Source organism: Perca flavescens, chromosome 13 (genome assembly GCF_004354835.1).
Source record: "Perca flavescens isolate YP-PL-M2 chromosome 13, PFLA_1.0, whole genome shotgun sequence".
NCBI classification, from domain to species: domain Eukaryota; kingdom Metazoa; phylum Chordata; class Actinopteri; order Perciformes; family Percidae; genus Perca; species Perca flavescens.
The window spans coordinates 6,194,879-6,338,647 of NC_041343.1; the positions used below are offsets into that span (position 1 = coordinate 6,194,879).

The 143,769-nt window shown below is 40.4% G+C and overlaps 6 protein-coding genes, 2 long non-coding RNA genes and 1 pseudogene across 14 annotated transcripts; 5 read left to right on the plus strand and 4 right to left on the minus strand.

Moving 5' to 3' along the window:
* Positions 1 to 757: 757 nt before the first annotated feature.
* gdpd5a (glycerophosphodiester phosphodiesterase domain containing 5a) lies at positions 758 to 40,486 on the minus strand. 3 transcript variants are annotated; one of them, XM_028595631.1, is made up of 16 exons: positions 40,133 to 40,486; positions 32,057 to 32,231; positions 20,819 to 20,922; positions 20,487 to 20,580; positions 20,344 to 20,403; positions 20,166 to 20,264; positions 18,250 to 18,343; positions 17,931 to 18,076; positions 15,008 to 15,090; positions 14,283 to 14,433; positions 13,390 to 13,620; positions 12,656 to 12,801; positions 5,623 to 5,770; positions 5,121 to 5,203; positions 3,295 to 3,407; positions 758 to 1,628 (listed from the first exon to the last, which is right to left on the minus strand). In XM_028595631.1, exons 2-16 carry the CDS (start codon positions 32,171 to 32,173, stop codon positions 1,537 to 1,539), a joined length of 1,761 nt encoding a protein of 586 aa, XP_028451432.1. In that variant the 5' UTR covers positions 32,174 to 32,231; positions 40,133 to 40,486; the 3' UTR covers positions 758 to 1,536. The 3 variants fall into 3 exon arrangements, with proteins under 3 accessions (XP_028451432.1, XP_028451433.1, XP_028451431.1); XM_028595632.1 differs by having other exon boundaries at positions 13,399 to 13,620; positions 40,128 to 40,486; XM_028595630.1 differs by having other exon boundaries at positions 40,128 to 40,486.
* Positions 40,487 to 45,752: 5,266 nt separating this feature from the next.
* LOC114566375 (uncharacterized) lies at positions 45,753 to 58,761 on the minus strand. 3 transcript variants are annotated; one of them, XR_003694051.1, is made up of 5 exons: positions 58,096 to 58,761; positions 55,042 to 55,191; positions 54,262 to 54,390; positions 49,627 to 49,837; positions 45,753 to 45,916 (listed from the first exon to the last, which is right to left on the minus strand). It is a non-coding gene; the product is annotated as an uncharacterized LOC114566375 (long non-coding RNA). The 3 variants fall into 3 exon arrangements; XR_003694053.1 differs by lacking the exon at positions 49,627 to 49,837 and having other exon boundaries at positions 58,096 to 58,758; XR_003694052.1 differs by lacking the exon at positions 45,753 to 45,916 and having other exon boundaries at positions 49,033 to 49,837; positions 58,096 to 58,760.
* Positions 50,888 to 56,084, plus strand: serpinh1a (serpin peptidase inhibitor, clade H (heat shock protein 47), member 1a). Its single transcript, XM_028594771.1, has 5 exons — positions 50,888 to 51,081; positions 52,597 to 53,206; positions 53,299 to 53,397; positions 54,164 to 54,396; positions 55,065 to 56,084. The coding sequence occupies exons 2-5, from the start codon at positions 52,609 to 52,611 to the stop codon at positions 55,365 to 55,367; spliced, it is 1,233 nt and encodes a 410-aa protein (XP_028450572.1). The 5' UTR covers positions 50,888 to 51,081; positions 52,597 to 52,608; the 3' UTR covers positions 55,368 to 56,084.
* Positions 57,989 to 71,016, plus strand: acer3 (alkaline ceramidase 3). Of its 2 annotated transcripts, none has more exons than XM_028594772.1 (11): positions 57,989 to 58,315; positions 61,016 to 61,126; positions 61,325 to 61,377; positions 61,645 to 61,697; positions 64,385 to 64,466; positions 64,580 to 64,615; positions 67,458 to 67,516; positions 67,642 to 67,743; positions 68,174 to 68,278; positions 68,365 to 68,410; positions 68,524 to 71,016. In XM_028594772.1, the coding sequence occupies exons 1-11, from the start codon at positions 58,213 to 58,215 to the stop codon at positions 68,575 to 68,577; spliced, it is 804 nt and encodes a 267-aa protein (XP_028450573.1). In that variant the 5' UTR covers positions 57,989 to 58,212; the 3' UTR covers positions 68,578 to 71,016. The 2 variants fall into 2 exon arrangements, with proteins under 2 accessions (XP_028450573.1, XP_028450574.1); XM_028594773.1 differs by lacking the exon at positions 57,989 to 58,315 and adding an exon at positions 58,446 to 58,818.
* An 8,974-nt stretch (positions 71,017 to 79,990) lies between these two features.
* Positions 79,991 to 101,415, plus strand: LOC114566981 (uncharacterized). The gene is made up of 16 exons (XM_028595857.1): positions 79,991 to 80,006; positions 81,008 to 81,066; positions 81,449 to 81,708; positions 82,680 to 82,828; positions 82,901 to 83,038; positions 83,837 to 83,998; positions 84,486 to 84,866; positions 85,024 to 85,160; positions 86,030 to 86,527; positions 86,857 to 87,047; positions 87,283 to 87,308; positions 88,038 to 88,167; positions 88,307 to 88,443; positions 88,512 to 88,671; positions 93,666 to 93,766; positions 101,188 to 101,415. Exons 1-16 carry the CDS (start codon positions 79,991 to 79,993, stop codon positions 101,325 to 101,327), a joined length of 2,685 nt encoding a protein of 894 aa, XP_028451658.1. The 3' UTR covers positions 101,328 to 101,415.
* Positions 101,416 to 103,653: 2,238 nt separating this feature from the next.
* Positions 103,654 to 107,218, plus strand: LOC114566697 (collagenase 3). Its single transcript, XM_028595375.1, has 10 exons — positions 103,654 to 103,753; positions 103,963 to 104,210; positions 104,308 to 104,456; positions 104,722 to 104,850; positions 104,943 to 105,104; positions 105,684 to 105,813; positions 105,926 to 106,059; positions 106,168 to 106,327; positions 106,441 to 106,544; positions 106,643 to 107,218. Exons 1-10 carry the CDS (start codon positions 103,655 to 103,657, stop codon positions 106,747 to 106,749), a joined length of 1,422 nt encoding a protein of 473 aa, XP_028451176.1. The 5' UTR covers position 103,654; the 3' UTR covers positions 106,750 to 107,218.
* A 3,794-nt stretch (positions 107,219 to 111,012) lies between these two features.
* Positions 111,013 to 114,591, plus strand: LOC114567150 (collagenase 3-like; annotated as a pseudogene).
* Positions 114,592 to 129,320: 14,729 nt separating this feature from the next.
* LOC114567153 (G2/M phase-specific E3 ubiquitin-protein ligase-like) lies at positions 129,321 to 131,194 on the minus strand. Its single transcript, XM_028596103.1, has 5 exons — positions 131,159 to 131,194; positions 130,729 to 130,952; positions 130,261 to 130,461; positions 129,992 to 130,181; positions 129,321 to 129,710 (listed from the first exon to the last, which is right to left on the minus strand). Exons 2-5 carry the CDS (start codon positions 130,918 to 130,920, stop codon positions 129,682 to 129,684), a joined length of 612 nt encoding a protein of 203 aa, XP_028451904.1. The 5' UTR covers positions 130,921 to 130,952; positions 131,159 to 131,194; the 3' UTR covers positions 129,321 to 129,681.
* Positions 131,195 to 131,323: 129 nt separating this feature from the next.
* LOC114567154 (uncharacterized) lies at positions 131,324 to 133,469 on the minus strand. Of its 2 annotated transcripts, XR_003694129.1 has the most exons (4): positions 133,336 to 133,469; positions 132,685 to 132,745; positions 132,350 to 132,442; positions 131,324 to 132,186 (listed from the first exon to the last, which is right to left on the minus strand). It is a non-coding gene; the product is annotated as an uncharacterized LOC114567154 (long non-coding RNA). The 2 variants fall into 2 exon arrangements; XR_003694128.1 differs by lacking the exon at positions 133,336 to 133,469 and having other exon boundaries at positions 132,685 to 132,861.
* Positions 133,470 to 143,769: the final 10,300 nt, after the last annotated feature.

Sequence of the window (143,769 nt, forward strand, 5' to 3'; positions counted from 1 at the left end):
ACTATAGTCAATGAACAGCAATCTCACATAGTTTCCTTCTTTTCCATGTGAGATATAGTTTTGCATTGCCAGACCTATCTCCACAGCACTGCGACGGAGGGTCTGGCTAGTCCACACTGCATTCCGGGGTGGGAGAAAAACATGCTCTGGTTTATTAGCATTTCTTTAAACCAATCACATTCGTCTTGGGCAGCGCTACGCACCAGACAGACCGACGGTGCCTCTGCAAAATAGCCTCAGTGGAACGTATGTACGTTCAAAAGTTGTTTTAGTCGTGCAAGAGAAACTCAGGAAAGCGAAAGGTAACGGAAATGCTCAAAAAAGGAAGATGGGTCTGAGAGGTGCACCCACCCGTGCATTAACCTCTGCTTCAGCTGCTGATGGCATAAAATGTGTTTAGCTCACTTGCTATAGATGCATCAGCACTTGACAAATAGTAGAGGTGGGCTTGTAATCTGTCATAGTTCTCAGTCCTTGACACATGCATCTGGTCCTCCAGGAATTGCAGTTCCACTTTCTTCCCGTAGTACCTTTTTGCCTTCTTAACTGATCTTCTTACATTGTAGGCTGTAAGGAAAAGACAGAGGTTCACCAAAGTCATTAGAATTCAAGTACAAAATTTAAATCCATCCCGTAGTTGATGAGATATTTCAGTCTGGACAAAAGTAGCTCAGTCTTTTGACCTATTCTAAGAGAATCCAAGGTTTTTATTTCCATTTTAAGCATCTACATTTGGATGTCATTGTTACAAATCTTACACAAAAGACAAACTGCACATTTTTCACAGAGAAAACATTTATTGAACAGTCAACATGTCTGCGGCTAAAAGTGTAGTTCTAACTTGAAATTTGTACCCCTACTATTAAACTAAAAGACAAAGAATATCCTACACTATTCTACCAGTCCATTCATTTAACAAAAAAGGCAGCCATGTGAAAGTCGTAATAGCTAATATGACTATATAGTAAATCAATCATGGCATGACAGAAAAGAGGCAAAAAAAAAAGATTAGAACATTGATCACAATATACTCTCAAAACCCCCCAAAACCCCCTCATCCCATGAAAACTGAAAGAAAAGAAGTTTTCAAGTAGGCCCTAATCTAATCAATCCTTCGCACTGACAACAGGACATCAGTCGTGATGATAATAAATGAAAACAAAAAAAAATATACAATTGATATGTCCAAACCATTGAAAAAAATTTAAAAACAATTCATATTTACATTAGTTTATAATACAGAACACTACACAGCCCATTTCCTATGTTAGAAAACATCAGTGAAGTACATGACATGGAAAAATACAAGATTACAGCCTGTATTGCCTCAAATACAACTTTTGAGAAGGTCACTCAAGCAAACAGACTGAACAGAGATTTTTTTCTCATGGCAGTCCAACGGACTTTTGGCCCTACCACCACGCAGATCACCACATTTAGCTGGTAACCCAGTTACCCTGGAATAACTTCCAGTCAGTAAAGTCTCTGAAATCAAACGAACATCCGAGATCTGCCAGCTGCGGCGGTGCGTTTCGTTCAGTCAGAGACGCCGCCATCAGAGTATCTGGCATAACCGTTCTCAGGATACAGAGAAAGCTCCTCTGTACTGCTGAGCCCGTTGTTGAGTTCTGAAAAAGATGGCAGAAAAAAGAATATGGATGATGCTGTAGCCTCTTCAATGAACACATTTAACACATTTTAATATGTTGATATAATGTATTTGACATAGCTGGAAATGAGTTAGTTGGATTACATTAACAGCTGGTATTTATATAATATACCATCTGTTTTCCACTGAGCACTGTTTAAAGAGGTGCATGTAAGTACAGTAAAAGCTCCCATGTGAATAATTTGAAATGTCAAATTTTGGCACCCCCAAGTGGTAGTATCATTAAACTTGCATGCACTTCCCTTGTTGGACCCAGGTGTGAAAGTCACTGCGATAAGTGCCTAAATGCGTGATGCATGTACCCCAAGTGTCCGTTAAGACCGCAGTGTGGAAGTTTATCAGAACACACTGGAAGAAATGTATTTCTAAAATGTATAAATAAAGGATATTAGATATTATATTTATGCAGCTATGTGCAGGAAAGAAGATGAGAAAAAAAGGAAAGAAAGAAAAAATAAAGTAATAAATCATTTAAAAAAAAAGGGGCTCATAATGAATAATAACAATGTTATAGCAGAATCCAGCACGTCATACACTTCAAATCCTTCATTTCTGTTGATTATTATTACTTGTTACCACCTTCTTGATGCATTTCCTACAACAACTGGCCTGATGCTGCGCAGTAGATCATGGGGAACAGTGGAATTCACTAAGGTATTATGATAAGTGGGCATTGCGTTTGGGTTAAGCGTTCACTGTGTTGGTTTTTTTCTCACCGGGGGGGGGGTACACACACTTGCCTACAACCTGGCAGCTTGTGAATGTTTACTCAAAGGGATAATTTGCCAATATTCAACCAACTTTGTATCATTTTAATTTAATGAACTAGCTAGACTATCTGTCCAATCCAGTTCTCTGTTGTGCGACTAAAACTACTTTTGAACGTACACACGTTCCACCAAAATAAGTTCCTTCCAGAGGCACCTTCATTGTGTCTGGCAAGGAGATTGTGATTGGTTTAAAGAAATGCCAATAAACCAGCACCAGTCTTTCTCCCAGAATGCTGTGTGGACTAGAGAGACCTTCCTCCGCAGCGCTGTCGATCTTACTAGTGCCCAGATCTCCCTACTCACAGGACAGCATAAAAACTCAACAGCCCTATCGCCAGCAGAAAAACTACAAGTAACACAAAACGCGTCACTTGGAGTTTTTCTGCTGGCGATAGGGCTGTTGCGGTAATTACAGTCTATACTTCCGCATAAGGACACAAGAGTATAGAAGAGGACTGAATCCAGCTCTGTGTCATGTTTGCGTGGGCAGTGTTTAGATGAACGGTGTTTAGTTTCCCTCCGTGGAGCTAGCACACAGAGCTTGGAGCAGCCGAGGTCTGCTGAAATCTGCCGGATGACGCGAAACAACACGTATCTCGGCGAACACATCCGGCGGATTTCAGCAGACCCCGCTCAGCTGGGAGAGTTATACGCTGCGGCCACAGGGGGAAGCCACACACAGTTTATCTGCACAGACCGCCATGACACAGAGCTGGATTAAAATCATCAAAATTTCTCTTTAAGAACCTCAAAGTCTCATCACTGTATTGCCATCTGGACGTTACGCTCCTTTGTTCTGTCCAGTTACAACCTGAAACATTTATTTCCAAGGTGTGAATGTAGTCAAAGCTGCACCTGAGAATATGAGCTTCTCCTTCATGATGTTGACGTCCCGACTGGACCGACGCGTCACGGCGCTCAGCATAATCTGTTCTGGGTTATAGTTCTGCATCCCGCTCATCCTCCATCTGTCACAGCACACACAGATATACAAACTTTTACAAGCATGTGGAGGCAACGTTTTTTTTAATTATAATCATACAACTCAATAATAATTGTGCTTGTGTGACTCGGCCTTCGAGATATGGATACACATAAAGTTATACATAAATGGAATGAAATGTGCTTTGATATAGAGGTAAAGTGAAAGAAAGAAAGGAATCGGCCCCCGGGTGTCGGGCAGAAAATGCACAAGGAGGACGGACAAGGAGGCCAGGGCAGTCGCAGCAGTTACCTGATTACATGATAGCTGACAGATGCCAGGGGGCAGCGGAGGATGGTTGCATGCAGATCAGGCAGAGCACAGGACAAAGAACAAATGTCAAAGGAGAAAGAGAGGACAGAGAGGACAAAGACGGGTTATAGCATGGAGGAGAACCATGGAAACAAGTCAGAAGAAAATAAGACAGTAGGAAAAAAAGACAAAAAGAAATAGATAAGAAAGAGAGAGTACAGACAGTAGAGAAGACGCCATAGCTCAGCTCAGGTCCAATCAGATTCAGAGGCTGGTGTTAACACTGTGCAGACACAGGAAACCCACAACAGCGCTGTTAATATATTTAGATATGTGCTGCTCCTAACAACATTTAAAACATATCTGATGGAAGACATACTTAAGTTATACAGTAAATGTACTAAATAAATGTTACAATGTATGTTATAAATGCCTGTGTTCACAGTGTTCGCAGTTTACACCAACGTCCGTCCAGACTCATATCGTAAATGAAGTGAATACTTTGAAGCCATTTCATATAATATGTTTAGTGTATTTTGTCATAATTAGCGTAATTTTTTAGTTCTGAACCAAAAAGTGTTATGCGAGGCCACAGTGACCTTTAACCAAGAAAATGTCACTCCAGGTGTTCCTGAGATATCACTAGGTCTGTAACAATTATTACACAATTGTCTAACTAGAGTCTCTCAAAATCTGACGAAAATCTTTTAAACTGACCTTTGTTGAGCTGAAATGAAGACAGATTCAGCAACTGCACGGCCTATTTCTCTCTTAAAATGTTTTCAGAAACACGTTTCAGTGAACTATTTTAGTACAATATGAGATCGTATTCTGAACGAGCCGCTATGACAGTCTGGCTTTGAATTTCCGGAGAAAACAAACCCATGTGATGCGTTTGTCCAATCAGCTGCAGGTTGTCATTTCTCGGGCAACAATATAGTGCTGCCTGCTGCTATGGAGACGTATTACGTTTCTCAAGTCGGTGTCGCCTCAGTGTGTTCCGAGGCAGTTTTTTGGACCTCGGGGACACGACTGATCATCTCGACTGGCTTTTCTGTCGACTGTCGGCCGTCTGGTTGGTGTGTCTCGGCTATAAGTCAACCAATTCATAATATTTTATCTTTGTTTTATTTGAATCATTTTCACAGTCCTGAAGAGCCCAAATGATCCAGTAATTCACAAGAAAAAACCTGAACAAATAAACATAACTTGATGTGTAGCTGTATATGTTTTTATCTTTCCTATTCCGTTAATCATCTTGTGACCCCTTTGGGATTCCCAACCAGGGGCTGATGCATAGACTGTATAAGTGAAGCCAAAGCATCATGGCCGCCCCCTGGTGGCAGGCTGAAGTATAGGTCATTGTGGTGCTTATGCATGAAGGCTGTGTGCTGTTATAGTAGTTGTATGTTACTTTTAACATGTTGACTGTCCAAACTGTACTTACTTCTGAAAACAGAAGATCCCTATTACTACAGCGAGGGAGACCAGGTCTGAAGTGATCCAGATGAAGTTGTAAGCGTTCTGACTCTGCAAGAGAAGGAAAAAAGAAAAGAAAAGTAGTTTCCAGTCAACGCCACCGGAGGTCCCCATTAACAAGTGTGTGTCCTGACGCCAACACAAGGCCCTGACTAAGGCGAAGGCCGGCGAGGCAGCTGCTTTTTCAGTTTGGATCCGTGCCCTTGTCTCAACCTGTCTCCGACTCTTTCCCAGGGTCCTGTTGTTCTCCAACGCCATGCTGAGCTCCAGTCTGCCGCTGCGCTCCCTAATATTTCTCTGCGTCCTTGCCCCCGAGTCTTGCTGGGCCCTCGTCAGTCTCTGTCCTCTCTCCTGCTGTCCTCTCGTCTCGCTGTGTGACCCTGTCTGTCCGTGTGTGTGTGTGTGTGTGTGTGTGTGTGTGTGTGTGTGTGTGGAGTCAGATGAGAGATAGAGAGAGGAGAGCTGTTTACCATGAGCCAGATGGGGTAAGGCACCTTTCGGAGGACTTGGGGGGCATCAGAGGACACAGAAGGCACCCCGCTACACCACAGAACGGAGAGGAGCCAGGGATCATTCACTGGGTAGACAGTCACACTCACATTGTTGGCCAGATACTCCCTGGGGAAAGGAAAAATACATTTCAACACTGAGAGAAAAAAAAGAACCTCTCCCTTTCACTGCTCGGATCCTTTTACTGGCAGCACAGAAAATATTGTCACTTGAAAATGTTTTGTGCATCAGAAATGCACTGTGAAAAGTATTTCCCCTACAGATGCTACAACGCTTTGTGTCCCTGATGAAGGCGAAGTATGTCTTTAAAGGATCATAACAGTGAATTACACTGTTTGAATGTTGGTTATGTACTTTAATATATATATATATATATATATATATATATATATATATATATATGCGATACAGGCCCAGAAAATATATTTTTTTTCAACTTGTCGCTATGAGTAATGGGGTTTAATTTTCTGCCAAAGTTGAAACGGTTTCAGTCAGTTTTGACTTTTGTCATTAGGTTGAAGCAGACGGGGCTCATTTGGGAAAAAAAGTGATTATTAATTAAAGGTGCAGTAGGTAAGACTTATAAAACTAACTATCAGTCATATTTGCTGAAACTGACCCTATGTTCCAGTAGAACTAAATGAAGCCGGTCATTTCAAAAAGAAATCTGGCTCCTCTGGCACCATCTACAGCCTGTAGTGTGATTTGCAAAAGTCCACCGCTCCCTGTTCAGATGCACCAATCAGGGCTAGGAGGGGTGTCTAACTGCGTGTCAATCACTTCTCATGCACACGCATTCATTCTCCTTTGTGGGCTTAGAAGACCGCTTGGGCTTTAGCAGAAAGGGGGGAGGGACTGAGAAGTTGTTGATGTTCAAATTTTTTGGGCTTAGTCCTGGATCTTGAAAATCCTAACTACAGCACCTTTAATTATCATTTGAAATTGTGGGGTCGTTTGCTGATGCTTGCTAGCATCAAGCAGAGATGAAGACTGGTACACTCACTTCCTTCTTACTCCACACCCCTGGATTCCTTTCCTTTTTAGTCCTCAGACCCAAGCGACGCTGGCCCAGGTGACACCACTTGAGGACATTTATGTGATTTTCCCCCAGCTCCATCTGGAGACACTAAAGGCTTTATCTGCTTAGCTGCTTCTTACAGTGCAGACGCTCTATTGCTTGCTCCTGCTTCTGCTTGCATATTTCTGCTGATAATCTTGCTTTTCCTCTGAGAGAAACTATGAGCAGCGGCTCTTGGATACTTATAAATCACTGGACTATACATTTTTTGTAGACATAGTAGGCTATTGTCATATTTGAAAATTTTTCTGCTTGAGCGTGGCCTACCAATAGCTCAAGCCTGTCCTAAAGTGACTGTAGCTAAAGCTAATTAGCAACAAGATGCCACCCTTCTCCATAGAGGACTACTACAAACTCCTTCAGAAGATTGCAGTTCTGGAAACCAAAATTTACCGGTTAGAAGTAAATATGGAAGTGAACGGATAATGTGGAAATGACACCACTTTACCAGTGACCCAAAACAATGGACAAAAGCATGCTAACACACGGCTAACTAGCACCAGCAAGACCACAAAGAAACAGGAGGGCTGTGGAACGGATAATAAATCAACAAGTGGCAGTCCTCCCTGGAACTCTTTTGGTGCAAAACCTAAGAGTAAATCATTTTCCTGGGAAATGGGAGGACGACTAACGGGCAGGACACAGCACCCTGAGATTTGTGATACGACCGGCTGGCCTGCATTATCATCCAGGTAGAGCGCCTCTTCAACCCCTGTACTTAGCAGGACACAGTCGTGGACAGCTGCAAAAGGGAAAATCAGCAACAAAATGCCTCCCCAACAACTGAGTGTGCAGGTGAAGAACAGATTTGCTCCTCTGCTGCAGAACCCTGGACATGACCTGGATTACGTCTCATCGTCACACAGCAGGGTAAGGACTGAGAGCAATTCTAAAAGTAAAAAGCTACAGGGAAAGCTAATGACTGGGCCCCAAACTCTGATTGTGGGTGACTCTGCTGTGAAAGATATAAAAAGCAGTAAAAACACCAAAATACTCTGTTTTCATAAAGACATGGTGTCTGACTTGGCCCAAGGAATCCCAGACATCGTAGCAGCACACCCAACTGTGAAGAACATTATACTGCATATAGGGTCAAATTATGTTGTAAAGCAAAAGTCTGAAGTGCTGAATCGTGACTTTATGAATCTGCTGAACGCAGTCAGCTCCCTAAACGCAAAGGTGTTTGTCAGTGGCCCTATACCGCCAGTCAGAGGAGGAGCTGAGAGTTTCGGCAGACTGTTGGCACTGAACAGATGGCTTTCAACTGCATGAACCAACAACCATTCTATGCAATTCATTGACAATTTTAACATTTTCTGTGGCTGCAGACATCTTTTTAAAGCAGATGGACTATTCCTTAACAAGCCAGGAGTAAAGCTGTTCACCTCTAGCCTACTTTACTTTCTGCACCACACATCTGCTACTTTGGCCAAGGACACGAGACAAGATGAACCAAAACAAGAGGAAGACACAACAAAGTGCGGCAGTGAGCCACCACAGCCCCCACCTGAGCAAAGATTTGACCATGGGAGACCAAAGACCAGAGATGAGAAATCTCAACAACCCTTCTCACCCGTCCAACACTCCTCAAACCCCTTTGACAACCACAAAAGCTTTGAAGACCTCTTTAAGGATTCATCGCTCTCCCCTCTTTCCCCCATCCCCATGTTGGAGTTCACTGACCAGATGAAGCAGCTGGTAAATGCTGGAACCAAGTATGCCCCCCTTCCTTCTCCCATTGTAAAACGCCAGGCACCTCTGCCCCCTCAAGGACGGCAGTTAACTCCTTCTCCCCAAACTGATAAGGATGCTTGTGTGCAAAATGCAGTTAGCATTAACTGATATGGGCCGGGTCCAGGCTGCATGCCTAGTAGCACTCAGGACTTTTTCCAAGACAAGCCTGGGCCCTGCGTATTAGATTCTTCCACAATTTATGTTGTGATAGGTAATAGAAAAAGAATGGTGAATAAGCACGTAACTGCAAACTTTGCAAATTTAGCATCCATTCCTCGTCAGCCACAGTCTGTCCCAAAAAATGAAAACGCACTAACCCTAGCCCTACTAAACGTTAGGTCTTTGGCGGGAAAATCATTTTTAATCAATGATTTTATTATCAACCACAATCTTGATTTTATGTTTTTAACTGAAACCTGGTTGGACCATAATAACAGTGATGCTGTTCTCATTGAGTCAGCACCCCCTAACTTTAGTTGTATGAGTGAGAATAGAGTGAATAAGAAAGGAGGTGGAGTCGCCATTTTGTTTAATGACTCATTCCAATGTACCCAATTATCTTATGGAAATTTGCTTCTTTTGAATATGTGGCTCTTCAGCTAAGATCCTCCCCTCAAGCTCTACTTCTAAATATCTACAGGCCACCTAAATACTGTGCATCCTTCTTTGACGACTTTACTGAACTGCTGTCTATAATCTGTATTAACCTTGACCGTGTAATTATTGCTGGTGATTTCAACATTCATGTTGACAACCCCCAGGACCGATGGACCAAAGAACTGTGTTGTGTTTTTGAGAGCTATGGACTGACTCCGCATGTGACACAGCCCACGCACAATAAGGGGCACACTCTGGACTTGATTATCTCCAAGGGTCTGAACATTTCCACGGTTGTGGTGACTGATGTTGCTCTCTCTGATCATTCCTGTGTTTTCTTTAACGGCACTATCTCTTTGCCCAAAAGTGTTCAAACAAAGTTAATCAGAAAACGGTATATCACTGAAAACACCAGTCAATCATTCATGGGGCCTCAGTCACTGAGCTTGTAGATAATTTCAACTATAAAATTACGAATGTTATTGATGCTATTGCTCCCACTAAGGTCAAAGCTGTCTCTGGTAAGAAAAGATCTCCATGGAGAAATTTTATAGTTGTGAGAACAGAAAAAAGAGAGTGTCGAAAAGCTGAACGCAGTTGGCGAAAATCTAATCTCCAGGTCCATTACAACACTTATAAAGAGAGACTTCGCATTTATAACATGGAACTAAGGAATGCAAGGCAATGTTGTCTACCAAGGCTTGCAATGACTTTGCCTCCTTCTTCACAGACAAAATTCAGAAAATTAGACAAACAGTCAGTGCTTCCATATCAAGTACAGGATATGTGTTGTCACAGTGTGCACGCAAAACAAATTCCAACATGACACAATTTCATACGATCAACCTTAAAAACCTGGAAGACATTATACAACATCTGAAAACCTCCTCCTGTTGCCTTGATATTCTACCAACGTGTGTTTTCAAAAATGTTTCGAATTGTTTGGCTTCTGATCTTCCACAGATTGTAAAAACATCTCTGCTCTCAGGTATCTTCCCACAGGCCCTGAAAACTGCAGTCATCAAGCCACTCCTAAAAAAGAACAATCTAGACACAACACTAATGAGCAACTATAGGCCAATATCAAACCTTCCGTTTTTAAGTAAAATCATAGAAAAAGTGGTTTTTCAACAACTCAACCTTTTCTTATCGCTAAACAACAGTTTTGATGCCTTCTAGTCAGGTTCGACCACACTACAGCACCGAGACGGCTCTTGTTAAAGTCTTTAATGACATCGACTTAAACACAGATAGTGGCAAAATTTCAGTCTTAGTATTACTTGATCTCAGTGCTGCATTTGATACGGTAGACCATGACATATTGCTTGACCGATAGGAAAACTGGGTTGGTCTTTCTGGCTCAGTAGTAAAGTGGTTTGAATCCTATTTAAAGAATAGGGACTACTTTGTGTCTATAGGTAATTATACATCTGAGCATACAAATATGACGTGCGGAGTTCCCCAAGGCTCAGTTCTGGGGCCTCTTCTGTTCAACATCTACATGCTTCCACTGGCTCAGATTATGGAAAACAACAAAATAAGTTACCATAGTTATGCGGATGACACACAAATTTACATAACCTTATCGCCAGGGAACTATAGCCCAATACAACAATTAAATATGTGCATTGAACAAATTAATGATTGGATGTGCCAGAACTTTCTTAAATTAAATGAAGAAAAAACGGAGGTGGTTGTTTTTGGAGCAAAAGAGGAACGATTGAAAGTCAGCGCTCAGCTGCAAACGACAATGTTAAAAACAACAGACAAAGCAAGAAATCTTGGTGTAGTCATGGACTCAGACCTAAATTTTAAAAGACACATTAACATAATTAAAAAATCAGCCTATTATCACCTTAAAAATATATCAAGGGTTAAAGGACTTATGTCTCAGCAGGATCTGGAAAAACTTGTCCATGCTTTTATCTTCAGTAGAATTGACTACTGTAACGGTGTCTTTACAGGTCTCCCTAAAAAATCAATCAGACAGCTGCAGCTGATTCAGAACGCTGCTGCTCGAGTCCTCACTAAAACCAAGAAAGTGGATCACATCACTCCAGTACTGAAGTCTCTACACTGGCTTCCAGTGCCTCAAAGAATTGATTTCAAAATACTTTTACTGGTTTATAAATCACTAAACGGTTTAGGGCCAAAATACATTTCTGTTCTGCTACTACATTATGACCCACCCAGACCTCTCAGGTCGTCTGGGACAGGTCTACTTGTTGTCCCCAGAGTCAGAACTAAACAGGGGGAAGCAGCGTTCAGTTTTTATGCTCCACATATTTGGAACAAACTCCCAGAAACCTGTAGGTCCGCTGCAACTCTCAGTTCTTTTAAATCTAACCTAAAGACCTATCTTTTTGATGTTGCTTTTCTTTAAATAATCAATTTTATTAACTTTAATTTCTTATACTGCACTGTAACTTTTATTTTTATACTGCACTATCAATTTTATTCTTGTCTTTTAATGTTTTTAATTTGTTTATTATTGTTTTTTAATTGTTTTCTAACTGCTCTTTAATGTTTTATGTAAAGACCTTTGAATTGCCCTGTTGCTGAAATGTGCTATACAAATAAAGCTGCCTTGCCTTGCCTTGCCTATAACAGTTTTTTTTTTACCCCACATATGCTGTAGTACTCCCCAACACCTGCAAACAGACCTTAATGTCTAAATCAGTGGAGCTTCACTTTTCATATCACATCTCTTCCCCTTACAAAGAGATTTGACTTGAAATGGTTCCCATACTTGTTTACCTCCTTACCTTTTCCACATCCACTCAGGCAGCTCCAGCCCAAGATAATGGGCAGCAGCCACGAAAACACATTTCTTGAACGGGAACATGGACAACAATTAACGTCAGTCCAGAAATATGGCAGACTTAGCCTAGACATCTAGACGCACCCTAGCAGCAGCAAATGTAATTTGGGTCGTCTAGCAACTCTCCGCTGGCTTGCGAGCTGGAAAAACCAAACTCTAGTCAGGCCAATCACATCGTGTATAGAGTCGGTGGGCGGGCTTAACATGACAGCAGAGTTTCGACAGTGAATTCCCTGCTACTTGAAAACAAAAAAGATGGCTGCTGCTGCTGGCAAACAGCGGTCTTTGGCTGCGGCTCTGGAAGACTTGGAGTTCAGCTTTTCTTTGAGAAAAGAACAAAGAACGGCACAGAACTCATTCTTAATAAAAGGAAGATGTGTTCAGAGTTTTACCGACCGGATACGGCAAAAGTTTAATCTATCAACTAGCTCCGCTACGTTCTTCGTTGCTCTGCCTGGTTGTAGCGCTATCCTATTACGTGCAGAGGGAATTTGAAAGACAAACGTTTATCCCGCCCCTCAGATTGAGCTCCGTCAATGGTGAGTTCCCAGACCTTACATCTGGATGTGGGTCTGGCTTGTCAGGCTATGGCAGAGTTGTAGTAAAGTTAGATTTTAATTTACTAAAAAGTAAATATCCACATTATTTTCATGAGAAATAAGTCAAAATGACACCACTTGTTCTTCTTTTCAGATCGACCTTGAAGCAACAAACAAAGACGGCGTTCCCGTGTTGCCTAGCAGTAGTAGACGCTTGCTCTTACTGTATGTCTTTGTGGCTGGCCTTGCTGTAGTGGAGGGTCAGGCTTGTTATTCCCCTCTGCCTGATCTCTTCAACCGACAGCTTCTCGTTTGCCGTCTGCTGAAGCCCTCGCACCCTCCCCCTGTCCGTGTCGGGGGTCCACGTCACCTGGCACAAACACATGTGACATGGACAGACCCTGGTCAGACAGAATACAGTGTGTGCTTCATATCCAGAGATGTGACACTTGGTATGGTCAAAATGTGCTACTTGTAGAATATGGTTTTTGGCAAACAAACCTTGTCTTTGGTATACAATCATTACAGCAAACAAAGTAGGACAATAGGGCTGGGACTAGATGCTTTTGTCCCGATTTGATTCTTTCACAATAAATGGATTTGCAATTGTTCTCTAAGAAGAACGCACATCACATGTCAGTCAGTCAGTCAGTCTGACATTTATGTAATTTGTAAAGAAGTACACAAAAAGGATTTTCTGCCTTCGCTCTGTTTTGCTGGAAACTTATATGATGTAGTGTTACCGTATAAAACAGAAAATATTAAGGTTGATCATTGGTAACAATAAATACATTTAAACAATATTGATTCTAGGGAAAAGAATCGATTGTTGAATATTTTTCCCACCCCTATAGGACAACTTTAGTGACAATTGTTTATGTACTCGTGATTTACTGGGGTTACAGTACTACAAGCAGCACATTTAAGTAATTAAAGGATTATTATGGAGGAGACCTACAGTCCTCACCCTCTTCTGGGAAATCCCTGCTTTCTGCACGGCCCACAGCGTGTCCATGAACCAGCTCCGGTAGCGCGGGTGCTCCGGTGGAGGCTTGCGAATGTCGAGCAGTGCCGAGCCGTTGGCCCTGGCCGCCAGACGCAGCATTTCCACCAGACTGCAGACCGTCTGGTTGCCTATTCTGCTGCGGTCCCTCGCTGTCAGGGTTTCTACTGTCCAGTAGGGGTCACTCTGGCAGCAGAGAGGCAGACACAGAGACGTAACATACACTATGTCCTTCTGTATAGGAGCTGTGGTCTGTATAGCATATTCTAAATGAAGTATATGCTTACCTAATTTATGCATTGTTTTATATTTTAGATACCGGTATTAGATTTAAACTTTGTATATCTTTCTGTGCAGCACTATCTACTGAAAAAAAAAAAAAAGCACATGCACACTTATCTCCTTTACAAACATTGACCTCTGAGGATTTGACCACCTTCATCCTCAAAATCAGCACTGTTTCACTGCAATAATAGGCCACTTTAAAAAGTTTGCATTGGTCATTACTGGAGAAGCAAATTCATTTCTACTGCACTTTTTTGCATGTTTTCTGTTAAAATTGTTATCATTACATCTTGTAGTCACAGAAATTCCTTCATCAGTTTCCTTTTTTGCATCATATTCTAAATACAATTTCACCACTGGAGGACAATTTTGTCCTGCACAATACTTCTCCAGGACTCACGCAGAAACTGAAAGATTTTATATTCCTAAAGGACTTTTGTTGTAGTAACAGAAGATGGTGAATGATGTGGCGGGGTCATTGAAGGTGGAGAACACATTGTATAGCTGTGATGGAATCTGCGTGAACGAGTCAGGGTGAGTTGAGGTGAAGTGGATTTCCGTACCTCCAAAAACCACTGGCCTGCGTTTAGAGAGCGAATCTCTGTCCAGTTGAAGAAAGAGGCATCGTCATACTGTCTGGCTGGAAAGACCTTACTGACGTCTGTGGTCCGTCTCAACGTGCGGTCTCGCATAAGGAAGGGAACGCCGTCCACACTGGGAGAGACAAAATAGTCAGAAAATGTTGTAGCCTACTTTAGAATTTCAATTATGATTCAATATATATATATACTTTGGTAAAAGGAAATATAATAATAATCTAATAGGGCTGCACAATTAATCGCAATTTTATCAATATTGCAATATGGACTAATGCAATATCCAAATCGCAGGGCGGGGTGCAATATTTGTTAAAGTCAAAGTATGCGTCAAACCATTTTGAATTAAGTATTGTTGTGCTGCAGAGATGTCCCGGCATACAAATCCTATCCTACAGACTAAATTGATTTTTTTTTTTTGGAACAGATCCTTGCAAAAATCACACTATAATTATTTAAAAAAAGTGTATATAATCTAACATCAAAACTCAGTAAAAAACATAAATGTGATGATAATCACCTCACATGGCAATATGTAGCTGCATCTCTCTCATTAAACGGAAATGTTTAACTTTCTACCAAACAACCTATATCTCAAGTATGGGATCTATATGTGGAACTTCAGAGCACACTCAAGTCATTCAATATAAATAACCCAGAATTAAAAATGTTATTATTGTGTGGTTAATAACCTGATGGTAACGTCTGCCTCCAGGGAGCTGGCTCCATGCTGCAGGGCTCGGTTAAAGGACACCATGGTGTTTTCTGGGGCCAGCTAGAGCAGAGGAGAGACTACTGTCAGTCACTGTGTGTAAAAACCACACATACACGGGAAGTGGTAGAATTATAAAAGAACATTTAAATAGAAAAGCACGATTTATTGAAAATACATTTGTGGGAAATGATTAAAAGTGAAACCTAAAAGGTACAGTGGTTCTTTACCATGCATATCTACTACCACACGTTTTATTTATCAAAATTCTTTATGGCAAAAGAACTTTTAACACAACTTATGTATTCAGGGTTTAAGCGTAAATCTTTTTTAAAGAGAGAATCAGCATTACCAATGGGCTACAATACTGCACCTCCAAAATGCAGTAACTACACATTTGGTCAAAAGAATTATTTGGCATCTTTTAACAATATCAAAAAGTATTATGCCATAGAAATGTGTAATTTCATTAAAAACTGCATGTAAAAATTATGGTAACTAGTGAAACCAACTAAAATTAACAGCCAACTAGTCTAAAGCAAGAGAGCTGTAACGTTAGCGAGTGAACGCTAGCTGAGGAGCTATGACTAGCTTTTGCTAGAACTAAAAGTACATTTACTTCCCTAGTTATTTTGTGTTATTGAAAAATGTTGATAAACCAACATCTTGGTTAGTGTATTTGTTATTTAACATGACTAATCCTATCATGAAGGAGAAAAAAACCCAGCTAGACTACTAGCTAGCTAGCTTAGCAGAGTAGCAGTGGCTGCTATCTCAGGTCCTGCTCAGGTGGAAATCCAGGTTAAGCTGCCTTTAAATCACAAGTCTACAATTAGTCTACTAGTTAAGTCTACAATTAAGAATCAAATTTCACGATATTGCTTTCAATATAAATATTGAGAGTAGACAGTGACACAGACAGATACTTAGTAAATCAAATTTCATTCCTGTGAAAATAATCAAAATTAGGTCAAACAAAAGCTTAAAGAACACAGGTTGTTTGTAGATGCTGTATTTTCCGCTTGTATTTTGTGACAACCTTTAACTCTTTTTCGGAACTTTACTGTTTCTATGTTCGCTTTCTGCAATGATAAGAACACATTACAACACAATTCCCAATAGACAGGCAGAAATACAAAAGAGCTCTGATGTCCAATGAATTCATCTCCATATTTCTGATAATGTGTGGTCTTTGAATAGTGTTTTCAATGCTATTTCAGCTTTATTCAATCATCTGTTTATAGCTGCGGGTAATCAGTCAGTGATTGTGTCTAGTCTATAAAGTCTATCAAATCTCTGTCCATCATCATAGGTACATATATGTTATATGAAGTATGGACTTCATGCAAACATAGTAATATCTGAATAATTCCTTAGTTGATGTTTTTAGTCATAAAAATATGTATAGGCCTACATCTGAGATTTATTTTAAGACCTCCACACAGCTGAGGTACATTGCAGAGAGGTAAAAACCAGGTGTTTTTTTTTTGTGTGTGATTTGTGTGTCTGTGTATTTTGTGCGTGTGCAGGAGTGTGTGTGCCTTTAGAGGGCAGGGAATCACAGCTCTGAACATCACTGTACAGTTGTTTATAGCTAGTCATGTGGAACGGCATTTGCTTTCCCAGCTGTGAAATGACAGTTCAGTGTGTTGTTGCATCTCATGCTCACTGAGCCTGACAGTAGTAGGTTCATGTACTGTATTGGAATACATTGTAGTGCAGACTCATAGTCTATGTACTTAGGAACATAAAACAAATGAATGGACCCATCAGGAGGATTATAAACATTAAAAAGGTGACACCTGACAGGTAGTGTTGGGAAGGTTACTTTGGAAATGTAAGAGGTTACCGATTACAAGTTATCCTATTTAATTGTTTGTTTAATGTAATAGTAGTGTAACTATTTCAATTGCTTTATCAAAGTAATGTAACATCTCATTTAGTTACTTTTTGATTACTTTTCAAAATTTTTAATGATAGGAGAACCAGGAGAACCAATCGAAAGCATCAGAATAGCATCAAACTTTACTTAACTGCTGCGGCTGGATGTGGCGAAAGAAGACATTGTGCACGTGAAAAACATGCAAAGCAACAAAATTGATATTAGTCAACATATAGCCTAGCTTTTTACAGAAAATATTCAGATGTAACCCCCAATGTAATCTGTACACCTGTAATTTAATTACACATTAATTTAATTACATTCTTTCTCTCCCAGTAACGGATTCCCAACTGTAACAGATTACAGTTACCTTTATTTTGTAATTAAATTACGTAACGACGTTACATGTAGGCCTGTAACAATTATTAAATTAGTGTCTTATTGTCACTTTTTTTTTTACATAATCGCAGTTTCTTTTTAAAAACCACAATTAATTGCTAACATAAGCTAACTAATTGCCCCTTGTGGGAATATTAAAGTTGTTGAATTGAATTGACTATATATTTTTACTATTATTTCAATTGTTAGCTGTTAGCACTTGACCCTATTTACGTTCATAGCAACAAAAATGACAAGGGAGTGATACATGAGAAAAAATGTTTTATGATAATAAAGAGCTGTTTACTTCATAGGTTGTGTACTTGTGTTATCTCACATTCTCTACATTCTCTGGGTCACATAACAGTGATATAACCAAAACATTTAATTTTAAAACTTGAATTTGTTTAAAAAGGAATAAATAAATCTTTTTTTTTTATTTAACTGAAAGAGACAATTATATTGTTAATCGCAATTCTTTCTGAGACAATTAATTGGGCAGTAAAACTTGGAATTGTTACAGCTCTACTTACATGTACCTAAGTACTCCCCAACGCTGCTGACAGGCCTCTGCGGTGACTTGTTCTGCCCACAGAACAATTAGCTGGATCAGACAGCAAGGTCTGGCAAAGCACCAACTCACCATAGGAGCTCCGCGTCGACCAATGATGTCTGGTCGCGGTCTGAGGCTGTGGCGGTCCATGATGCAGGGGCAGGTGAACGTGAGTGGTGCCAAATAGAGAGCCAGGAGGATGACGATGTAGATCAGCAACACCATCACATGGAAATCTAAGAGGGAGGAGTAAGGGGGTTTATTCATTTTCACCTCATCTCATTTACTCATTATGACAAGAAATGTTTAGCTTTGTCTGTGTTGGCGAGTACAAGTGGTGATCTTTTCGGAGTACCAGAGGGTAAGGCGCCTACTTATATGAAATCATATGATACCAGCTCACACTTACTGGATCTCTCTCTGCGGACCACGTATCCAGCTACCAACCAGCTGATAGCTGTGAGTGTTGCCAGGGCTCCAAGGTGCAGGAAAGGTGCTGTGGACTGGTAACAAAACATTTAAATACAGAACAATGGTGTTAATTGGTGGTTACTTAAACAGAGTACAAACTTCAGTGCATATAGATAATGAAAACATATGTTAAAAATAGGTAGGTGTGATGAACAAAAACATATGTGTGTGCTGTACAAGGGGTTGATATGGTTTTTGATCAGTATGTTGGTGGTAAGATTAATTCACTTTGCAGTGATTCAGTAGCTATTTTCAGGCCAGAAGCTTTATCATTGCTAATATTCACAAGCCAAACTTTAGTTCTAATTGTCATTAATGCTGGTTTGGATAGAGAGATTTAGAGTACCGTAGCAAACGGATTGATACCACTCTTATATCTGTATGTTTAATAAGCTAGGCCCTACATCCAGCAGCTGGCTACCTTAGCTTAGCATAAAGGATGAAAGCAGGATGGAAACAGCTAGACTGGCTCAGTAGGAAGGAAAACAGTCTGCCTACCGACACCATAAAAGCTTCCTACGTTGTTTTACGAGGCGTTATGTGTGTCTTAGCATGGAGCAGTGACTTAACTTCTTTATGCTAGGCTAAGCTAACTGGCTGTTGCTTCATATTTAATGGACATATATTATGAGAATGGTATCAATCTTCTCATCTAACTTTTATTTTAACAAATATATAACAAATATTTCCCAAAGCTATTCCTTTAAAGGTGCCCAGCCACACGTATTTCATGACTTTGTGGTAATGTCTGAAGATCTACTATGGACTCTGTAACATTTTTTGTTGTTTTTGTTTGCCTTAGATACCTTGTTTCAAGCCATTCTAGCGTGGTATAGAAAGCCTGCAGGAAGACTCAGCTTTCTGCCAGTTCTCATTAATATTCAACAAGCTAAGCTGCTTGACTCTGATTGGCTAACAGCTAGCCAATGAGAGCCTGGCTGTCAGAATCCTTTACCCAGCCCAACCGGGCGAGCTAGTGAATAGTAATGAGCTCAGGCAATATGATGTCAGACTGACCAGCTTTTGTAATTGGCCTGATTTCTCCGGTTATTTCTTTTCAGTGGCTAGAGCTGACGGAGGAGGTAGCAGTTCATTTTCACATTCACGACATAACACAAACACATATGGACCTAACAGATTTAAAAAAATGCAAATAAAAACGGTTTGTATGGCAGGGCACCTTTAAGTTTGTCAAAACATAAACAAGTTTGTTAGTAAGCAACAATAAGTAAAACTGTGAATAATTGAATAATTTAACCTCACAAAAACTAATATCAGATAAATCGAGAGTCAGCAATGGTATGGTAGCTCAACCAATGGCACACTAGCAATACGGGTGCAAGAGAGCTTTTTGGAAATGTTCCAATCTGCATGCGAAATGACCTCTTTCACAGCCATTGACGGAGCACAGCCTGTTGTTTATGGTCTGATTGTCTTTTTCTTTACTCTGCCTCTGATTGGCTACTCATTGCCTTCTTCACAGAATAAAGATTAAAAAAAATAACACTGCCTGAGCGGGCTAGGTAGATGATGGCAGGTTTAATGCTGATCTGGCACACTGATTAACAAGAACATTTTAAAATGTCACTTTATATTAAAAAGGTTGCCGACCCTGAAGTGCTGACATGTTGTGTTTTTGATCAGTAATACCCCACTATGTCACTTTAAATCATTCAATTAAATGATCAATTGATGAAATTGCAATTTATTACACCTCCCTTTGACTGTCATTATTGTATACTGTATGTGATTTCAGTCAAAATGTGGAGAACCAAACAGGTAAAAACACAACAGCAAAAATAAAACATGCAGTAAGCGTATTGCACGCTCATGTCATTCTGTTTCGAGACCAACCTGCAGTGACACAAGCAGGATGTCCCACTCATCCCCCCATATGTCATCAACAGTGACGACGCCAGAGATGGTGGTGATCAACGTAGCCAACACTCCAATCTGTAGAGAGAGATTTTATTTTTTAAAGTGTGCGTGGAGCAAATCCATGGCCATTGATTCAAGATGTAAATCGCAGCACCTTGTGAACCCAGTAGAGGTTCATCTGCTGGCCCAGGGATATATGGAAAAGTGCTAAAATCTGAAAAAGAAACCCAGATGCAGCCAGTTAATCTCGCGATAAGCAAGTTTTCTAAAAAACAATTAGGGGTTTTAAAAAGTTACCATTAGGAATGTGATGTAGCTGAATCCCACGGTGGTGGATGTGAGGATGGGGATGGTCTCGTCCCTCCATTCTCCAGAGCGGTTGTATACTGACCTGGAGTGTGAACAGGTTAGGGTTTGAGTGATCTATGCGGATGGTGAAACTAATTCTTCTCTAAAAAAAGAAAACTTTGCTTAAGACTATGCAGCCCGGTACCACCATGAAATCACTATACACATGATGGGTGCTGCCTGCCACCCTGCTGTGGTAAGGTCAGCACCTTACTGTTCACAACCTCAACTGAACTAGTTCCAAAAGCTTGTCACAAACAGCTTACAATCACTTGACTCACCAGTTGAACTCGTTGAAATCATTTTGAGCCACCAACCAGAAGTAGGCCCAAAAGAGGAGCAGGAAGAAAGAACTGCACAGGATGATGAACCATGCACACTCCCACTGTGAAGGAAAGCACAAGCATCAGTTTACATTTTCGTTTTTTTACACTGAGACTATTAAATACATAGACAGAGGGTGAGATTTTCCGGGGGGATGTGTGGGATTTCCCTATTTTTGGTCAACATATCCCTGCCTCTGCTGAAACATTTTTATCCCCAGTGAGGACAAAATGTATTCCCCCCCCTCAAAGTGATCAATGCTACTTCAGCAATAGACCATATATTATATACCTAAAATAGAAGTATTTTAAACTAAATAAAGTGCTGTAATGTGACCAGTCTATAGTGAAAGTTGCTGGTTGTGTTTAGCCAATACAGCGCTCTGGAACGCAGGCTACCAGCGTCAGTTGTTTTAGCCGCCAACAGGTGACTGAGCCAGCTACAGGATGACGCTCCTATCAGAGGCCGTGGTAGTGGAGTTTAGCCAGAAAAAGTGAGCGTCATGCAGCGATGGCAGTTAACTTTAGACACCAAAACGACTAGTTAAGTCTAGGAAAAAGATTGTGGTTTGGATTAAAACACTCCCGAGGAATGAACAAGTGTTTCCTGGCTGAAAGTATTTTGTTTTTGACGTTAAGTGAACTCTGCTGTCCGGCTTGAAAGGGCTGTGTTTCATGTTGACACCACGTTGTCACATTTCATTTTGAGATTATTTTCATTCATTTAAGTTCATAAATAAGTGTTTTGGCATGGCTGGTCGAGTGGCACTATATCCATGGTATTGGAAGGGGGATTTAATTCTTGCACATTTTGTTTTGTTGTGCATGATCAAAAACATCCCCTCTGTTTTTTTCACAAATCGCACCCTGCATATATATATATATATATATATATATATATATATATATATATATATATATATATATATATATATATATATATACATAGTACAGGCCAAATGTTTGGACACACCTTCTCATTCAATGTGTTTCTTTATTTTCATGACTATTTACATTGTAGATTCTCACTGAAGGCATCAAAACTATGAATGAACACATATGGAATTATGTACTTAACAAAAAAGTGTGAAATAACTGAAAACATGTCTTATATTTTAGATTCTTCAAAGTAGCCACCCTTTGCTTTTTTTGATAACTCTGCAAACCCTTGGTGTTCTCTCAATGAGCTTCATGAGGTAGTCACCTGAAATGGTTTTACCTTCACAGGTGTGCTTTGTCAGGGTTAATTAATGGAATTTTTTCCCTTATTAATAAAAAAGCAAAAGGTGGCTACTTTGAAGAATCTAAAATATAAGACATGTTTTTAGTTATTTCACACTTTTTTGTTAAGTACATAATTCCATATGAGTTCATTCATAGTTTTGATGCCTTCAGTGAGAATCTACAATGTAAATAGTCATGAAAATAAAAAGGAAACGCATTGAATGAGAAGGTGTGTCCAAACTTTTGGCCTGTACATATACATATATATATATATATATATGTATGTTTGTTCTGCTTTACTCGCCCGGCAACACACACCTAACAGACAAAGTTAGCGACTAGCTGGTGGATAGCATTTAGCTGTTAAAAAGCCAGATATTTCCTTCAGGATTAGGTGGAGACCAAACCCAGAGCTTAAAGGAGAGTGAGTTTGCTAACATGTTATATCAACTTTATAGGGTGACAATATATCAATGTGGTGCTTACAGCTTGTTCCTGCTGTCCCCAAATAGCCCAAAAATACTAATACAGCTTACTAGGTACTAGCATCACACAGCCAAATTTCCCATCGTACAGGTTTTTATAATACTTTATTTTAATTTTACAATATTTAGAAGGGTGGAGATTAACTTTTAGTTTGGCTGACAAAATTACAACACAATGAAATTTAATATAGCTCATGATTAACTATTTTTCAAATTGGATACACAGTAATGTCAGACCCATTTAGGAACTACAGTAGTTAAAGGAGTCAGTTTCTCTTTTGCTTGTTATTGACAAGATCTTGTATGTAATGATATGTGATCATTACTATGGTGTACTCAGATATTCCCTTGGATGTTCTCTTGGTTTGAGATTAGAGATGCACCGATAGACCGGACGGTGAACCGGAAATGGTTTTTCGCTTGCTTGGCCACGACCGGCGACCGGCAGGTCAGTCTGACATATGGCGATTTCATGCCGGTCAACGCTACAATTAACTGACAACACAAGTTCTACGAGTTACAGTTCTCAAGGATGCACGCACACATGGATGCGACAGCACGGTCTCTTTTTCTCTCAACTTTTCCGCCGTGTGTCGCGCATACCCGCTTCCCACACCAGGAGTCATTTATATAGTTCTATTTTATAGTGATCCATTATCTGTTCAAAAAATGTTCTGATCTGTGCAAAATGTTCTATTAAAGAAAAGATAGAAAATAAATATTTGTGTGTGCTGTAAAGTGGTTAGAAAAAATGAAATCGGAATCGGCTAAAATTGGTATTGGCTGGCCTAAGTCAAAGAAAATCGGAAATTGGAATCGGCCTAGAAAGTTGTAATTGGTGCAGCTCTATTTGAGATTCTATGAGTGGAGCTTTTTTCTGTGTCTGTACAGTCATGGTGACTATCATTTATCAGGCTAACTATCCAGCTCTGCTATTTTCTCATAACATTCTGCTAATAAGGACTTCCTGTCATTCCCACATGCTATTACAAAGACAAAAACAAGAGGTTTACAGTAGCATAGGCATAGGTGTTTACAGAGTGTGTGCAGCACTCAAGGACTCTTCCCTTCAGTAGTTAAAAGGATTAGGAGCTAAAGCCATGTGAGGGAAGGTGTAAAGTATGATAGGTCAGTCAACAGATCCTGTTGAGCATTGATCAGCTTTGCAACACATCGTGCCTGGACTCACCATTTGCAGCAGCTTATGTTGGGAGATAATGAGATGTGTGTGTAGGTAAAGCGCAAATGGCTGCACTGATGAAGCAGTTGAGTCTACACAGAGCGACTTGTAAAGGGTCTTCTAACATGATGCAGCCAGTAGCAACGTGGCACTAGAGGTGGGAATGTGACAAGTACCAGTGGCCGTTTTATAATTGGTATCGCAGCTACCTGGAGGTCAACTTACACAATTGTGTCCTGGATATGAGTCACTTTTATATTCAAAGAAACACAGCATTTTCCATCTACCCACATTTCATGGTTTTTTATAGTCAAGAAGACCACCTGCCAAAACGTGTGACTTATATGATTCCGCTCTAGTTATTATGAAGATTTCTGCATTGTGGTTTTCATTCTAAGTGGGCTTGCAATGGAGGGAAACGGCTGAACACAACGAAGTGTAGTTCACAGTATTTCTGAAAAATCACCCAGGAAACCCAACTTTTCCCAGAATAATTAACCAAATTCCAGATTTTTTAAAATGTATTCTCCTTTATCTATATAGCTCAACAGTGACCCACTTTTCGAATAGCTCTGGTTCCGGAAGTGATTTTCACCCTTCAATATCTCCATTGATGTTTCATTAAATGCTTATATAAAGAGTTTTAAGCCTGCAACCCAGCCAACCAGCTACGAGATGAATCGTGACCATAAAACATTTGATTTGGCGCAAAATAACATCTTGGAAACGCAAAGGCAAAGGAACAAGACTTCCAAACGTACGGAAACGATCATAGACTTGCGGCTGAAGTGAACATTGACATGGTAACCGCGAGCTCAACCAATCAGAGACGTCACTGTTACGCTTAGGATTGTGGGTAGTGTATTATTTCGCCATGGCATTGTGAATAAAACACGTTTTTCTTAAAACTATTCTGATTTCATATGGACTTGTAGCTTCTTAAGGAGCAGAAACCTTCGTTTCACAATCTCGTAGCTTGTGGTCAGTCTACCTTAGATGGTTTAGACATTAAAGCTCATTATCAAAACCCTTATGGAGAAAATGAATGGGATTTTTGTTTCTGGAAACACACTGTTGAGCTCTATAGTATGCGTCCTCCAGAGACCGGCTGTTTGGTAGATTAGGATTCCACTTTCAGGCAGGGTTACGACTGGGGTCAGAGCAAGGTTGTGACTAACAGGTCAAGTAATCCCTGGCTGAGAAAATCTCCTTGGTGAAGAACATTGTGAAGAGGAGAAGCCTGCTCCTCAGTAGCTGCTACCAAAACTCCCTTTAGCAAGACTTTCAATCCACAGCTGCTCCAGTGGGGCTGTCTGTCCTGCCTCCAAAGCAGGGATACCTCTGAATGACGGTGGGCAATATGGGTAACTGTCATGATTTGGCCTTGCCACCTCCACTTTCCTCACGTTTCCCTTCCCTGCTGTCTCTCGCTGCGTCTCATGTTGCTTAAATTTCCTCCCCGAGTCCTCCACTTGCCTCCCTTCCTCGCGTCTTAGTCCCTCCCACCGAGGAAATCACGGGAGAAGAGAGGCAACGAGCAAATGTGTTTTTAGGTAGATGAGATGTCCTTTCTTCTGAAGCGTCACGTGAATTCGTCGGCTGTAAGGGCGGAGTTAGCAACGGCTTTCAGCTGCCCGGCTTCCGGGAAGGCTGCTCCTCGATGCTCGCTCCTCAGGGCAGAAATAAGAGCTTTGAGACGGCCTTCACCGAGGAGGGACAGAATAACTTCCTGGGGACCGAGGAGTCGAGGAGCTATTAAATAAGGTTGACGAGATTCAGCCTCTGTCCGTCATGATCTGTAAGTGTGTGTGATTGTGGACGTGTTGCTCTGGCTCCCCCTCTTCTGGCTGATTATCACCTGCAGTGTCTCACACCTGTGGCTCGTTCCAGTAATCAAACCAGCCAGTGGAACAGTTAGTCAGTTCCCCTTCAGTGGGTAACCAACGCTACGGCCTGGTCCTAGTGGCCAACATTTCTGTGTCTCTGCCTTTCTCTAGTTCACCACCTGTGTTTAAGGCGTTGCCTGCCTGCTCAGAGTCGTGTTCTAGAACACGCTGCACTCCAGCTGTTTTTCACGGCAGACATGTTGACATGTCATAATAGGAAAAGCACAGGTGTATTCAAACCCATTAATGATGGCTGTATTCCACTTAGGAGAGGCCCTGGTACTGTGCATGCTGACTCACTGAAATAGCTTACTGGGACACTTGATGGAATTGAGCCATCATTAAGGTTATCAATTTCAGCTGTCAAAATGTCTGCTGTGAAAAAGGTCCATTGTGTACTGTGAACCTCTCACCAGTCTTCCCACCGTGACTCCTCAGTTCTCCTACTTGCTGACTTTGACTTTTTTTTAAATAAATATACCTGAGTTAACCGTTCATCTGGATCCATTCTACAGAACTATAACAGATACAGTTTCACAGTGAATGCAACTCTATATTAAAGTAACAAATACAGTTTGCGATATTGTAAATCTTGTGGAAATTGAGAGATAAAAAGCCTACATACTAAAGACAAAAACTGATTTTCATCAAATTAATGTATAAAACCGTTAAATCCAATAAAGGCAGTTCTGCTGATTTTTTTGCACCATCTGCTTGAATGGCATAACGCAACCAGAGACATGGAAGGGATATATTCGCCTGAACATCAATTATAATACCAGTTAAACATTTTAGAGGTGAAAAGGAGCTACAAAATGGTATATCTGTGCTTGAAAAGGACATTTGAAAAGATGTCTTAGGGTTCGTCATACTGTCTTATATTTCATCCATTTAGTGAACTGCGCTAGTTGCCTCCATATCATATTTTCCAAGCTTAAGCAGGCCACTCTCACTGTGCAGTACAAGTCGTTGTCAGGGGAGCCGTGTGATATCTGACACTTTTCCCTGAGTGCTACATGGCCTTCAAAGGTTTCTCCATCGCTCGATTTGGAACTGCTGGTACCCAACTTCTGACAGCGCTCATAAATCCTGATCTCTGTGCTGAATTCACCTTATGACAAACCACTCCCTCCTCCTTTTTTCTGCTGATAAATACGGCACACAATGGCCTGTTTCAGACAAGGTCCGTGTCACAGTACACATGGGTGTATGCTGTATACAGGTTTGCAAATATAAGGTGTGTTACATGTAAAATGGACATGTGCAATGGTAGAACAAAGTGGAACTTGAATAATAGAGTTCAACCATGGATTATACAAGTGGTTCACTATGGAAATTAAAATGTATGTGAGTCATATTTTGCATGCTGCATGGTCAAAATGTTGAATAGATATACAGTATGTCTAACGTATGCTAGGACAGAAATAAAAAGAAACATTAATGGGTTGATGGACAAAAACAGCCAATGCATAATTTATGGTAAGGTAACATATTATATTACAAATCTTTTTTAACCTGCATTAATTTTTTTTGGGCCACTGCACAACAAACTCTAAACACCAGACTGAGATATGATCACCTTATAAAGTCGATGTGGCAAATATGTTAGCGGACAGTTGCCTATTAACGCAGACACAATATTAGCGTTCATTTGGCATACATTTCTGGCCATGAGGTAAATGTTCCACTTTCTTCACCAGCTAGTTGCTAACTTTAGCCCCTTTACATGCACTGCAAACCTGACATTATCTAGACATTACTCGGAGAAGCTGTAAGTGAGAACTCAAATATCCAAATCAGTTGGACCGGACATTAAACAGACTTTACCCTGCAAGCTCTCTAGTACAAAGTATGTGTAATGTCCGTTTGAGCCCATGTGGGACTAGAGCAGGTCATTGTCCTAAGAATTCACAGCGACTGAGTATTGAGTATTTTCTCATTTTATTAAGAACTTTAGTGCAAGTTAAAGTGCTCATATTATGCTCATTTTCAGGTTCATAATTGTATTTAGAGGTTGTATCAGAATAGGTTTACATGGTTTAATTTTCAAAAAACACCATATATTTGTTGTACTGCACATTGCTGCAGCTTAGGGCTGGGCGATATATCGATATTAAAAATATATCGATATATTTTTAAATGAGATATGGAATTAGACCATATCGCATATATCGATATAGTTCAAATGCGATCCTTGCTCCCATAGATATATACACAGATGTCGCCTTGAGGTTCTAAACATACGTCAAAACCGCCGCCATCTTGGAACAGGGGTCCGAAGCATTCAGATCAACGCTAAAGATGCCGGACTTTTGTACTGCTTAATTATGTTCGATAGAGGAAATGAAAAGAACAAACAGCAATGAATAACATTTAACAGGTGACAATGTGTTTTATGATTTATGTATGCCGCCTTCGACCAGCAATCTGAGCTCCGGCGGCAGCGGGAGGCGGAGAGCTCCGTGGCCGGCCGCAGCGTCTCTTCCCCGGGAAAAACACAGCTTTGCCTCGCTGCTGCCGGGTCCCCGCTGATCCAGATCGGACCAGCCAAAGACAGAGTGGTGATCGGTAGGATCTTACACGTAGTCCAGGGCGACCTGTATGTCGATATCGGTGGAAAGTTCCACTAAGTTTGCCGGCAGGCGGACGGAGAGAAGCTACAGCGGGGCAGCAGAGACCGTCTGCGGCTGCAGGATCTGGAGCTCAGTGCCCGTTAAAATGACATGTAACGCATAAATACATACAGAAATAAATAGTGGAGGAATGAGCCTGGACATTTCAGTCTGTTTTAAACTTCACCTTGAAGCAGAAACTCTTAGTTCAGAAGGGTGAAGTTTCCGTTTGGACTCAGATCTGTGAACCGATCATAATAAATATTCTTTGTATTAACACATTAATTAGTTTCTTTGTTTTGTAGTCGATAGTTCATCTTTTAGTTTACTTAAGTGGAAGCAGTATCAAGTGGAAGAATGGGACTATAAACCTAGGCTTACAGGCATGAGGCATTACATTTTGAACAAAGTAGATTATATTAATATCAAAAGCTTAATTGACCTTTGGAACGAATCACAAATATGGAGCTTTGATTTCAAAAAAGGTACTCCTGTTATACAGTATTTAGGTTTACATTTTATTATTTGAACAGCTGAGCATTTAATCATGAACCAGGTGAAGAAACCGGTTTATTATTTATTTGATTTTGCAACTGTTTCTATGAAACTACTTGTGACAGGTCATATTTGATTTGGGCTTTAACTGAACATTTGCTCTCACTTTGCGGAAAAAAATATCGGGATATATATCGTATATCGATATTCAGCCAAAATATATCGGGATATGACTTTTGGTCCATATCGCCCAGCCCTACTGCAGCTCCTCTTTTCATCCTGTGTGTTGAGCTCTCTGTTTTAGGTACAGAGTGAGACATCTCACTTCTGCTCCATCTTTGTTGGGAGTCGCACATGCGCACTACCTAGGTAAGGACTACTAGCCAGTCAGAAGCGAAGAAGCAGAGTATGAGGGCGAGCCCTGACAGTACCTAGGTAAGGACTACTAGCCAGTCAGAAGCAGAGTATGAGGGTGTGCCACGCTAGCAGCTAGGTGAGCATTATAACATGTGTTCCAAAGTGACCACGTTTGTCTCTGAAGTAAAGGCTGGACTACAATAGAGCTGTTTGGAGCAGTTGGTGAACAGTGTTTTCTGTTGGAGATGGTAAGTCCCTTTGGGGGGGGGACTTTGGGCTTTTTCACTTTGTCAACCTATAACGTGCACAAAAAAGATATATAACACAATAAAGAAAAGGAAAAAAGCCCAAAAGCATAATATGAGCACTTTAACATAACCTGCAAGGATCAGAACGTAAAAGCCTTGTCCAAATGACACACATCTTTGACATTGCGATAAAAATGATATAGAAAAATAATGTATATATGATACATTTTATATTGTTTTGTCGATATATATTGTGATGTCGCCCAGCCCTAGTTCTTACTCATAAAGGACAGTAATCTGTAATCAGACAGCATTTCAGTGCATGAATGCTAACCTATCTGCTTATGTGCTTGCACTGTGTGTTTGACTACATTCAGCTTTGCAAATGGAGACAGAGAGGGGAAAGAGGCAGCTGTGTGCTTGTATTTTCTCCTCTTGGTCAACCCACCATCAGTGCTCGCCTCACACATTCAGTAAATGGACTAATTTACGGAAGAGCCACTGGCTCTTTGTGATAAAGAAGACATCCAGCAGCAGTAGCTGTGGCTGTCCAGTGGGTTTCCAACACAGCTGGGTGTCTGGCTCTGCTTTACACATCCAAACACTGCACTGTGTCTGTTACTTGCTTTATTGTAAGGATCGTTTTCCCCAGTTACTAGGGCCCGGTCTAGAAGTCACTTAGGAATTCAGTAAAAAAAAAGAAAAAATGGGTTTACATCAACTTTTAATGGATTAGTTTTGGAAACAACCTTTAGGATTAAAACAAATCTATTCTAAATGTTTTCATTTCTAAAATACCTTAATAATTACTAAAGAAAAGCTCAAACGAATGAAGCTACACATTTATTAGATGCCTTACAAACACCGTGGAAAGATAAACAAAGGTTAGGCTGGGATATTATCAGTTTTTAGTGTTTAAGTAGATTAATAGTTAGTTTTGATTTTGAAAAATAAAGCTCTTCAACACTGCCCAACATTTTTATTTTAAATAAATTTAAAAAGGCTTTTATTTTCAGTGCTAGTTGAGATCCCAAAGTGTGTTTTTTGTAATGTACAATAGAAGGCATGGTAGCTAAGGAATGAGCTAAGGGAAAATGCAACATACTGCATGTACGTTGCACTTTTCAGTTACTGTTGTGTAGTCTTGTTTGGCCTTTCACAAAGCCTGAGCCAAATCTATTTTCTGGCCTTCAGAACCACTAAATGGAAAATAGGTAATTTATTTCTGAGGTGCAATCAGGTTGCAGTGTCAGCAGGATTATGTTGTCTCATTATCAGCCTCTGTTTTGCTCTGCTGCACAATATGTACAATAAGATGATGGCCACACACACTTTACTGAATCTACTTTCTTTACATACATTTACGAGAACCCTGCATAACTAAGTATACGTGGAAATAGAGATAAGAATGTTCAGGCTGTAAGCTTTTATCACAATTATTAGGTTACCAGGATGTGCATAAATACAGTAGATGTACACACGCTTTCTCTTAGCAAATCAAGGTTTCTTTATCCTTTTTGCTGCCACTCTCCAACAGGATGTAAGCCAGGTTATAACTAAAACAGCACTTGCATTTAACAGACGCACTGTAAATACTATGTCTTAAGCTTAATTTAAGAACTAAGATTATCAAAAATCTGCAAATCTACGATTTGATTTGACTTTTGCTTTTAAGGTCACGATTCATTTAATTTAGATTTAAACTTCTTTTTTTTTTTAACAGGGACAGCGATTTAACAATAAGAGCCACTATATTGCAGAAGGGTATAACCGTTTGAATTTGTTCAGAGATTATGAAGTGTACTTATTGAATGCACTATTAGTTTAACAAGGTGCACATGAAGGCACCATGGAGCCCACATGCTTTACCTTTGCTATTTGTTTACAAGTCAATGTGGTACTGTTTTTTATCCATGTTATACTGTCTGTTTTATATGTTTTAATGTTTTCTGTGTTGCATGTTATGTGGTAGTCTACAAAGTTTTAAGGATGTCATGCCTCTTAGACTGTAAACCTAGCTTATCTATGGGTGCCAATAAAGTAACCTGAACCTTCACTCACTCACTGCATGCAAAATGTTGCCACACTGGTGACTTCAGGGAAAACAGATTTCCCTGTCTGGTTGTTTCTCCATCATCTCCGACTCCAGCAGTAGCCATGGTGTCTGGAAAAGTCAAGCTGCAGGCTACCGGTAAGCTAAAATGACCTTTTGTCTCTAGCTGCATGCTACCAGCTGGTACGCTACGCTGTGTCTGCTGTTGTTTTTTTGTTTTTTTTATGTATTTTTCTTCAGCCCTGTCTCAAAGTCCGCTTAGGGAGGAGGATGGATGGGTCAAACAAACACAGGACTTTCACCCAGGACACAGCAAAGTTCTCGTACGGTGCTTAAACGTTTAATATTTGAGACCTTTGGCTTCTTTTCTTCAATGAAATGGGTTTTGTAAGAAAAGTATTGAAAGAAATATTGTAATGGTACTAAAATAGTAGCACTAGTACATAAAAAATCAACAGTAATCAGCTTTAATCAAAGATCTATGATTTGATCATCCATCTGCAACAACTGCATCTACATACAATCATAGTACTACAGTAATACAATAAGGTTGTGACAGTAATAGAAAGGTATTTATTAGCATACCAAGCAAGTCACATTTGAATTTTATATAAATATATTACCATCACATATTATCACTTAATGTTTAGCCTTACCCTGGAGCTGTCCTCTTGGGAACGCTGGTAGCGTTTCCAGCGGCAACCATAGATCCCAGTGACGAAGGACACAAAGACCTGTTTCTCGTAGACCTGTAAGGGTTGGTGTTTCACCATGCTCCTTCAGCCTCAACGCGCCACCAGTCTGTTAACATCCCACACAGGACTGGGAACCCTGAAGAAGATCAAAGTGTCAACAAACAGAACAAGCTCTCCGATAATTAGCTCTGTCTTTGTACATACAATTACAGTTTTCATAGACATGCCATGACACGTCATGTTGCTGAGGTATATTTTCACAAAACACCATGAATATGTTTGACCGTCCTGGGCCTTGTTTGGAGTTACAACACCTGGGGGAGGAAGTCAACACACTATTCAATAGTGAGTCATGTCTGGGGACAGAGGTAATAATAAGGTATATGCTGTCACTGAGTCAACGTTTACCAATACAAGGATTTATGACTGTAGAAAATAGGCATCGGCAGGTATAGGCAGCATCTATCTCTGGGTATGACTCGATCCTTTAACAAGAAGAGCATCAGTGAAATGGAAAGAGTAAGATGGAGTCAGCGTGTTGCCCCTTAAACTCACTTCTGCCTCAGGGAGAAGCGTGTTGCCTTGGTGGCAGGTAAAAATGTCTTGGCACAGGAGCTATTGTTTTCAGTGGCTCTCTGGGAGAGATGGTGCTGTGCCTTGTCTCTTTTTTTTCAGGTACCATTATTGCTCTTTTTTACTCTACTTTTAGCATTATTTTTGTGTGGAGTAGCGTATGGAATAACATAATTGTAGTTTGGGTATGTGTTATTTACCGTATATTATCTCTTATAATAATGTTGGATACTGGGAACAAACTTCCAGTCCAAGCATGTGGCCATTAGGACCATATTTAAAAAAAAAAAAAAAAACCTTGGTGACCGGGGTAAGTGACAGATCCTAAGATAATGTTGACTTTTAAAGGATCATTGCTTTTTTTTATGTGCATGGCTCTATGGATGGCAATGCGATTCTACCACTTTGGTCCATGGTGACACAGTATTATGGAATAGAATGAAAGTAGAACAGACACTGAAATGGTTGCCGTGGTCATTTGACATCAGTTCAAGAGAAAATGGCATTTTGTTGTTTGTTGTGTGTTGTCATGGTGACAACACACGTCAGCGGGGCTGATAAGTGTGTCACCCTCAATAGTTTGAGAACTTGGCCAACCATCCACAATAAGCCGGCCTTTTTCTTTTGTCTGTCTCTTGATGAAGCAATTAAATCCAGCAATCCTCAATTCCTCTCTGGCAGCAAGGCAATGGACATAACTGCCTGAATGAGAATTTCCGATGTACTCTCAACATTTCTAAGAAAATACCTTAAGGAATAATGGTTGGATGGCTAAAAGAAATTGTACAGGAATTCATGGTCCCAAGAGGATGCTATTTTTAGTTCTATTTTCAATACCTTGACAACTATTGCATGGATTGCCATGCGATTTCGTACAGATATTAGCATTGTCCAATTAGCAATCAGCGTCAGCTGTACATTGTGTTTATCAAATGTTAGCATGCTAACACACTTAACAAAGATGGCGAACCTGGTAAATATAACCTAAACATCAGCATGTAAGCATTGTCACTGTGAGCATGTTAGCATGCTGATAGTTGTTAGCTTTTAGCTCAACTGCTGTGCCCAAGTACAGCCTCAGAGCTGATAGCATGGCTGTAGAATCTTGATCTTTTCTAGTTTTAATTTGGTGAACTTCATTCATTGTCGGGTTACCTGGCTGATAGTCTATAGCATTGCCCCATTAGAGCTGGAAAATCCGCCGTATGTCCTTATTTTCGGCCGCATTTCACTGTTGGTGGATTTTTACATACATACACCCTTCACGTTATAGTCAGATCGTGTCAAAAAGCATGAGGCCTCCTTATTCAGTGAGACTACTGTTTTGGTCCAGCACAGATTACTGCAGATGGTTGCCTATAGTGGGGACATTTCACAAGCGCACCCATAATCCTCACACCACTTAAGAAAACAGAGCCATTTGGCTGCCATGACCATGGTTAATTTCCTGCACCGGACCATGAAAATGAGGTTTTTCTAGACAGAAAAAACACTATCTCCCATTGAACAGAAAAGGCGGCAATGAACAGCAATGTCCCAGCCAGCTACTGTGGCGGTAGATAAGAGCATGTAACTTTGTCAACGGTCCTTAACAAAACAAACTGCTCCTTTGTCCTTATCGCTGAGCAGAGAAATAACTAAATTTGTCTGGCTGCATCTCTTTTTTACTGCTAACACTCAGTTTCCATGTCATACCAAAATTCAAAGCTAATAGTGACAGGAACCTTTGATTCACATTCACAAGAAGATTCATAGGGGAACAAGACACAAGTCTACATTAGGGAATAAGGACCCCTTAGCTGAAAGAGAGACAGAGCAAGGATCCCCTACTACATATAGAACTAAAAAAACTCTACATGCCAGCAGGCGGCAGTAATCTTGTCATTCAAAAAGGTATACCGGATATGCTAACCGTTGCTATGATGATACATACAACCATACAACAAAACATAGTTTGATCCGTTCGAATGTGTCATTTTAGAAGGAATATTCAGACGTCATTTTTGGCCAATTTTGACAACCCTGTCATGTATTGGATTGATCAGAACAGATGAACGTAAAGATGCAAAATGAAAAGAGTCATCTGTGTGTGCCTTCTGTGTGTTGACTTAAGTCGTTTGCTTGCTTCCGTCACTTCCATTTTTCTTCTCGTGCACTGATTTGCTTAATCTGAACAATCGGAGTGATTCCTCTAACCGACAGCTCTGATGCCGATTCAACAAAAAAAAGCCAACGAGGATCGACTAGTGCCGACTGTGCAGGACACAAGGCAAAAATAAAAGAAACGGACGCTAACCATCGCCCCAACTTTGGCTACAGCCGGCCGTCTCCCTGTCTTTTTACTGTCTGACAGAAATTGCTCTAAGTAGCCTACTTAAAAACCTTTAAAAGAATAACATAATTGAAACCAACTGCAAGTTATCTGTTTGAAGGGGTTTTTACAGTTGACGCATCCAAGCTGGCGCGCAACATCGTGACGTCAAAATGATGTAATATCCGGCCGGCGCATCCGATTTATGGCGCGCGAGCCGAGGTCGTCCACGGCTTCTTTTTTTTTCAGCGGAAGCATTGACGGCAATGCTGCTGCTAGTTCTGTCGGTGTTTACCTTTTTCTTCTTCTTCTAGTCCGCAGAAAGAGCAACGTCGGTAGCCTTTGCTCATTAGCGCCACCGCTGTTCAGGAGAAGACTGCAGCTAGTGTCGCGACCACCAGCGCAGGTATAAATACTCACGGCGATCTCATGATGTCACATTTGTATGCGCCAGCTGGGCTGCGTCTAGTATATAATCAGCTTGACTGTATATGTACTGCATAGTTGCAGGAAAATACAATACAATTGTGTTGGGTATTACGTGTGGCATGCTGTACAGTACTTAAGCTGTGTTTCCTATTCAGGTGTTCCCAGGGGATAAGTGTGAAAGTTTGTTTAGGATCCACTGCCAAATCTATACAACAATCTTCAAAAGGGGGAAATTGTCATGCGTCCACCATGCAGATTTGCATCCTTTCACTGTTGACTGGTTATTATATGGGAACTCCCAGGCCTGAGGAAGCCTTCTCCTAAATTCAGAGGAGTTGGCAGATTCCCAGCATTCACATCCTGACCCCATCGTCAAACAAGAGCCAACTATAGCTGAAATCACATGGGCCTTATTCCAGCCAGGTTAGCCTATTGTCTCATTGTGGCTCTCTACCATGGTGCTACCGTAACAGAGCTGTGGTCATCATGAGGTAAACTAGGCCCAGTCAGCATTGAGGTGCTTCAGTCCTCTATTGCTGTGTGGTTTCAAGCTTCTTTACCGAGTGAACTGGACATTACTCCACATAAATGATGTCTGGTACAATATGTATTCAGAAAGGATGCAACCATTAAAGATTTGTCTTCCCATATTGTATCTTTCTTTCCCAGTGGGTGTAAACTGGACTAAAGGGAATACAGCTGATTTGATTGATGGCCTACAAGTCTCTGTCTGACATCAGGGTTAATGCCATGATAGTCAGAAGTTTTTGATGGAGCGGAGCTGTGCAAAGAACAAAGGCAATGCTCGTTGCAACACAAAATATGAACCAAATCCAACTTCTTATTGGAAAAAAATAAGTAAGTTTTCCCGATCCAGGACAACATTTGACAGAAAAGATGAATCTGCTAATAAAATATGTGCTGCATAAACTACCGTGGCCTTTGAAGGAATGTCTTTCAACACAACCGGTGGTATTTGCAGGGAAACCACTGTGCACAACCACACAGGCAATTCTGAGAACACCAGACGCAGAAGCTTTTGACCTCAATGAACGCGAGTTTGAATGAGCCTGCATTGACCTGATGGAAATGCACATTAGTAGTAGTACAAATTCAACGTGTTTATGAAATGTCCTACAGTATAGGGGCTGTAGAGAGTCAGCTGTGTCAGCTGATTTTGTGGTGTACAGTAGCAGGGACTGTGCTGTTGACTGGACTCCTGGGTGTAGTGTGCTGTTCATTTTTTATGTATTTTATACTGTGTCTTTTAGCTTCCGTTTCATGCTGTGTACAGTATAGTCTCTCCTCTTTTTCTGGACAAGAACTTTGAATCTGTCATTGTCGCTAGGGCTGGGATGATACACTTTAGTCCCGATTTGATTATTTCACGATGCATGGGCACCGATTTGATTTGTATTGCGATTTTAACTTATTGCCATTCTACAAGTATTGTGATTCAATAGTATTGAGTATTGCGATTTTCTTTTCCTTCTTTAACAAAAACAAAAATTGAATAATACACTTCTAGAGACAATATCTCATGAGGCATTTCTAAAAACTGGTAGTTTTCAGTCAGTCAGTCAGTCAGTCTGACATTTATTATTCATTTGTAAAGAAGAACATAACACGGATTCTCTGCATTTTCTGCAGAGAATCCATATTATGTTCTTCTTTTCTGTCTGTTTTGCTGGAAACGGATATGATGATCAGCGGTACTGCATAAACAGAACATATTTAGGTGAATCATTGGTAAAACAATAAATATAAAATATTGATTCTAGGGAAAAGAATCGATTTTAAAAATTGTCGCAAAATAAATCACAATACGTACGTGAATCACACACACACACCCACCCCTCCCACCCCTAATTGTCGCATTTACAACCAGCACCTTGCAATTTTGTGGAGCAAGCTGTCCAAATATTACTCAACCAGGTTCACCTGTACTCAGCCTACGACAAAGCTCTCTCTTGTGGGGCTTCCAGCTGGCCTCACACTCAGCTGGCTTTAGACCACTTCCCTCTCACGAACCTGCCATCTACCGGATAGGCCTTCACTGCTCTCCTCACCGCCTTGCCAACTGCCAGAAGTACCCTGGTTCAGGCACCTCACTGTGTCCAAGTTGTCAGTGGAGATAGATGTATGTGCTCATTGAATAATAATACAATAATCCACTAAGTGTCAGCCAAATCTGCCATATGCGTCTATTATTAGCCTTTTATCTCGGTCACTGTCGCATCTTTCCAGGCTTCCATCGTTCACTCCTTCATGAAATTTATATATGCATGCATTAATAGTATCCTTAATATTTCAGTGGATTTAGCCAAAAATAGAGTTTCCATTAGTGCCACACGCTCATTGCATTCCCCCGCAGGAGTACGAGGGCACGGAGTGGAAACAAAGCTGCTGCTGAAGCCAATGACTTTATTTCACTAAATGTTGATGTTTTCCCTGTGCTAACCTACATCCATCATTGGTCATGAGACGCGAGCTTCTGCTTGTTAAAGTGCCGCCCTGTCCTCCTGCCCGGCTGCACATTATTAGCCAAGCAACACCTGCCAGTTCTGAAAGCAACCTCTGATTTATTAAAGGTGATATTAGTCTGGCAGATGCAGTGAGCGGCGCTGCAGGAAGGCCCGGGGTACAGACAGAGATGATAATTGGAAGTCAGACATGCCTTCTTCAAATCAGATGTGAGAGGACAAAAGGTAGAGAGAGACCAGTGTGATTAAAGCTTCATGCATTTGCTTTGCAAAGATGGTGACATCACTTCTTGTTTGTCGAAGAGTTCAAGAAACCCACTACCGGTCAATAACTCAGCCTTTAAATATAGCGTTTTCTCTACCATTATAAGGCTTTTGAGCTTGATGCATGGTTGTGCGGAGGTTCCACGCAGAGCTTTTGTCATAGCCTACATAAGTGACCTGATGTTTGTACTTGTGCGTCGAGTCGTCATGTGTGTGTGTGTGTGTGTGGGGAGTGTGTGATGGAACGAGGGAGAAAGTGAGAGAGTGCCGGCGATTAGCTTCGCAGCGAGTACTGAGTCCAGCGTCATGGTGAGAGAAACGAAGAGTGTACCCTGTGCTTTCTTAGCCTGGCTGCGCCCTCCTATGTACTTTGGCTCAATCTTTAGCCAATCTTTACCGGTCCAATCAGCGAACAGAGGGAGTGGCTGAGAACCAGAGGACCAGGCTAGTGCTTTCTGACCACGGTGGGAAATCTGGAGTTGGAAAAGTTAACTCTCTCCTTGATTTCATGTTGTCACTACCCGATGTGAGTCGAGTGCAGATGTGAGCTGCGCATGTGTCACTTTGCGACTTCACGCAGATCTGTTTTGCTGTTAGCCACAGAATAATGAGATACTGTAGGTCCATTACATAGCAGTAAGTTAATATTTAGCGTAAGGCATCACATTTTCACGGCATGATGCCTGATGTCAGTTCTGGGTTAGAGGCTGAAGTAGCCTACCAGAACCTGCTAACGAGAGACTTCTGTAATGTCAATACAATAAAAATGGACCTACATAACGAAGTTCGTTCACTGCCGGCTACAAGTTAGCAATCAAACACAACAAAGGCTGTCAATTGAATTGCGTTTTGAGCTAATGTTAGCCATCAAACAATCATAGATAGCTAAAACGTTTGCCGGATCCGGATCCCTTGGCGTTATGCGGAACGCCATATTCGCGACTCACATCTGCACTCGACTCACATCAGGTAGTGACATCAGAGAAGGAGAACTAGCAAATGAGTCGGTGGAAATGCAACGGTACCAAGCCACATCGCTGCGACGTGTAGTTACATTTATCGAGAGGTGCGCGTCAGGCTACGGCGTAGGGTCCGCCGTAAGTTTGTGTCTCCACGTACCTACATACGTAGCAACGGTGTAGATTTTACGCAGAAGTATAAATCAAGCTTAAGGCGGAACACCCAACCTAACCCGAATGAATGTAACATCAATATGAGCATTAAAACAAACTAAATTACTTTTCTCAGATCTGATGATTGTAGTCGGCTTTTCCAACGTTTTAGACATGTGGGGATGATAATGGACCAAAATGATGTGAAATTGCATTTTCTTTTTTATTAAAAACATTTTCTTAGGGTAAGACCCCATCTCCCCGCCAAATATGTGCACCTACGTCTTCCACAAACACTGAAATACATTCATTACATAAAGAATTCAGTCAACTATGTTTATGGGGACAACTGGATTATATGCAGTAGAAAATGATTAGTTCATATTTTCAGTAATCTTTAAATGAACCGAAGAGCCTCTACATATCTACCTCATCGGTTCAGTGTTTATCATGCCAGAAAAAAAAAAAAAAGGTCATAAAGGTAATACTATTTCTTTCTGCAGCAGGTGTCACTAAAGCTGCTCAGCAAACACATTCAGTTCGACTTATTTCACAACTGTCAATCAACACATGAAAAACACCTGTGTTCTGGAATCTTTCAGGTCTACAGTATCACAATGTAGCCTATGGGCCCTTTTGGAGACACTAGGGTGTCATTAGACAGTCATAACAGCCTGTGCGGAGATTGGCTATAACAGTTGTAACAACTGAAAACTATGAAAAAGCAATGCATTCACACACAAAAACGCACCCAGTGAGGACAGACCACTCAACTCAATTCCACAAACATGACACATCGATTGTGACAGTTAACTCAGATTATATCAAGATAATCCGATGAAGTGCGCACAAACACGTACCTTACCTCCACGACAGCCTTTTTTTCTTTTTCTTTTTTAAATCCTGGACAGTGTTGGGAGCGTCAGAAGCTCTCGGTTAATCAGTTATTTCCATGGATGTTGACATAATGTCGTCTCTTCACTGTTGGACTTTACGGATTCATACAAGTCTCTAAAGTAACTTTGAGCGGTCGTGTGGCGCGGACCGATGGCACACATCGGCCTCCTGTCCTGGGGTAGGGTACTCCGACAGCGAACCGCAACGCAACGCGCCGGACGTTTTTTTTTTTAAATCGTGAATGTTGTAATAACTCGTGGGATAGTTTCCTCTTGAATTAAAGACGTATCTCCGGTGTTCATAGCAGAGTTCAAAGCTGTAATCCGTCTGACACGGAGTGGGCGGAGCTGCACACTGCAAAAAATACTCCATCTGAGCAAATCGGTTTGGACCGACCGCAGGGCCAACTCGTGTGTTGGGATGGGTACTTTTTTACAGCGTGCGGGGTGTCTCTGTCGCAGGTAAATGGACCTGCAGTTGGACTTCTGCAGGTGTACATGGTCATAACGGTGTTGGTAGTTTTTCTGCAATGAATGAGTCGTATCATTAAGCAAAACAAAAATATGTCAATGCCACTTTATAATAATGCACACTTTATAAGTTTATAAATGGTAACTATTGGTTTTTATTCATTACGAATGAATGGCTAATAAATGAACATGAAATCATTCATTTGCTGAAACTCGGCTTTAAATGTACATACTTTACATTCCAGCTATCCTCATGACCTACAACACTTTTTGGACTCTTCAGGATGTCTTCGACATGTTTTAGGCCAAGGACCCCCTTAGCTGAAAGAGAGACAGAGCTGGGACCCCCCCCCACTACATATTGTATGAAATTGAGTTAGGCCCACAATAATATGTAGGGTGGCCTTTTTGTGGTGCATACAACACTAAGCTATTAAATTATACTGACATTCACATATTTATGCATCATGTTTTCATGTTAAACATACATGTTTCACAGTAAATCCTTAAAGGAATACGCTGTGGTGACCCACAAGTAAGACATAAGGGACTATACTTATATAAAAAGTAAGAGACATTCACCAAGGTACTGTACCTTTAAGGGAGAGGGGTTTTGATATGTGTGTTCCGGTTTAACGTGGTGTAGCCGCTGTTGTTCTCACTCGCTGTACAGTGTTATATACTTATAGCTACTTATTGAAGTGGAGATAAAGCTGAATCAACGCATCTCCGTCTCTTGTCTCCTCACTTATTGGACTCCACAACGCCACCGTTTGTTGAAATAGTTCTTATCACGGTCTACCCTGGCTGTAGATAGGTGGGCCAACGCATTTTTTGTCTCAGTGCAAGTAAATTAATTAGGTTGTTTTTTTGTATTTTGTTGGCTCACTTTTACTCACAACATGCTAACCGGCAACATAGGATTCCATTCACTACGCTAAGCTAACTAGCGGTGGTGCTGCCGGTGTTGCACCCGACTAAAACAATGCATGCACAAAAAATTTGTTGGCCCACCTATCTACAGCTAGGGGAGACCGCGATAAGCCCTATTTCAACAAATGGTGGCGTATCCCTTTAAGCCTGTAAGACTGTATCTGTGGATGGCTACCTTAGTGGCTACCGTGCCTACAGGCCAATAAGCCTGTCATCAACGTTAACAATTTAAATACTTTTATTTTTATTTTTTTTATTCATAAACAAATCACAAATTGGCTGATTTATCTTTGCTAATACTCATGTTTATGTATATTTGCATACATATTAACCCCCAGTGCAGTGCCTCTGAGGAACCCCTATGAGTCCTGGACCCCCTGTTGAAGATCTTGGGGCTACATCATTAAAGTAACTTTGCACACTACTCCATTCTTACTGTCCGAAAAGCCATTGTCCCTTAACATAATTTCAGTTTGTCTTCTTTATCTAAGGTAAATTGTACTTGTTTCAATGTACTCTTCTTCCTTTCTTTCTGATGTTTGTTTGTTGACCGTAGTGTGTCGGTTGAATTCTTGTTTTGATTTTGTCTTTCCTATTACTTTAATTAATGTCTTTGTTTAGGTTGGTAGGACCCCCCTCGGAGACGAGATGGTTTATCTCAAGGGCTTTATCCTGATGAATAAACGTGTACAACAGTAAATCCCTCTGTTTGGCATATGGCCACTTACCCTCTGGAAAAAGAGCTGCAGGGGATCTGGTATAAAATCCATGAACTAATGACTGAGCAAGCATTTATTAACGGATAACCAACATTAATAATTACATTGCTACAAAAATAGAGAGGACGGACACCAGCCAAAGGAATTTATCACAACTTGCCAACCCCAAATGTGTTCTTATTAATGAATTATAACTGCTCCACAAATCATTAGTAAATGGTTTATTAATAATTACTGACACCTTCCAGTTCAAATGCACACATCCTTATAAAGGGTACCATATATTTTTTTGATCATTTCATTTTTCTGTTGAAGGTATCAAATTCAAAAAGCTATTGATTTGTTTAAAATAATCCCGCTGCAAAAAAATAAATAAATAAAGTCAATTTGTAGAGGATGATGGCTCACTTTGAATCAATGCTACTCTGAAATAAAGTGAAGAACTCACTTGTAAATGTATTCTAAACACAGCTTCATTTCCTTCAGGAACGTTGTAGAAACAAGATAGGATTTTCTTTCTAGAGACACGGTCTACTTGTATCAAACAGTATGGACATGTGACAGTTTTCCACTCCCCATACCATATTCTTGTTCAGTATTTTCATAAGACTTTAAGACTCACTTGATAAAATGTATGGTTAATGCAGCGTGAGGAAACATCACTGCAAACATATGGAGCATCAAAAGTCAGTTTCAGTCCTTTCTGCAGACATAAATCTTACGCCGTCAATTTGACAGTACGGATATTAAAATTGCAGGCGGATAAGACAGCTGAAACAGAGGGGATAGATGTAGACAGGAGAGAAGAGAAGTGACGTATGAGAAGTTATCTGAAGGGGATCTGAGATTTGTGCCTCTTCCTGTTGGCTGTCTCCAGCCTTGTTTGTTCCATTTTGGACAAAATACTCAGTGTCTCGTGTGCTGGAGTCGAGAGGGGTTAAATCAAGTGTGTTGCCAGTTTGAAGTGTGGCTGAAGATTTCAGGAGGGAGAGATGAAAGGGGGATAAGAGAGAAATCATTTAATTAAAATTCTCTGTGGGGGGTCGGGGGGATGCTGAAGTTGCCATGGAGGGTCGGCAATGGCCCCATCTCTAGGAAATGGTAGTGTTTCCTGGAATGTCCCAAGCTGAACTACAGGGGGGAGGTGCGGAGGTTTTGGAATGGCTTTATGGAGTCGCACACTGTGATGGAGAGTTTCGCGGAGCAGACAAGAGCTATGAACGCTTTTCATAGGCCTATAGGTGGTCAGAAAAAGGCTCTCATCTTTATCATATTTAGGCATTTTGATTGGTTGTTGTAATAATTAACACTTGGTTGTATTGCCCTGTACAAGACCCATGGAGGCCTTGCATTACCACATAGGCGTAATTTACAGGGGGGATGGGGGTTACAACCATCCCAATAATCAAAACTGTCCAGTGTACCCCCATCCCCCTTCCCAAATTATCTAATAATAATTTCCTTTACATAATTAAAGACATTCACACCATAAATTGATGCAGAAAAGGCACAAGTTCTTGCAGAAAAATTCACCACAATGCAGGAATTTAAGTGTTTGATTTGATATGCTCAAAACTTTAAGCATATCAACCCCCCCAATGTTGAACCCAAAGTTACGCCCTTGCATGACCAACACCTGGCACAAAGGTAGAGCAGATGAGTAACGTCTTGTAAGAGATCTATTCCAGGCCCAGCAGTCAGAGATTAACCCTTGGCCTGGGCTCATTACGTCAGATCCTTTTAATCCCACACAATTTAGAAGTGGCAGGGAGACGGTCCCTCAACTAGAACTTCTCTCTGAAATGCATGCTGGTCCTGTGGTGGTTTGTTAGTGGGAAAAACACATGCATACACGAATGAATTGAAATGAATTGAAATGTGTAGCCTACTTGCAATTCAACTCATCAGTGTTGCTAAAGTAATTTCATTGCTTGGTGTAAATCAAGTATGATGATGATGATAGTGAAGGTGGCCGGGGTGGTGATAGTATGATTGTGATGTGTTTTAGTTGGCCAGTGGCAGTCTCTGCGTGTAACGTGAGCATGTCCATGCAGAGTGATGCAACAGCCTGTGTATTTTATGTATATATGTATGTATGTATGCACTATGTCCTGTTGAATTCGTTAAACAGCAGATAGTGTTTGTTTGTCCAAGACAAATTTCCTTCGGGATAATAAAAATCTATCTTATCTTATCTTAGTAACAGTAACCTAGCAGTAGCACCAGTACCAACAGCAGTAAAAAGACAATGCTCTTTTGCTTCCTGTTTTTATGTCTGCTTTTTGTCGACTTCTAGTGGTCATAGGAAGTACTACCAGTGCTCAGACAGTCAGTATGTCAGCCAGCAGAGGGTGCCTTGACGCCTGCTGTACTGTTGGTTACTTGTCTCTCTTTTGAGTGATTGTGAGAAAAGCCAAAGATGTGAACATGGACATAATGCTAAATGAATTTGTTATATCTGGGTATTGTAGTTCTTCTGTGTGAAACAATGCTCAGATAAAGACTCAGAGAAACTGGAGCCAGACACTGCTGTACCAAAAATAAAGATTTGATTTACAGTGAATTCAAATGAGCTTTTGATTAAAATGTACAGAAAAGGCTCGGTGAAAGGCTTAAATGTGGGCCAAAAACAGTGAATACGTGAAAGAATGAATCCATAACATGAATGAAGACTGTGGGGAAAGGCCGAACCCTTTGGGGAGTAAATTTAGAGATATGTCAGGAAGAGGAAGTCATAATGAAAGATGTGGGCTGTCACTACACAGCAATCAAGTTAAATCAAAAGCTGTTATTACCAATCAAAAGTTATGTAAACACACCAGACAAGAATGTATTAAACCACACATGAAAGCAAGGATTCAAAATGCATTTTTCTAATGTTCATTTTAATAACACTAAACATTACACTACAGTATACTATACTACTATACTACAACCTTATAATACATACACAACATGGTTTGACTCTTGAGTGTTTGAACATTAAATTAGAGAAGCATTGCAACAAACCTTTCACGAAATGTATATGCAATATTAGATTAATAAATGAACATTGGGGATAATGATGTCATCAGGGTTATTGTGGGAAAGCTTGTGTTACACACTGGGTCTAGCCTGACAAGCCAGACCCACATCAAGATGTTGGGTCTGGGAACTCCCCATTGACAGGGCTCAATCCGAGGGGCGGGATAAACGGTTGTCTTTCAAATTCCCTCTGCATGTAATAGGATAGCGCTACAACCAACCAGAGCCTTCCTTTATTAAGAATGACTTCAGTGCCGTTCTTTGTTCTTTTCTCAAAGAAAAGCTGAACTCCAAGTCTTCCAGAAGACCACTGTTCCCAGCAGCAGCAGCCATAAGCCCCGCCCACCGACTCTATACACGATGTGATTGGCCTGACTAGAGATTGTTTTTTCCAGCTCGCAAGCCAACGGAGAGTTGCTAGACCCCCTGGCTGCAAATTACATTTGCTGCCGCTAGGGTGCGTCTAGATTTCTAGGCTACAATGGGTCATCGTGGAGTTTGAAAGTCTAATGAATGATGCTATTGGTTGCATTGTGGGTAATGTGGGACTTAGAGCAGAACCAAATGATCGTGGAGTACTCCTTTACAAAATGATGCCTGTATTTCCTGTAGTCAAAACACAGAGCAACAGAGACATAACATCAGGTTATCGAGCACACTCGCATTGCTAGAATTGTACAGTGTTTTGTGGAACAGACTTAAAATCGTACTTACTAACGAAAGTAAGAAACAAAATCAAATCTGATTAATACCTTTCCCTCTGAGCTATTACATCATATCATATCTGGGTAAGATGATAGTTACATAGTTGCAAACATTGCAACAGTGAATTCAAATCACTGGTCATTAAATGAATGTCCTGGTCTATGGAGGATTTGCAAATCATGATGTTACAGAAACAGAAATGAAGTCACTTGAATTAATCAGACTAACAGAAATTCTACTGAAGATATATATAATCTGGTTTTGTATAGGCTACCTCTTAAGACTTACTGTACATCTTACTAATGTATGGCAGAAAGACAAAACAACTAAACTAACTAACTAGCTAAACTATTGCTGCATTTCTATAATAACAGATTCATAATTATGTCTGCTGTGAAAGACTGGATGTTAAGTGCTTTCTTGATCCTGAATTTAGATAAAACTGAGATGCTGGTCATTGGCCGTGCTCGGCATAGACACCAGTTTGATCATGTAGCAGTAACTCTAGAGATCTGTGTGATATCCTAAAGTTCAACAGTTAAGAACCAAAGTGTTACGTGCGATACAACCCTTTCTTTTTATCAGCACATCCTTCTTTCACTGACGCAACATAGCTCAAATCAGATCTTTTTTATCCACTGCTGATGCAGAGATTGTAATTCAAGCCTGTATCATCCAGACTGGAATGTTTTCCTGCCAGGCCTGCCGCATGCTAGTAGTAAAGTCTTCAAATGGTTCAGAATGCTGCAGCAAGAATCTTAGCGTACTCATATTATGCTCATTTTCAGGTTCATAATTGTATTTAAAGGTTGTACCAGAATAGGTTTACATGGTTTCATTTTCAAAAAACACCATATATTTGTTTTACTGCATACTGCTGCAGCTCCTCTTTTCACCCTGTGTGTTGAGCTCTCTGTTTTAGCTACAGAGTGAGACATCTCACTTCTGTTCCATCTTTGTTGGGAGTCGCACATGTGCAGTACCTAGGTAAGGACTACTAGCCACTCAGAAGCAGAGTATGAGGGCGTGCCCTGACAGTAGCTAGGTAAGGACTACTAGCCAGTCAGAAGCAGAGTATGAGGGCATGCCCTGACAGTAGCTAGGTAAGGACTACTAGCCAGTCAGAAGCAGAGTATGAGGACTACTAGCCAGTCAGAAGCAGAGTATGAGGGCGTGCCCTGACAGTACCTAGGTAAGGACTACTAGCCAGTCAGAAGCAGAGTATGAAGGCGTGCCCTGACAGTACCTAGGGAAGGACTACTAGCCAGTCAGAAGCAGAGTATGAGGGCATGCCCTGACAGTAGCTAGGTAAGGACTACTAGCCAGTCAGAAGCAGAGTATGAGGGCGTGCCCTGACAGTACCTAGGTAAGGACTACTAGCCAGTCAGAAGCAGAGTATGAGGGCGTGCCCTGACGGAACCTAGGTAAGGACTACTAGCCAGTCAGAAGCAGAGTATGAAGGCGTGCCCTGACAGTACCTAGGTAAGGACTACTAGCCAGTCAGAAGCAGAGTATGAAGGCGTGCCCTGACAGTACCTAGGGAAGGACTACTAGCCAGTCAGAAGCAGAGTATGAGGGCATGCCCTGACAGTAGCTAGGTAAGGACTACTAGCCAGTCAGAAGCAGAGTATGAGGGCGTGCCCTGACAGTACCTAGGTAAGGACTACTAGCCAGTCAGAAGCAGAGTATGAGGGCGTGCCCTGACGGAACCTAGGTAAGGACTACTAGCCAGTCAGAAGCAGAGTATGAAGGCGTGCCCTGACAGTACCTAGGGAAGGACTACTAGCCAGTCAGAAGCAGAGTATGAGGGCATGCCCTGACAGTAGCTAGGTAAGGACTACTAGCCAGTCAGAAGCAGAGTATGAGGGCATGCCCTGGCAGTAGCTAGGTAAGGACTACTAGCCAGTCAGAAGCAGAGTATGAGGGCATGCCCTGGCAGTAGCTAGGTAAGGACTACTAGTTCACTTCACTTTATAACCCTATAACGTGCACAAAAAGATATATAACACAATAAAGGAAAGGGAAAAAGCCAAACCACATAATATGAGCACTTTAACTAAAACTAGAAAATGTGACCATATTACACCAGTTTTAGCTTCCCTTCATTGGCAACCGATCCAAGCCAGATAAACTTCTGATGACTCACAAAATTGTAAATGTCCCTTCCCAATCAGGACTCTCGTCCAATCAGGACTCTCCGCTCTCAGAATACAGGGCTGCTGTCTGTCAGCAGGCCACAGGGCCTTTTCCTATCGTGCCCTCTTCTTCTGGAATAACCTCCCTGTAGACATCAGTCTGGTTGTGTTGAGGCCTTTAAATCCAAACTCAAAATTCAAACCTAACTTAACTTAACTTCCAATGAAATGTGCATTCTTTCATTATCCAGTTGGTGGGCCATTCTCAGTCTCAATGTATAATTTGAGCTATAGTTCTTTGTCCTGCTTTCTGAAGGCCGCTGCATCTCAATCTCTTTTACAGTAACTATCCCTGTGCTGGACCATCAGCTGTCCTCCTCGTGTGTCATACAACGGGCAGTGTGCAATTTTGTTGTTGTGTATTTGTTTCATTATCTGTGGGAATTATGTGCTTCAGATTTGCTTCCTGTGTGATTGTGTGTCCTCTCCTCACACCTAGAAGCTGCCTGACATCCTACTGGATCCATTTTCTTCATATATCAATTATTACTATATACTCTTTGCAAATTTTGCACTCAACCCATTCAGCCTCTTTGTTTCTTATGCAACAGTTACTTTGTATGTATATATTTGTTTTTCTGTATTTATTGTTTATTTCATATTAATGTTTAATATGTTTGTTTATGTATGCACCTTTCACCAAGGCAAATTCCACATAAGTGTACTTATTGTGGCAAGAAAACCTTTTCTGACTTTCTGACGATATCTTCACATTCTATGTATGTTTTTGTCATGTGGATTGTGTATACTGTACTATTGTTATGTCAGTTGCTCTTCCTGAGGTTTATTCCACTTTTTAGGGGGGAGTTTTCCTTATTCAAATTGAGGGACTAGGGATAGAGAGTGTTGCATGTTGTACAAATTCTAAAGGACCTTGAGGCAAATTTGTGATCTGTGATGTTGGGCTATACATGTATAAATAAATTTAACTTGATTTACTGTAACAGAGGCAGTGTTAAAGCGGACATGCATCCGCTTCTTCTGTAACTTCCTGCTGCCTGATCACATCTAAACACCACTCCCCGAGCAGGGGGGGGATGCACATACCACCAGGAAGAAGAGAAGGAAGCATTCATGGGAAAATATGCAACCAGAGAATTCAGTTCCCATACTCTCTTCACAAAGGGAGTTCCCATATTCCCTTTGTCAAGAATCCATATGCATACATATTTAAAAGTAATAAGTAAAAGGTTTCTATACTACTGAATATAGCTGCAAAAGTTACTGAACTAGTGAGTTTGCCTTTGGAGCTCCCTGTTGTTATGGAGAGCCTGAGTCAAACTCCCACAGGCATAAGACAATAAGGGTGCTGATACAGTTACCAGGAAGATTCAGGCAGAAAACCCCCCCACACCAGATCCTGTAAACATACTGTTGCTGCCAAGTTCACCACATTTGTGTCAGAAGGTTGCTTACCACAATCCGGCCGAACCGCTTCACTGACACATTAGCACTTTTTTGTTATGTAACGCTGAGGTATCAGACATGTAGCTCGAGGTCATATTTCATTTGTGTGATTGTCAGATGGACTGCTATGGTTTCAAAGAACATCACGTTGTCTCCTGCAGTTTACTGTTGGTTCTGCTGGTGATGGGGCTGTGCGGCTAACATCATGTGACCTGATGCCCTGCAGAGACACACATAAAGCTCAGTTTACTCATCACGGAGAGTACTATTAAAGTGCCCATATTATGCTCATTTTCATGTTCATTAATTGTATTTTGAGGTTGTAGCAGAATAGGTTTAGATGGTTTAATTTTCAAAAAAACACCATATTTTTGTTGTACTGCACATTGCTGCAGCTCCTCTTTTCCCCCTGTGTGTTGAGCTCTCTGTTTTAGCTACAGAGTGAGACATCTCACTTCTGTTCCATCTTTGTTGGGAGGATCATATCAGATAGCTAGCTGTTTCTCTAACTTCAGTCAGTACAAGGCAGGATTAGATTTAGACTTCTTCTAAACGAGGGCGCATTTCCAACTTTGCGTGGAAAACCTGCAGAACAAGGACATGGAAGTAGTTCTTTTGTAGATTATGGTGAACTTGTGTGTGTTGTAGCAGTGTTTTGCCATTGCGAACGAGGGGGCTAACGGTTAGCCCCCTCGTTTCGGCTAGTGACGTAAAAAGCCCTGTCAGTTTTGACCAGCTCACCCGGAGACTGAAGGCAGGACACATTCAGAAACCGTATCCCACTCAAAACAGCATGCAGTTTTTTTTTTCCAAGTTTGTATGCGTGTGGAAGCACCAGAGACACAAAATAACACCCCAAATCCCAGAAAAATAATATGGGCACTTTAAGCACAGCTGTAAAATGTTTTTTTGTGGCTCTTGAGGAGCTTTTTAAAGTCTGAAAAAATAACCCTGATCAATCACTGGAGTGTTCCTTTAATACAGTGAATCTGGGACAAAAAAGTGATAACACCTTTACTTTGTGTATTACAAATACAACTATCTTGTTTATTTAATTTGATGAGCTGAGGGAAATACTGATGAAATACTAAAGGGAAGTTTTCCCTTGTATGTTTTTCAGTGCAGCTAAAATCAGTAAAAGTAATGAGGGCTATCTTTATTATGGGTCACTGACTGGTAGGGGTCTGAGTGATCCAACTGGGCTACAATTTCAGGCTTTAGGACCTGCAGGGGGAGGACTGTTGTCCCCTGAATACTATGGGCGGGACCGGCCTGGATAGAAGATTCCAGTGCAGAGATTTTACTGCTTTGAGAACCGGGCATGACGATTCCTGCAGCTGTCTCACACAACTCTGTTTCTGACCATTACATACGGTAACTTTACATAGAGGAGGTCAGCGCTGGGGGATCTATTTGCGAGCAGCTTGAGGGTAACCTGCTGAATTATTGAAAGAGGCTAATAAGGTAAGGTGAAAGTACTGGGAGTAAGGGGGGAAGGGAGAGTTTGCAGTGTAGTGATCAACTGGTGGAAAATGCCCAAGCATGTGAAAAGAGGCCACAAAGTCAGATCTGTGATATGCGACTTAAGATTCCATCGTAGATATAAGCAGTGTGGTTCATGTGTGTTGTTGGATAGGTTTCAAAAAATAAAAATAAGTTGAAATAAATGTCAAAGTATTAGAAATGCATGAGAGTTTAGACATTTAGGGAGTTGGCTGCAACTTTTTACCCTAATACATATGTGACATGTCTCTTTTCTTTGTGTACTTATTACAGTATTACACAACGATAAAAAAAAAATATATATATATATTCATTTGAGTGATGATATACACAGTTCCTCTTGAGCATAAAAACTGCACAAGAGAATTTCTCATCATTCATTCATTCATTCATTCAAAGTCTCATGTCCAGTTAGAATAACTATTCATAGCTGCAGAACATGAATTAAAATACATCCAAAACAAATTTACTGATTTCAAAATGTCACATGCAGCTCTTTATGAATGCTACTTAGATCAGCAGTGATTCATGTATTCATCCCTACTTATTCTGTTCTGAACTTGCAACACAGGAAAGATTCATCTTCAAGTACTTATTTTAAAAAGCGCTAAGACCATACTTATACGGTATTGTAGCCTAGACAAAAACATTTAAACTCTAAGCCTTTTTAAAAAAAAAGTGATCTCTATCATGCACATGGAGTTCAGATATCGCTCCATCTTTCTGTGTGGGCTTGTGTGAGCCTGTAAAAAAATGTCTAGGAAGCTGGTGAGAGGACACTCTTGATGAATACCATCCGTCTCTTTTAAGTAGATTGTGGTTTTCTTAATGCATTTTATAAAGAAGCTGATACTTGTCCTAATCATCTGTCGGCACACAAACAGATTTTTAGAGTTTAAAAGACCCTACGATAACTCTATAACTGTAACTGGCCGTATGCACAGAACCCTCTGGAAGCATACATCCCCTCTACATACGTGGACTGGAGTAAAAACCTGACATTTTTTGCGTGTGTGTCAGCATGTCGTCACTTCTTCCAATCCCACCTGTAACCAATCAGCATCAACAAGACGTATTCCTCTATAGAACATTTGAATTGAATTCTTAAATCTGTTGTGTTGCCAAGACATGAAGAACTCAGACCTAGCTGGGCATTATTTCAGCCTAGTTACATCCTGCAGCTGCCTACGTGGCTGTTATGTAAGTCTTGCCTTAAGGTCTACTGGGAAAGCTGTCATTTGAATGGTACTGGCTAACCCAACTCCCCTGCTATTATACTTAAAAACAGGCAGAGTAAACCCTAAATATGCTGCAAAATTGTCTCCCTGAGTTTAAAAAAAAAGTAAGGTGAACAAGATATTTCAAACTGAAACGGAACAAACATCAACCCTGACAAGACTTTGTCTCTCTCCTTTGGCTAGTAAATTACATTATTGACTAATGTTTGTCTTCATGTCTTCTGTTTTCTCTGAGTAGCATTACACAGAGATGTGGGTGACAAACCTGGTAGCCCTGGTCCTCGTGGCCACTTCAGCTTCAGCTGCCACGTCGGCTTCACCAGACAAAGTGCTGAGTAACCACGCCACCATCCTGGCTGACAACAGTGCCGAGTTGGCTTTCGGTCTCTACCAGAACATTGCTAAGGAAAAAGATGTAGAGAACATCCTCTTTTCCCCTGTAGTAGTGGCTTCCTCTCTGGGTCTGGTGGCTCTTGGGGGCAAAGCCTCTACCACCTCTCAGGTAAAAAGCATTCTGAATGCAGCTAAGGTTAAAGATGAGCAGCTGCACACTGGTCTGGCCGAGCTCCTGACTGAGGTGAGCGACCCAAAGACCCGCAACGTCACCTGGAAGATTAGCAACCGCCTGTATGGACCCAGCTCGGTCACCTTTGTGGAAGATTTTGTCAAGAGCAGCAAGAAGCACTATAATTGTGACCACTCCAAGATCAACTTCAGCGATAAGAAGAGCGCGGTGAGCTCCATCAACGAGTGGGCGGCCAATTCCACTGATGGCAAACTGCCCGAGGTCACCAAGGATGTAGAAAAGACCGACGGGGCCATGATCATCAATGCTATGTTTTTCAAACGTGAGTGTGTACAAAACCTGTGTATGTGCCGTAGTATTACTTTACGTTTTTCTCAAAATGAATTGTTTTTTTGTTTTTTTTATTTCTCACAGCTCACTGGGATGAGCAGTTCCATCATAAGATGGTGGACAACCGTGGATTCATGGTGTCCCGTAGCTACACTGTTTCAGTACAGATGATGCACCGCACCGGTAGGTAGAGCCAGTCCTGTTGAGGGGTGTCTGCAGGTTTCAACAAGTCAAATTTAAGACTTTTTAAGACCTTTTTGAGATGAATATGAATGAAATTCAAGACCTATATCACAACATCAAACAACAACAACAAAAACGCAAAAAGGAAGTTCTTTTTTTCAAATTGAACATTGCTGTGTACCGAACACAGGTTAGAGGCATGTTTATGAAGGTGGTACAATCCGAACTACACCACAATACAGTGAATTTAAAGTGTTCATATTATGATTTTTGGCTTTTCCCCTTTCCTTTATTGTGTTATATATCTTTTTGTGCACATTATAGGTTTACAAAGTGAAAAAGCCCAAAGTCCACCCCAAAGGGACTTACCATCTCCAACAGAAAACACTGTTCACAAACTGCTTCAAACAGCTCTATTGTAGTCCTGTAGCATGGCACGCCCTCATACTCTGCTTCTGACTGGCTAGTAGTCCTTACCTAGGTACTGTCAGGGCACGCCCTCATACTCTGCTTCTGACTGGCTAGTAGTCCTTACCTAGGTACTTTCGGATTACTCTACTCATAGAAACAACAGCTGCTTCATGACAGCTTTACATGCATCCTTATTTAAGCCCTGTGTTGGTTTGATAGGTGTCTCTGCAATACTGAATGTAACGCAATAAACATACCTGCAGTATAGGACAGGGAGAAAGTTAAGAGCTTCCCTAAAGTGTATTGTTAGGCAGAGATTGTTAATATTTGTAATACATTTCATTTGTTTCCCCAGGTCTCTATGGCTTCTATGATGACACGACCAATAAGTTAAATATCCTGAGCATGCCTCTGGCTCATAAGAAGTCCACTGTGGTGTTCATCATGCCTTACCATACGGAACCTCTGGACAGAGTGGAGAAGATGCTGACCAAGAAGCAGCTGGATACGTGGATGGGCAAGCTGCAACAGACAGCAATAGCCGTGTCTCTGCCCAAAGTCAGCATGGAAGTCAGTCACAACCTGCAGGTAAAAGATGCGAGAGACTAAAAATGACACCTCAGTCTTAGTCTGTATCGACGAAGTTCAGGTGCCGCCGTAAATTCCGCAGAATGTCCCTTATTTCCGTCACCTTCCTCTTTGTTTGTGTTGGCATTCTAAACTCTGGTGGATTTCTGAGGACTATGGTTAATCTATCCAATCTGAGTTTTCTGTTGCACGACTAAAACAACTTTTGAACGTACACATGTTCCACCAAAACAAGTTCCTTCCCAAGGCTATTTTGCAGAGGCACCGTTGATCTGTCACATTGAGCCTGTGTACGTTCAAAAGTTGTTTTAGTCGTGCAACAGAAAACTCAGATTGAACAGATAGTCTAGCTAGCTGTCTGGATTTACCCTGTAGAGATCTGAGGAGCAGTTAACCATAGTCCTCACAAATCCACCGAAGTTTAAAATGACTACACAAAGAAAGAGGAAGGTAACGGACAACTGGCCGAAATGAGTGAAATTCGGCTGAATTTCCGGCTGGCAATGGAGCAATCCAGGCAGTGGAACGTCGTAGATTCTACGACTAGCAAGAACTTTTTCCACAGCGCTGTGGAGGAAGATCTGGCAATGCAAGACTACCTCAGTCTTAACTTCAACTGCTACTTTTATATAATCTGATTCTCACCTTAATGTTCTGCTCCTATTTAGAAAAGCTTTGGGAAGTTGGGCCTGACAGAGGCTGTGGACAAATCCAAAGCTGACTTGTCCAAGATCTCCGGGAAGAAGGGTCTCTACCTGGCCAGTGTGTTCCACGCCTCTGCCTTGGAATGGGGAACTGATGGAAACGAAATGGACATGAGCGTCTTCAGCACAGACAAGCTGAAAAACCCTAAACTGTTCTACGCCGACCACCCTTTCATCTTCCTAGTGAAGGACCAGAAAACAAACTCCATCCTGTTCATTGGCAGGATGGTTAGGCCAAAGGGCGATAAGATGAGAGATGAATTGTAACCACATTAAGTTAACAGGCTGAATGCGTGTGTGAGTGTAAATTTTCTACTGCAATATGCTGAGAGAAGTGCAAATGCAGGTTTCATATCACACGAGTGCATTCCTTTACCTCACATGCCAACAGCATTCCACAATACACGGCTGAAGAGATGTGTTTAAACATTTTATCCTGTGTTTTAGTGAGCAACGCATTGTGCACACCCTTCCTTTTTAACTTGAAGATTATTTGATATCACTATGTGGCTTCTTTTTGCATTGGCAGATCACATTAAGGACTTACATTAAGTATAATTTCCCTGATTAATGCCTAAAATGTAAATGCAGTAGGACAATACCTGTCCAAGTCTTGGTCTTTGTAAAAGGTGTACAACAACCTTACTTTTGTAGAGATTTTATGGTGCCTGTTGTTTAATTTAACAATATGTTTTAGTTTGTCAAGCACGGCTGGTTTCAATTTGTTAACTCAAAGGATCTTCACAATTGTTTGCCCATCATTTGCACTGCTTTCCACCACAAGCATATATTTTTAACCAAAAGGCTACATTGCTGTTTTTCTTATTGACCCTCCCCGAATGCACTGATCTGCACTGGCAAACAAACCAAATTATGGCTGATTTAATAAGAACTATCTATGATACAATGTGTAAACAATGTTCAAAATATGGTTTTAGACTGTAGTGAATTTTGTTTTGCAATAAAAGTGTGAGAAAAACCAAACAATATTGTCCATTAGATTTTTTTATATTTGCTGCTGACATTTACTTTCATGTATTAGAAGACTCTGACTCATTCAGCCAGTCTTGATCTGTCTGTTGTCTGTTTGCCATAGAAGTTTAGCCTTGGGCAGGTCTTTTGAGCCCAGGCCTCTAGTGGGATTTTCCAGCTGAATAACATGGGAAAATTCCACAGAGTGATTGTGTGACCTCCTAGGCAGCCCTACTTCAGCAAGGAATGTGATAGAGTTGCAAAGGTATACACTATATGGTAAACATTGCAAATTAAACTGTAAATATGCAGACAAAACTAAATATTTTGATGCATCCGGATGGGTTCTGCAGCTGGTCCAATGAGAAAAGCACTTGCTAAAAGCAACATCATCAAAGCTCCCTCCTTAGTGTTTGCATTAGGTTCAGAGAGAAAACTTCTAGAAAAACAGTCAATAATGAGCGATTCATAAATTAACAAAAAGAGCTAGTAGTTTAGTGTGGAGTATCACACCACCTAGAGGGCATATGCATTTATTACAGAATATTGTCTTCCATATAGTGGACAAATTGTATAATTTATACAACAATCTATAATGATATATTTATTGGAGCAGTACATAAAGAATGTGCAATCTACATAGTTGTAATTAATCATAAAAATTAAAAAGGGGGAACTATAGTAGACATAAAATGTACTTATGTGCCTTTACATTGCTTCAAATATACTATTCAGAGGTTCAACACTGTTAATTACGGGTACATAATGGGTAAAAAAGATAATAACACTATAAATTATGAGTTACAGCATTAAGTGAAATCTTAGTAAAATCCAATACAGTTGGCAAATTGCTCAGCAACATTTTTCTTAGAAATAATATGTATTTGTTAGAAATGCCTCGATTACTATACATTCAAAATAATTGTAATGTAAGACATTCCTAGGACTCAAGTGAAACACATGTACATTATTCTACAGTAGGAAGAGGTTGAGTCCTGTAAAAGGAGGTGCTTCTTTTATGTGTTTATTTCCCATGAAAATATGCTGTTAACATTAAAGCATCACTATCCAAAGCCTGGTGATTATAGTGCATTACTTAAACTGCATTACTTAAAGAAAGACTCATAAGAGCTGTAGATGTTTATTGATGACTCAGCCAACTGTAGAGATATGTTGGAGGTGGCTATGTTTGCGATGTATACAGTATTGTACCTAACCTCCCCCAAAAAAAGTACTGAATGCAGTTTCTTGCAACAGGGTGATAAGGAGATAAAGGGACATGACATGCAGGACTGCTTCAGAGTTAACGCTTATAAAGCAATCCTTAATTTTAAAATTCAACAAGCTGACTATATATTTTGAGCTTTTTTTCTCATATCCTGTTGTTTTATCACTTGAATAGGTCTACATCCTGTTTTTTGTGTCCCCTTGACTGTATTGTGATGATGTATGCTTTTTGTTTTCTGTTCCTCTTTTGTCTGAGAGACTAATTCAGTCAAATGATTGCTCACATGGCAATAAAGTACTAAACTGAAACTATTTTATTTCAGCTATTAGTTGCTGTATAAACAAATACCTAATGTAGGCTATGCAGAAAAAAAGAATCATTAAGGTTTTTCAGTTGTAATTATGCTACTTTAGTAGGGTATGCACTAATAATAATAGGCTAATGTCACCAGGGGACACTAGGCTATCTAAACATCACATAAGTGTAACTCAAATAAAACATAAATGGGGTATTTCAAATGACACAGCATTCAGGATTCTAAATGTACATTTATTGCACAGTTACATAGGGTTGAATTAAGTTTAGCATAAAAAATAAAATAAATACCTTCCTAAATTGTACCCATAATCTGCATTTAGAATGATACAAGTTTGAAATATAGCTAAATATAGCCTTACACTTTTCTTTAGTGCTAACTGCTAACGGTACTAGGCAGTAGTGAAATCAATACGAGTGAAATGCACAACCCTTTTGTAGTTCAGCTAGCTAGTGTAACAACGGTTGCTGCAGTCTTACTGGACTTTGTTGTCTTCCCATCGCTCGTAAGGAGGAGGGCTCGACTCGTGCGAGGACTGCTCGTGCTGTGATGGGACTACAAATCCGTTAGTACCAACAGCCTCCTGCTCTTCCATCATGGCTCCCTCGGCAGACAGGCAGGGATACTGGGGGCGGCCGACCTCAACGCTGGACTGGTGCGAGGAAAATTATGTTGCCTCTTTTTACATTGCGGAATTTTGTAAGTGAAATATAATTACGTCGCTTTGTCCTGAAAATTGTCAATTTTGTGGTTCGTTTAAGGAGACTTTTAGGGGGGGAGGACACACAGCCATACTGTGTAACGTCACGTACCCCATGGTACGTACAGTCGCTACTGAATAACGTAAACATGAAGTAGGGATTTATGTTATCGTGTTAGCTCGGCTGACAAATGTTTAGCTAGCTCATACGGCATGTTAACAACCACTGTCTATGTTAACAACTAATGTTATTAGCTAGAGCTTTAACATTAATGAGGAAAAAGGAAATCTGTAACGTTAGTCAACCCGTTCTGCGTCGCTGTTTTGCATAGCTACAGCTTTACTGTAACGTTAGCTAGGTTATTATTCCGCAGGACCAAGTGTTAGCGAACGTTATCATAGACACAACACAGTTTAACAGCATTCCCCATATGCTCTCATTTGTATCGACTATGGAACGTGGACTTGAATGTTTCCCTTTACAAGGTGCAATCACTATTAGGTAGGTCTAGCAATGTGAGACTAGCTAGTCATTCAAAGGCAAACAGTTTAAACTTGATGAAACATTTCCTCATTGCTTTGTCTAACTATAACAACAGGTTAACAGGTTATCTTAGATTTAAAGATTGTTAGTGTCAAACTGTTCATGTCAGCAGGACTCCATGCTGAAAATGAGACGTCAGCTTCATTGTTGGCTTCATGCATTCCGTCAAAAGCATTTGGCCAAACAAGACCGGACAAACATTTAACTGAAAATAGTACTTTGAGGTTACTCATTATTGTGCAGGCAATTTAAGCTTGTGGAAGTGATAACAAGGGAATGTATTCAAAAGAGTTGTAATGCAAAGCAAGCCTTTTTCAATTAATACCTACCAAACTTGTTATTCAGATAGAAATCCAATGTTCTACTCTAGTGTGCAGAATTCATAAATTAATTCGGCCTACCTCACAGATTCATTGTAGAAACAATGTAAACTCTTAGTCTTAGCCTAGTCCAAGGTAAACTGAAGCCAAGTGGGTCAGAGTTGAGTCCACGCCAAGAGGCTTTTGTAGTGATACACACTTCATTTTATTGTCCTAAAAAGTAAGTTGTGGAGTACATGTTGTAGGTCTACTGTATTTAGCATACTGTATTCCTTTTATTGAAACGTTCCTAAACATTGGCCCTGGTGTGAATGCCGCATATCAAGGATACTGACAGTTGAAGCTTTTGTTTGCACAAATGACACACGTTGGTCTAGCTTTTTTTGCCGCAGGAGATTTGTTTGGCATTTAAACATTGATTCAGGTTACAATGGCTGGAATGTGGCATTGTTAATCTGTGCTTTTGTGAATTATCTCTCTTAAAACATCAGCACATTGTGACGGGAGAAAGCAGACACAAAGGGAGGTCATGAAGGATAAAACGTATCTCGGGTCAGGGGTCTCATCACATGCATGTGATTGCAGTTTTCATTGAAATGTGGAAAAACAAACCACTCGCTTGCTGTAGTAATCTTGGTGTGTGGATTTATTATCAGTAACCAAAGTCCACACATTATGAACTGTCCCCTAAGGACTTGTGGAAACACCTTGGCTTTTATCAGACACCTGCAGATAAAGTAGTATTAGTTTTCAAACTACTTAACATCCTGGTAAGCCCAATTGTTTTCCACACCTAAGTTTGTACATCATCACGCCCAGAAAGTTCAACATCAGGATCAGTGTTGACCTCTGTTTTATCAGGTTCCCTTTGGGCCTGATGATGTACTAACTGTACAGTAAGTACACAGCAATGGCTTAAGGCAGGAACACAGACTCCAGCTCAAACATAGGACACTTTATAGGGCAGAATTAATAAATGAATCTCTTACAAATAAATTAAAATAACAACATTACAAACAGTGCAATACCAAAAAAGGGTAGTAACACAATTAGAACCCCAAACCCTCTTGCTATGAGGCGACAACTGCAACACAACGCCAATAATATTCAATTTACTACAATGTAAGACTAAAAAAGTTGCAAATTGACACATTTGAGTATTTGGAATTATTACTTTTTTGGCATAACTACTTGAAAAATGAATGAAACGATTAGTCAATCAAAATAGTTGCTGATTCATTTTGTGTCATTTTTTTGAATGGACAAGGATTTTATAGCCCTAAAAAACAATCTAAAAGTGACACCTAGCCAGAACCCATGATTTTCTATCTGCCCATTTATACTTTACCTGTACCTGCAATTCCAAACCCAAATACTACTAAATTACCAGTAATATATAGTTAAAGTGACCGATGCACAGTAATTCAAGCATATCATTGCTGTGTATGCTATGTAATAAAAGAGAAAATTCACATATGGTGGCAGCAAACATAGCAGCAGTCACATGTGCATGAATTCCTAGTGCAGTGATCAGGTTACTGTAAAAAGATACCATTCATGCTGGTGTTATAATAATGACAACATGTAACCTGGCCTGTCCCACAGAACTCCCACTGCTGTCATTTCACCCAATCACAGAGGTGATCATTCAAAGATGCTCAGATGTTGCACAGATTAATGTCTTCTGGCTCTAATCAGGGGTGTAGGACTGGGGAGTACCCAGGCCCCTCATGGGAGGAGGGCCCAAAAAGATGCTAGAGAATGCCTTTCTACAGGGCCCAGAATTTTGTGCTACGCCCCTGGCTCTAATTTGTCTATGTTGTCTTTTCAAACAGGGAACACTGTCAGCAACTTGATTATGATTCTTCCTCCTATTTGTGGGGCCATCCAGACGTTTCGAGACGGCCTTGAGTTTCGCTATGTCTGCTCTTTCCTCGGACTGGCAGGTTAGTCTGTTAAAACCACAAATGACCTAGCTCTAGATTAGTGACAATAATGAAGCAAACACAGCTCTTGTTTACATATCGTAGTTATTGACAAAAGACTTTCCATTTGTACAGTGTACTGCTGATGCCGTCAATCACATTGAGAATGTCCTGACTTTTAGTTTTAATGTTTTATGGGGTTGTCTGTGCATCGCCCAGCTGTTGGTGTTGGTTCCTGGTGCTTCCACATGACGCTGCTATATGAAATGCAGGTGGGCTACAGTGTTACATTAAAATGTTAATATGTCAGCAAAAAGTGGGAACATAATCATGACGGGGTGACCGCTGAGTTATCTTTTTGATTTTAGATATCAATTTCTTGCTGAAACTGCATGAATCAGACTTGTTTCTTTGGGGAATTTTCATAATGTTTTTATGAGGTCAAGCATTTGCTGCCTAACACAATGTTAAACAATGCTAAAACAATGTAATCCTATAGTGATGAATTAATATATCTTTCTTTGTATTCTCATTTGCAGTTACTGGACGAGTTGCCAATGATTTACAGCACATGCATCTTTGTCTACTGTCTGTAAGTGGCTTAACCTTTTGGATTTATTGCTGTTGAAGCCTTGACTGACGGTCACTGAAAACATATTTAGTGTGATTTTGGCTGTTAAAGGAGAATTCCGGCCAATTTTTACGTTAATCTTGATCGCTATAGCTACGCGAGTACTTTCGATAGAAAAAACCCCGACCCGAATCAGTGCAGGTAACACGGAGAAGCTGCAGCTACGTACTACAAGCGTCCCCTGAGCTAAAACGGCAGTGCTCGGGGCAAGTTTTAGAGTGCCTTTGTGCCTCTTAACAGACACAAAATGCAATTAATATGTCTGTGCCACAAGAACAGGGCCCTTACGTGTCAACAAGATGCGTTTTCAACTCAGACATTGTTTAAATTCACCTACCCTGGTCCCTGTCTCGATCCTGCCAGTAGCTAGCTTGCCCTGGTAGCTGATAGCCGTTAGCTGCTAGCTGCCGTTTGGTGATTGTATTCAGACAGGCTTCTGTGATAATCATCCCAAAAACAATCCACGGAGCGGTGGTGGTGTGGCTATGTCCTCCAGAGGACAGGTCATGTCACGTCTTGAAGTGTATTCCCCCCTAAAAAAAACAATAGTGCGGTAGTAGCTGTTAGCTGCTAGCTGCTCTCCGGTGAGTGTGTACAGCCAGATAGCTGTTAGCCGTTAGCTGCTAGCTGCCGTCCGGAGAGTGTATTCAGCCAGGCATCTGTGCTAATGATCCCAATAAAAATCCACGGAGCGCCCGGTGGGTTGGTGGATATCCTGCATAGGACAGATCATGCCTTTGCAGCAAAAGGTTTAGATTATTTCCCCCTCAAAATAGGTAATTGAGCACTGTAGTGGTTATGACCATATCAGTGACTATGTAACTACATGGAAACGGGATAAACGATGTCTGTGGCTTGCACAGTAATAGCGTTACTGAAGCCTAGCTGTTGCATCGCGCGGTCTCCTGGGAATTCAGTTGTAGCAGAAAAGGTAAACAGTAATTTGCAGATTGGAGCGTAGTGTGTGTGAATAGTGAAAAGCGGAGTTGTTTATAACGGAAGAAGCTTGGAGTATGAAGAATATAGCAGATATGCAACACACGGAAGAGCCTTTTGCGTTTGATGGTCATCCTTATTTATTCGAACCAGAGTATACAGACGAAGAACTAGCCTCAAGAGTTGGAAAGAACGAGACTGACAGACAGAGGCAGGCAGATGAACTTGCTGCTCCAAGCACAAGCTAAAGGTAGCCTTCAGTAACTGGGGGACATAGCCACACCACCGGGCGCTCCGTGGATTTTTATTGGGATGATTATCACAGATGCCTGGCTGAATACACTCACCGGACGGCAGCTAACGGCTAACAGCTAGCAGGGCAAGCTAGCTAATGGCAGGATCGAGACAGGGACCAGGGTAGGTGAATTTAAACAATGTCTGAGTTGAAAACGCATCTTGTTGACACGTAAGGGCCCTGTTCATGTGGCACAGACATATTAATTGCATTTTGTGTCTGTTAAGAGGCACAAAGGCACTCTAAAACTTGCCCCGAGCACTGCCGTTTTAGCTCAGGGGACGCTTGTAGTACGTAGCTGCAGCTTCTCCGTGTTACCTGCACTGATTCGGGTCGGGGTTTTTTCTATCGAACGTACTCGCGTATCTATAGCGATCAAGATTAACGTAAAAATTGGCCAGAATTCTCCTTTAAATGAACCATCGAATTCCTTACTGATCGCTTGATCCATTCCAAGAAAGCAGTGCATCATCTTATTGTGGCTGTAGAGTGTACTGTATGCGATGGTACTATTGATTCTAAAGGGATATGAGTATATCTTCCACATTCCACAGCTTGTTTAACTGTTAAACCAGCTGATGCTCATCACTGATCATGTCTATGAAGATGGTTAGCATGTGTGCATGATTGGGAGAGAATTGGCTGTGAACCACTGCATCCTGTGGATCATACTTTACGGGCCTTGGTGTCCCCCTCCAATTCCGTCTTGGGAAAGCAGAGCAGCCCAAGCAGGAACACTAAAATGATGGATGCCATGCTCGAAAGAATGCAAGAGCTGTGTTGATCCAGGGACAGCTGTTGGTAAGAATAGCTAGTTAACTTTACACAGGGTAACGTGCTGGGGGAAGTGTGTCTTTAGGTGGTGTCATCCACCCATCTGAGCATCTAAGCTATGCATTAGTGCAACCTTGCACCTAGGCCATGGGTGTATACATAATGTATATTTATAAAAAAGTTCCTTCATCGTTGCACATGGGTGAGCACTCTGGTGGGTCGAGGTGTGTCTTTCAGTGTCCCCGTACATATGGAATATGTAGAGTGGAGAGTAGGGCTGTCACGTATTACACGGTTTACTGAACCCTGTATATTGACAGTAACAAAACAAAACAGCAGTGATGCGGTAATAAGCTTGACTGTATTGTGGGTGTAACGGGACACTGCGGTAATGCAATAACAGCGACAGCCCTAGTCGAGAGACGATAGAGAATAGAAGGTTACATGTGTAGCCCAAGGTTCTCTGAATGGAGAGACTATCTCTCCAACTCCAGACCACTCCGAAACATGTTCCAATCAGGGTTAGGATAGTCTTAAGTGGAGAAACTTAGTTACACATTAACCTTCTGTTATTCTCTTTTTTGATTCTTTATGGTTATCCAAGCTGGACATAAATATAAACACATGTGCTTCTTTTTTTCAGATATGAGTGTTTTAAACAAGAGAAGAGCATCAGTTTATTTCTGATTGCATTGTTATTGATCTTCAGTGTCTCAGTCACTGTGGTGAGTATCCATTTTCACTATAACAGTGATAATTTAGTTTGAACAATAATGTAAATAAGACATACAATCCATCATATCCTTTTGAGTAGTTTGTCTTTTTTTTATCCTTGCAGGTATACTTACAGTGGAAGGAGCCAGTCTTTCATCAGGTAAGGGAGTGCTCTGTGTCATGCTCAGCTGGCTCGGATTGCTCATTGTTTGCTATTAGGGCTCAGTGTGCCTTAAGTCATGTATTACTTTGTGTAAACATTGGGTTTGCCAAGACAGCATACAACACTGAGTTTGGTGCTTGCTGGTTGTTAAACATAAAGAAGCATTTCATACCAAAGCAAAATTCTGCAGGTGTAGCATTTTAAAAAAAACACACACACAGATACTAGGGTCTAGACTGAGCACTGAATCCTCAACTGTGGGATCACAAATATATACATTTGTTGCCAAGATGAAGAATAATCTCATAACCCTAAACAAATACAGTAAACATATTGTATAAACACTTCAAGATATGCTCAGCCACTTCTGTTATACCCAGAGTTTATCTGTACATACTTAGGGTCTCACATTGTCTATGCGTTGCTTTACAACAGTAAAGGTGCTGAATCACCAAGCAGACGGCAAAGAACTAGTGGCAGTGAAGGCCAACTGTGGCGTCGCCTCACATTGCTTGTGTCTTGGCCAAACACTTGACCACACCGCACAGACTACAGCCGGCGGCCATCTACCACATATGTTCTGCACCTGCGTAGAGATGTTCCTCCGATACTGCCTAAAACCTTATGCACCGATCCAATACTACGTAATAAAGCCCTAAAGAAAATCTATGTTAAAGGTCCCATGACGTGGTGCTCTTTGGATGCTTTTCTATAGACCTTAGTGGTCCCCTAATACTGTATCTGAAGTCTCTTTCCCAGAACTACAGCCACTAGAGCCAGTCCCACAATGAGCTTTCCTTAGGATGTGCCATTTATGTGTCTGTAGCTATTGAGGAGGAGAGAGGGAGGGGCAAGGTGGAGGGTGGGGGTGGGGCCTTGACCAACTGCCATTTTGCTCATTTGAAAGCCATGATGTCTCTCTCTCATGGGTTGGCCAAATTCTCTGGGCGGGCAAAGCAGAGAAAGGGGAGGTAACCTTGCTCCTTATGACCTCATAAGGAGAAGATTCCAGATCGGCTCATCTGAGCTTTCATTTTCTCAAAGGCAGAGCAGGATACCCAGGGCTCGGTTTACACCTATCACCATTTCAAGCCAATTGGGGACCATAGGCAGGCTGGGGGAACGCATATTAATGTTAAAAAACCTCATAAAGTGAAATTTTCATGCCATGGGACCTTTTAAAGTAGTTTATTTATGTTCTTTTTCCGTTATAACTGACTGTCAAACTGGATAAAAAAAGAAAGTTCTACGGTATTCATTGTGTTTGTTCATGTTTCACAAAGAGTTTAACCTGAGCGAGACAGACAACAAAGATAGAAATCACATCCATACAGGGATAGTACTAGTATAGAGTTGTTAAAACATAATAAAATATATGACACACTGGTATCGGATCAGTATCGGTATCGGCCGATACGCAAGTTCAGGTATCAGAATCGATATCGGGAAGCAAAAAATGGTATTGGGCCATCTCTACGCCTGCGTGAGAGGAAATAACTCTCCATGCCAGCAGCCGGCAGTAATCGATTAGTCATTCAAAAAGGGAACCTACAACTAGATAGTTTATTTTGAAATATATAGACCTACTCGAGTAGTTATGTATCTCATTGTACGTTTGCCCTCTCATGGGCATTGGCAAAATAGATACCTAAATAGTTCAAACCTATGTGTTTTTTTTAGAAGTAATATTGGAATGACATTTTTGGCCAGTTTTACAGCCATATCATGTATTAAATTGATCAGATCAAGATGAAAAATGAGAAGACCCTTCTGTGTGTGCCCTCACAGTCGTTTACTTGTTTTTTCCTGACTACCTTTTTTCTTCACGTGCACTAATCTCCTTAAGTTGAATAGCCAATCAGATGGATTCCTCTCACCGACGTCTCAGATGCCAATTGAATGTTGAATTGGCCAAAAAAAAAAAAAAAAAAAGCAGATGAGGGTCGACGAGTAGCGACGGTGCGTGACACACCGCAAAAACTAGGGTGACGGACTCTCTCCGTTGGCCTAAGTTGGACCAATGGCCACCGATCTCCTTGGTGTGTCAGCACTTTAAGGACAATGTGACAAAGCTGCCTTTGTTTACTCTTTGGAACAGGCTTTGTTTACTGATCACACTGCTCTATGGTGGCTCATGGTGAGACTGATAATGCCCCAGTTGGAGCACAGTAAACCAGTGGGGTTCAAAAGGCAACTTTAGTATGAGTAGTGTTCTACTTGTTTTATGAGATTGTACTGAATGCCTGTAGCCATTTGTGTTGAGTTTCCTCATTCTTGTGGATTTGTGGACTGTAGCTGTTTGTGTTGAGTTTCCTCATTTATGTGGATTTGTGGAATGTAACAAAGCAACAGATGGATATAGAACGTGTGTGTTTACTGTTATCTAGCACAGTGAATCCCATCCCTTTTGGCTTCATTCAAAAGATTGTTTCATTTTAAGAATTATTATACCTGAATAGGTAAAAGTAAAAAAAAATAATAATAAAAAAAATAGTTAAAAGCATTTATCCTGTAAAAAAAATTAATAAAAGTGTATATAGCTCTAAAAGTGCCTGGCAGTAAATGAGCATCACTCTCGAAAGGATCAAAATTGTTTAATAGAAAAATTCAAGAGAAAACCTTGCAACTTTGCTATGGCAGCAGACTGTATTAGCAGGTTATGTAACCAATAATCCCAATGTAGAGTTTAGGCTGCCTGGAATTCAGCAATTGGTAGTCACAAGAGCTCAATGTGTTGATGAAAATTTTAAAATATTTAGTAGTCAAAAATTGTATTTGTCTTGCCCCACAAGCCCTTGCTGTGTTTCAAAGCCAAATAAATAATTGTGTCTTCTTTTAGGTCATGTATGGTGCTCTAGTAGCTTGCCTAGTGATGCGATCTGTCTTCATCGTTACATGGTAAGTTTGCCAAGATGACTGTTAAAATAAAAAACATTAACATATCTAAGGAATGGTTGTTCATTAAATTCAATCAAGTAACAACTTGCTAAAGGCTTTCCATGTGGTTTTGGTTTCAATGTCAGGGTGTACCCATGGCTCAGACCGCTGTGTTACACCTCCTTAGGAATCTTTTTGTTTGGGTTCCTACTATGGAACATTGACAACATATTCTGTGACACATTAAGGTGAGTATTAGCATTGGACAAATATTATTATTAATAATGTTTTAATTATTATTATGTATTAACTTGCCTAATTTTGGAATCCTGTGAGCAAAGTTAGTTATCTTCCTTTTAAAAGCAGTGGTGTGGAAAATGTTCACTTAAACAGACTTTAACCTTTATGTGACATCACAACATTACATTGTAAATCATTTTTCTCATGTCAAGGTGAAGTCAGGCAAACTCAAAGTCATGTCAATCCCTGGAAATGTATCCGCTCATTTACTGTGGAATAACTTTATATTTTTCATCTAAAAGTACAAACATTTAGAAAATAAAACATTTATAAAGACAATTAAGCATCCTCTTCTGGAGAATCCTATACTGTTGGAGATACTATTTTTTTGTTTTGTTATTAATTGAAATTGTCGGGTCAACACTTTTGGTCCCTCAGAGCCAGTAGACAAACGCTGCCCTCTGGTGTTGGAGTAGTAACACAGTTCCATGCCTGGTGGCATATCTTCACAGGCCTTGGATCCTACCTGCACATACTTCTTAGGTAAGCTCCTGGAGACAGCCAAAGTGAGTTTAATTGTGATGAGACATGTTCATTCCCATTCAAATCTAAGGGTCATCTTCTTTTAGCCTGCAGATCAGGTCAACCTACCTCAAGTACAGACCAAATGTAAAGGTATGTCTAGCCCTTAGCCTTTGTATATATTATAGCTTTTATGTAATTACATTAATTAATGTATTTGTTCATTAATTTAACTATTTGTCCTGTCTTATCCTAACTTTATTCAGTTTCTTTGTGGAGTTTGGCCTACATTGCACATCGAACCACAGAAGACGAGTTGAAATTAAGGGATGGAGACCAACTGAAGGATGGGGACAGCCATATCCAGACACCATCGGCACAGGGACCTGCCAATGCCCACTGCTGCGCAATCAGCCCACAGCTAGGGCACAGGTGCACCCCAAGGCACCACCCCAGGGACCCTTTGGTTCTGCACTGTGGGGATTTACTAAACAGTATAGCACTGAGTCCAGTCTAAAGAAATGGAAGATTTTCTTTTCATTAATCATAATTTATTAGACTAGCTTTTCTGTAATCTTATTGAAGTGTAATGATTGTATTTGCTCATTCATTTTCAATGCAAATATGATGTAGTCCACTGCAGCTGTAAATGTTGAAGGGGGTATGGGTGTTATCTTAATTAGGGTTTTATGAAAAGGGAAAGTAATTATTCCAAAATTTCTATTAGCATATTAATTGTATGTTTCATTCTGTGGATATTTGAATCTCCTAAGCCTAAAGATATTTAAACAGATCCCTAAACTAAAGTCTAACTAAGACTTTAGCTTACAATACTTAAAACACAGTGTTGTCTTATCCCTTTTTAAGTAGTATTTTATTGTTTTTGGATGTGCTCACTACATATGGGAGAGAAACTGACAACTAGAAAGTGAAAGTGCCACTGTGTTATTGTAGCTCAGCGGTCTTGACTAGAAGATCCTTCTTCATTTCCTTGTGCCACTGGCTGCATTTTTACTTGAAATGTTCCTATCAAAACATGCCACGACTGGAATTCTTAATTTATTTTTCTATCAGTGCCAAAGTTGCTCTGGGATTTAAAAAAAAGTGTGAAACATGTTACTGTTTTACCTCGTTATAACCAAGCAAGAGATACAATGGTCATAATTTTGCTTTTATTATTGCACTGAATTTAAATTTTGTTTAGGACGGGGTTAACATTTTTCCTGCAAAGCAAGTTGAACCACTTTTGAAAGCTCCAGTTTCTGTAGACAGAAACACTTTCACAGTCTTTAAAGCGATGCTGCACGCAAATGTGTGCTCTGTGAAGGTCTAAACTTTACAACCACAGCTAAAGCCTCCGTCAGGGTGCGTTATGTTAAGAAACCCATTTGTTGGGGGGGTGACCAGCATTTGGAGGCTCTGATCAGGCACAAATAATGCAAACATGCAGCAACATCACTGGAAATGTATCGGACCAACTTGCGACTGATGTGTGCGCAAGCTCGGAGGGTTTTCTATTTGTAATTGTTAACATTCACTCCAAGGACCAAGTGAATAAATGGAAAATGTCAAACTCATTTCATGCTCGTAAGTTGCAGGCATCGTTGCACTGAACCTCCACCTGTTGTCACTAGAGAACAGTATTGGTAGTTAAGTGCCCTCCCTTAATAGAAAAATACTCAATTTCAGTCAAGAGTAGACTCTCTTTATCTACAGATATTGAACCCACTATGCTACTACATTTTATTCATCCCACTCTCATTTAGTAGTCCTTTTTAATTCCATTTATTAACACCATGGCATCAAGTTCAACTAGTCAAATGACACCTGTAGGGAATATCTTTGAGAAACAGTGTATGATACAACCACTAGGTGGCGTACATTTCCAGCTTATTTCAGACGTTGCCAAACATATTGTGGATGGAGGAACTACTAGCTACCTACTGTAGAACTCTTAGGATCTTTGAATCAGTTCTCATGTACTGGATCTGTGGTGTGAAATGAAGGCCTTTTTATTTGCAATTAGTTTTTTTGCTGCTGTAAAATTGTGGATATGTAATGGTAACAAAAGAACCTGGAGCTTGAAATAACTTGTTGGAAGATGCACAACATAATGGTTGTATGGAGATATGTGTGTGGCCTCCCTAACGGCTGTGTGCTGGATTATCCCCTGAAACAACACATTACCCATCCATAGTTCATTATGCATACACGCTATGTCACTAACTCTCATATGCCTGGGTATAACAATTGAGTGAACCCAGTATTACACACATTCATAAGCACAATGTATGAAAGATAAGTATTAACATTGTTCAAATGTCTGTGTGGAATCTTCAATGTATGTTGTTTTCTTGAAATCCCTGTTCATCGATAGAGGTGAGCAGTTGTCAAAGAGGGTGCCTTAGTGTTATCGTTGCAGTCCCAAGTAATCCAAGTGGCCTTGATGTTCGTTATAAACAAAACCATTCCCATCTGTCCCTTGTGTTGTGCAGGCTGCCCTCCTCCTGGTTCTAAGCAGTTAACGCATCAGGACACACAATACCGGCTTCTAATGCAAAGTCTGCGCCTGAATCTTTGGCATTCCATTCATTTAATGTGTCAGGTTGTTCCTAACTGCAACTGTAGCTTTAAGTTAAAAAAAAGAGAAAAAAACCAACATTAATGTGTTGAGGCCTGTTATTTCTTTTGAACTTTGTTCATGTGCCAGTCTTTATTGATGTCCTGTATTGTCAAATAAAAGAACATGTGTCAAACTATTTGTATACAGAAGAACTTTACTTTGTCTTAATCCTCTCAGAAGCCATACACTGTATTTCACTTCATGTGTATAACGTTTTGATTTTTGGAAGGTGCCACTTAGGCCGGCTACACACTGGCTGCGTGGCGTCTCCGTTTTTATTTCGGCTCCCTTGTTAACACGCTGCCTGCGTGACACACTCGAGCTGCGCCGAAAAGGCGTGCACGCTAGAAATAGGACCGACGCCTATTTTTCACGCGACACGCAAGCGTGTTGAAAGCGTTTCCAGGCAAAATAGAATAGGAAAATATGTTTATATGTCATTTAGACACTAATACATATTGTTGTATTAGTGATGTTTAATGTTTGAAAGTCTCTAGGTTTTGACGATTTTCAAATATTGCACCTGTCAATAGAAAATGAAATTTTCTGTAGCCTATTATGCCGTCAATACTGCTGAAGTCTTTGCTGTAATCAGATCAGTATATATTTATGTTTAACATGAAGTATACTACTGCTTGAGTGCAGTAAATCAATGGGAAACATCCATGTGTACAGACAAGTTAGCAGCGCTGGGTCAGACATGTTTCTGGTGTGTAAAGACAGAAATTCCACGCAATAGAAACGCCACGCTCGTGCCACGCAGGCAGTGTGTAGCCAGCCTTACAATAAAGGTATGCAGTTCATGACTGGCACTGGCTGTAGTGTCAATAACCATTGCAATACTAACATGCCACTCATTCATTCTTTATCAACAGTTTCAAGTGCATCCTATCACAGGTAATCTTTTGTTAGGGGTTTGGATTGAGTCATGCGACTCCAAGGTGTGGTGGTCATTTAATGGCTGCCATTTGTAGAGTGGATTCAGATATTTATTTCTCAAGAGTAAGGTTTTAACTACAGAGCTTTAGAGAAAAGATGTAGGACATTCACTTGGACTAAAATGACAGTGCTTCATGTGTCGTCACTGAGTGTGACCAAACATCACATTATGACATTCAGCACTACTGTGAAACCCACTGACTCAACAGTGTAACCCACCCCATGCAGACATTGAGGAACTGTATTTTGCGTCACTGCATTTTGCATCACTGTAGTGTAGGCCATAACAGGCTTGTTCCAGGATTAAACTAGTTTGTGTTAGACAGAGCTCAAAATGTGCGTCACCTGGACTTTTCATTCAAGCATTTAGTTACTGATATGCTCCTGTGGTCCCTGAGTCCTTTGTTAGTTACTTGGGTTCGTACACCAGGAGTTGCCCGCAGGCTTCAGAGGTGATGACAGTGTGTGTAATGCTGTCTGTGTTGCTGTACGTATGCAGAGCATGTTGAGACAAAGACAGCTCACAAACGTGTCACAAGGACTGGGCATATTGATAGAAAATGATCATTTTGATACTTACTTTGTATTTTATTTTTTTATTAAGTTTCAAACCTCACGGTCTGGTTTAGTTTTTGACATACCTGTTTGAGATGATAGATTACATCTTTGATTACAATAAAAGAGCCTAGGCAAGCCATTACAGGTGAAATAGGGTAACTAATAGATATCACCATGACACTTATACAGTTCATTACTAACATTAAGACAATTCTTTTTTGTATTACAAGTTTTCTGAAATGGTATGTTTAAATGTGCAAATTAGGCATTATCTATTTAAATATGTGCTAATATGCATACATTTCCAGAACAGAAATGTGAACGTTGGATGAAGCCAGGTTCAAAATTCTTGTTTCATTTTGTTGACATATTGAGTCAAAGGTTTTTACAGAGGGTGTTTTGGATATCTCTTTTTTATCACTCCATAAATCATAAAATACTGTCAACAGCCACAACAAAATGAATTTTTCTCCATGTTTTTAGGGATAAAATGTTGTATAAATCAGGCTGTGAATAGCCTCATATATGAACAAATCCTTCTGTAAAATCCTTCAATATATAGATAAGAATAAAACTGGAAAGTTTGGTGATGAATGTAAGTGGACATTTCTAGCTCAGAACTCATTTTGAGATATACACCAAAATGTGTATTTGGGTTGTTTTCTTTCCACTAGTCTGGAACGAGACATCTTATGAAAGCAGAATAGCCCAAAATCTCAACATTGACCAGTAGGTCTATATGAAAAACAATGCTTTTGTCTGCAGTGTCTGGCCTTAAATCACCAAAAACATTGCTAACAGGGTTCAGTATTTAGCAGCAGGTAATCTGTATAAATGCCCAAACAGCCAGGCACCAGACTATATGCAGGTGCTTGACTGTACTAGAGGCCTTAACCAACTGCCACTTTGCTCGTTTGAAAGCCATGATGTCTCTCTCTCATGGGTGGGCCAAATTCTCTGGGTGGGAAAAGCAGAGAAAGGGGAGGTAACCTTGCTCCTTATGACCTCATAAGTAGCTGCCCATTGCTAATACTGGTTTGTCAACTGAAGACTTGTCAGATCAGTGCAATTATCACATTTACAATAGTTGTAATCAAATCCTCATCTGGCTTTCAAAACACTTTTTTTAATCAACATATTTGTATGGTAAAAAAGAGCAAGTTTAGAAAAGGATAATTCCGACATGTGCGCCCGGATAGCTCAGTTGGTAAAGCGGGCGCCCACATATAGAGGTTTACTTCTCGACGCAAGTGTGTTGTCACGTTCTCGCCAGTCCCTGTATGAACACAAACGCATCCTTTCAACATGATTTGGATGTTCGGTATGCTGTAGAAACAGAACTGTCAGTCACTGATCCAGATAATGTCATTTTGCTGTACACACATCCGTCAGGCTTTGAGCTCTGGCTCAAGCCTTTGCAAAACACACACACACACGTGCACACACGCGCGCACGCTCTCACACACTCACGCACTCACGCACGCACGCACGCACGCGCACACACACACACACACACACACACACACACACACACACACACACATACACGTTTGGCTCTTGGCACAGCTTTATGGACTTCCCAACAACACAACTTTATTGGTTTATTGAGAAAAGGAAGAAAGTACCTCCTTAATAATGTGCTTACCAAGCCGTAAAAATCCCCTTCTTTCTTCAATTGTCTGGCATCTGAAGAACTCGTTACTGTTCTTTCTGTTAAACAGTGATGGAACCGTTTAATGCAATACTTAAATCTGTTTAGAAGTTGTATGGTTAGTCAGAAAATAGTTGGCATTTCTTCCTCACATTGACAAAAGGAGGGTTTGATCCAATCCAGTCTTAGCCTGCAGGCACAGCGGGGAGATGTTATGAGTCAGTGTCAAGCTGTGTGTGTGACAGAGTCCTCAGGAAGAGCTTCTACCCTCAGGCCATGAGGATCTTAAATGGGGACGGTGTGATCAGGCGCGTAGCACAACATTCTGGGCCCTGTAGAAAGGCATTCTCTATGGGCCCCTGCCCGCATCCACAGCTGTTCATCTTAGCATATTTTTTTGGGCCCTCCTCACATGAGGGCCCTGGGCACTCAGTCCCCTTCCATCCCCCCCACCCCACCCCACCCCACCTTCCCAGTCCGACACATCTGGCTGTGATGAATCATTCACAAGTTGAAGGAGCTGATGGGATTACAACTCACTGGAGTTGTAACAATTTCATGTGAGAAATAAACTGATTCATTGATGGCTATCATTAGCAGGTTTTTGTTAGTGTTCCCACTTCCTCTGACTCAGCGTCAGTTGTATTCACTGGTTTTGGTCCAGTTCAGTTTTGGTGCCCAAGCAGTAAAACACATGCAGTCCGGCTGACACCTTGTCACCACTGAGATGACTCTGGTTGGGAATAATTTTTAAATTATTAAACCATGTAAACCTATACTGATACAACCTCTAAATACAATTATGAACCTGAAAATGAGCAAAATATGAATACTTTAATGTGTCTTCTCTGCTATAACTGCACTTTAGCTTCCAGCGTTAGTTGTTGGCAGTTTTGAGATTTGAGATTTCATGGTGCGTACACCTGTCTATTAGGAGAGCTTGTACAAAGAACTGCACCAGAGTATTAGTAATGCATTTGTCACATGAAATCGTACAAGGTACAATTCCAGTGACATGTTATCAGCTTCTTCAACCTGTGCATGATTCATCATGAAGCAGAATGTGGCGAGACCTACCTCATTTGGCAGAAAAGAGAGAGAGAAAGAAAGAAAGAAAGAAAGAAAGAAAGAAAGAAAGAAAGAAAGAAAAAATGCAGCACAATAAATCAGTTATATTGTTTTTGTCGTGGTTGTGGTTTTCAGTTGTAGTTTTTATTTTTATATTTTTTATTGTGTTATTCATTCCTTGTTTCCTTGTTGTTTACTGTCTAAAGATTCCGTTTCCTGTTTTATTTTGTAGTGTCTGTTTCTCCTGTGTCATGTCTGGTTTTACTTCCTGCCTTGTGTGTTTTCCCATCTCTGTGATTGTCTGCCCCGCCCTGATGTGTCTCACCTGTTTATTTCACACGTCATCAATGTATCATTAAATACAATTTCATAAGGTACAATGATATATAAGCTGTGTGAAATGGGGAACCGCAAATAAGCAACTAAAAGCTTTTCGGAATGACTGTAACATTTCAAATATACAAATCCATGCACCTTAGCAATACTTTACTTCAACAACAGAAATGACACATAACAGTACAGTTGGTTTCAATAACTGAAATGCTTTCTTTGTTGTTGGTCTGCTTGGTCTGATCCTTTTGGCCACAACACTGTACATGCATAACCAATTTGTGTCGATTTCTTCCGTCTCATATAGTGCTGAGAAAAGAGTTAAACATGTTATTTTTGAGATGCAATTAAAGGATGCACAGCAGATCGTCATGTTTGAAAATGTGATTCAATGTATTTATATGGTGTTTCTTTGGAGAGACATAAAAGAAAAGCTGTTTCCACCTTCCTTTTCTTGTTGGGACAGGAGCACTCAGTCATAATTAACAGCTGGTCCCCACTGCAGCTGGGCAGTGTAGTAGTCTGCCTGTCAACCATGAACATGCTCTGGCTGAGTCTTCTGACCCTTCTGACACCCAGCCACCCTCCTGTCACAGCCTTGCCTCTCCGGACCACAGACCTGCCTACCCAACCCCGTGCTGGACCATCTGAAGCTGACCAGGAGTTTGCAGAGGTATTTAATACATGGGATGATATATGACCCCTGTATGATTTACAGCCAGCTACATTTGCAGGTCTCTTAGCTGGGATAGTGTTGCTTTATTCATGGGAGTGGACTTTGGACAGCTTTATAGCTCCACTAACTTGACCTGAGTGGAGCTTAGCTCAGGAATGGCTCTGATTTGTTAGTTCAGCTAAGTACAGAAGATTTCCCTAAAAGCTTCTTAACCGTATTGTTGACCCACTGATAGGATATGTGTTCATATGGCGACAGAGATCCTTTTCTACAGTTTTCGGAAGTTCACGGCAGGCTAAAATAAAGCGTAGAATTGTTTATGTGGAGATATACACATAAAAGGAATATTGAAAGAAAAACATCTCTAATTTTACATTGAAAGACAGTTTTCTAGAAGAACAATTCATTTTCTTTTCATTGTTGTTATTTCTATTTTCCCTCTGGTATTGGTTTTACCGGTAACTGTGAAGCAAATCAGGTTCAAATCCGGCACTGAAATAATAATAAGTTTCAAAATAACTTCAACTTTTTGTCATTTCCCCTCAGTCTCTCTGGTTGGACAGGTAAATCAACGGAGCAAAAGTAATATTACTGGGGAAATATCATCAAATGTCATTCTGTAAACTCTACTCCAACATAGTATGAGAAAAAAACAGGTTTCGATCAGTAATACACAAAATTCATTATATATATATCTATATATATATATATATATATATATATATATATATATATACACAGTACAGGCCAAAGGTTTGGACACACCTTCTCATTCAAATTCTTCAAAGTAGCCACCCTTTGCTTTTTTATTAATAAGGGAAAAAATTCCACTAATTAACCCTGACAAAGCACACCTGTGAAGGTAAAACCATTTCAGGTGACTACCTCATGAAGCTCATTGAGAGAACACCAAGGGTTTGCAGAGTTATCAAAAAAAGCAAAGGGTGGCTACTTTGAAGAATCTAAAATATAAGACATGTTTTCAGTTATTTCACACTTTTTTGTTAAGTACATAATTCCATATGTGTTCATTCATAGTTTTGATGCCTTCAGTGAGAATCTACAATGTAAATAGTCATGAAATTAAAGAAACACATTTAATGAGAAGGTGTGTCCAAACTTTTGGCCTGTACTATATATATATATATATATATATATATATATATATATATATATATATATATATATATATATATATATATATAGAATAAAAGCGGTCCAACATAGTATGAGAAAAAAAAACGGTTTCGATATATATATATATATATATATATATATATATATATATATATATATATATATATATATATATATATGATTGAAACTGACAATGCAGGCGTAGACCCATCCATTGTCAGTTTCAATCATCTATCAGTGATGAGTTCTTGAGACTTGTTCTGCTGGAAGTTAAGAAAACATATGACAGCTGCTTAATCATTTTATTGTCTTATAATACACAACTTTGATTTCTTACAATGATGTGAAAACAGGAAAAGAAAAATGTATAACTAAGTTATATAACTCAACTGAAGTTTAATGTGACGCATTAATGACTCTCCGTCTGAGTGTCTGCCACTTGGCTCCAGCATCAGTCTGACTAGACTCGCTTATCAAGAAGGCGGTAACAAAGCAAGCTGTATTCTTGTGGTGACAGGTTTTTAAATCGGAAGATAAAACAGCAGTTAAAATATGTGAGCAACCACAGCCACACAGACACTGTTATTTGCCAAGTTAAACATATTTCATGACTGCATTACACTGTGCTTAATGTCAACTTGATGATGGAATGATCTTGATCAAAAGAAAATCCATCCACCTCACAGGTCTGGCATATCTCTGATTAGACAGTATGACTATTGCACAGGTGTGCCTTAGGCTGGCAACAATAAAAGACCACTCTAAAATGTGCAGTTTTACTGTATTGAGGGGATCCGGGGGGTCCGAAAACCAGTCAGTATCTGGTGCTAGGGTTAGGTTTAGTGTTCATCTCTCTCTCTCTCTCTCTCTCTCTCTCTCTCTCTCTCTCTCATCCTAACTGCAGTTTGTCGTCGTAACCGACTTGAGTGGGCAAATGCTCACATTCGATGGCGTCTGGCACTTTGGAGAGCTGTTCTCTTCACGGATGAACCCTAACTTATTATTATTGTTTTATTCTTATTACAAATTGAATTGGTTGCCTCAAGATTTTAACATAATGATACACATGCCATTGGTTTGATGCATTTTTACTAACAGTGTGGTTTTATTCTATGATGTATTTTAAATTATTTATGGTTATTTATTGTGTGGCACTTTTTACTTCTTAAAGCACTTTTAAATATAGCACTTATTACAAACCATTTAATGGTATGTGTACATTTATTTTCTTAACCTCAAAGGCAAGTAACTCAGACAGTATTTATGACCCATTTAAAATGTTTTAATCTTTGAGTTTAAATAAGATTTTTTTGATATTAGGATAGAATTCATTTTGTATTGGGACGCCAGACTTTTTATTTATTTATTTATTCATTATGTAACTCTATGTATGTGTGTGTGTGTATGTGTGTGTGTGTGAATATATATGCATGTGTGTGTATATATATATATATATATATATATATATATATATATATATATATATATATATGTATATATATATATATATATATGTGTGTATGTTTATTTAATTTATGTATTTACTTTGTTATTTCTCTACGAGAGACACCAGGGTAGTTGTGGAGTTGACCTTTTATTTAAAATTTTTAATTTCCCGCTGTCCTTCCTGTCCAGTGGTTTTTTAAGCCGTCTTTTAAACAGTCCCCTCTTTTTTTTATATAACCGAACCCAGTTTTTTAAGGAGTTCTTTAAAGTGTTTTATTCACACCAGTGGTGCCCTTGTGCCCATGCCCCTCGTAGCACCCATCCTGGGCACTGCGTTTTAACCCAAACCTAACACCAGATACTGACTGGTTTTTGAACCCCCTCCCGGACCCCCTTAATACAGTAAAACTGCACATTTTAGAGTGGCCTTTTCTTGTGGCCAACCTAAGGAACACCTGTGCAATAATCATGCTGTCTAATCAGCATCTTGATATGCCACACCTGTGAGGTGGATGTATTTTCTCCGCAAAGGAGAAAGGCTGACTAACACAGATTTAGACAGATTGGTACATAGAAAAAAGTCTTAGATCTTTGAGTTCAGCTCATGAAAATGGGGGCAAAAACAAAAGTGTTGCTTTTATAATTTTGTTCAGTATAGATACCAATAATGATACCCTATGATACTATTGTTTATTAGACCTATATTTTTGTTACATTTTATATATATTGTCTAAACATATTGGAATCTACTTTAAACTGAAGGGTGTATCAGTATGTGGACAGCTACTGTTGACCTTAGATAGACCTTTAACAATAATACTTGTGGCTGTGCTTTGTTATGTCTGTATTACATTTTATTAAAAAAAACTTTGAGTTCATGTACAAAATCAATCTCATCACTTCACAGAGGTCTTACATAAATATCTGGCCATGGAGATAACTGTACACATATCTATAGAGCTGCAATGATCCTATAAGTCAGAGGCTACAGTATCTGTAAACCAACTATGGACACCTGCAATTACATACCACTGTATGCATGTATGTATACAATTACAGTACAGCAACATTTGTGCACTGTACTACTATTGAAGGTTTGAGAAATGTTTGGAATGTTTAATGTGTGGCAAGCTAAGGCAAGTTTATTTTTAACAAGCAATTCAAAGTGCTTAACATGAGACAGAAAATAACAAAAAAGAAAAATGCTTTAATTGTCAGTCAACACAAGGCAAGTTTAACAAGGCAGTTGAAAAATATTTCTTTCCATATCCCTCCTAAGCCATTTTCAAATATGAACACCGGACAATGTCCAGAGAGTCCGGTGCGGACGTTGTCTGGAGTTTCCCTTTCTCATGTGAAACACACAACAGGAGATTGTCCGTGTCAGATGTGTTCTCACTTCCTCGAAATACTCCGTTTGGTTGAGACGAGGAGTGGAACTAGGTAGAGGGAGGGTGCAGGAGGCTTTGTTAATTTGGTCATAAACAAACAAGTCTTTTGCCGGTTTTGTGAGCCGCATGATAAAAATGCCATCAACACGGCCACCCGCTCACTGTGAATATTTCGCACAACGAGCGGCTCTATTCACACATGGGCTCAATCAGACATTACACAGACTCGGGGATCTGAGCGGGTAAAGTCTGTTTAATGTCCGGTCCAACTGATTAGGACATCTGTGTCCTCACATACATCCCTACCGGGTAATGCCTATAGAGAAGTTAGGGTTTGCGGTCCATGTGTGAAAGGTGTCAGGATCCGGCTGAGACTGATTGCCTTTTTGCCACTCTTGTGGCCTTTTTGTGTATTTTGTTGTTTTGTGCTTGTTGCTGTGTTCTGTTGTTACCTGTCTGTCATCTGTCTTTGTCTCCGCCCATCCCCTTATATGGTCTGCACTTCCTCTCTTGTTAGTTTCCCTCCAGTTCCGTTCTCACCTGTTCCCAATTGTCTCGTTAGTTTCCCTCCATTTCTACTCTCACCTGTTGTTCGTTACTGTCTTGTCCAATCTCCTGTCTTTCTGTGTATTGGTCTGTGTATTTCTACACCCCTGGGTTCCTTTGTCCAGAGCCTGTCTATGGAGAGCCTGTTCACTCCCTATCTCACTCCCTATTAGCCCCATTGTACCAACCCGGAATTTTCCCGAGAGTGGAAGTTCTCCCCTTATTAGACATTCTCTGCTTTGTCTCTTGTCGGTTCGTCTCTCCCGGTTTGTCCTGTGAGAGTCCTGTTCGTTTGTAGTTGTTGAGTCAAAATAAAGTGTTTGTTCTGCACTTCTGCCTGGACGAGTCTTGCATTTGGGTCCACTTGCTGAAACCGTGACAAAAGAGACTTTAGATACCACACCACACACGTGCATTTATAGAGGGGTCATTGCGCAGGGACAGGTACACAATGGCACGGACCTACATTTAAACATCCATGTTTAGACAATTACTAAATCCGCCTTTATCACCCTAGGAATATAAAAAGTATTATAAGGACTCATGTCTCAGCAGCAATAAGAAAAGTTAATCAGATCAGACAACAGATGATTCAGAACGCTGCTGCTGAGTCCTCACTGAGACCACAAGAGTGGATCACATCACTCCAGTCATCAGATCTTTAAACTGGCTAAAGGATAAGGCACTGAATTGGCTTAGGCCAAAATACAGTTGGTGAAGGCACAGTGTTTAGCATTTGAATGGTGTACATCAGCTCTCCATACATGCATATCCTTTCAGCTGACTGCAGTAATGCATGGCATGCTCACTGAATTATCTTCTCCAGCAATATCTACAGGACTTCTATGGCTACAAGCCCAGGTCAGAGAGACAGAAGAGGACTGCAGACATACGTGATGTAGAATCTGATTGGACGACTAGACTCTGTGATAAGGTCAGGAAGATGCAGCGCTTCTTTGGCTTGCTTCCAAGTGGAGAGCTGACCAATGAGACTCTGGCAGTTATGAAGAGGCCGCGCTGTGGTCTGTCAGACGTGGAACCATTTGGAGAGACAATTCGCTGGAAGAAGAGCACCCTCAGCTACAGGTTAGGAATTCTCAGGAAGCAGGGCTTTTCCATGTTCACCATCTTAGTTAACATTTACTAATTAGCACTGAAAACAGCTCTAAAGCTGAGGCTGGAGGGAGTGTTATTAGTTTTGCAGCTATTTGGTCACAGAAAAAGCTTTGGATGAATTAAAAAATCTGGCCTGATGATGTTGCTTATTACAATTCATTATGAGGTGGTCATGAATGTGTGTACCAAATTCCATGGCAATCCATCCAATAGCTGTTGACTTTTCACTCAATACCACAAATGTGAACGTAATGAACGTAATGTTAGCAGTCAGAGAAAATGACCAAAGTCAGTACGATTCATCCTCTGGGGACCATGAATGTCTGTACACAATTCCATGGCCATCCATTTAATAGTTGTTGAGATATTTTAGACTGGACCAAAGTGCTGATCGACCAACAGAAGGACATTGCCATCCAAAGACCCATTCCACTAGCATGGCAAGTACATTATTCTACCCCACTAAGTGTCAGTTCAAGGTCAGCTCAAAACCCTGACGACAAAAAAAATAACCAGAAGATGACACAAAGCTGCAGCAAAGCTACCATTAATTTATTTTCGAATTAAAAAAACAACAGTTGGCAAAGTGTGGCAGTCAGTAAGTCAGTGGTGTCAGTGTGTATGCATTAATGAAGGAATAGTAAGTGGAGTGTTGTGTGGTAAAGAAAACAAAAACCACAGGGAGTGTGGAGCATAAGGAACAGCTTTCAGAACAGTTTCCCTCCTCTCTAGCCCAAAATGCAACACATGGGGTGTGCTTTTATACTGGAGAACACTGGGCCCGGTAAGTCTCCAATAATTGATGACTCGACCAGGTGTGGCATCTGCAACATAGAACACAAACAGATAGACATACCAGCAGCCAACAGAGGTGGGGATGTCACATGTCAGATTAGTAAAGGTGACTTAAGTAGTAGTAAAATTCTATCTTCTATCCTCAGGATCGCTAGCTACAACCTCCCTATCCCAACCTTGAAGGTTAACAAAGTCTTCAGAGCAGCGTGGAAGCTCTGGTCCGATGTTGCACCAATGAAATTTCGCAAGCGGAGCAGGAAGGAGGCTGATATTGTCATCTCCTTTCACAATGGCGGTGAGCTTTCAAGAAACGCATGGCATACATGATTTATTGAATATAATGATTAACTGCACTTGTTTGTTGCAGACCATGAGGACGGCTCACCTTTTGATGGCACAGGAGGAATCCTGGCTCATGCCTTTCCACCTGGGTTTGGTATTGGGGGAGACGTGCACTTTGATGCCGATGAAGACTGGAGCTTTAAGTCAAGTCAAATCAAGTCAAGTGGGTTTTATTGTCATTTCAACCGTATACACTGTATATAGTGAAACGAAACAACGTTTTCACCATGGACATTTAAAATATATTTAAAAAAAAACGTTATTATATAAAAACGACATTCAAGACAGGTGTACATTTAGTACTGGTACAGTACAAGGGAGTGAGGGAGTTGTGTTTTCCATTCAATTATCAATTGTACATTTTGAACAAATTTTTGAAATGTCGCAAAAAACAAATGCAAATTAGGCGCTTCCAACAACTTGTTTGGAGCAGAAGTCAGAAGTTGGCGCTATAGGCTACACATGGCTGTAATCCTCCAGTAAACAGACTAGAAGAAGTAAATGTTGCTACCTGGAAACAAAACAATCACCTTGGCCATCTTACCCATCTATGAGAGAAAAATGGAGGAAGGGCTACAGGAATTTGATTCAATTGTGCAAGTTTTAATATTTTTTTAATGTCAGCCAGTATTGGCCATGTTTCATGCTGTCCAGAGATGAAGACACGTTATAAGAATATCCTGGATGGCACCAACAGTGGAAACAGCTAATCAGTCATGTCGATGAAAAGTTTGTTCATCAGAACTTAATCGACAAATGCGTTTCCATATCCCATTTAGTGTACCACTTTTTTTCCATCAAAGGCAAAAATCACCTCAGCCCCTGCAGTCCTGACAGATGAACTGATTTCTATATTGAGAAGTCCTTTTTTCTCTCACTGACATTTATGTAAACAGTTTTATGCATCATGACAACTTTTCTGTGGCATAAAACCCTCACAAAGCTTGTGTTCTTGCTCTAGGTTTCAACCTATTTGCTGTAGCAGTCCATGAATTTGGCCATGCGCTTGGCCTGCCCCACTCATCTGACCCTGGAGCTATCATGTACCCAACATACAACTTTGCCCCCAATTATGAACTTCAGCTTTCCTTCCGCGATGTGAAAGATGTCCAACACCTGTATGGTGAGTTAACTAGATTCACTTGGATTCAGAAAGGTTGCTGATTATTTTCCAAAGCAGAAAAATAGAAAATGTAATACATGTCATATACTGTGACTGCATTGTGAGATAGCGCGTAATGTGCTAAATCTCTAATCTCTAATGTACAAAATTGAATACACACATATATTAGATACGTAGTTATTGCATATAAAATATTTAACATGTCAGTTTAGTTACATGCACAAAATGAGTGTGAATGCACATGATGACACATTTGTAATCAAAGATTTACAAAAAGATTTGTTCCCACACCAGTGGTGTGGCAACCAGCTCACAAAGTTTAAAAATCACAACATCCTCTTTCTATTGTTTCATCATTATTCTGTTGAAATGTGCTCAATGACAGTGTAGTATTTGGATCAGCAACAAATCTGTGTGGTCAACGACCTGGTGCTGCGCTCCTTACGGGGTGCGGTGCAGGGCTGCGGCCGTGTAATGGGGCTCGCAGTTGCAGGTGAGAGGGCCTTGTGGCTGAACCTGTCGGGCCTGAGTGACACACAGAAAGCAGAGGTTATGGACGCATCATACGACCCCACCAAAGGTCTGTTTGGCCCGGCTTTGGAGAAGATGAGAGAGGCCAGTACCCTCAGGAAACAGGAGGGTGAAGCCGTTGACCTCTACCTACCCCGAAAACACACACCCCGGCCCCAACAGGGTCAGAGGGGTGGCTTTGCCGCAGCGGCAGCGAAGGCAAAGCAAGGGGCTGCAAAGCCACATAGACGAGCTGCTGGTCAACAGACTAGCCAGCAGTCTCGGTCAGACAATCCCAAGCCGTGGGGGAAACACTCCTTCGCGGCTGTGGCGGCAAAGAGCCGCAACTCCCACCCCGGTGAGGGGAAGAAAAAGCGTCCGTCCTAACCCCCCCAGCTTCTCCCTCCACCCCTTCTACAAAGAGGAGGAAGGTTGGAGAGGTAGGTTCAGCGCCCCTGGTGTTTCACAGTTCTCCAGGAGGTCCCTCTCAGTTTCTCTCCCTCCTCGTCCAAGAGGAGAAGAGTCAGGGGCAGAAGGTGTTCCAGTGTCACCAAGCACTTTCACCATGTTCACAGTGTCACCAAGCACCATGTCCAAAGAGGCAAATAAAGCCTGCATTCTCGCATTCAGGCGCAGAGCCAATGGCGAAATGGTAAAACAAAATAAAGATAAAACCCAAAACAGATCTGACCTGCCAGGTCCCTGCAGGGGGAGCTCACGCTCCTCCCAGGGCAGACCGCTCCCTCCAGCCCAGGGAGGTGACGTCTATGCAGTGCGGCTCCAGGGGCCCCCTCTCTGCTCAAGCAGACTGGTGGCGCGCACGCGCAGTTCACCCGTGGGTTTTATCCACTGTTTGTCAGGGTTACAGGGTACAGTTTGCTATGAAACCACCCAGATTCAACGGTGTGTGCAGCACAAGTCCTAGAGGATGAAATAACATCCCTATTGAACAAACGAACCATCAGGGCTGTGCCGAGCGATGGAATTGCATCAGGGGTTTTAACAGACACCTGCGAAAATACACGTTCAGGATGTTAACACACAAAGTGCTTTGTCGTTCAATCCGCTCGGGGATTGGTTTGTGACGATAGATCTTTCAGATGCATATTTCCACATCGCCATATATCCCGCACACAGAAAATTTCTGAGGTTTGCGTATCGGGGCAGAGCCTACGAATACCAAGCCATCCCATTCGGGCTGTCGTTAGCACCGAGGGTGTTCACCAGGTGTGTGGAGGCAGCGCTGTCACCGTTAAGGAACAGCAGTATCAGAATATTTTCGTACATAGACGACTATCTGATCTGCTCCTACTCCTGCGAGCAGGCAGTCAGAGATTCCACTATGGTGATAACTCATCTCACGGATTTGGGGTTCAACATAAACTGGGCAAAGAGCCGAGTAGAACCCACGCAATGTACGGAGTATTTGGGTCTGAAAATAAACTCCCTCTCCTACCGCGTCACGCTATCGGAGGGGAGATTAGCGTCTCAGGGGCAGTGTCTCTCTCTTTTCCGGCTCAGCAAAGCCGTGCCGTTCAGACTGTGCCTACGCCTGCTCGGCCTGATCTGTCCCACAGGTGGTGGGACAGATCTGGCAGAGCTAATACTGATAGCGCCACGGTGGTCATCCAAGCATTGGGTGGCAGAGATAATGCAGCTCCTGGCGGGAGAACCATGGCCTCTCCCCATTCGCAGAGACCTCTCCCAAGCGGGCGGGGTGATCTACCACCCTCACCCAGACCACGTGGCGCTCTGGGCTTGGCCCGTGAGAGGTGGAACCTGAATGCATCAGGCCTGCCAGAACGGGTCATTGATACCATTCAAAGCACAAGAGCCGCGTCCACCCGCTCCCTTTACAGCGGAAAGTGGCGGGTTTTTGAGGAGTGGTGCAAACATAGGGGTACCATCCCTTACCAGTGTTCTGTGGTGGACCTGCTATGTTTCCTGCAGTACCTGATGGATAAAGGGAAAGCTTTCTCCACAATTAAGGTGTACTTGGCTGCTGTTTCAGCTTGCCACGTAGGTTTTGGGGATAAGCCGGCAGGGCAACATCCCTTGGTTTGTCGCTTCATGAAAGGGGCACGCCGCAAGCTCCCAGTTTCCAGGCCCCTGGTTCCTCTGTGGGATTTGTCGGTCGTGTTGGACGCCCTCTCTCATCACCCCTGTTCAAGCCTATGGAGGCAGTGGGGATGAAGTTTGTGTCTCTTAAAACAGTTTTGCTCTTGGCCTTAACCACTGCAAAGCGAGTGAGTGACTTGCAGGCTTGGTCGGTTCAGCCTACCTGTCTACAATTTGCCCTAGGGCTCTCCAAAGTCTGTTTGCGGCCCAACCCAGCATTTGTGCCTAAGGTGGTGGAGTCAGCCTACAGGTGTCCCTCGGTGGAGCTCTTGGCCTTCCACCCGCCTCCTTTCTCCTCAGGAGAGGAGCAAAGACTTCACATGCTATGCCCTGTCCGGGCTCTGCACATGTATGTGAGTCGGACGGCTGGGTTCAGAAAGGCGGATCAGCCTGTTCGTGTCCTGGGCTACTCCCCACAAGGGTAAGCCATTGTCCCGCCAGAGGCTGTCCCACTGGATTGTGGAGGCCATATCGTTGGCCTATGAGTGTAAAGGTTTACAGGCCCCACAGGGTCTGAGAGCTCATTCCACAAGGGGCATGGCCACTTCATGGGCCCTTTTTAGGGGTGTGTAAGTGAAGGAAATTTGTGCAGCAGCGAGCTGGGCTACACCTCACACTTTTGTGAGGTTTTACAGGCTCGACCGTCCTTGGCACAGGTTGTGCTGGAGGTTACGGCGCCGGGGTTAGCGTGACTCTCGGTTCAATATTATTTGGCTTCGGGAGATCTCAGGCAATCCGGGAGTGGTCTATATCTCCCATAGTGAAACACAGAACGAAGTTAGAAAAATAACTTTAGGTTACTTAACATAACCCCGGTTCTTTGATAACAGAGTGAGGTGTTTCACCAACACGTCCCTCCTTGCATAGACACGGAAAGAAACCTATCTGGAATGATTTGCAAGAAGCCGGTCGACTGTGATTATATGAAGGGGCGTGGCCCTAGCACAGTTCGACCTGTCTGTCATGGACAGACGTGGTGTCATTGGAGCTTCCTTAGTTGGTCACGCCGAGGCGATTCCCATAGTGAAACACCTCACTCTGTTATCAAAGAACAGAGTACGTTAAGTAACTTAAAGATCTGGAGGAAGGAATAATCAAAATAGCACGGAGCATAAAATGGTTTCTGTCAAGAGTTTTGTTATAATTCATGTTTGATAGTAAGCATAACACACACTACGCTCAAATGTCAAGTAATTATCTATGTTTATCTTAATCATAAAATGTGTTCTAACTAAGTTATGCACATTTTACTTCCTGCAGGCTTTGGTTTGGAATTGATTCAATTATTTGCAGATGATATACTTGTGTGAATCACAGTATCCTTGCACTTCCAGCAGCTTCTTTTTTAAAAGAATATACTGAGCTGGTACATTTCAAAGGGCAGGGTCCTATTTACTTCTGTTGCCTGCAGGTATCAGTCCCAATTTTGCTTCACTATTCTCAAAACAACCTCCTCCAAGAACACCTGACAAATGTGATCCAGATTTGTCCTTTGATGCGGTAACAGAATTACAACAGGAGGTCCTGTTTTTCAAAGATAGGTGAGTGAACTGTCCAGACCATATATCTACACCATGCAGGGTGACAGACAGACTTGCTTCTCACCTGGTGTCTCCTTTGATACTGGATAAAACAATAATAATTTTAAAAGGTTTTTGAGATAACTTTATGCCTTTTCAGATTTATGTGGCGCAAACATCCACAGTTTAATGAAATTGGAATCACCCTGAGTAGCAGTCTGTGGGAAGACACAGTACCTCCCTACTTGGATGCTGTCTATGAGAATGTGGAGAGGAATGTTAACGTGTTTTTCAAAGGTAAAATAAAGTAATATCCTAAAATATAATGTATCTGTAAATGTGAGACAGTAATGTTTTTGTTTCAGGTCATCAATACTGGGTGCTGAGGCAGTTCAATCTTGAGGAGGGTTTTCCAAGAAACATCTCAGACTTGGGCTTCCCCTCCAGAATAAAATCTGTAGATGCTGCTCTTCACTTCAGAAATGAGCATTACACTGTGTTCTTCACTGGCCATGAGTGTTGGAGGTATTTAAGATCTGACAGTTTCCCACAGCTTCCAGTCTTTATGCTAAGCTAACTACCTGCTGGATGTACTCTTGTATTGAATGTTTTCTGTTATTCTTGGATGGGACATGGCTAACAGCAATTTGGGTAAAAATTATGGGCCCTACGTTGCACCTGGTGCAGCGCAGCGCAAAGCCCGACGCAAGTGTCTTTGTTAGTTTAAGACATTAACTGTTACTATAATGCCACAGTCCTTTAATGCTCTTGGAAGATTCTCATATTGCATTAGCACTATGACTAACTCTTATGTTGTAAACCAGACCAGACTGGAAGTCACATCATTTTGTGCTCCTAGACGCAGATAAAGCTGAGATGCTGGTCAGTGGCCCTGCTTGACGTAGACACCAGTGACAGTAATTCCAGACTACTGTGTAATTTCACAAATACTACTGTGTAATTTCACAAATAATCTCAGTGTTACGTCATCCTTACGTCATCGTTATCTTATGATCAGTACATTAAAGCAGATTCAGTAAGATGTCCAACACCTGTAAGGAGAGTTAACTAGATTCACTTGCATTCACAAAGGTTGCTGATTATTTTCCAAAGCAGACAAATAGAAAATGTAATACATGTCATACACTGTGACTGCATTGTGAGATAGCGTGTAATGTGCTAATTGGCGGTGGCAGTAGCTCAATCAGTAGATAGTTGGGTTGGGAATCGGAGGGTTGCTGGTTCAAGTCCCCATACGGACCAAAGCATGGTGGTGGACTGGTAGCTGGAGAGGTGCCAGTTCACTTCCTGGGCACTGCCAAGGTGCTCTTGATACTGAGCAAGGCACTGAACCCCCAACTGCTCGTGCCTTTCTATGGGCAGCTCCCTCACTCTGACATCTTTCCATTAGTGCATGTATAGGTACTAGGGGTGGTAAGGTACGGTTCAAAACACCCGAACTGCTCGGTTTGCTTGTCTCGGTTCAGAATGTGTGTGTGCCGAACAATGTAGCCTTGTCCCGAATGTGACCTCAGACAGTGTTTCCTTTTCGCGCGAAAGACAAGGTTTGGAAAAACTGGATATAGACAGAGAAAGAAAGTGGAGTATGGATTGATGCAGGTCACCTCACGTGTAGCAATGGCAAGTGGGAGAGAAAATCAAGGCTGCCCAGATAGTTAGAGGATGCGCCAGCGTCGTGTAAGTCTTGTGTGTGGGAACATTTTGGATTTAATGTTACCTATGATTACAGCGGAAATAAAACAACAGAACTGCGACTGTGTGCAAGCATTGTGCAAAATGCATTCAATATGCAAATGGTACACTTCTAATATGTTAGTTCATCTGAGAAGACTTAGACTCACCCCAATGTGTCGGACCTGTCGGCAGGTAGGGGGAGGAGAGAGAGAGAGTCGGTAAGGAAACAACTTCTAATCTCTGATTTAAGCAGCCTCTCAGTGATAAGTCGGACAGGGTAATAGCCATAACTAAATCATTGGGGATGTTTATAGCAAAAGATATGCAACCGTGCAGCGTGATTGAGGATGAAGGATTTCGTCAGCTGATGAAAGTACTAAAGCCACGGTATAATATTCCCTCCCGCCGACAGTTCAGTACCACTGTAATTCCAAAACTGTATGACGAGACAAGAGGAGAAATTGACAAAGAATTGTCCGACACACCCCACGTAGCTCTCACTACAGATGGATGGACCTCCAGGGCCACTGAAAGTTTCCTCACGGTGACCGCTCACTACATTAGCCTACTTCGGAGTGGGAAATGAGAAGCTGCGTTTTGCAAACACGCCCCATTTATGAAAGTCATACCAGTGAGCATCTCTCTGAAATGCTGACAGACGCGGTGGAGGAATGGAAACTGGAGAGGGCCCACAGCACAATTCCTGTTACTACAGATAATGCTAAAAATATAGTGAATGCTATCGATTTAGCAGCTGGACTTCACACAGTTAACCTTGCGGCCAAGAGTGCAATCTCACTAAACCAAGTATCCCGACTCCCGGGGAAGGTTAGGAAGGTGGTAAGCTTATTTCACTGAAGCACAACAGCTGCCCATGTCCTGGAAACCAAGCAGGAAAGGCTGGAATTGCCTGTTCACAAACTAATACACGACATAACAACGCGTTGGAACTCCACATATGATATGTTAGAATGTTGTGTGGAGCAACAGGCTGCCATCTATTCTGCCCTGATGGACAAGTGTTAACTGACAGTGAGACAAAACTGGCATAAATATTCTAAGACCTCTGAAGAATGTAACCACCCTCATGAGCACAGAAACATCCCCCTCTGTTTCAATGATTATCCCACTGCAGAAGATGATACTGAAATCCATGACATCAAGTGCAGAGGACAGTAACACCATCAAAGAAGCTAAGGCAGCCATCACCAAAGACCTTAAAGGCAGATACAATGACCCTAGTGTTCAGGATTATCTGCACAGAGCCACAGCACTGGATCCAAGGTTCAAGTCCCTGCCTTACCTGGAAGAAGCCTGTGTTCAGCAAATCTATGATGATCTCACCACGGACATTGTGGACATTGAAAAGCAGGTATTGTAGTTTTATTTTGTATCTAAAGTAAATTTAATTTATCATCAATTATCCTAATGATAACTGCTGTTTTCTTTTTTTTTAGACTAAGCCAAGCATATTTCATCTATTTCTGCCTTTCTAGTATTTTTCTATTCCCCACTGCCCAATAGAGAATAATTGTTTGCTGCCATGAGAGCTATTTGTTGTTATTAACATTTCCAAAATGGCTATTTTGTCATATACTCATCAGGGTCAAGGGAGTGAAGCCCAAGCGGCCGGTTCATCCTCAGGAGCGGAGCCAAGGCCATCAGAGACCTCTCCTCCCCAGAAGAAATCTGCCATTGCAATGGTATTAGCAGATTTTTTACAACCGAGCCAGAGGAAAGAAGCACAAAGCCTTTGTCAAACATCATTCATGAAGAGGTCACCTCATACAAAGCCACAGGCTGCATCTCTGTGGATGAAGACTCACTCGCATGGTGGAAGAGTAATGTGCATAAGTATCCTCACATTGCTAAGTTGGCACAACGTACCCTCGCTGTCCCAGGTACATCTGTGCCAAGTGAACGTGTTTTCTCAACGGCAGGGGACATAGTCACTGCAAGTAGGTCTCGCCTCTTGGCAGAAAATGTGGAAAAACTGATATTCTTGCAGAAGAATATGAAAATTAAGTGAACAGAGGAGTGTTGTTTTTTAAACAGTGCAGTGTGTTAATTTTTATGCAACATTTTATATTCATAGCCAGCATTTTTGTTTATAATATTTAAAATATTACAGTGGCACTTTAAGTTTAGATAAGAACTCCAGCCATAAATACTGCACTTTAATTTCAAGTGAAAAAATGTATCCTCACTCTCAGGGAATAGAAGCATTAAGTTTGTTCCTGTAGATTGCAATACACATTCTCCTTTTTTTGCCAAATAAATGAAAAGCTTGTCGAAATCATCATGTCTTCCGAGTGTTAAAGGTTAAAAAAAAAATAACAAGAACCTTACAGAACCGAAAACCGTGACCCTAAAACCGTGATACGAACCGAACCGTGGGTTTTGTGAACCGTACCACCCCTAATAGGTACTGAGCTTGTGTGTAATTCCTGTGTGTGATGTGTGTAATAAACATTGTTTCCCCTTGCGGGATTAATAAAGTATACATTATTATTGTTATTAGGCAGGTGAAAAAATGCTGTAAACTAAACACATTCAAAAATGGAAGTGTTAATAGTTTATTTTCATCAATTAACAAAATGCAGTGAATGAAATGAAGAAAAATCTGAATCAAATCAATATTTGGTGTGACCACCCTTTGCCTTCAAGACAGCGTCAATTCTTCTAGGTACACTTGCACAAAGTTTTTGAAGGAAAAGGGGCCAATCATACACCTCCCTGGTGGTATTGGCTGTTTGGTTAAGTATCTGCCTGTATTTCTCAGCATTGAGGACACTATTAATCCTGACCAAATCTCCAACTCCATTTGCAGAAATGCAGCCCCAAACTTGCAAGGAACCTCCACCATTCTTCACTGTTGCCTGCAGACACTCATTATTTACCACTCTACAGCCCTTTGGCAAACTACCTGCCTTATGCTAAAAATAAACAATCATTATTTATATTTTTGAAAGCATTCTGTGTTTACAGCATTTTTTCCACACCTGCCTAAGACTTTTGCACAGTACTGTATATTGGATACATAGTTATTGCATATACAATATTTACATTACATATTTACAGTTTAGTTACAGGCACAAAATGAGTTTGACACATTTGTAATCAAACAGTAATTTGTCGTTGAGAAAAAAGATTTGTTCCCACAGTGTGTGTGGCAACCAGCACCCAAAGCTTAAAAACCACAACATCCTCTTTCTGTTGTTTCATCATTAGTCTGTTGAAATGTGCTCAATGACAATGAAGTATTTATGTCAGCAACAACAAATACAAATCTAATTTCTAACAGTCTTCGATTTTCACCTTTTCAAATTTGCTGTCATATTGCATTAGCATTAGCTCTCTCTCTCTCTTAATCTTAATCTGCCTCTACCTCCTTGTATTGTGTGTTGGTTTTCTTTCTCCTATCTGTGTGAATGGTGTGCCTCGTTTGTTTGTGTAGTACGTCCTTATTCCAAGTCCATATTCTTCATATATGATTAGACTCTATCTATAGTTTTGAATTGAGGGTCAAGTGACAGAGGGTGTCATATGCTGTACAGAATGTAATGCCCCTGGACTACTTCCTTGTTCCTTCCTTGGTTTTGATGTAATGACAATTTACAAATGTCATGAAGCAGAATGGCTTACTGTCACTGGCTTTGCTACTCTATGTCTCATCCAATGTGGGTTTTAAGTTAATTAGTCTGGGTGACTTTGCTGGTATCATTAGACACAACATGCACTGTGGTATGCCCTGCAACAGTGTAACCTACGAGGAAAACGTAGAGACAAAGCTTTACCATGTTTTCCGTGTGTCTGATATGTAGGTACAATGAGCAGCAGAAGACGATGGAGGGAACACCGACACTTATAGAGGAGCAGTGGCCCGGGATTCCAACTCCCATAGATGCGTCTGTCTTCTATGAGGGTAGTTACATCACCTTCCATGTTTGCCTTTAGTTTCATAGCATAGCATTTCAACAACATGCTTTCATTTAATGAAATGTATGTATATATACGTGTGTGTATATATATATATATATATATATATATATATATATATATATATATATATATATATACATACACTACCGGTCAAAAGTTTTAGAACACCCCAATTTCTTTAGTTTTTATTGAAATTGTATTAGTTCAAGTCCAATGAATAGCTTGAAATGGTACAAAGGTAAGTGGTGAACTGCCTAAGGTTAAAAAAAAAAGTAAGGTTACCCAAAACTGAAAAATAATGTACATTTCAGAATTTTACAAAAAGGCCTTTTTCAGGGAACAAGAAATGGGTTAACAACGTAAAGCTTCTGCAGCAATGGAGGTTGATCAAGCTTTGAAAGTTGGTGCTACCAATTCCCACAGGTGTTCCAACTTGTCTGGATTACTTACAACCCCCTCTGTTTGTATAAAAGTATTGTTGGAACACACTGTGGTACCGTACCCTCGTGAGCATTATTTGAACAGTATTGTACTGCAGAAAGTAGTGTGTTGCTCTAAAAATGGCGGGAAAAAGACAATTAACGCTGGAAGAGGGACAGGCCATCATAACACTTAAGAATGTTGGTCTTTCCTACAGAGAAATTGCGAAGAAAGTCAAGGTGTCAGTGAGTACAGTATTCTTCACCATCAAAAGGCACTTAGAAACTGGGGGAAACTCTGACAGGAAGATGTCTGGCAGACCCAAAGCCACAACAGAATCAGAAGACAAGTTTCTGAGAGTCAACAGCTTGTGTGATAGGCAGCTCACAGGACAACAGCTTCAAGCACAGCTTAATAGTGGTCGTAATAAGCAAGTCTCAGTTTCAACTGGAAAGAGAAGAATGCCACGAGTGTGTTCAGCTGTTATGTCTGCCAAAGTGGGCTACTTTGACGTAGCCTCGTGAGACTGTCCTGATCTGGCGAGCTCCAGATTTCCACTCGCAGATCAGTCTGGCATCTTGAGATAGAGAAAATTTGGAGCCGTTAGCCAAACAACCGGGCCAATCAGCGTTGGTTTTGAGGCAGGTTTAGGTGGTGATAGACAAATGGTTTATCCAATCAGCTAGCCAGAATTTTCAAAAAGCGGTAGCCCTAATTCTGTTAGCCACTCGCTAATGCTTTTTTCTCTTGGATCCTTCTTTTGGAATATGGACCGGGAAGCTGAAAGGGGGCCTTTTATTCGTAAATTCTCGTTAAACAAACGGCAAATATCCTTTACCGACATGTTGCTTGCTTGCTGAGCTAACAGCTATGCTTTGCCTGCAGCAGCAGGGGCGGGCTTGTGGTTGTATTTTCATACGCTTCGTTGATCTGATTGGTTGATTTGGCCCATCTATCACCAACATAGGTGATAGACAGATGGTTTATCCAATCAGCTAACCAGTATTTTTGCCCCTTCCCAAAAGTTCTCCCAACGGAAATTTCCCAGATGGATATGCCGAGCAAATGCGAAGCAATCCATCTGGCGGAGTCAGGTTAACTTTGATGAGTCAAACATTTAGAATACATTTTGGTTTATAAATTGATTCCATGATTTCTTTTTTAACTTAAATTGTCCATTTGTTCAATTCTTTCATTTCAGAGTACAATAAGACATTGAACTGCATGAATTTCAATAAAAACCTGGAAGAATTGGGGTGTTCTAAAACTTTTGTGTGTGTGTATATATACACACACAGAAAAGTTTTTATTAGAGATGGTCCGATACCATTTTTTGCTTCCCGATACCGATTCCGATACCTGAACTTGCGTATCGGCCGATACTGAGTACCAGAGGTGTGGACTCGAGTCATGTGACTTGGACTCGAGTCAGACTCGAGTCATGAATTTGATGACTTCAGACTCGACTCGACAAAATGTACAAAGACTTGCAACTCGACTTGGACTTTAACATCAATGACTCGTGACTTCACTTGGACTTGCGCCTTTTGACTCGAGAAGACTTGCTACTTCCCATGAAAACTGGGGAAAAAAATGTTCACACGGCCGCGCCGCTCTCAGTTTATCTGCATCTGTGAAAAAAATGTGCACCACCTGTATGCATGCAGAGAGCATCCGACATCCAATCACGGTAGTCCCACGTTGTTTTGATTCGACAGCATCTAAGCAGGCACGTTGCAAGACAACCAATGAAGCGCAACAAGCAACATCGCGCCAGTTGGCAAAATGATACCGAAGATAGTTTCGTTTGGCTATAAAAATTACGAGGTAGTCGACAAAAAACGAGTTGCAATTTGCAAAACATGCGGGTCGAAGATTACAGACGGAGCTGCCACAACGTCCAACTTTGTTCGACACCTGAAGTTGCACAAAGAAAGGTAAGTTTTGAACTAGCTTACTTACTAGCTGCTGCGTATCAACGAGACAGTAAACGCACGTCTCCCTTGCTGGTTCATGCTTACAAAAATAGGGATTTTTGAACCCGGATTATATGAGGTACATGAGTGTAGCACACTCAGATTGAAAACCTCGCCAACATCATGTCAACGTCCGTTTTAAAGTACCATAACACAGTCACAGTAGATCCACCATTAGCCTTCCCTTTTCATATCATGCCCAAACAGCAGGCAGCGCATGGACATAGAGTGCTACGTAGTCTAGGTCTGTGAGGCAGCGCACCACTGGGTTATATACAGTATATAATAAAATAATAACGATTATAGTAGTAATGTAGAGATGCAATATATTATTATAGTGCAGTTCTTAACTAATGGGAATATTGTTTAGCTTATTTTTGGTTTAATTTGGTTTACTTTAGTTATTTAATTTATTCAATTATTTTGTTTTGCTATACTTTTCATGCCAACTTGCCATGGCCCCCCTTGCGGCACCCAGGGGTCCCAGTCCCCACTTTGAAAATCACTGCTATAAAGCATATGACTTCAGTTTCTTGAGGGAAAGGGCTTTCTTATGACTTCTGAAGCAGTGAAAATATTCTTAATATTGCAAACACTGAAATGTATTATCGTATACAATGAATATTAACACAACAACATTGATATGAGTAAAGAGTAGTTTCAAATACAACATGTGTGGCTATAAGGGATTTTCTGACATCTGTTTCATACTCTTCTCTGTTACAGGTATGAAGAATACCAGATGAACAAAAGCATCGTAGATGAATCACAACAGCCTTCAATCTCACAATTCCTGGACGCTCGTGTAGGGCGTTACAGCATGAGCCACCCACAGCAGAAGGCCATCTCCAATTCAATACTGTCTGACTTGATTATTGATTGCAATTTTCCTCTGTCTATTGTGGAAAATAAGAGCTTTCGTCACTTTCTGGCTGTGCTGGACAGCAAGTATACCCCAGTCTGTCGCCGAACGCTGACCACAAAAACAGAGAGCCTTGCTGAGGAGAGACGTTCAAAGTTAAAAACTCAATTGAGCAACACGGACCATGTTTCAGTCACTGCGGACATTTGGTCTGATCGAAAAATGAGGGGGTTCCTTGGTGTCACTGTGCACTGGATGGAAAGAGATGCAGAGAGGGTACAGCTAAAGTCTAATCTCTTGGCCTGCAACCGCTTCAAAGGCTCTCACACAGCGGAGCGCATCTGTGACCAATTTGAGGCAATATGTGATGAATACAACATCAAAGCTAACTGGAGATAATCTTGATGATCCTGAGCTATGGCATTACTTAACCTTAGAACACCAGCAAACCGTCGATGCTGCTATGGCAAAGAAACAGCGCCTGCAGTGTTTTGCACACACATTGCAGCTGGTTGTGGGGGACGGTTTGAAAGAAACAAAAGCGGCATGTCCTTCTCTCTCCAAGTTATCAAAGCTTAGCTCCCTGCTCCACACAAGCACAACGTTTAAAGACATCTTCGATGGTGAATTTGGGGAGCACAGAGGCATCCCTGCTGCAGTGAGCACGAGGTGGAATTCCACACTGCGGCAGGTGAAAGCAGTCCTTCATTGTGATCAGCAAAAGCTCTGCGCAGTTCTGGAGAAGGCCGGGCATAAAGAACTGTCATTCACACCACGAGAGTGGAATCTGCTGAAGGAGTTGGTGGACATCTTGAAACCGTTTGGAGAAGCAACTGATTTGACACAGGGGGAGAAAGTCATTACAATCAGTGCAGTTGTTCCATCCGTCTTGTCCCTCAATCACCATCTTGAGAAGCTGAAGCCTCAAGTTTGTTTCCTGAGCGGCCTGGTCAGAGGTCTGCAGGCATCCCTGAAAAAAAGATTTCTTGGGATCTTCATTAATGTGAAAATGGCCCAGTCTGAAGAAGGGATCACTGCCCCCTTTTCAGACACAGTCTACCTGAAAGCAGCTGCCTTGGATCCAGCCTTTTGTCTGCTGTGGATTGAGCCCCATGTGCTGGTCAACCGTGACATCAAGGCAGAGGTGGCACAACGAGTTAAAGGTAAATATTGTTGACTTGCAATGCAACTTAAATGCAACGTAAAATAATTTGATTTTAATCTGATCTAGGATCTAATGTGATATTAATCTGACTTTAACAATAATAACAATTTTCAGTCTTGCACAGTATCATCATCAGTAATGGTAATAAGGGCTCTTTTGTTTCTGCTGTTGTGACACATTTTTTTTAGAATTGATCCTGCAAGATGCTGCAGAGATGGAGCAACCTGTGCCGGTGCCTGCTGAAGAAGAACTAGAGGACATGGAAGGAGAAGGGCTGTTTGCTGCATACCATAAGATGCAGAAAAGGGATGTTGGGACCCCACCAGCAGTACAGCTAAGTCACAACATTGACATGGCAGAAGGACAGAATGCCCTTTTGTTCTGGGCATTGAACAGTAAGACTCTTCCTTCACTCTTTCAAGTAGCCATCCGAGTCTTGGCAGTGCCTGCTTCTAGTGCTCCAGTGGAGCGAGTTTTCAGCCATGGTGGCATCATTCTGCGTCCCCATCGTGCACAAATGACTGACAGACTTTTGGCCAATTTGATCTTTTGCAAATGCAATGCAGTATAGGGGCCTCCCTCCACCTGTCCACAGCACGCATGCGCACACACACTCACTCTCTGCTCATCACCTGTCCACACAGCTCTCTCTCTCACTCACTCACTCACTCATTCATTCATACACACCAGTCTCTATGGAGTCATTCCAATTATATTATCAGGTTGGTCCAGTTTTTCAGAAGTGATAATTTTGAGGAGTGAGGATTTTATTGATGACATGTTTAAAAAAGTTTAGGCTAAAAGGACCCATGTCTATTTGAAAGTTAAACTGTTTTGCAATATGAGGTCAATACAATACAGGACTGAAGCTGCTGTGCATTGTTCTAGTGCAATATGCTGTTGAAATACAAGCATTTTTTGTGACAATTAAATTTTCTGTTTTTTACTGTATTTGGTTAATGTCATTGTATAAAAAAGAGGTTTAAATAAATACAAATCGTACAGACATACATGATTTGTATACATTTTATTTCTGTGGTAAGAGGACTTGAAATGACTCGAAACTAAAATGGTACGACTTTGGACTCGACTTGAGACTTGTTGGCTTTGACTTTTGACTCGACTCGGGACTTGCCTCATCTTTGACTCGACTTGACTCGGGACTCGAGGGCAAAGACTTGAGACTTACTTGTGACTTGCATAACAATGACTTTGTCCCACGTCTGCCGAGTACCGATCCGATACCAGTGTGTCATATATTTTATTATGTTTTAACAACTTTATACTACTATCCCTGTATGGATGTGATATGATTTCTATCTTTGTTGTCGGTCTCGCTCAGGTTAAACTCTTTGTGAAACATGAACAAACACAGAACTTTCTTTTATTCTCCAGTTTGACAGTCAGTTATAACGGAAAAAGAACATAAATAAACTACTTTAACGTAGATTTTCTTTAGGGCTTTATTACGTGGTATCGGATCGGTGCATAAACTCCAGTACTTCCCGATACCGATACCAGCGTTTAAGGCAGTATCGGAGCCGATACCGATACCAGTATCGGTATCGGACCATCTCTAGTTTATATATATATATATATATATATATATATATATATAAAAGAAACGCTGTATTCCTGCGACACGCTGTATTAACGTTAATGTTTTAACCTTTCCAGGTTAGTGGGGATGCATACCGCTCAAAACCAACATTAAAAACGTAGTAATCTTCCCTCAGCGTTAAGTTTTGTTGCTAAACTGTGTGTTAAATGAGCGGTGACGTTAAATCATCAGCAGTGTTCATATTTATGCACAATGACACATAAAGCAAAATTGCAAAAAAAGGAACTACACGCTGTTTTCAGGTAACGTTACTGTTGACGTTCAAACAGGCTTGTGTGTGTTTTGAGAAATATCTTTATACTACATTAAAATTTTATTTTTATTTATTATTTATATATTATTTTATTGCCATTACCTGTTTTCCCTGTTTTCATACATACAGAAGTTTAGTTTGTTAAATATATACACATTTTTTAGTTGGATATTGAATGTGAAAAATGGTTCTTCCATAACATTGCACTTTAGATGTTTGTTAATTTCCCACATCAGGAATAATTTATATAGTTCTATTTTATAGTGATCGATGATCTATTCAAAAAAGTTTCTATGTTCTATGCAAAATGTAAAATGTTCTATTGAAGAAAAGATAGAAAATAAATATTTGTGTGTGTTGTAAAGTGGTAAAAATGAAAATCGGAATTGGCTAAAATCTGTATCGGCTGGTCAAACTCAATGAAAAATTGGAAATCAGAATCGGCCTTGAAAGTTGTAATCAGTGCATTTCTACTAGAAACTCTTCCTGGGAGAGAGAATTCATCAGCTTCTTGAGAACTTCTGTCTCCACTGAGCAGTGAATAACATTCATCTGAACCTGCCGCTGAACCTGAGAGAACTTTTTTATTAGATCCATTTAAAAAGGTCCTTATTGGTGCTAGTATTACTCCATATCAGATTGATGGATCATTAATGGCTAGGGTTGGGTACCGAGACCCGGTGCTAATATGGCACCGATGCCTAATCGACCGGTATTTACTGGACCGAATAGCAACGCGGATTTCGGAGCCACATTTTGGTGCCAATTAGGATTCGGATTAGGATTAGGATTCCAACAGCGGGACGTTAAGCAGTGTGCAGCTGCCTTTGTGGGGAAAAAAAAATACACAGTTCACTTGAAACTAGTAAGCTTTGTGGTGCATTCAAAATTATTGTAAAATACCCTATTCCATATTACCCTATCTTTTTAAAGTATCGGTTCAGGCACCATTAAGGCACCGGCACCGTTTTAAAAGTATTGTTTTAGCACCGGTATCGGAAAAAACCCAAACGATACCAAACCATTACTAAGGACCATGTAATTTGAGCACTGAGCTCAAAAATGTACATTTTATGTATCACAATAATGAATCTTCATTCCCAACAGGGGTTGTCCACTTCTTTAAGGGAAACATCCACTACAAATTTGACTCCAAGTCCAAACATGTCTTGTCCACCGGCCCTGCTAACGACCTGCTGGAATGCAAGAAGAATGACGACAATGAGATACTGACAGGGAGGAGATAATTGAAGGAAAGCACACCATGTAGCCTGAAGCCAATGGTGCTGTGTATTTGATGTGTGTGTATACAAAGTGTTACGAAACTCCTAGATTCAGCAATAACCACTATGTACCCAATACCAAATTGGGTAACTGATGAATCCAGTACCTCAGTAACCTGTGTTACAGTACCTCAGTATGTAATACAATGTTGAAATAATGGCATTTGTACCTTGTATCAAAGTACATTTTTGTGTTGTATTTGATTTTAAAGTTGATAATACAAATATTTGTTTCATTCAAATGTTGCTGCTGGATGTGTAGTTTTTTTTTTATTTACATTTTAGATGATACCTCCATTTCAAGACACTTAACAACATATGAAACATATGCACTGTGAGAATGTTCTATTGTATAATCTATAAAACATGAATTGTTGCCTTTTTTATTGCAACACATTCAGTCTCTCTGAGTGTCTTCATATACTGGTGTTGATCAATGTACCTGAGAAAATTTGCAAGAGAGACTACTACTCCTCCTTGTTCACTATTGGGTAACAGTGACCAAAATGTAGCTTTCCACATCATTGATGTACAAAGTGGTTGTAGATTACGATAGACACATCTGGATTGAAAATAACAACCAACCAATTCACGCAGATCCTCCATCAAGTGAAAGGCCTATATGTTTTGTATGCAGTAAAACACCCACAAATATGTTATAAAATAAACTGACTTGGGGAGTTACAGTAGAAAATAAGATTAGGCCAAAATTAATTCATGAATAATTATTATGGCACAGCGTAATAGTACTCCACGTGTCAGAACTTTTAATTTAAAATGTTCTTTAGGGTAACAGGAGAAAAGGCGGAGCAGTATGTCCTGTATGTCCCTTACTGGCTAACGTATTTCAAGATGGTGCATGAATATGGAGCGTCTACCCCAGTTCACGCGAATGCAAATGTAAAATTTCAAGCCAAAAGGAATACTTGGAATTGATGGTGGAGGTAAATATTAATGAAAAAGGACAAGTTTGTGAGTGGGCAACACAGATTTTGATAATGAACAACTAAACATGTTACACACTGGTCCTTTAAAAAGACTGCATGGCTCAGAATGCATACGTGACATATGTCTTTGGGATGAATTAAAACACAGATCAAGATGTTGACACCCTAATCATCATTCATTTGACACTTTATTCCAATATTTAAGTATGTAAAATGTAATGTAAATAAAGTGTTCATTCTCAGATTTTATCACTGCCAAGAGGGTTATATATTTGGTCCTGATTATTTCTTTGTTATTTTAATAACTAGGCTACTTTACATTTGATGGAAGGTTGGGAGATGACACCAGGAATATACAGTGGGGAGAACAAGTATTTGATACACTGCAGAGTTTGCAGGTTTTCCTACTTACAAAGCATGTAGAGGTCTGTATCATAGGTACACTTCAACTGTGAGAGACGGAATCTAAAACAAAAATCCAGAAAATCACATTGTATTATTTTGAAACAATTAATTTGCGTTTTATTGCATGACATAAGTATTTGATCACCTACCAACCAGTAATAATTCCGGCTCTCACAGACCTGCTAGTTTTTCTTTAAGAAGCCCTCCTGTTCTCCACTCATTACCTGTATTAACTGCACTTGTTTGAACTCGATACCTGCATAAAAGACACCTGTCCACACATTCAATCAAACCTCTCCACAATGGCCAAGACCAGAGAGCTAAGTAAGGACATGTGGTCTGATGAGACAAAAATAGAGCTTTTTGGTCTAAATTCCACTCACCGTGTTTGAAGAAAGAAGAAGGATGAGTACAACCCTAAGAACACAATGGAAACATCATTTTTGGGGTTGCTTTGTAAGTAGGAAAACCTGCAAAATCGGCAGTGTATCAAATACTTGTTCTCCCCACTGTATGATTTGTTTTTTTGCACATCTTGATGATCAATTTTCCAGATACCCATAATTTTTTGAAGCCATGAGCAATATGACAAAAGTTGGAAAACTGAGAACTCGTGCAAAATAAGTGTCTCTGAAGAAAATGTACAAGTAGCAGTACAACCCCTAACCCTATTGCAGATTCATGAGATTGTTGTAATGTAATCTTTATTTGATAAAAATGTCACTAGGCGTAGTATCCTAACGTGTTATGTCATCATAATTATTGTCTTGTTTTGGGAAACTTGTTTGTTGGGTGAGCAATCAAAGCACAACTTCCTCTCGTATCCATAAAAGGAATATTGAGTCACTGATTCAAGGACGTAGTTGTTTAACACGCCCTCTCCTCAGCCTATATAACAGCTGCCTGCAGCTCAGAAACACAGGTTGTATTCACCGAAACATGAAGACTTTCAATCTGTGCATTCTAGTGAGCCTGGCTGTCGCAGTTTACTGCGTGCCAATATCACATGTTACTGGGCAAGATGAGGATTTTGCAGAGGTATGCTTGCTTTGCGGTGTTCTTCAAGCATGAGGAAACTTGAATTTATCCAGATATCTTAATGTTAAGCTGTACAGGAAAAAAATGTGGGAAGCTGCTGTAAATAGTTCTGCATATTAACAAACATCTCTTCTTACTATATAGAGTATATTATGTAGATCCTGCAGCTGATGCATGTTTAAGTATCAAACTCCTGTTCTTTTTTACAGAGCTACCTGAAGGAATTCTTCAACCTAAAAGAGGAGAAAGGTCCAACTGGCAGACGTGGGGTCAGCGCGGTGAGCAGTAAGCTGAGTGAGATGCAGAGATTCTTTGGCCTCCATATCACCGGGACTCTGGATGCTGACACCATTGCGATGATGAAGAAGCCCCGCTGTGGCGTTCCAGACACCGACGTTGCCAGTTTCTCCACGTTTGGAAAAAACCTCAAGTGGGAGAAAAACAGCCTTACCTACAGGTGACTGATCTGAAGAGAAAATGTGTGAGAGACACTTAATGTAGGCAGTGCATGTCGTTAATTATTTAAATATAACTAACCCTTTTCTGTCCTACAGGATAGAGAACTACACACCTGACATGTCTGCGCCAGAGGTAGATGACTCCATAGAGAAAGCGCTGAAGGTTTGGGCCAAAGTCACTCCTCTGAGATTCACAAGAATCCACAGTGGCACCGCTGACATCATGATCTCTTTTGGCCGTCGAGGTGAGTGCTCAATAACCTTTCCTGTGTCTTTCCCAGTTATATACTCTCTCTGTGCTCAGGTTATTGGTTGTGATGGCCCATAAAGCGTCTCTGCTGTAACTACATGTGTTTGCTGTGTCTTGTATCACATTGGGCAGCTGATCAATAATAGCGCTAAGATGCATTTAAAAACCCCATTCTGATTTGCGTTTTTTTACACTAATTCATGGCTTGCAGCTCTATTAGGTTTGGAAAACCTGACATGAGTATGATTTCTTGTCAACAGAGCATGGTGATTTTTACCCCTTTGACGGCCCTGATGGCACTCTTGCCCATGCCTTTGCCCCGGGCACTGGCATTGGAGGAGATGCTCATTTTGATGAGGATGAGTCCTTCACTTTCAGCTCAAATACCGGTCAGTTTGTTCTCTTGTACTCACTAACTGCTACTGTCAGTGTATGTTTTGAGAGCTGTAACTAACCTGTACTTCTGTGTTTACTGCTGTAGGCTACATCCTCTTCCTGGTGGCTGCCCATGAGTTTGGCCACTCCCTGGGCTTGTCTCACTCTGATGATCCTGGTGCTCTCATGTACCCTGTGTACTCATACAATAACCCAGACACCTTTGTTCTGCCACGGGATGATGTCAACGGCATCCAGTCTCTCTATGGTTAGTACTAACTGGCTGGATCATCCATGCCTGTTTGCAACGCATTCTCATTAACCGGTTTGTTTCATATCCTATGAAAATGTATGCACACCAATTCGTTTGATATCCTACGAAATTATGACTGCTGGCTGGTCATGTGACGATTAAGTTTAGCGGCCAGTTAAGTTTATCTGCATAAAGGTTACTGTAAGCCGGGTACAGGGAACAGTGTACTGCAACAGCCCCAGTTTAGCCGACAAAATGTTAACGTCAGTTAAGTTCCGGCACCAGAACAATTAGTTCAGATTAGAAAAAAAGACTGTGGTTTTGGTTTAAACACCTGTCCCCTTAAGTAGTACTCCAGGGACATGAACACACGTTTCCTGGGTGAAAGTCTCACCAGAGCGGTCTTATACAGCAGCACTCAACATGGTGCATACAGTAATAAATACGTGGAATACATACGAATTACAGTGCATTACTTTTCATAGCTGTATGCACGAATGGTTCAAAAGAACAGCCTGTTGTACACATAGCACTTGATAACACTTGGTTTTATGTTATTGTTGTAATGAGATTCTGATTTTATTTAACCTCCAGGTCCAAACCCTGATACGGATGGAGATATAGATAAACCTCAGCCCCCCACCACCCCTGATGCCTGTGATTCAACCCTGGTCCTGGATGCTGTCGCCACCCTGCGAGGAGAGATGCTCTTCTTCAAGGACAGGTAATGCAGACATACAGTAGAAAAACAAATGTGAATGCTGAAGTCCATTAAGAGTGTTTTCTCTGCACACAATATGAATTATAAACTACTTGATGTTCTTGTGTGTTCTCAGCTTCTTCTGGCGGAGCTACCCTCAGAGCAATACACCTCAGCAAACTCTCATCACAAACTTCTGGCCCGAAGCCCCCACCCACATTGACGCTGCTTATGAAAGCCAACAGTCAGACAGACTCCTTCTCTTTAAAGGTATGTGTTCTCCTTCTCTACCTGAGGTTCCTAATCTGACAATATTGTCAAGACTACTTATGTACATGCCTATATTAACAAGTATTTTCTTCTGATATATCGATACAGATCAGCGAGTGTGGGCTTTCAGTGGCTATGATCTTGTGAAAGGCTATCCTAAATCAATTTCCAGTTTTGGTCTGCCCAAAAGAGTGAAGAAAATCGATGCGGCCCTCTATGACGTGGAATCTGCCAAGACTCTGTTCTTTGTAGGCAGCTCTTACTACAGGTGCGTTCAAATGATGTGAAATTAATTCAGATGATGTGACGTAGGTGTGATGATGTTTTACAAGACGGTTTACAAATTTTGAATCAGTCTAATTATTGTCTGTGTTTCCTCAGTTATGATGAGGCCAAGAAGACCATGGACCAGGGATTCCCCAAGCAACTGGATCAGACATTCTCCGGCCTGACCGGCAAGGTGACTGCAGCTCTCCAGGTCAAAGGTGAGTCACATTCAAAGCTGACCTGAGAATTCCAAGTCAAAATAACCGAAATGAGATTTTTTTTGCACATGAACTAACATTGAGTCTCTGTTCTGCAGGTTATACTTACATCTACAGCGGACCGTACATGTTTGAGTACAGCCTGAGCACCGGGAGGTTGTTCCGCTTGCTGAGGAACAGCTACTTCCTGCGCTGCTCTAACTAGAGCAGTTTACTGGCCAAGCTGTTTATGTAGCCACTCTGAATGAGAATGAAGGAAACAGAGTTAAAGTGTCCATGCCTATGCAATAATATATCTTATAATATAGAATTGTATTTTTACACACGTATGGGTTCATACTGGATATATGCCCTTCCTGAGAACAGCACCTTATATGTTTTTTAAAATGGTATTTTTGTGATGTCAGCGATTGCTTTTTTCATTTAATTTAACTTTATTTTATCTAAGTTTATTTATGTCATAGTCCTCTATTAATTACTGCTGTTTTTTTTTTGTATTTAATGTAGTTTAAGTTTGGAACTTTGGAGCATGTTACGTAAATGTATTTTCAAATATTAACATTATTACAATTGCACATGTCTACACAGATTTGTACGTCACTGTGATGAAACATATGATTGTATATTTGTACACAAATATAAAAAAACAACCAAATAGGACAAAGTGAAAAGAAATTGCCACCATGAATTGGCCAATAAAAGTTTTTAATTCATTTTTAAGTATGTTTTGTTCTTATTTTGCATGCAGATCAATCCTGTTTGCCATGATATTGCTTTTGCAACACTGACATTTAATTCATCAGTAGAAATCTGAAAAAAAATGCAGTAATATACATTTTCTGTGAAGTATTTCATCTGCAACCATATGTGGTCCATTTTTAGATCATTTAAAAAAAAAAACTTTTTCTCTAAGTACCCGTTGTACAGTTGTTTCAAAGGCAGCTATAGGAAAGTCATGGGCCAATGCTGAACATCTTACAAAGCCAAGTTGGGCTGTGGAAGAGGATGGCCCCTCTTCCTCATCATCCTCAGAATTTTTCTATAAATAAATCTTTATATTCCTCATACACTTTTATTTATATTTATATTTCCAGTGGGGTAAAGTAGGAGGTTTGAGCAGGGGCAGAGCCAGACATTTTAAACATTCGGGGCTCAGCCCAAACCTGGGGGGGTCTGGCGGGAATGCCCCATTTATGGCATTTACTGTTAAATGAATGAGTAATGAATGAGGAACTACTGATTAGTTAATGATTAGTTACTGAATGAAGGACTCAAGCACAAAGGATTAGTTACTGATAAACAGACTGGGCAGAGATAATTCTACAGCCTTTTGAGAGCTTCTGTCTTCACTGCGCAGTGAATAACATTCATCCAAACCAGCCACTGAATCAGACCTGAGAGGCTATTATTAGATCGATTTAAAAAGGTCTTAATTGGTGCTAGTATTAGGCCATGTCAGATTGATGGCAAGGCAAGGCAAGGCAGCTTTATTTGTATAGCACATTTCAGCAACAGGGCAATTCAAAGTGCTTTACATAAAACATTAAAGAGCAGTTAGAAAACAATTAAAAAACAATAATAAACAAATTAAAAACATTAAAAAACAAGAATAAAATTGATAGTGCAGTATAAGAATAAAAGTTACAGTGCAGTATTAGAAATTAAAGTTAATAAAATAGATTATTTAAAGAAAAGCAACATCAAAAAGATAGGACTTTAGCTTAGATTTAAAAGAACTGAGAGTTGCAGCGGACCTACAGGTTTCTGGGAGTTTGTTCCAGATATGTGGAGCATAAAAACTGAACGCTGCTTCCCCCTGTTTAGTTCTGACTCTGGGGACAACAAGTAGACCTGTCCCAGACCACCTGAGAGGTCTGGGTGGGTCATAGTGTAGTAGCAGATGGATGATGGATCACTAATGACCATGTGTTTTGAGCACTGAGCTCAAAAATGTACATTTTATGTATCACAATAATGAATCTTCATTCCCAACAGGGGTTGTCCACTTCTTTAAGAGACACATCCACTACAAATTTGACTCCAAGTCCAAACATGTCTTGTCCACCGGCCCTGCTAACGACCTGCTAGAATGCAAGAAGAATGACGACAATGAGATACTGACAGGGAGGAGATAATTGAAGGAAAGCACACCATGTAGCCTGAAGCCAATGCTATGTATTTGATGTGTATGTATACCAAGTGTTACGAAACTCCTAGATTCAGCAATAACCACAATGTAACCAAAACCAAATTGGGTAACTGATGAATCCAGGACAGTGGTTAAAGTATTACAGTACCTCAGTATGTAATACAATGTTGTAATAATGGCATTTGTACCTTGTATCAAAGTACATTTTTTGTGTTGTATTTGATTTTAAAGTTGATCTTATAAATATTTGTTTCATTCAAATGTTGCTGCTGGATGTGTTTTTTTTTTTTTTTTTTTGATTTTAGATGATACCTCCATTTCAAGACACTTAACAACATAAAAAACATATCTCTGTGATCCTACCAGCACTGTGACAATGTTCTATTGTATATCTATAAAACATGAATTGTTGCCTTTTTTATTGCAACACATTCATTCATTCATTTTCAGCAGTTGCTCCCAAAACTGTGGAATGACTTACCACCACACATTAAAGGTGTGCCCACCCTTCACACCTTTAAATCTCGTTTAAAAACACATATTTATTCCTTGGCTTTTGATTCACCGTGAGAGCTGCTGTGGTCTTCGTTGTCGCTGTCATTGTTAGTGTTATTTTATGTATTTTGTTGTTCCTTTTTATTTTATATGTTTATCTATGTGAAGCACTTTGGTAACCTTGTTGTTTGTTTAAATTGTGCTATATAAATAAAGTGGATTGGATTGGATACTATAGACACATCTGGATTGAAAATAACAACCAACCAATGCACGCAGATCCTCCATCAAGTGAAAGACCCTATATGTTTTGTATGCAGTAAAACACCCAGAAATATGTTAAAAATAAACTGACTTGGGGAGTTACAGTAGGAAATATGATTAGGCCAAAATTAATTCATGAATAATTATTACGGCACAGCATAATAGTACTCCACGTGTCAGAACTTTTAATGTAAAATGTTCTTTAGGGTAACAGGGCTTTTTTTCAGCATGACATGACACAACATGTTGCTGTTTGTTCACAAAGCACGTCACTGTCTTACCAGAAGCAACAGCATGCGGGCTGGGGAAGACACTTTGTGAGTCAGAGGTATAGCCTATTGATGAGAGAACACCTGAATTGTCTGAGGTTTCTTCCTAATAGGGAGTTTTTCCTCACCACTGTCGCACTGCTTGCTCTTGGGGGAATTATTACAATTGTTGGGGCTTTGTAAATTATAGAATGTGGTCTAGACCTACTCTATCTGTAAAGTGTCTCGAAATAACGCTTGTTATGATTTGATACTATAAATAAAACTGAATTGAATTGAACAAAATATCTAAATGAATTGTCAAACATATATACAAAATGGCAAGCATTTATGTCAAACCTCTTAGAGGAGATACTTTAAAAAAACTGCATGGCTCAGAATGCATACAGGTCTTTGGGATGAATTAAAACACAGATCAAGATGTTGACACACTAATCATCATTCATTTGACACTTTATTCCAATATTTAAGTATCTAAAATGTAATGTAAATAAAGTGTTCATTCTCAGTTGTTATCACTGCCAAGAGGGTTATATCTTTGGTTCTGATTATGTCTTTGTTATTTTAATAACAAGGCTACTTTACATTTGATGGAAGGTTGGGAGATGACACCAGGAATATATGATTTGTTTTTTTTGCACATCTTGATGATCAATTTGCAGATTCCGACATATTTTTCAAGATTGACAAAACAATGTCATCATCAGCTCCTTTTAGTAGCTGTCCTGGAGCTTATAAACATATTACACAAGCTTCCTCAACAAATGGAAACATTTTAAGATAAGGCATCTTTCTGACCAAATGTTAAATTAACTATTTCAGGCAAATCTGGATCCAAATACAACTTAAAAATGTTTTATTGGATTTTTCATTGGATTTTTTTGTGTAACTAATTTTCCAGATACCCCTCATCTTTTGAAGCCATGAGCAATACGACTGTTGGAAAACTGAGAACTCGTGCAAAATAAGTGTCTCAGAAGAAGATATACAAGTAGTAGTACAACCCCTAACCCTATGGCACATTCATGAGATTGTTGTAATGTAATCTTTCTTTGATGAAAGTTTCACCAGGCATAGTCTGTTACACGTACCAACATGTGTTATGTCATCATAATTAGTGTCTTGTTTTGGGAAACTTGTTTGTTGGGTGAGCAATCAAAGCACAACTTCCTCTCGTATCCATAAAAGGAATATTGAGTCACTGATTCAAGGACGTAGTTGTTTAACACGCCCTCTCCTCAGCCTATATAACAGCTGCCTGCAGTTCAGAAACACAGGTTGTATTCACCGAAACATGAAGACTTTCAATCTGTGCATTCTAGTGAGCCTGGCTGTCGCAGTTTACTGCGTGCCAATATCACATGTTACTGGGCAAGATGAGGATTTTGCAGAGGTATGCTTGCTTTGCGGTGTTCTTCAAGCATGTGGAAACTTGAATTTATCCAGATATCTTAATGTTAAGCTGTACAGGAAAAAAATGTGGGTAGCTGCTGTAAATAGTTCTGCATATTAACAAACAGATCTCTTCTTACTATATAGAGTATATTATGTAGATCCTGCATCTGATGCATGTTTAAGTATCAAACTCCTGTTCTTTTTTACAGAGCTACCTGAAGAAATTCTTCAACCTAACAGAGGAGAAAGGTCCCACTAGCAGACGGGGGGTCAGCGCGGTGAGCAGTAAGCTGAGTGAGATGCAGAGATTCTTTGGCCTCCATATCACCGGGACTCTGGATGCTGACACCATGACGATGATGAAGAAGCCCCGCTGTGGCGTCCCAGACACCAACATTGCCAGTTTCTCCACGTTTGGAAAAAACCTCAAGTGGGAGAAAAACAGCCTTACCTACAGGTGACTGATCTGAAGAGAAAACGTGTGAGAAAAACTTAAAGGTGCCCTGCCATATAAAACCGTTTTTACTTGCACTTTTTGAAATCTGTTAGGTCCATATGTGTTGGTGAATGTGAAAATGAACTGCTACCTCCTCTGTCAGCTCTAGCCACTGAAAAGAAATAAGCGGAGAAATCAGACCAATTACAAAAGTCTGACGTGGTGTTGCCTGAGCTCATTACTATTCATGAGCTCGCCCAGTTGCGCTGGGTAAAGGATGCTGATAGCCAGGCTCTCATTGGCTAGTTGTTAGCCAATCAGAGTCAAGCAGCTTAGCTTGTTGAATATTAATGAGAACTGGCACAAATTGAGCTGAGTCTTCCTGTAGGCTTTCTATACCACGCTAGAATGGCTTGAAACAAGGTAACCAAGGCATTTTTTCCACAAAAAATGTTACAGAGTCCATGGTAGAACTTCAGACATTACCACAAAGTCATGAAATACGTGTGGCATGGCACCTTTAATGTAGGCAGTACATGTTGTTAATTATTTAAATATAACTAACCCTTTTCTGTCCTACAGGATAGTGAACTACACACCTGACATGTCTGCGCCAGAGGTAGATGACTCCGTAGAGAAAGCGCTGCAGGTTTGGGCCAAAGTCACTCCTCTGAGATTCACAAGAATCCACAGTGGCACCGCTGACATCATGATCTCCTTTGGCCGCCGAGGTGAGTGCTCAATAACCTTTCCTGTGTCTTTCCCAGTTATATACTCTCTCTGTGCTCAGGTTATTGGTTATGTCCTATAAAGTGTCTTTACTGTAACTACATGTGTTTGCTGTGTCTTGTATCACAAGATGCATTTTAAAAACCCTGTTCTGATTTGCGTTTTTATACTAATTCATGGCTTGCAGCTCTTTTTGGTTTAAAAACCTGACATGAGTATGATTTCTTGTCAACAGAACATGGTGATTCGTACCCCTTTGATGGCCCTGATGGCACTCTTGCCCATGCGTTCGCCCCGGCCCCTGGCATTGGAGGAGATGCTCATTTTGATGAGGATGAGTCCTTCACTTTCAGCTCAAATACCGGTCAGTTTGTTCTCTTTTACTCACTAACTGCTACTGTCAGTGTATGTTTTGAGAGCTGTAACTAACCTGTACTTCTGTGTTTACTGCTGTAGGCTACGTCCTCTTCCTGGTGGCTGCCCATGAGTTTGGCCACTCCCTGGGCTTGTCTCACTCTGATGATCCTGGTGCTCTCATGTACCCTGTGTACTCATACAATAACCCAGACACCTTTGTTCTGCCACGGGATGATGTCAACGGCATCCAGTCTCTCTATGGTTAGTACTAACTGGCTGGATCATCCATGCCTGTTTGCAACGCATTCTCATTAACCGATTTGTATCATATCCTACGAAAATGTATGCACACCAATTTGTTTGATATCCTACGAAATTACGACTGCTGGCTGGTCACGTGACGATTAAGTTTAGCGGCCAGTTAAGTTTATCTGCATAAAGGTTACTGTAAGCCGGGTACAGGGAACAGTGAGGAGACGGTCCTTTCAGGGGCTTTTAAGATTACCGTCAGTTAAATTCTGGTACCAGAACAATTAGTTCAGATTAGAAAAAAAGACTGTGGTTTTGATTTAAACACCTGTCCCCTTAAGTAGTACTCCAGGGACATAAACACACGTTTCCTGGGTGAAAGTCTCACCACAGCGGTCTTATACAGCAGCACTCAACATGGTGCATACAGTAATAAATACATGGAATACATACAAATTACAGTGCATTACTTTTCGTAGCTGTATGCACGAATGGTTCAAAAGAACAGCCTGTTTTCCACATAGCACTTGATAACACTTGGTTTTATGTTATTGTGGTAATGAGATTCTGATTTTATTTAACCTCCAGGTCCAAACCCTGATACGGATGGAGATATAGATAAACCTGAGCCCCCCACCACCCCTGATGCCTGTGATTCAACCCTGGTCCTGGATGCTGTTGCCACCCTGCGAGGAGAGATGCTCTTCTTCAAGGACAAGTAATTCAGACATACAGTAGAAAAACAAATCTGAATGCTGAAGTCCATTAAGAGTGTTTTCTCTGCACACAATATGAATTATAAACTACTTGATGTTCTTGTGTGTTCTCAGCTTCTTCTGGCGGAGCTACCCTCAGAGCAATACACCTCAGCAAACTCTCATCACAAACTTCTGGCCCAAAGCCCCCCACCCACATTGACGCTGCTTATGAAAGCCAACAGTCAGACAGAGTCCTTCTCTTTAAAGGTATGTGTTCTCCTTATCTAATCTAACAACATTGTCAAGACTGTATCTTATGTACATGCATATATTAAAAAGTATTTTCTTTTGCTCTTGATACAGATCAGCAAGTATGGGCTTTTAATGGCTATGATCTTGTGAAAGGCTATCCTAAACCAATTTCCAGTTTTGGTCTGCCCAAAAGAGTGAAGAAAATCGATGCGGCCCTCTATGACGTGGAATCTGCCAAGACTCTGTTCTTTGTAGGCAGCTCTTACTACAGGTGCGTTCAAATGATCAAATGATGTGAAATGAATTCAGGTGACGTGACGTAGGTGTGATGATGTTTTACAAGATGGTTTACAAATTCTGAATCAGTCTAAATATTGTCTGTGTTTCCTCAGTTATGATGAGGCCAAGAAGACCATGGACCAGGGATTCCCCAAGCAACTGGATCAGACATTCTCTGGCCTGACCGGCAAGGTGACTGCAGCTCTCCAGGTCAAAGGTGAGTCACATTCAAAGCTGACCTGAGAATTCCAAGTCAAAATAACCGAAATAAGATTTTTTTTGCACATGAACTAACATTGAGTCTCTGTTCTACAGGTTTTACTTACATCTACAGCGGATCGTACATGTTTGAGTACAGCCTGAGCACCGGGAGGTTGTTCCGGGTGCTGAGGAACAGCTACTTCCTGCGCTGCTCTAACTAGAGCAGTTTACTGGCCAAGCTGTTTATGTAGCCACTCTGAATGAGAATGAAGGAAACAGAGTTAAAGTGTCCATGCCTATGCATAATAATATATCTTATAATATAGAATTGTATTTTTAAACACGTATGGGTTCATACTGGATATATGCCCTTCCTGAGAACAGCACCTTATATGGTTTTTAAAATGGTATTTTTGTGATGTCAGCGATTGCATTTTTCATTTAATTTAACTTTATTTTATCCAAGTTTATTTATGCCATAGTCCTAATTTATTTCCTGCTGTTGTTTTGGTTTTATTTTTGTGTTTAATGTAGTTTAAGGTTGGAACTTTGGAGCATGTTACGTAAATGTATTTTCTAATATTAACATTATTACAAATGCACATGTCTACACAGATTTGTACATCACTGTGATGAAACATATGATTGAATGTTTGTACACAAATATAAAAAAACAACCAAATAGGACAAAGTAAAAAGAAATTGCAACCATGAATTGGCAAATAAAGGTTTTTTAATACATTTTTAAGTATGTTTTGTTCTTATTTTGCATGCAGATCAATCCTGTTTGCCATGATATTTTTTGCAATTTCTCAACCACACCGACATTTAATTTATCAGTAGAAATCTGAAAAAAATGCAGTAATATACATTTTCTGTGTAGTATTTCATCTGCAACCTTATGTGGTCCATTTTTAGATTGGCCTTTTTAATCTTTTTCTCTAATTACACGTTGTACAGTTGCTTCAAAGGCAGCTATAGGAAAGTCATGGGCCAATGCTGAACATCTTACAAAGCCAAGTTGGGCTGTGGAAGAGGATGGCCCCTCTTCCTCATAATCCCCAGAATTGCTGTAGAAATACATCTTTATATTCCTCATACACTTTTATTTATATTTATATTTCCAGTGGGGTAAAGTAGGAGGTTCGAGCAGGGGCAGAGCCAGACATTGTAAACATTCGGGGCTCAGCCCAAACCTGGGGGATGTCCAGTGGGAATGCACTATTTTCCAAGCCGTTTGAGATGATATAATGCTGAAAAATCTGTACATCATTTGGGAAAAAACGTGATGGTTGCCAAGAAAAAGAATCAACCTGTAGAGCCTACATCCTGTTTTGTATCAAATTTTTCTCCAACTGTCTTCAGCATTCTGAAACCAGAACACAACAAATGTTGAGGATGACTCCTTTTTATTACTGCCACCTAAAGAGAGGCAACAATTGATGTTACTATTTAATAATGTACAGTAAGGCATGGATACCCGACCCGAGACCGACGGTACCCGACGGTACCCGACGGGCCGGGCCGGGTTCGGACAGATATTTAGAAATTATGGTCGGGGTCAGGTCGGGCTCGGTCACATCAGCGCGATAAGGAATTTGTTGTAAAATGGTGCTGCGGCTCCTTTTTAAGAGAGCTGTGTGTGTGTGTGTGTGTTTGTGTGTGTGTGTGTGGTAAGTGGGCAGAAAGGAGATAGAAAAAGAGGAAGCAGACGTGTTGTAGATGCAACCGGAGCAGAGTTAGTGGTTATTCATGTTATAACGTCAGCCCTGGAGGTAATGAGTCTCCGCTGGTTTTCTGATCACGGTCGGAAACGAAGCGATCAGGAAAGGTTAACATATTGAACATTTTAACAGCTTATTAACGTGAGCTTGTTGCCCCGTATGCGCTGATGCGCTCATCTGTTGACATTTCCAAATGCCTTCCTACAGTTGCTTAATAAAAAAGGGCTTTCCACACAAATAAACATAGCTTACATGTGTCATTAGTATGAGAGGAAAAAAGATGAGATTTTAACTGTGTCAGGCTCGGGTCAGACTCGGACATAAATTTCTTAATGCCTGTCGGGCTCGGGCCGGGTTCGGACACGGCTCTGTTGGACGCGGGCCGGCCTCGGACAGAAAAATTCGGCCCGATCCGAACTCTAATGTACAGTAGACAGGGTAGGAATTTGAAGTAAACTGAGGACAGAGACTGAGGAGAAATGACACAAAGTTGATGTTATTTTAAAACCTTAAAAGATACAGGGCTTGCAGTGCTGGAGCTCTGTCCCTCGGTTTAAGCTTTTTTATTGTCCTGTGGCCATATTGTATCTGCATTCCGTTAATGAGGACTTTGTATATGCTTGTGCAAGCACTTAAAGCAGGGTAAACTTGTCACCTGTTCTGAAACTGGAATTTGGATGGTCCCTGTTTTGTGTCGCATTGACAGAACTATCTCCACAGCGCTGTGGACTAAGTTCTTACGGAGCCCCGCTGGTCTCACTTTGTCAAAGAAATTTAATTATAACTATCTCGTGGCCTCAAGATAATATCTCGTTGCCTCGAGATAGTATCTCATGGCCTCAAGATAGTATCTTGTGGCCTCAAGATAGTAACTCGTGGCCTCAAGATAGTAAAGTGTCTGACACATGGACCCTTTGTTATTAAACTGTACCCTGTAGTGTAGTGCAATACTTCACATTCTGTGCAATATTCTCTGTTTTAATATTCAGTGTGCAATATAGTTTGCTGCAGTTCTGTTTCTATTTATTTACTAGTACTGTTCATCACAATTCTGTTAATACAGTAATGTAAATCTTGTAGGCCGCATATCCATAGTCCTTTATAATTCTTCATATATTATAGCCTATATTTATACTTTTTACATGTATATACTTGTTTATTTACCAACTTCTATTATTATTTATATTCCTTTAAATGTCTTGATGTGCAACTGTGACACAAGAATTGTCCCCCGGGTTATCAAGAGCATCAATAAAGATCAATAAAGTATTTCTGATTCTGATTTTAAGTTAGCCTATAGTGGAGTGTGCAGACTGGTTCATTCATTATTGAAGTGTTTAACATTTGGTAGTTTTGAATGTAAGAAAAGCATGTGTCCGGGGAGCCTATGAAAAAACGTCAGCAGAGGGCGTTCTGGGCTTAGGTCACGGTACCTCCGTCTGGCTGTATTTGTGTATTTCCCGGTATTTCCCAGTTGACGGCCCAGTTTAATAACAAAGGGTCCATGTGTCAGACGCTTTCCTATCTTGAGGCCACGAGTTACTATCTTGAGGCCACGAGATAGTATCTTGAGATAGTATCTTGAGGCCTCAAGATAGTATCTTGAGGCCTCAAGATAGTAACTCGTGGCCTTAAGATAGTAACTCGTGGCCTCAAGATAGTATCTCGTGGCCTCAAGATACTATCCACTATGGCCACGAGATAGTATCTTGAGGCCACGAGATAGTTAAAATTAATTTTTTTTTGACAAAGTGGGACCAGGGGGGCTTCGTAAGGTCTGGCTATATCACATGTACATTCTGGGATAGGAGAAAAAAATGCTTTAGGTTGTTTACATTTCTTTATAGGGGTGATAGAATGATTATATAGGGTATTTTACACTGTTCCTTAAGGTCTCCTAATGGGATATGTAACATTGGTTGGAATGAAAATTGCCCGAATGCTATTTTATTAGGCCCTTAACTACCCTGTGAATATGGCTCTATTTGGAACAAGAGCTTTTCTTCCAAATATGGTATGCTCATGAATATTCAGAATGAGCTACGTGCTGATTGGTTTGAGCAAACTGCATAGAAACACATGGGAGACTCGACAGCAGGTCTCACTGCAAAGTTATACATTGTTTGTCGGGCTATGACGTAAAATTCACTTCTGAGACTTTTTTAAGCGAGAAATCAACTATATAAAGCTCAAATATGGGACGTTTTACGAAAATGTATGGCTTATTGCAAATTTGGTAAGACTGTGTGTCGGAGTTCAGCTGCCGGTGCTGCCTGTGTTGCTGCCTCACTGCCCGGCCTGCCTTCCTCCACAGACCCTTTATGCAGATGACTTGACTATTTTTGTGTCTGATCATAACTCTACCAGACTTAATACTGTATTTAATAATGAACTAAAATTAATTGAAAAGTGGAACAGAGAAAATAAGTTAATTATTAATATCGCGAAGAGTAAATGTATGATGTTGGGATCTAATCATATTTTAAAAGATTCCCCTGCTCTGAACTTGTCAGTTGGTGGTTTGATCATTGAACAAGTGGCTGAGGCTAAATTGCTCGGCGTGATTGTGGACAGCAGGTTGACAACGCTCAGATAAAATTAATATTGAATAAAATGGGCAGGAGTATGGCTGTAGTTCGCCATTGCAGGAAATGCATACCGATTCGCATACGGAAAATTCTGGTGGAATCAATAGTTTTGTGTCATCTGGACTATTGTTCCATCATCTGGGCTGCAACTACAGAGAATAATTTAAACAGATTACAGATGTCACAAAATAAAGCTTCTCGGCTTGTCCTTAACTGTTCTTTTAGAACAAGTATTAGGGACATGCACAATCAGTTAACATGGCTTCATGTAAGAAGCAGAATTAATTATTCTCTTATTAAATTCTTAAAAAATTTAATTATTACAAAAGTACCAGAAATTATTTATGAAAGATTGACTTTTTTCAGTGACATTCATACTCATTCCACGCACCAATCAAGTGAAGGGCGTTTCTTGTTACCCGTCTGCCGAACAAATCAACTTCAAAGAACATCATGTTATAGAGCAATGGTGGCATGGAACTTGCTCCCGATGTTTTTGGTTTCAGAGGCACAATGTCAGTTTTTCCAAAAGACTGAGACTGTATTTATTTACTTTGGAGTAACTGTAATTATGTTTTAATAATGACCTCGTAATGAGCTACGGCAATGGAAATGTGAATTTTATTTTATATTATACCTAGAGAGTGCTAATATTTTGTACATGTAAGAGCTTATATATTGTTATTTGGTTATGTTGTTATGTTTAGTGTATATGTGTTATGTTGTGTTTTAGTTATATGATTTAGAAGATGTTATGTGCACTTCTGTATTTGTTTTCATTTTTGTACAGCTTTGATGTTAATATTTTGGTAAAAATTAAGACCCCAGGAAGAATAGCTGCTGCTTAATGGAGTAGCTAATGGGGATCTAAATAATAAACAAATAAACAAACCCCGGCCTGCAGATCCCCTCTTCCTGCTAGCTAAATGGCCCGTGTGTGAGAGTGATAGCGCGGTCAGTGTTAAAGAAATATCTAAAAGACGTGTTCTTCGATTTCTGGAGGAGGAAGGAGAGGCTGGGGTCGAATTGAAAGATAAGCAAAAGGTTTAATAAAACAACATGAAAACGACAGTCAAAACACAAATGTTGCAGCTGACAGCGGACTGATCTCAGGATCCCACATTTATTCCTGTCCCTCAGGATAAGGACACACCTCTGAATTTAGGTTTACTCCAGGTAACAGACTAAGGTTGATTATCATGTAGTGTTGATTATATTCAAGTTTACAGAGTTTGCATTTCCTTTGTTCTAACCCAGACTTGGCACCAGGAGGTTGGAGACTCAAAGAGACGTTCCTCTTCATATGTTAATAGTTGGTTTTAACCTAATCAATTTAACCAAAGACAGGAAGAGAGGGGGGGAAAAAGGGTCCGTCTTTACCTATTGTTTACAGAGACAAAAGGTGGTGATTGTGATAACCAGATCAGTCTGGACCTATTCTTTACATTCATATACATTCATTCCTATTTTCATAACCCGGTTACAGCATACAATTTATTACTTAAAACATAAATAGTTATTAAAATCAACATTGTTACAACTTTGTTTACTCAACATCAGCGAGCTTGTTACACCAGCAATCTCTTACCACAGTTCCAGTTACTCTTGGCTGGCTGTCAGCTGCCGGCATAACTAGAGTAGCTATATTTACAGTTTGAATTTTGTCACGCCACTTATACAACATATCTCTAAAGGTCTTAAAGCTAACAACGGTGTGTGATTTCAAGTTAATGAATTTTTGTGAAGATTAGGGGTTTCGTTATCTAGCGATATGACTGTCCCTTCATGCTATCTATGTGTAGCTACAAATCACGGATAGTTAGCTTCATTTTCGGCAGAAATAAAGTATATTTACAGTTTGAATTTCATCACGCCACTTATACAACATCTCCCTAAATGTCTTATAAAGCTAAAAACGGTGTCCGATTTCAAGTTAATGACTTTTTGTGAACAGTGGGGGTTTCGTTAGCTATGACTGTCCCTTCAATCCTAGCTATGTGTAGCTAGCTACAAATCACGGATAGTTAGCTTCATTTTCAGCATAATTAGTTTATATTTACAGTTTGAATTTCGTCACGCCACTTATACAACATCTCCCTAAATGTCTTATAAAGCTAACAACGGTGTCCGATTTCAAGTTAATGACTTTTTGTGAACAGTGGGGGTTTCATTAGCTATGACTGTCCCTTCAATCCTAGCTATGTGTAGCTAGCTACAAATCACGGATAGTTAGCTTCATTTTCAGCGTAATTTGTTTATATTTACAGGTTGAATTTCGTCACGCCACTTATACAACATCTCCCTAAATGTCTTATAAAGCTAACAATGGTGTCCGATTTCAAGTTAAGGATTTCTTGTGAACAGTGGGGTTTTCGTTAGCTATGACTGTCCCTTCAATCCTAGCTATGTGTAGCTAGCTACAAATCACGGATAGTTAGCTTCATTTTCCGCAAAATTTGTGTATATTTACAGTTTGAATTTTGTCACGCCACTTATACAACATCTCCCTAAAGGTCTTATAAAGCTAACAACGGTGTCCGATTTCAAGGTAATGAATATTTGTGTATTTCAGAGGAATTCTAAGAGGAGCTAGCTCACATTGATAGAGCTACATCCAGCGGCGTTTATTTCCCCAATCGTTTGTTTAAATAACTCAACACATTATAATTACACACATTAAAAGATTAACTGGAACATGTGGTAATGTGACCGATGGAATAATATGTATTGCGTATGTTGTATTGTGTTATTCAGTCATTACACACATGATCTGAGGAAAGTTTGTGTCTGTGCATTTTTCATTCAACTACTCCCCTTTTCAGGGCTATTACAGTTACAGATTGCTGGCGTAACAAGCTCGCTGACCGTGCTCTCACTCACACACACCGGGCATTTAGCTAGCAGGAAGAGGGGAGCTGCAGGCCCTGGAGCTCTGTCAGAGCACCAGCGTTTAGTAGTCCATTATCCAAAAACCGGTGACTTTGCACGGGTATGGAGTGCTATGGGCTGCCAGTCGTGACGGAGCTCCAAGTACCTCATAGCAGGCCAGGGTGTGTAAAGGAAGGCAGGTCGGGCGGCGAGGCAACAACACAGGCAGCGCCGCTAAATTCCGACACACTGTCGGACAAAATTTGCAATTAGCCATCCATTTTCGTAAAACGGCCCATATTTGAGCCTTACATAGTTGATTTCTTGCATAAAAAGGTTTCAGAAGTGAATTTTGTAATGGAATAGCAGAGATCTGCGCAACCTAGATTCAGAAGACTACCTGATCTCAGGTCAGTTGTGTAGCCTTTGTAAATGTTGGGGCGTGACCGTTCTCTTAATACACCCATGGGCTGACAAAGGTTCCGGTTTTTGGGAGGTTGACGTCAACTTCCAGCTTTGTTGGGATTTGCCCGTTTTCAGCGGCAGTTTCAAAATATGAGATTTTCAAAAGTAAAGGGGTGTCAGTGGGACTTTGAGCTTCTATGTATGTCCTATTTACCCACCAAACTGTCGTTATTCAACTACTTACTTAATTACTTTTCAGGTTTATTGTTTTTTTCTTAAATTATTTAAATGTATTGACAAAGGACATTTTGTGATGACCTGATTATATCTGTCTTATAATATGTCCGTGAGCAATGCATCATCAAGGCTGTGTTGTCGATGTTGATGAAAGCCTTTTACCCTTGCACAGTTAAATATGCAGTGCACCCATCCATATGATGCACATTGCACACATAATTTGGGTGATATGAATGTAAGATGATTGCAGAAGTGACACTAATCTGTGTTTTTGTTTATTATTTTTAAAGAAATGGCAGAGCAGATTCCGAAAACAAATCCAGTATGGCAGGGTTAACATTTTTATGATGTAAATTGAGGGAGCAAAAGCAGTATCGGCTCCAAATATTGGCTCAAGAAAATCGGAAGCTTGTATTGGTCATCGGCTAAGGCTGATGAAAAAAAAATCGGTATCGGCATCGGCACTAAAAAATCCATATCGGTCGATCCCTATTTTAAACCGCTATCGTCTTGGGTGGCGCTAAGCTCCAGACGCAGCAACGGTGGCTCTGCTAAATAGTCTCAGGAAGGAACTTGTTTTGATGAAACATTTGCACCCCGCAAAAGAAAACATCACATATAATATTAAATGAAGTTAACTGTTATTGACTCAACAATTATATGAGTTATTTGAGCTCATGGTGTAAGGTAGGAGTAACCAACAGCAAGTTATGATGAGTACTGAAAGTAAATGTTATTAAACCTGTTTTTAACATGGAAATGTTTTTTGACTTGTAGGTTGTCAGCTGCTTCTTTTGCCTTGGTTTAGTTTTTTAGTATTTTAATTAATTTACTGGGACTTTGTTAAAGTGTCACCAGGCGGCATTCTCCCTGTTTGGTCTGTTTGTATTTTAGATACTGTTTGTACATCTTTGATTTTGTGGTTTCCTTTTCAGTGGAGCTAGTAGCCAGCTTGTGGTGGAGGCTAGTCATGCTAGTGTGGGTCCCTGCACAGTTTCCTAGTCACTTATCGATTGTAGTGATAACACACCCTGAGTTAGATTGCCTATCATATAATCAATGATGTAATCAAAGTAGAGGGAGGAAGGCCAGTACAGCCCGATCCGGCGGGGGAGAGTTCTAGCCCGAGCAGGCTACTCTCCTTAACCTGTCTCTCTTAATTATGCTGTTATAGTTTTAGACTGCTGCTCTCTCTTTCCATCTGTCTGCATCCATGTCCCAGAAATGCTTGTTACTAACCTAGCTCCGGGAAGCTTATTCCCTGGAGTCCTTGTTTTGTTTTTTTCGCCTAGCATGTTTCCTTGGATTAGGGTGGCACCTAAATCATTGTTGCAGCTGTCGCCATGGTCCTGCTGCGCACCGTGCTATGCCCTGTTACACCCTGCTACGCTCTGCAGTGCCCTGCTACGTCCTGTAACGCCCTGCAGTGCCCTGCTATGCCATGAACTACTACAACTACTATTTCTAGTCACTGTTTACATCACTGCTTGTGGTGGAGGCGAGGCACGCTAGTGTGGGTCCCTGCACAGTTTCCCAGTAATAAAAGTACTGGGACATGATTTCCCATGACAGGATTTGCAGTGAACCGGTTTGCAGTGACTTATCGACTGTAGTGAGCACATGTGGTGGGTAAGTTGATGCACCCCTGGAACACACCCGGAGTTAGATTGCCTATCCACAGCTGGCCTCTGCCCACTTCCCCTTAAGTATCTGGGAGTTGTTTTAAAAAAAGTTAAAACAAAACTTTGATTATCCTAATTTGATTCACCTACATTTCTAACTACTCTAACTTCAGGCACTTCCAGTTTTCAATTATTTAATTTTCAACAAATATTTAGGGCCCAAGCGCCAATAGTGGCGAAGGCCCTATTGAAACTGAAGGAATTATTTTCTGCAAGTGAATTGGCTTTTTGAGGGGCTTAACATATTCAAAAACTCACCAAAATTGGCAGTTGCATCAAGTCTGGTGAAAATGTACGGATTTTAAGGGTTTCGGGAATAAGCAAGCAAAAATAGCTCGCCAGCACCCCCTACAATGTTAAAACAATTTAGCCCCTGCAGTGCGTTTAACGTAGACTCACAAAACTTGGTACACATATGTAACATGTCAAGATGTACACAAAACTTCATTGGAGCCATACCCTAAACCCAACAGGAAGTCCGCCATTTTGATTTCAAAGTTCGAAATTAGTGCAATTTTGGCCATTTCCACATGTCGTACTTTAACAAACTCCTCCTAGAGATTTCATCCGATCAACTTCAAATTGAAAAAGATGTTAAAGATGAAAAGTTGTTAAAAGAAAAACTTTTATTCATAGGGCGTGGCCGTGGCAGGGAGGCCATTTTGTGCGTTTCGCCATCAAAACAGGAAGTGGGTGTAACATTGTACATTGTCCAACTGGCTCGAAACTTTCCAAGATTCATAAGAGTCCAAACCTGAGGACAAATAAATGCCAATATTTACTTAAAGTCATAGCGCCCCCTAGTGACAACATGGAAGTAGGCCTAAAAGTCAAGGTGCTATACTTTAACGAACTCCTCCTAGAGATTTTATCCGATGGACTTCAAACTTGGTCTGTGCCATCTCAACACCTTAACAATGAAAATGTATTAAAAGAAAAACTTTTCGTCAGACGGTGTGGGCGTGGCGGCCATTTTGAGTGTTTAGCGATGAATAAAGAAGTTGTTGTAACTTGAGTGTACGTTGTCGTACGGCTCCAGGCCTGAGGACACCTACAGGCCAAAATTGACTTTTGGTCATAGCACAACAGGAAATGCGCGTCATATGACAAACATCATCCGATTTACATGAAACTTATAATGTGTGGTCTACATGTGATACTGAGCAGCCCCCTATACTTTAACCACCATTTACTCAGGCCACGCCCCCTTTCATAACATTTGAACCGTTTAAGGTAGAGTCTTGTGTGAGGTGTCATTGAACTCAGCACAGAGTTCCTTTTTAATTGGTGATGGTTTTAGCCGCCCCCTAAGCTTTAGCCACGCCCCCTTTTATAACTAATGACTCGTTTGATGTAGACACTTGTGTGAGGTATCAATGAACTCAGCAGAGACTTCCTTCTTCATTGGTGATGGTTTGGCCCGCCCCCTATGTTTAAGCAACGCCCCCTTTCATAAATGCTGACTCATCTAAGGTAGAGTCTTGTGTGAGGTATCATTGAACTCAGCAGAGACTTCCTTATTCATTGGTGATGGTTTGGCCCGCCCCCTATATTCAAGCCACGCCCCCTTTCATAAATGCTGACCCATCTAAGGTAGAGTCTTGTGTGAGGTATCATTGAACTCAGCAGAGAGTTCCTTTTTAATTGGTGATGGTTTGACCCGCCCCCGATGCTTTAGCCACGCCCCTTTACACAGTGATGAACCGTATGACGTAGAGTCTTGAGTGAGGTATCGGTGAACTCGGCAGGGAGTTCCCTTTTCATTGGTGACGATTTGCGGCGTCTGAATGCCGCACAAATGCACGGTCAAAAGGAGCGGCATCCATCAGTAACCCCGACGCGCGCTGAGGCACGAGGGCCCATCCATCGCTGCTCGCAGCTTTAATTCTTTTTGGAACCACTTCTCTGTCTTGCTTCAGTCAACAAAGCTGTGTAGCCTTTGTATAACAGGGTGTTATAGTTAAAGTAGAAGTAAAGCATATTGGGTTGAAAGTCACCAGGTGGTGTTGTCGGATGGTTAGATTGTGGTGGCGGTTACTCCTGTAGAGCCACCGCCCTTGCCACACTCGCATTGCCTCCTCCACAGCGCTGTGGAGGAGGGTCTGGCTAGTCCACACAACATTCTGGGATGGGAGAAAAACGTGCTCTGGTTTATTGGCATTTCTTTAAACCAATCACAATCGTCTTGGGCCACGGTGCCGCTGCAAAATGCCTCAAAAAGACATCTGGCGGTATTTCTGGCAGAACGAAAGTAATCCCAAAAGTGGAACTTCAATTTTCCTATAGGCTTCTATACAAGCCAGCTAGGTTTTTCAACCAGTGAAGTTGCCTGCTGGAAATGAAGTATTATACACATTTAAGGCACTACCGCTTTGGCTTCACTTTTCAGACCTGGAAGCTCTGTCCATTATGTACAGTCTATGATATCTATACAACATTTTATTGCAATCCATCAAGTAGTTACAGACATTCCACTAGAAAGAATCCGCAAAGTAATTTCAATGCATCCTGAGGGGACCATGTATATTTGTAAACCTACCAAATGTAATGGCAAACCAATCAAATAGTTAGAGATGTGTTGATGACATAAATGAGGAAATATTAGAGGACTTAAGGAGACATGATGTTGAACTACGGCGGGATTGGACACTGGCGGAATCTGGTGCCCGCTCCTGGTGGAGCGGGTGGACGGAGATGGAGTGGGGGGAGGAGGAAGGGGCACAACAGAAGCAGATGGTGCGTTTGGAGGCCCACGCTCCATGGCTGCAGCAATCCTCTCCAGACTTGAGGAGATGCGCCCGAGAGGCCTCAGCAACATCGCCACACGGCCAAGACGGGCATTTATTACTTTGCCGCATCCCGGACAGCTCCCGCTGGTGTGTGCCAGGCAAATCCGCCAATATAATAGCAATCCACCATGGAACAAGCGCGCCTGCTCTTAAAGGGAATGTGAGATGACGCACTGGTTATTTTTACGTTACGCCCAAACCACACCTAGCTACTTCAGACCAACCCATTTTAGATTTGCGTAGGGCGCAAGACTCATTTATCCCGCCAGTATAATAGCAACAGCGCCCGAGATCTGCCCACAAAGCTACTTGCGTTTTGCGTTTCATACTTGCATTTCAGATTGTTAAAATAGGGCCCTATGTCATCTGAAGGAAATAGAACACCAGTTCAGCTTTTTACTCTGGACAATGATTTGCCTCATCTTCACAACCCAGAACTCTCAACAGCAGGGGTAACTTTTTGTTCCTCACCAAACTCTCAAAGAGGATTTTCCCCATTGAATGACAGGGATTTGCAAGAACTGAATGATGCCATTAACCCTCTTCAAAATGACAAAACATTGTTTGAAAATTACATGATGGCAAATACTTGATGTCAGTGTTAAAAAGGCTACAGACACACTTTGGCTGTTAGAGTTTTCTGTCAAGTCAAAAGCAATGGTACTGTGGATAAATACAAGATGACTCCTGTTATGTGAAAGAACACTGAAATACTTTTCAGGGCTCTACAGATGTATTAATACATAACTGTCTTCCACTATATTGCAGTACATTGTTCCTGATTTTTAAATTCCCTAAATATGCAAAGTAAAACTGCTCAGTGAAGTAAAACGATAGCTGTCAGTGTTTTATTATATCTTATACATTACAAACATAACTATTGTATCTTTATTATGTATCTCTGAGAAGATGGTTAAGATGGGTAAGAAAAAAACTGTTTTCAGCTTTGTGATGATGCATTTTGCAGCTAATCCAAAAGGTTTTCTAAAGTGCTTGAGGAGTAGGAATAGGAGAAGGAATTTTTTTCAACACATGAACAAATACATTCTTCAGTTTATCACAAAACATTCAACATCAATAAATCTGAATATACATGGTTTTCAATGGTGAGGAGGGGAATTAAAAATTGTAATCTGAAAAGTACTTCAAATTTAGTAGCTAAATAAAGTACCTAACATTGAGCAAATGTACATAGTTTATTCCTTCACTACTGTTTCATTATAAAAAAACTGTTAGTTAAATTCATCAACAATCATTGTTAAAAAACACACACACACACACACACACACACACACACACACACACACATCACAAGGTTAAAGTAACTACATTAGTGATATATTACTCCGATGACTGATTCCATATCCTTCCAATCATACAGTACAACATTTTACAGTATAAAGAAGGTTCAGATACAGTCCTCACAGAGGTAAACATTTTTAGTAATTAACATCCACAAACAGGAATAGAGTTTTTAACAATCAAAAACCACAGAAACCACATGGAAACCAGAGCCGATAGCTTTATCAATCCTTTTATACTAATACGTACAGCCAAAGCTTAGTCCTATAATGAACTCAAAGGGGATACGGTTGCACACTCTTGTTCAAGTACAGCTACTGAATTTTAATTTTTTTTTAAATTATTTTTCATTAGGCTATACTGATTGCATATGGCTGGCTGTTGATTTACAGAAATCAGGAAGTGATAGATGTGTTCACATGTGTACATCACAATGTTGCATTTTTATTGCAAAGGAGCTCTTAACAGAAAGTTTGACGACAAGAATGTGGAGCAAGATGGGAAAACATGAGCTAAAGTATTTATTTTTCAGCTTTCTTATGTAGCCTACTGCAATTGAAACCACTGCTTTATAATATGGACAAACTATGTCCTCTATGAAATACACTTACACATGGACACAATCAACCACTGGGCTGTAGTGTAAAGTTTTAGGGTCGTTACCATGAGGGGGGCAGAGGGTACACAGAACACCACAGGTTTGACAAACCTGGGGAGCCCTGCACTAAACAGTGGTGTATTACACTGCAGGGGTTCTTTTACAAATTAACTGATTTCAGTAAATTAGTAGTAGATTTACAGTAAAAATCAAAACTAGGACAGTACACTTATGCTCCAGTTGTGCTTGCAAAAAATAAGCCTTGTACTTTTAATGGTAGTTGTTAAACGTGTGGTGGAAGTTTTCCTTGAAGCAGCAGCGTTAGTGATATTCATGATAAAATCAAAACGAAGAACGACTGTTTGCGAATTAAACCAAAGTTTGGTCTTTGAGTATTTATTTACATTTGCAAATGGACAAAACAGTTTCAAAGGTACACGCAGCACAACTGAAAATGTCTTTCTAACCTAAAGTCTAAACATCAAAACATCATATAGTGAAGACCTCTGTTAAGCCACCCCTCTAAATGTATCTTTTAGCATGGCCATAGTTGAAAAGAGGACATCATTAACAGTCAAACCATTGTCTCACCTTCCCCTCTGCTCTCTGTTCTTAACATTAGCCTAAACAACAGTTTTATATCAGGAAACAGAAACCTACGTAGTTCTCACTGTCGTAAACAGTCATCGGCCTTCTCCACTTCTATCTAAGCAAAAAGTCAACAATGTGAGGAGCTTCAAGCTAGTAAAACTAAATAACTCTCTAGGCTATAGTTCACGGTTGCCAACTATTTCACTTGGAGTCTTTTGAATCCACACATGAAGAAGCTAAATCTTGTGGCGTTATAAAACAATCTTTAAACAAATGGTTAAAATAAAATTTGACACCACAAACGTCTCGTTGTTTAAATGGTGCTGAAAAAGATCAATTCATTAGTGCTACTAGGAAGCACTAGTTAAATTCATCATCATCAGCCATTGTTGTTACGTTCACAAAAAGGTGAAGCTCATTTGCACAAGTGTGCGCAATGGGAAATGTTTTTTTTCATCATGAATTAATATTAATTTAGGAGTTGGATGAAAACCAATGGCTGGGACTTTGCTGCTCCCTGTAGCAAACGCCAGGATGTGACCATGGCTCAAAGTCTTCAGGAATGTTGGCTCATCGTTGGTTAGAGTCCTGTGTCTCTCAGCTCTTTATCTAAAAGCAAAGGGAAACCAGTGTTGACTTGGAGACTTGAAAATACTCAGGTTTAAGAAAGCCTGAATCAATGAATAATTGAGTGACTAATGGATTACTGTATAGGTAGTTTGGTGAAAAAGCAATTTTATTCTGAAAAGCAATCAGATAACTGTATTATTGTTTGTGGTACATACACATTAGATAGGCACAGCTTCATGAGTTGTAAAGAATAAAATGAATCTGTAAATTTCCTGGATTGCCTTATTGTATAATATACTGAATTACAAATACATACTTACTTTCAACACATTGGAGAAACTCCCTAAATTTGACCACCATCAACTCCTCCTTAGCTCTTCTGTTGCTCCCCAGTACGGAGTAGCTTGGCTTGAGAATACCAGCTATAAAATCAGCTTCTTGACCTTTGTCCTCTCCTGGTATGTCAAGCAGCACACGCAAGCTGGGGTTCTTTCTCAGGAGTAATAAAACCTGGAGGGAAATTCAACACCATAAATGAAAGGTCATAAAGATAACCAAAGATGATACAGAACTGTGAGGTAAATCTTACTCCATAGTGGGACAAGCCATCAATGAGTTGATCAAGACAGCTCTGCCGTTGCACAACAATATGGTATAGAACTGTATTTTTCACAAACACATCTCTGTTGGCCATGGTGACTACGAGTGGAAGCCCCTCTACTTGATATCGCCATGAGTCACAGCAGCTGACTGCTTTCTCCAAATCATCCTGCAAGGTTGCATGTTGAACCTAAATATTACAGATCAAATGTTATTTTCTCAAATTACCGCATTTAATCAACATTACAGAAGGACTATGTAGACTGTGCATTTCACTTAATAGTTACTTACCTATGACAAGAAAAGTTGGAATTTTTTGTTATTTATTTGGTAATATGAAACCAAAATTATTTTGATAATGCATTCCACCAAAATAAAAGTAACTGTACAACTGTGGAATATTCAAAAAAGCAAAGGCTTACTACAATAGTCTTCAGATCAGAACATTGTGAATTACCTTATTGAGGTTCTCCCTTAAATCAGGGTCACCTATATCCTCAGTTGTCACATGAGCTTGAAGGATGTCCCCAGACACAATGTAGTCCACTACACTCTGGGACAGAAATGCAGGTGGTTCACCCCCTTGCACTATTATTGTAGACATCATCCTGCCAATGGTTCGATACACTCCATTTTGCAAGTGGAGCATGTTCAGTCTTGGTGTGCATCCATATGGTGTGCCTGAAAGATTAAATTAATTAAACAGCACATTCTGTATTATTTACTCTGGCATTTACAAACCAATATTTGTGGCCAGGTAGCCATAGTTGGCCATAGTTGAAGAGAGGACATCATTAACAGTCAAACCATTGTCTCACCTTCCCCTCTGCTCTCTGTTCTTAACATTAGCCTAAACAACAGTTTTATCTCAGGAAACAGAAACTTACGTAGTTCTCACTGTCGTAAACAGTCATCGGCCTTCTCCACTTCTATCTAAGCAAAAAGTCAACAATGTGAGGAGCTTCAAGCTAGTAAAACTAAATAACTCTCTAGGCTATAGTTCACGGTTGCCAACTATTTCACTTGGAGTCTTTTGAATCTACACATGAAGAAGCTAAATCTTGTGGCGTTATAAAACAATCTTTAAACAAATGGTTAAAATAAAATTTGACACCACAAACGTCTCGTTGTTTAAATGGTGCTGAATAAAGATCCATTCATTAGTGCTACTAGGAAGCAGTAGTTAAATTCATCATTATCAGCCATTGTTGTTACGTTCACAAAAAGGTGAAGCTCATTTGCACAAGTGTGCGCAATGGGAAGATGTTTTTTTTCATCATGAATTAATATTAATTTAGTAGTTGGATGAAAACCAATGGCTGGGACTTTGCTGCTCCCTGAAGCAAACGCCAGGATGTGACCATGGCTCAAAGTCTTCAGGAATGTTGGCTCATCATTGGTTAGAGTCCTGTGTCTCTCAGCTCTTTATCTAAAAGCAAAGGGAAACCAGTGTTGACTTGGAGACTGGAAAATACTCAGGTTTAAGAAAGCCTGAATCAATGAATAATTGAGTGACTAATGGATTACTGTATAGGTAGTTTGGTGAAAAAGCAATTTTATTCTGAAAAGCAATCAGATAACTGTATTATTGTTTCAAAACAATAAATAAAACTGTATTATTGTTTCAAAAGCTCAACTATCCTGGAAGATAGCCTTCACCAGTAAGCAGAAAAACTCTCGTCTGGGACCCCCAAGGTCAGCAGCATCTTCCACAGCATCATGTTCATCGCTTGCAAATGTGACATAGAGCGTGTCACAGCTTTCTCCAAAACTGGGTCTCTTAAACACACGTAAGGCTGTGGTCCAAACATTGGCTCAACTGATATAGATCTGTTTTGTTCCCAATGTAATAACTCTCTCACTGTGAGCTTGTGGAAGGCCTGCAATTTCTTCTTTGCTCAGCATTTCAGATGACCTATATTAAAAAAGACAATGACAAAGATAAACAGACCTTTGGCTATCTGTGCATTTACTCCACTATCACATTCAGTGCACGACGATGTTCCATGTTGTTTGCGACGTTTACACTGGTGTAAACAAGATATTTACTGTAATAAAAAAATACTTGTAACTCTTACTTTTAAGTATTAACAGCAGGACCATCACACTCTTCTAGTAGATTACGCAGAATTGCCTCTTCAAGAGCCTCATCTTCCTCCAGATAAACAGGGCTGAGCAAACAGAGTACAGCAGAAAATTCAGCAGAAATCCGAGAGAGAGAGAGAGAGAGAGAGAGAGAGAGAGAGAGAGAGAGAGAAACTTATATCAGAGGTTCATAATATAAACGGTGCAGAGCAGAATTAATAATAAATAAAAAAAATTATAAATAAATGATAAACCCATTGCTGTGAGAAAATAACTTGACTGTGCCTACAACCTGTTGCGAAACAACATTTCAAATTCTCAGACCCACCTCTCCTTCTCCAGCCCACAGGACTTTCAAAGTCACTATCGGAGAGTTCCTCAGGTTCCTCCTGGAGAAAAAATTATGTTATGTGTGATATATACTGCCTTACCAAAAACATGTACTAGGTTCTCCAGGCATTGCCCTTGATCAAGGCACTGGCTCAGATCTGGAGTTGGTCCCCGGGCGCTGTCATTGGCTGCCCACTGCTCCCTTGAGGGATGGATTGAATGCAGAGAATGAATTTCGCTACATGTACGTGTATGTGACAAATAAAGTACCTTTACCTTTACCTTTACCTTTACAAAGCAAAAAGGCGGTAACTGCATTTTTGGTCAAAAATTAGTTATTATCATTTTCATGACATTCAAGACATCCTTTGTTATGTGACAAAACATCTTATCTCAAATGTGTGTCGTTTTGGAGAAAAATGGTAGTCGTTTGTACAGTTACACATTATCTTGAACACACATTTACTCATGAGTTCATCCCACTGCGTCACTTAACCGGTGTGAGTTTTACGGTTTATAGAGAAACAAATGTGCTACACATAAAGTGCATTGGTGCTAGTAGCAAATCTCTACTGGCTACCGTTAGCTAGTTTAGTTAAGTTAGCCTTGACAAGAATGCAATGCTACGTGATTTGGAAAACATACTTACCGAGGAATTTTGTATAGCCGCCAGGACGGCTCTGCCAATGTTCTCAGCTAACGCCAATTTGTTGGACATTTCCGCAGCGCGACCATGGCCGACAGTACCGTACCTGGTCAGGGGCGGGTGGGGATAGGCTCTTGCTGGCCTTTATGCAAGCGAACATGACAGATCAGTCAAAGGGAGCCCCCTCATGGCTGGCTATAGTGGCTACATGTCATAAGTCCCGCACCCTTCATAAAAGTGACATTAAAACTCAAAGTACTCTTCAAATACAGTTTCTCCAAACATTTTTATTATTTTAGATAGTTATTATCACGATAATCCATGTCCAAGAGTCCATTTCCCAGTCAGACACTATAAACACACACTGACCTCCTCAGGCTTTTATTTTGGTACTTCCAGTTACCAGCATTTTGATTTTGCATGTAAGTTAAATATTTAGTTTCACCCAAAACATTTACATTCAACATTTAGATTTAGAGTTAAGATTTAAGTTTTAAGATTTAGATTTAGATTTAACATTTAGATTTAGATTTAGATTTAATATTTAGATTTAACATTTAGATTTAGATTTAACATTTATATTTACTATTTAGATTTAACATTTAGATTTAACAATTAGATTTAGATTTAGCATTCAGATTTAGATTTAATATTTAGATTTAACATTTAGCGAGTCGCTTGCTGGAAATGAAATATTATACAGGTTTAAGGCACTACCGCTTTGGCTTCACTTTTCAGACCTGGAAGCTCTGTCCATTATTTAAAGTCTATGATATCTATACAACATTTTATGGCAATCCATCCAGTAGTTACAGACAATTCACTAGAAAGAATGTAAAAGTAATTTCAAGGCATCCTGAGAGGACCATGTATATTTGTTGACCTACCAAATGTAACGGCAAACCAATCAAATAGTTAGAGATATTTCAGTCTGGACCAAAGTGGTAGACCCACTGACCAAGAAACCAACATTGACATCGATAAAATATTGAATGGAACTGTTTTAAAAATTGGATTTTACTTGTAATATTAGGTGTGAGGAAAAGTCTCTTGGGTTTGAGTTCCAACAGCTTTTCCTACACCACCAACAGCTGAAAACGTACCTCAGGAAACAGCAGGGGTGATTCATGTGCATAAAGTTTTGTCTTTTCCAAGACAAAACCAGTGAATTTGTTGTTCCTGTTATAGTTGATAGCATGACATGAATTTTGGTTGCAGGCTGTAACACGAACAGTTTAACACCTAACTTTTTCCGGTACATCACACATTTCATAAAGGCTGACTTAACTTTATGTGCGTTTGTGAATGTATTGCAAGAATTAGGTCAATATATATTCAGAAATAATTACAATAAAACATGTTCCCTACTTTGAAATACAATTCCAGTGTAGGTTTGTGGTCTATGCTCTTTGGAACCAAATATGGTAATTTATCTCAGATATATGTAATGCCGCCAAGTGGCCAGAGAATCCTATGTGTGATATAAATCCGTCAGTAATGACATGTCTAATATCCTGCTCACTGATGAATAATGCAGAGGTGGTAAAAAGTGATAACGTCAGCATGTAATACAGTGTTAGGAACTTAATGATAATCCCTTAAATTGACAATTTAATATTCCACTTTTAAAACGGGGAAGTAGATTTTACAAAATGTTTTATTTTTTAAATATGCAGCACAGACATCAATTGGTCACATTGAGATTTACGTTTTGCAGTATTAAAAATTATAAATATATATCGTTGCTATTAGGCGGAAACCTTGTATCTCCATATTTGGTCCAGCAGTGGGTTAAAAATTGTTGATTAAACTGACCTCTGAGAGATAAAAGGGCCAACATGGGCCTGAGACAAAAGGCGGCCTATGTGGAGAATCCACGTTTCACCAAACTCCTACAGGTCACCACTGGGAAAAAGGTCACAAAATGGCTGAATGACCAGCAGGGAGTGGCCAAATTGGCCAAACTCTAAAAACTCTAAGAACTACAGGCTTGTAGTCTTCACACCTTCAAGAGTTTTGAGTCTTCCTATTGGTTCAGCGGGACCATAAACACAGCATGAGGTATTTTATAAAACATTCTGACACCCGAAAATCCATTGTCTCCCGCTGCGGGCTCACACTGCTCATGGAAGCACACAAGCTAAAACTTCCATTATCAGGACAAAGTGGAAATATTTCGGTGTTCGGGAGAACACTTCTGGATCCTGGAAAACACGCACCGGTGTTTTCATACCTGCAGGAGAAGGGAACCAGGTTTTCTTCTCAAAAGTCAACTGGAAATAACTCCCTCTATGCTGCTCCGTCTTGGAGGGAAAAGTTTTCTTCCGTGCATTGCTGACGAGCAATTTGGATTTTTGGTTCTGTTTCCCATGGAAGTCTATGGGATTATCCAGGACAACACACAGTAAGAAGGCTTACGGTCTGGGCAGAGATAAATAGTGTGTTTTATTAATGAGTAACTTGCTATTGTTGCTATTTGTGTTGCCATTAATGTGATCTGATTAATAAGCGCTACTGGTGCGCATTTGATGTATTAATCTGATGGTGACTACCACGTCCCATTATTTTCTGTGAATGTATCATTTGATCACGATACTGTTGATATGTTGTGTTGAATATTGCAGCTAGCGTGTTAAAACTGTAATTGCTACCTGCTAACTTCCCTTTCACAGAGTTTTAGTTATTGTACTGAGTGAGATAATCAGGTTTTTCAAAGTGCCTTTCCTTTCTTAAGGGGCTTCCTTTCCTCTATCACTAACACACACACACACACACACACACACACACACACGCACGCACACACACACACACACACACATGTACGGACATACACACGCCCAAGTGAACAGTTGGCCAACAGCGAGTCACGTATGTTGAATAGCTACACAGCTAGCACATAGCGAAGTAGCTAGTGTGTCCCTCTTTGTCAACCCCACGTTAGTCTGAGAGCTAACTGACTAGCTTAGTCACGTGGCGTTGCAACGCAGCCCATTACCGCCCTCTTGAGGCTAAATAACTTTCGTGCAGCCTAGCTTCAATGAGCTAACGGCTAATCTGGGTGTGACCAAGCAACCCCCGGGTTTTGTCACTCCCCCCTCCTCCTCGCTCTCTCTCTCACACACACACACACACACACACACACACACACACACACACACACACACACACACAGTGTCTCACAGAGAAATGCTGGTTTGTTTTGCTTTGTTTTGTTGTAGATTAAAAAAGTATGTATGTTTTTAATTGATCAAAGAATTATTGATCGGCCATTGATGATTTTGAAGTTAATAAATTCTATTATTGTTGTGGTTGTGGACATTTCTGTTGCTGTTTTATATCTTTATTCTGTGTATTTCTGTTCTCTGTTGTGTATATTTCTGTTCCTTATTCCCCTGTTCATTGTGTGTTTCTGTTTATCCTGTTTTAACTGTGTATTCTTGTTTATATTGTGCATTCCTGTTCATTGGTGATTATTTCTGGTTCCTATTTTATTTTGATAGTCTGGTTTTCTGTCTTGTCTTGTTCAATTTACTTCCTGTGTTTTCCCGCCTTTGTTGATTGTCCTGCCTCGGCCTGATGTGTTTCACCTGTTGATCCACCTGTCCCTGGTTTACTCGTTACCTCATGTATTTAGCCTCTGTGTTCCCTTTGTCACTTGTTAGATTGTTTTCTCTTTGCCCTGTCAGTCTGTCTGTACCCAGTCTCTACCCTGTTGGTGTGTTTTTGGAATCTTCCCTGTGTTTTTTTTGTTGTCCTTGTCTCTGGAGATCTTGTGGATTTGGGACTTTGCCTTTTGCCTGCCTGCCTCATTTTTGGAGTCTTTCTGTTTGCCCTTTGGATCCCTTTTGATTGGTTTGTTCCCAGCCTTTTGTTAATAAATCCTCAGTTTGAACCTTCTCCTGCCTGCTTGCTTGCTCTACCTCCATTTGGGTCCTCTACCTTCCACTCACACATAACAGTTCTACTTTAATTAGCAGTTGTTTGTGATTATTTATGTACTTGTTGTAATAATTGCTGGTTGAACACAGGTCAGTGCTCAAATTCACCCTTCCCTTTGTTCCTTTTAAAGAATATCAGATTAACCAAGTTAAGATCTGTATTTTAAAGGAATACCACTTAATGAGACTATTTCAGTTTGATTATTGGTCCCTGACTTTGCAGGGTGGTGCCCCGTTTTGATTGTTGAGTTGATAGTTATTAATAACCATATTCATAACTTTAATATTGATAAAACATCTTTGATAATTTGCCAATAATTAAATCTGTACCCTGGGCAATTCTCACGAAATTAGGCTTATGAGGTGTCATGAAGCATTTTGATGATAAAAGTAAATGCTATCAAAATGAGAAGAATACAGTTAGAAACATCTCTTCATGTACTATTTTGCACATGATTTCAAATGACATCATAAATACCAATTTTGTTGTTTTTTTCCACATTTAAGGGGAATTTTTTTCATTACCGCAACATGTCCATGACTGGATTTTGGTTCTTTGAGATGGAAATATTAATAATTAAAAAATATAAAAAAGAAAAAGCTTCAGTACATGTTATACTATAAACATTTACAGTAAAGAAACATGTGGTATTTGGTGATCATTGGCAAATGTAGTGACAATAATAAGGAATATAAATGTGTCCAAGACCAATTTTCTCATCCTCCGCAACAATTTTCAATCATCGTTTAAGTCCTCAAGGAACTAACATTTTCAAGGAATTTTGTTTGGAAGGGACATAATTCACTGTGACACTCAAGATGGCTACCAGGTAAGCAGTTCTTATTTTTTCTCTCCAAGTAAAAGTTAAAATGTTTTTTGTCATAGTACCTACACGACTTTTTAGTTCTCATTACTGAAACATGAGTTTGTGAAGTTTTAAAATTTTTTTCCATTTTCATTTTTTTGATTACTATATACCCCATAATGGTCTAAATATAAAAAGTGCGGGAAGGTTTGGCTAACCCTCATTTAGCTTCCACAGTTAGCAAGAATGTTTAAGGTCACTCATCCTCCGCAACACCATTATCATTCACCGCAACAATTGAAGGCCTGTTGCGGTGGAGAGACTCAATGTTTCGGTAATGAGAAACAGACTTATGAAGGAGGGACATGAGCAAGCTCATTTCAATATAACTTTATTTGCCTTAAACACTTCCTGAACAGATTGCGTAAACAACTTAGCTATTACAAGCCCCCAGCAGGGGTCACTAATTTTACATTTTTATGTAGTACTTCCACAAAAAGCAGTATGAATGCAGTATAGGCCACCTACTATAAATGTAATATTATTTGATATTAAATAGTTTTACTGTGAAACAATGTATTTCTATGTCTTTTTTACGAAATGTTACATTCAAGATGGCTATTGTGTATTTTGTTACAGGCAAGCATCAGTTGAAAAGAAAAGGGCATCAGCGAAAGACAGGCTGGCAAAGCATAGAGAAAAAATATACAGTAATCCAGTGTTACTGGAGGAGTACAGAAGAAAGGAGAGAGAGAGGTCAGGGGAAAGGGTGATAATAGGGAAGAAATATAACTTGGATTCATTGTTTTGACCAACACTTGCACTCCCACACAGACACACGCATGCGCACATAAACACAAGTACACACAAAGACATGCATGCTTGTGAGTACACACACACACACACACGTGAAGGCTACACGCGTGCGCACATACACACACACACACACACACACACACACACACACACATACACGTGAAGGATACATGCGTGCACACACACACACACACACCTACCATTCCTAAATGAACAATTGTGTGCAATTTTGATCATAGTCTAAAGTTTGTATTTACGTCAGTGCTTACCGCATTTCACCTTTCATTCATTTTTCCTTTTCCAGGTATCGGAAACGTAAGGAAAATGGTAAAATTAAGACTACTCAGGACCTCACAAGTAGACAGCATGAGAGAAAAAAAATAAAATGGAGGAAAAATTCAGCAAAATATTACAGAAAAAAAAAGCAAGAGCAAGCACTTCTAGATCTAACCCCAGCATCTTCATTAAGTGAAGCAGAAAATTCCTTTGCAAATGAAGAAAATAACAGACAGGAACTGGACACCAATAATGAAAATCTGAACAGAACACCAGCAGAAGAAAGTTTAGACCTGACAGGGCCAATGGAGGCATCCACCCCACAGAGAACACAGCCAGTCATTAAAAAGACAGACAGCGGGCATCAAAGACTGTGGCCAAATTAAGAGCAAAGCTAAGGTATGCTGAAGAGAAACTTGGGGCAAAGACAACACAACTGCTGACACTAAACCGAAAAATTAGAAGGCTGGCGGCTAATAGACCAAAAAGTGCAATGCCAAGGCTACCAGCAAATATTTCACAGAGGGTCAGGATCAGAGAGGCTAAAAGGGACTGCCGATCAGTAGCGGGCGGAAACAACTTGGCAAGGTTGTGAGCATGTTCCTACATCGGGATGATGTCTCAACTGTCATAAATGGCAAGGCTGGAGAGATTCGTCGCAAGGGACAAATTTATAGAAAAAGAGCACTCACAGACACCTTGGCAAAACTCCATCGACGCTTCCTTGCTGAACATCCTGAGAGAACCGTGTCCAAAGCTCAGTTCTTTAGATTGAGGCCATTTTGGATTATTAGGCCTAAAGTTAAAGACAGAGAGACGTGTGCATGTAAAATGCACGAGAACTTTGGCTTTAAAATAAAAAGAATGCAACAACTGGGAATCATTGAAACATCAAGCCCAGAGGATCTTGTGCAGTCCACTGTATGTGACACTGGCAACATGTCCTGCATGTATGGCAGATGTCCAAAATGCATTGACAAGACCTTTCCCACATCCTTAGATCCTCTCACTCAGGGGAACACTGTCATCTGGCAAGAGTGGATCACAAGGTCTGTCGCTGTAACAAAGAACCTCAAGGATGGATCTACAGAAGACAGGCAGACAAAGAAAACCGTCCTCGAAAAGCGTACCTCATCCATTGAGTGGTTGCTGGCCCTAACAAGAGAACACCTTCCAGGTTTTGCCATTCACATGTTTAATGTCAAGCACCAATATTTGACATTGAAAGCAATGAAAGATACCCTAACAGATGATGCGGTTGTTGTGCATGTGGATTACAGCGAAAATTACAGCTGCAAATATGCCAAAGAAATCAAGGACACCCATTTTGGAACTGGGAATGATCAGGTAACCCTCCACACTGGGGTACTCTATCTCAGTAGGGGCAGAGTGGAAGCCTTTGCATCCCTCTCAGACTGCCTACAGCACGATGCAGTGGCAACCTGGGCTCATCTTGACCCAGTGCTGAGATACATAAGAGGAAAGTATCCTGAAGCCCACAACCTACATTTCATTTCAGATGGCCCAACTTCCCAGTATAGAAACAAAACATCTTTCTATCTAGCCTCCACTGTGCCCTTTATGCATGGATTTCAATGGGTGACCTGGAACTATACTGAGGCATCACATGGAAAAGGTGCACCAGATGGAGTAGGTGGGGCCTTGAAGAATCTTATGGACAGAATTGTTTCTTATGGGACCAGTATTCCTGATGCAGAGTCTCTGTATGAGCAGCTGAAGAACAATTCATCAGTGACTCTTTACAAAGTATCAGAGGAGAAAATAAAGGCCAGCTGTGACTTGATTCCCCCCAACCTGAAAACAGTTCCTGGGACACTGAAAATACACCAAGTGAGTCAACATTTATATTAATTATATGAGTAAATATGAAGACATTTAATTAAATAAGTAAATTGCAGAAGTTAAATAAATGACTTAAATTCCCCATGTAATTAACCACACCAGTATCTGAAATAATCTCAAAAAAGAATGTCTGTAACCCAGTCAATGTGTGATACTCCAATTCATCTTTGTCTTTTTGAATTCCACCCTAACAGCTGACATCCACAAAACCGGGAGTCATAAACACACAGGAGGTGTCATGCTTTTGTGGAAAAAATTGCCAGTGCTTTTCTGCAAATTGCCACGTGTTCTCTGAGGGAAGAGATGAGGACCCTGACAGAACCGAAGCCACCATAAAGGTTGGACAGTGGGTCCTGGTTCAATACGATGGTGACTTGTTCCCTGGTACAGTCACACAGGTGAATTTTATTCTGTTAATATGTGAATATTTCTCCAGTTACATTATAGTACAAGCTGTCCAGCCAAAATGTGTAGAGACTATAAATCAATGTTTCTTAAAACAGATTGCTGAAGGGCAGTATGAAGTCGACACCATGACTTGTGCAGGGAGAATCGCTTCTATGTGCCGAGCATCAGATTTCCAGGAGAAAGGGTCTGGTACTATCGTCAAGACATACGGGACATAATCCCAGAACCACTTCCTGTCACCTCCTCTGCTAGACATTTCTGCATTTTACCTGACATATGGGCAAAACACAAGAAACAAGAAAGAAACGCTCATGAATGAGTTACAGTTGGGGAAAACGTGATTGGTACAAAGCGTTGTTCCAGTTGTTTGTTTTAGTTGTTTGACCAACTCATGAATTGAGTTGCTGCTATTCAAGTTCTTCAGATGAAATTATTCTCAGAAAAAAGGTTGTGTGGTTGAATGTCAAGACCAAAGTTTTTTAGCTAACTAAAATCATTTTACAAGAGCACATGATGCTGTTACATTTAAATGTTTCTCAGGACCACATGATGGTATGTTATACTAGAATGATAAGATTTATACTAATGGTTGTATATTTGTTAGTGCTACAGTGTAGGCTATATGACATGATTCTTTATGAGCATAAGATTGTAACTTGTAAACACAACACTTGTTAACACAAGGCATGGTACTGTGATGATTACGATAAATGAGAAAATGAAACACTGTTTATGAAATAAATATTCTTTTAAAAATTGTATGTGTTTTAAATATAAAAATAGGGTTGGGCATCAAACCCTTTGTCAACATTCACTGTTGACAAAGGGGTTTGATGCTCAACCAGCTAAATCTCATTTCAAACATTGATCGTCATTACCGAAATGACATTTTCATTACCGCAACATGCATCTTTTTACAAATTAAGTAATAATTAGATAATCATATTTTGTTTTAAAATGTATACACATATTATACAACACTACTTATTTAAGGTCTGCCACATAACAAATGGGTATGTTATCTATTAGAATAACAATTAAATAAAAGAAATTGTAAATCATAATGTATGTTTCGGTAATATATAATAATAAATAAATATGAAAAAGTAATCTCTCCAGAGTTTTACATAGCTTTGAGCATGAGTAATAAGAGTCTCCTTTAACATTAGACAAAAATACACATTATAACCTTATATTTAATGTAATGTCATGTTGCGGTAATGATAATTTTTGATGGACTTCATCTAAAAATGTAAATATTTCCATAGGAAATATGTTTTTAAATCTTCTGAAAATAATGGTTATAGTAAGTTCAGACCTTAATCTTATATGTGCAAAAAGAAAATTGGCTTTAAGGGCATTTTAAACATTCTGATGCTGGACACCTTCTAAATCTGGATTTCGTGAGAATCACCCACCCTATGATTTCCTAACAGTCGTTTATAAAAAATATCATGGTCACCTTTTAGTCTGTATATGGGTTTTCCAAATAAACGGTGAAGAGGAGATTTCATCAGAATTTCATCTAAGGGAAATGGCTCATTCAAATGGCCTTTTTTTCATTCCTTGAAGACATAAGTTGCACAACCAAGAAGACAGTACAGCTGCTCCCAGTGTCCAGCCTTAGGAAACGACTGCAATGTAGTTTTCCACCCAACGATAATGTACAACTCTTACATAAATAGTTGCATAAATGCGTATTAAAATTGATTTTACCGATGTTATATAGAAAATGATCTTATTGACATAAGGAAACTTCTCTCTCTTGTAAAAAAGTTAGGTCCTTTGGATGCGTTACAGCCCTGACAGTATGTCACAGAACAAATTGACCTTAATGTAATTATAAAATACATGATCTATCTGAAGTAATACATATTGATTCACAGCTATTAACCTTATTGCTGCAGCTGTTTAGCTGTTGGGAAGTGGTTTTGAGTTATATCAGACAGCATGATAAGCTATCTGTGGCATATACAAATACTCCATTACACGTCAGAAGGACTTGTTCATTAAATGATGCAGCTTGTCTGTGTTTTCTCACAAAGCAGCAAGACTAGCCCAAGGGTTAAAGAAGACGTTTGTGATTAAATACCTAGAATATCATTCAAAATATAAGCACACAATGAAATCAGCAAACGTGGCACCTTGGCCAGATCCTCCTGTTATACTGCCCAGAGACTATATTAAATGTATCACTTTTATATCACTTATTTTATTTACGCAGTTTGTACCTAAAATATTTGATTTTAAAATCGGTTGTTTCGGTTTGGCGTTTTCGGTAAATTAATCTTCTCCTCCTGGAAAACTTCTTGAGTCGCTGACTCCGGAAG

What these genes read in the sequence shown, in the direction of transcription:
- gdpd5a (XM_028595631.1), bottom strand. Translation starts at nt 32,173, where the DNA reads ATGGTGAAACACCAACCCTTACAGGTCTACGAGAAACAGGTCTTTGTG. An exon ending in CAGGCCAGTGGTTTTTGGAG is followed by an intron (nt 13,621 to 14,282) that starts GTACGGAAATCC and finishes CTCTGCTGCCAG; the next exon opens with AGTGACCCCTACTGGACAGT. An exon ending in GCCAGCCACAAAGACATACA is followed by an intron (nt 5,771 to 12,655) that starts GTAAGAGCAAGC and finishes TCCTTTCCCCAG; the next exon opens with GGAGTATCTGGCCAACAATG.
- serpinh1a (XM_028594771.1), top strand. Translation starts at nt 52,609, where the DNA reads ATGTGGGTGACAAACCTGGTAGCCCTGGTCCTCGTGGCCACTTCAGCT. An exon ending in CAATGCTATGTTTTTCAAAC is followed by an intron (nt 53,207 to 53,298) that starts GTGAGTGTGTAC and finishes TATTTCTCACAG; the next exon opens with CTCACTGGGATGAGCAGTTC. An exon ending in AAGTCAGTCACAACCTGCAG is followed by an intron (nt 54,397 to 55,064) that starts GTAAAAGATGCG and finishes GCTCCTATTTAG; the next exon opens with AAAAGCTTTGGGAAGTTGGG.
- acer3 (XM_028594772.1), top strand. Translation starts at nt 58,213, where the DNA reads ATGGCTCCCTCGGCAGACAGGCAGGGATACTGGGGGCGGCCGACCTCA. An exon ending in ATATTCTGTGACACATTAAG is followed by an intron (nt 67,744 to 68,173) that starts GTGAGTATTAGC and finishes TTGGTCCCTCAG; the next exon opens with AGCCAGTAGACAAACGCTGC. An exon ending in TACCTGCACATACTTCTTAG is followed by an intron (nt 68,279 to 68,364) that starts GTAAGCTCCTGG and finishes ATCTTCTTTTAG; the next exon opens with CCTGCAGATCAGGTCAACCT.
- LOC114566981 (XM_028595857.1), top strand. An exon ending in AAGAGCACCCTCAGCTACAG is followed by an intron (nt 81,709 to 82,679) that starts GTTAGGAATTCT and finishes TTCTATCCTCAG; the next exon opens with GATCGCTAGCTACAACCTCC. An exon ending in GTCCTGTTTTTCAAAGATAG is followed by an intron (nt 88,168 to 88,306) that starts GTGAGTGAACTG and finishes ATGCCTTTTCAG; the next exon opens with ATTTATGTGGCGCAAACATC.
- LOC114566697 (XM_028595375.1), top strand. Translation starts at nt 103,655, where the DNA reads ATGAAGACTTTCAATCTGTGCATTCTAGTGAGCCTGGCTGTCGCAGTT. An exon ending in CACTTTCAGCTCAAATACCG is followed by an intron (nt 104,851 to 104,942) that starts GTCAGTTTGTTC and finishes TTACTGCTGTAG; the next exon opens with GCTACATCCTCTTCCTGGTG. An exon ending in CAGACTCCTTCTCTTTAAAG is followed by an intron (nt 106,060 to 106,167) that starts GTATGTGTTCTC and finishes ATATCGATACAG; the next exon opens with ATCAGCGAGTGTGGGCTTTC.
- LOC114567153 (XM_028596103.1), bottom strand. Translation starts at nt 130,920, where the DNA reads ATGCTCCACTTGCAAAATGGAGTGTATCGAACCATTGGCAGGATGATG. An exon ending in TAAGGGAGAACCTCAATAAG is followed by an intron (nt 130,462 to 130,728) that starts GTAATTCACAAT and finishes TGTAATATTTAG; the next exon opens with GTTCAACATGCAACCTTGCA. An exon ending in GTTTCTCCAATGTGTTGAAA is followed by an intron (nt 129,711 to 129,991) that starts GTAAGTATGTAT and finishes CTTTGCTTTTAG; the next exon opens with ATAAAGAGCTGAGAGACACA.